The 126780-nt window shown below is 43.8% G+C and overlaps 5 protein-coding genes and 1 long non-coding RNA gene across 6 annotated transcripts; 2 read left to right on the top strand and 4 right to left on the bottom strand.

Annotated features, from left to right (window-relative positions):
* The first annotated feature begins 12177 nt into the window (after window positions 1-12177).
* ythdc2 (YTH domain containing 2) lies at window positions 12178-38404 on the top strand. Its single transcript, XM_029620509.2, is given in 33 exon segments — window positions 12178-12284; window positions 12871-13042; window positions 13146-13236; window positions 13448-13644; window positions 13819-14021; window positions 16853-17019; window positions 17114-17216; window positions 19984-20140; window positions 20399-20506; window positions 20608-20762; window positions 22802-22937; window positions 24184-24310; window positions 24412-24477; window positions 24573-24751; window positions 24891-24987; window positions 25351-25438; window positions 25884-25964; window positions 30745-30827; window positions 30959-31064; window positions 31212-31331; window positions 31508-31780; window positions 31958-32084; window positions 32506-32714; window positions 32873-33068; window positions 34684-34790; window positions 34956-35075; window positions 35224-35435; window positions 35981-36057; window positions 36060-36157; window positions 36277-36483; window positions 36552-36734; window positions 37147-37233; window positions 37494-38404. Coding segments are annotated over 32 exon segments (4332 nt in total). The 5' UTR covers window positions 12178-12284; window positions 12871-12876; the 3' UTR covers window positions 37500-38404.
* Window positions 38405-38899: 495 nt separating this feature from the next.
* LOC115101206 (vasotocin-neurophysin VT 1) lies at window positions 38900-40871 on the bottom strand. The gene is made up of 3 exons (XM_029620511.2): window positions 40267-40871; window positions 39533-39734; window positions 38900-39382 (listed from the first exon to the last, which is right to left on the bottom strand). The coding sequence occupies exons 1-3, from the start codon at window positions 40384-40386 to the stop codon at window positions 39243-39245; spliced, it is 462 nt and encodes a 153-aa protein (XP_029476371.1). The 5' UTR covers window positions 40387-40871; the 3' UTR covers window positions 38900-39242.
* Window positions 40377-63943, top strand: LOC135562398 (uncharacterized). Its single transcript, XR_010459914.1, has 2 exons — window positions 40377-41034; window positions 57956-63943. It is a non-coding gene; the product is annotated as an uncharacterized LOC135562398 (long non-coding RNA).
* A 452-nt stretch (window positions 63944-64395) lies between these two features.
* On the bottom strand, window positions 64396-67859 carry LOC115147024 (FAST kinase domain-containing protein 5, mitochondrial). Its single transcript, XM_029689015.2, has 2 exons — window positions 67723-67859; window positions 64396-67263 (listed from the first exon to the last, which is right to left on the bottom strand). Exon 2 carries the CDS (start codon window positions 67249-67251, stop codon window positions 64819-64821), a length of 2433 nt encoding a protein of 810 aa, XP_029544875.2. The 5' UTR covers window positions 67252-67263; window positions 67723-67859; the 3' UTR covers window positions 64396-64818.
* A 348-nt stretch (window positions 67860-68207) lies between these two features.
* Window positions 68208-85031, bottom strand: LOC115101204 (leucine zipper putative tumor suppressor 3-like). The gene is given in 8 exon segments (XM_029620506.2): window positions 68208-72449; window positions 72452-72599; window positions 72863-73093; window positions 73479-73670; window positions 73925-74053; window positions 74956-75570; window positions 76099-76876; window positions 84893-85031. Coding segments are annotated over 7 exon segments (2622 nt in total). The 5' UTR covers window positions 76714-76876; window positions 84893-85031; the 3' UTR covers window positions 68208-71757.
* A 12725-nt stretch (window positions 85032-97756) lies between these two features.
* On the bottom strand, window positions 97757-105969 carry LOC115101203 (uncharacterized). The gene is made up of 4 exons (XM_029620505.2): window positions 105754-105969; window positions 104029-104208; window positions 100116-100277; window positions 97757-99825 (listed from the first exon to the last, which is right to left on the bottom strand). Exons 2-4 carry the CDS (start codon window positions 104204-104206, stop codon window positions 99404-99406), a joined length of 762 nt encoding a protein of 253 aa, XP_029476365.1. The 5' UTR covers window positions 104207-104208; window positions 105754-105969; the 3' UTR covers window positions 97757-99403.
* Window positions 105970-126780: the final 20811 nt, after the last annotated feature.

The raw sequence follows: 126780 nt of genomic DNA, 5'->3' as shown, positions 1-126780 counted from the left end.
GGGTGCCCTTAGAGTTTCTCAACGAGCTTGACAACTTGATATACTCATTTCCTGATGATGGTTCACTGCTCTTCGTACTGGGCGACTTCAACCTCCCGACATTTCTTTCTACCTCTTTCTCTCCCCTCCTTGACTCTTTTGGCCTCAGCATTTCCCAGTCCCCTCCTACTCACAAGGCAGGCACTACGCTTGACCGCATCTTTACTAGAGGCTCTTCGCGTACTAATCTCAGTGCAACCTCCCTCCAGGTCTCTGATCACTACTTTGTTTACTTTTCTGTCTCTCTCTCCTCCAACCCTACCCACTCAGCCCCTACCCAGATGGTCATGCGCCGTATCAATCTTCGCTCTCGCTCTCCCACTCCTGTCTCCTCTTCTATCCTATCATATCTCCCTTCTGCTAAATCCTTCTCCCTCCTGTCTCCTGGTTCTGCCTCTTCAACCCTACTCGCTTCCCTTACCACATCCTATGATTCGCACTGTCCACTTTCCTCCCGGCCGGCTCGGACCTCCCCCTCCTTCTCCATGGCTGAGTGACTCATGGTGAGCTTACGGAACAGAGCTGCAAGCAGCTAAGCGAAAATGGAGGAAAGGTCCTCCAGAAGTTATCATCCTTTCACTCCCTCCTCTCTACCTTCTCGTCTGCTGCTAAAGCCACTTTTTTCTATAATTAGATTTCACTTTTTTGCTTATTTTTTGTTTTAAAAAAAACATACAAACTAACATTTACTTACAGTTCCACAAACATTATGTAAGGGATCTCGTCCTCCTCTTCTGAGGAGGAGAAGCGAGAAGGATCGGAGGACCAAAACGCAGTGTGGTAAGAGTCCATCCCGTGTGGTGACAAACACCCACAACCCAAAAGTGAAACCCAGGCTACTTAAGTATGATTCTCAATCAGGGACAACAATTGACAGCCGCCTCTGATTGAGAACCATACTAGGCCGAACTCAAAAACCAACATAGAAAATTAAACATAGCCTGCCCACCCAACTCATGTCCTGACCATACTGAAACAAAGATAAAATAACAGAACTAAGATCAGAACGTGACACATTAATGACATCACACTTGCTCAGACCCCATGTTCCCACCGTATCCACAGCCAATGTTGTTTCCAATACCTGTAAGACTCTACCCTATTTGACTTCAAATTGTGTTATGTTTCTGTCTGTATACATTTTGTTTTTATATATTCACTACCATTCGAAAGTTTGGGGTCACTTAGAAATGTCCTTATTTTTTAAAGAAAAGCTATTTTTTTGTCCATTAAAATAGAATCAAATAGATCAGAAATACAGTGTAAACATTGTTAATGTTGTAAATGACTATTGTAGCTGGAAACGGCTGATTTTTAATGGAATATCTACATAGGCATACAGAGGCCCATTATCCGTAACCATCACTCCTGTGTTCCAATGGCACGTTGTGTTAGCTAATCCAAGTTTATAATTTTAAAAGGCTAATTGATCATTAGAAAACTATTTTGCAATTATGTTAGCACAGCTGAAAACTGTTGTCCTGATTAAAGAACCAATAAAACTGGCCTTCTTTAGACTAGTTGAGTATCTGGATCATCAGTATTTGTGGGTTCGATTATAGGCTCAAAATGGCCAGAAACAAAGACTTTCTTCTGAAACTCGTCAGCCTATTCTTGTTCTGAGAAATTAAGGCTATTCCATGTGAGAAATTGCCAAGAAACTGAAGATCTCGTACGATGCTGTGTGCTACTCCCTTCACAGAATAGCGCAAACTGGTTCTAACCAGAATAGAAAGAGAAGTGGGAGGCCCCGGTGCACAACTGAGCAAGAGGAAAATTACATTAGAGTGTCTAGTTTGAGAAACAGACGCCTCACAAGTCTTCAACTGGCAGCTTCATTAAATAGTACCCGCAAAACACCAGTCTCAACGTCAACAGTGAAGAGGTGACTCCGGGATGCTGGCCTTCATATAGATGAGATGGTAGATAGTGTGGTCTACAGCTTATCATGAGGTATTTTACCTCAGGTGAGCAATACCTTGAGACTTCTTTTATATTAGACATTGCACAACAGCTCGTATTACCAGACGTAGCTGCTCTGTCCTGCCAATGCATGGAGAAGCCAGCCAGCTTTATATTATCTGTGTCGTCGTTTAGCCACGGTTCGGTGAAACATAAGATATTACAGTTTTTAATGTCCCGTTGGTAGGATAGTCTTAATAGTAGATCGTCCAGTTTGTTTTCCAATGATTGCATATTGGCCAATAATACTGAGGCTAGTGATGGTTTACCTACTGGTCGGCAAATTCTTACAAGACACCCCACCCTCCTCACCCTTTTTCTCTGTCTTTTCTTCACACAGATGACTGGGATTTGGACCTTGTCTCGACAAAGCAGTATATCTTCGCATCGGACTCATTGAAGAAAAAATATTTTTCCAGTTCGAGGTGAGTAATCTCTGTTCTGATGTCCAGAATCTCTTTTCAGTCATAAGAGACATTATGTACAAAATGAGTTACAAACAATGCAACAAAAAAAAGGAGCATGTGAAACGACAGCCATCCCCTCTGGTGCCATTATCACTCATCACATGGTCTCTGCGATCATTGCTATGCGATTGACACTCAAATAATGGCTGAACCTTGGCCGAGACCCCACTCTCTGAGGGTGTCTCGGGGAGTGGGATATGCAAAAAATGAATTTTATAACATGTATAATACATACTTGTACATGTGGGAAATATGACAAATGTAAGCACCCACCTACAGTAATTATGAAAAACTTTACTGAATGATCTGCTCGTACTTGCAGTAATTTAGTGGTTGATGGGGAGCTAGAACTAAAGCGTTCTACAAATTGTTATGTTCCAGCCCCCTACCATTCGCTCAAGGAAAAATCGTCCCATGCTGAATCTAGTTGATGATCCCTGACCTATATGGTATTAGTCGAAAAGGCGTACGATATGATGTGGAAGGAGGGGGTTGTTAATCAAGCTTAATCTTTTGGAGGTAGGAGGAAGAATGTACAATTGGATAAAAGACTTCCTGTTTGGAAGATCTATCCAGGTGAGGGTGGGGATGTCTCTGTCAGGCAGTTACTTGGTGGATAACGGTACACCGCAGGGGTGTGTGATTAGTCCTCTTTTGTTCTCAATCATGATCAATGATGTTTACTCTCAGGTATGGACGGATATTGGTAGGTCTTTATTTGCAGATGATGGGGCCTAATTGAAGAGGCAAAGAAATGTACCATACAAAGTCAGGAAGGTACATGAAACGGTTGAGGTAGAGCGGTGGGCATTGAAGTGGGGATTCAGGTTTTCTGTAGAGAACTCAGTGTTTTTTAGGTGGGAGATGAGATATGCATGAGGTTGTATGGGAGACATTTGGAGAGGGTGGGGTCCTTCAGGTTTCTTGGGGTATACTTTGATACTAAGCTGACATGGGCAGAACACACGTATAGAGTGGTGGGAAAATGTAAAAAAGTTCTAAATGTGAAGCTCTCTGACAGGGAGACTGGGCGTTCCTCACTGAGGACCACGTATGTTGCTTTGATCCAATCTGTAATAGACTATGGAAGTATAGTGTATGGTTATCAGGATATCACTGGAAAGGCTTGATGTCATATAGGCACAAGGTAGCAGAATATGTAGTGGGGCCTCTAGTGTCAGCTCTACAGGTGGAGATGGGGGAGATGCTATTACATATAAGAAGGCAAAAGCTGACAATGAACTAGTGGGTTAACTTACATGGGCATGGGGTGTTTGAATCCCACAAAAGGGTTACTACAGGCATGTTGGGAACATGAACATGGACAGAATACATTTTTTAGATGGATGGGTGAGGCAGATGAGATTGTATGGCATGGACTTTAGCCCCACAGTACCTATCCCTGTGAGTCCACCATGGCTACTCCCACCTCCAGTAGTTGATTTACAAGTGTTGCAGAGAGTACGGAAAGACAGGGAGGGGGTTGATCCATCCAAGTTATTTAAAAGACAACTGGATACAGTATATATGAATTCTACACCAATATATACAGATGGATCAAAAGATCCAAGGACAGGTCGGACTGGGTCAGCCTTTGTTGTACAGTAAAGTTGGGTCGCAGTAAGGAAATGTATTACAGACCACCTGGCTGTATACATAGCAGAGCTGATGGCTGTACTGTTGGCCTTGCAGTGGGTGGAGGAAGTTCCAAAAAATAGTAAAGTAAACATGTCCCAGACCTTCTGTTTTCAACTCTCTAGAGACAGCAGGAGCGGCTATGAAAAGCCAACTGATATTTACTCCTGAGGTGCTGACCTGTTGCACCCTCGACAACCACTGGGATTATTATTATTTGACCCTGCTGGTCATCTATGAACATTTGAACATCTTGGCCATCATCTGGCATAGCCAGAAGAGGACTGGCCAGCCCTCATAGCCTGGTTCCTCTCTAGGTTTCTTTCTAGGTTCTGGCCTTTCTAGGGAGTTTTTCCTAGCCACCGTGCTTCTACACCTGTATTGCTTGCTGTTTGGGGTTTTAGGCTGGGTTTCTGTACAGCACTTTGAGATATCAGCCGATGTAAGAAGGGCTTTATAAATTAATTTGATTTGATTTAAAGTTAGAGTATATGCTCTGACTCGTGCTATGTTGATGAGTCTGCAAGTATTTAGCTACACTATATGAGGTACTCCAAATTCATGCTCACAGAGACAGTGGAGCATGTGCTAATACAGTGTGGGCAGTATGATGGGGAAAGAGATACTGAGATCCAGTATGAGGGAGAAGGGGACACAGGAATTGAGTTTAAAGAGCATAGTGAGTAGAACATCGTTAGATACAGTCAAAAAAATGTGTTATATTTTTGAAGAGAAAAGGGGCTGACAGGTGGGATTTAGTCCTTCCCTGTCTCTGGCATACACTCCAGTACAGTAGGTGGTGGTAATGCCCCATAACATTGGATGCCAACCGCCGATAAACCCCACAGAAGAAACGTCAAGGAATCAAACATTAAGACCTAGCGGTCAAATACAGAAATGGTCCCAATCATTTTTCCACGAATCATTTTTCCATAGGATATTTTAGAACCACTTCAAATTAAGTATGTGTTTGGTGTAGGCTTACCTTGGCGTGAGATTTTGATAACCGTTTAATTCTTTCCCGGACAAGGTGAGTTTTACCAATATATTCGCTTCTATTTACTGTGAAATGCTAATTAGCAGAGAACCTCATGCAAGACTACGAATTCCTGCAGAAATCTCCTGCACGTCATCTCTAGCCGACACTGTCAGCTAACGTTCACCAGCGAGATCACAGAACCTCTGTGCCCTAATCCATGTGGAATCCATGTGCTGTATTTTAATGAATTCAATAAAAAATGAAATTGATTGAATAAAGTGTTGAACTTTTTCTGTCCCCTTTCTCTCTGTCTTTGCTAGCAAATGACTACACTTTAGCTAGCTAGTTAGTTAGCAGAGCAGTAGATACTTTTTTTTGTTTTACTGAGCCAAGAGAATTGTTTGCACAGTATGTCGACCTTGGTGTCTGTTTCAGACTTAATGGCATTTTTCAAGGATGAGCATAAGAGCATTAAACGGGGAGAAGACCACTATAAGTCCAGCCATGTTGAGAAGTACAGCTAGTGAGGGGCAACTTACTGGTTTGGTCAAGGCCAGAATGAGGGATAAAGTGTATCCTGTGTTGGTGAGTGTAGCTATTAAGTCGAGTTTGACCATTTTATCAATACAATGTGTTAAATTAAGCTGTCAACATTGTACAATGAACGAGCCACATGAAAGCAAACAAGAGGCAGTGCTGTATCGTGAATACAGCCAGGTAAATGGTGTTTAACCCATTTACATGTGACTATATGATACAGCACTGCATCGTGTGCCTTATCGCATTAATAAAACTGTTAAAATAACAATTAATTTTTAAAAATTCATTAACATTTTTATTTTGATAAGTACATTCATACAATTTCATTTTTCTGCCAGAAGATATTGTCCAGCCATGAATCTGGTTATTTTGGTCATGTTGCTACAGACGTGACCCAGTCCTTAATTATATTTGCATCATTGCTATGCAAAAGGACTGGTCATCCATTATAAAGAAAATGGTTGCTATGCAGGCTGGATAACGTTATTGTCACTTGCTTCCTAGCTAGTAAGCCAATTTCAACTAAGTCACGTCAAACACTGAACCTGGAATGACAGTACACGATCTGGATTATTATTATTTATTTATTTAGGGGGTAGATCAGCTTTAATATTACATATATATTGTAGCTTCCATCAATGCAATTGTCTGCATCACTTACAATCACCCATATTTTTTGCAAATATATACATACATGCATACATATAAATACACAAATGCATACATATACGTACATACAGTTGAAGTCGGTAGTTTACATACAGTGCCTTGCGAAAGTATTCGGCCCCCTTGAACTTTGCGACCTTTTGCCACATTTCAGGCTTCAAACATAAAGATATAAAACTGTATTTTTTTGTGAAGAATCAACAAGTGGGACACAATCATGAAGTGGAACGACATTTATTGGATATTTCAAACTTTTTTAACAAATCAAAAACTGAAAAATTGGGCGTGCAAAATGATTCAGCCCCCTTAAGTTAATACTTTGTAGCGCCACCTTTTGCTGCGATTACAGCTGTAAGTCGCTTGGGGTATGTCTCTATCAGTTTTGCACATCGAGAGACTGACATTTTTTCCCATTCCTCCTTGCAAAACAGCTCGAGCTCAGCGAGGTTGGATGGAGAGCATTTGTGAACAGCAGTTTTCAGTTCTTTCCACAGATTCTCGATTGGATTCAGGTCTGGACTTTGACTTGGCCATTCTAACACCTGGATATGTTTATTTTTGAACCATTCCATTGTAGATTTTGCTTTATGTTTTGGATCATTGTCTTGTTGGAAGACAAATCTCCGTCCCAGTCTCAGGTCTTTTGCAGACTCCATCAGGTTTTCTTCCAGAATGGTCCTGTATTTGGCTCCATCCATCTTCCCATCAATTTTAACCATCTTCCCTGTCCCTGCTGAAGAAAAGCAGGCCCAAACCATGATGCTGCCACCACCATGTTTGACAGTGGGGATGGTGTGTTCAGGGTGATGAGCTGTGTTGCTTTTACGCCAAACATAACGTTTTGCATTGTTGCCAAAAAGTTCCATTTTGGTTTCATCTGACCAGAGCACCTTCTTCCACATGTTTGGTGTGTCTCCCAGGTGGCTTGTGGCAAACTTCAAACGACACTTTTTATGGATATCTTTAAAAAATGGCTTTCTTCTTGCCACTCTTCCATAATGGCCAGATTTGTGCAATATACGACTGATTGTTGTCCTATGGACAGAGTCTCCCACCTCAGCTGTAGATCTCTGCAGTTCATCCAGAGTGATCATGGGCCTCTTGGCTGCATCTCTGATCAGTCTTCTCCTTGTATGAGCTGAAAGTTTAGAGGGACGGCCAGGTCTTGGTAGATTTGCAGTGGTCTGATACTCCTTCCATTTCAATATTATCGCTTGCACAGTGCTCCTTGGGATGTTTAAAGCTTGGGAAATCTTTTTGTATCCAAATCCGGCTTTAAACTTCTTCACAACAGTATCTCGGACCTGCCTGGTGTGTTCCTTGTTCTTCATGATGCTCTCTGCGCTTTTAACGGACCTCTGAGACTATCACAGTGCAGGTGCAATTATACGGAGACTTGATTACACACAGGTGGATTGTATTTATCATCATTAGTCATTTAGGTCAACATTGGATCATTCAGAGATCCTCACTGAACTTCTGGAGAGAGTTTGCTGCACTGAAAGTAAAGGGGCTGAATAATTTTGCACGCCCAATTTTTCAGTTTTTGATTTGTTAAAAAAGTTTGAAATATCCAATAAATGTCGTTGCACTTCATGATTGTGTCCCACTTGTTGTTGATTCTTCACAAAAAAATACAGTTTTATATCTTTATGTTTGAAGCCTGAAATGTGGTAAAAGGTCGCAAAGTTCAAGGGGGCCGAATACTTTCGCAAGGCACTGTACATAGCCAAATACATTTAAACTCGGTTTTTCCTGACATTTAATCCTAGTAAAAATTCTTAGGTCAGTTAGGATCACCACTTTATTTTAGAATGTGAAATGACAGAATACTCAGAGAATGATTTATTTCAGCTTTTATTTCTTTCATCACATTCCCAGTCGGTCAGATGTTTACATACACTCAATTAGTATTTGGTAGCATTGCCTTTAAATTGTTTAACTTGGGTCAAACGTTTCAGGTAGCCTTCCACAAGCTTCCTACAATAAGTTGGGTGAATTTTGGTCCATTCCTCCTGACAGAGCTGGAGTAACCGAGTCAGGTTTTCAGGCCTCCTTGCTTGCACACGTTTTTCAGTTCTGCCCACAAAATTTCTATAAGGATTGAGGTCAGGGCTTTGTGATGGCCACTCCAATACCTTGACTTGGTTGTTCTTAAGCCATTTTGCCACAACTTTGGAAGTATGCTTGGGGTCATTTGGAAGACCCATTTGCGACCAATCTGTAACTTCCTGATTGATGTCTTGAGATGTTGCTTCAATATATCCACATAATTGTCATTCCTCATGATGCCATCTGTTTTGTGAAGTGCACCAGTCCCTCCTGCAGCAAAGCACCCCCACAACATGATGCTGCCACCCCCGTTCTTCACAGTTGGGATTGTGTTCTTCGGCTTGCAAGCCTCCCCCTTTTTCCTCCAAACATAATGATGGTCATTATGGCCAAACAGTTCTATTTTTGTTTCATCAGACCAGAGGACATTTCTCCAAAAAGTACGATCTTTGTCCCCATGTGCAGTTGCAAACTGTAGTCTGGCTTTTTTATGGGGGTTTTCCTTGCTGAGCGGCCTTTCAGGTTATAACGATATAGGACTCGTGTGGATATAGATACTTTTGTACCTGTTTCCTCCAGCATCTTCACAAGGTATTTTGCTGTTTTGGGATTGATTTTCACTTTTCGCACCAAAGTACGTTCATCTCTAGGAGACAGAACGCGTCTCCTTCCTGAACGGTATGACAGCTGCGTGGTCCCATGGTGTTTATATTTGCGTACTATTGTTTGTACAGATGAACGTGGTACCTTAAGGCATTTGGAAATTGCTCCCAAGGATGAACCAGACTTGTGGAGGTCTACAATTTTTTTTCTGATGTCTTGTTTGATTTTTTGGGATTTTCCCATGATGTCAAGCAAAGAGGCACTGAGTTTGAAGGTAGGCCTTAAAATACATCCACAGGTACACCTCCAATTGACTCAAATGATGCCAATTAGCCTATCAGAAGCTTCTAAAGCCATGACACAATTTCCTGTAATTTTCCAAGCTGTTTAAAGGCACAGTCAACTTAGTGTATGTAAACTTCTGACCCACTGAAATTGTGATACAGTGAATTATAAGTGAAATAATCTGTCTGTAAACAATTGTTGGAAAAAGGACCTGTGTCATGCACAAAGTAGATGTCCTAACCGACTTGTCAAAACTATAGTTTGTTAACAAGAAATTTGTGGAGTGTTTGAAAAACGAGTTTTAATGACTTCCAACTTCAACTTCTAACTTCAACTATATATGTTGAAGAGGGTGGGGCTTAAGCTGCATCCCGGTCTCACCCCACGGCCCTGTGGGAAGAAATGTGTGTGTTTTTTGCCTATTTTTACTGCACACTTGTTGTTTGTGTACATGGATTTTATAATGTTGTATGTTTTTCCCCCAACACTACTTTCCATCAATTTGTATAGCAGACCCTCATGCCAAATAGAGACTAAAGCTTTTTTGAAATCAACAAAGCATGAGAAGACTTTGCCTTTGTTTTGGTTTGTTTGTTTGTCAATTAGGGTGTGCAGGGTGAAAATGTGGTCTGTCGTACGATAATTTGGTAAAAAGCCAATTTGACATTTGCTCAGTACATTGTTTTCACTGAGGAAATGTACGAGTCTGCTGTTAATGATAATGCAGAGGATTTTCCCAAGGTTGCTGTTGATGCATAGTGGTAGTTATTGGGGTCAAATTTGTCTCCACTTTTTTGGATTGGGGTGATCAGTCCTTGGTTCCAAATATTGGGGAAGATCTCAGAGCTAAGGGTGATGTTAAAGAGTTTTAGTATAGCCAATTGGAATTTATTGTCTGTATATTTTATAATTTCATTGAGGATACCATCAACACCTCAGGCCGTTTTGGGTTGGAGGGTTTATATTTCGTCCTGTCGTTCATTCAAGGTATTTGGAGAATCCAGTGGGCTCTGGTAGTCTGTAATAGTTGATTCTATGATTTTTATTTGATCATGTATATGTTTTTGCTGTTTGTTCTTTGTTATAGAGCCAAAAAAGATTAGAGAATTGGTTTCCCCATACATCTCCATTTTGGATAGATAAGTCTTCGTGTTGTTGTTTGTTTCGTGTTTTCCAATTTTCCCAGAAGTGGTTAGTCTATGAATTATTCAATTACATTGAGCTGATTTCTGATGTGCTGTTCCTTCTTTTTCCCTAGTGTATTTCTGTATTGTTTTAGTGATTCACCATAGTGAAGTCGTAGACTCAGGTTTTCAGGATCTCTATGTTTTTGGTTGGACAGGTTTCTCAATTTCTTTCTTAGGTTTTTGCATTCTTCATCAAACCATTTATCATTGTTGTTAATTTTCTTCGGTTTAGATTAGATAGGGAAGTTGAGAGGTTAAATATACTGTTAACATTTTCTACTGCCAAATTTACACCTTCACTATTACAGTGGAATGTTTTGTCCCTGAAGTTATCTAGAAGGGATTGCATTTGATGTTGCCTAACTGTTTTTTGTTAGGTTTCCACAATACATTCCTTCCATCTATAGCATTTCTTAGTATTACTTTGGCTTTGATGCCTCATGACTGAGTATTGCTCAGTTAAAGTAGACTGTGATTTTGCTGTGATCTGATAGGGGTGTCAGTGGGCTGACTGTGAACACTCTGAGAGACTCTGGTTTAAGGTCAGTGATAAAGTAGTCTACAGTACTACTGCCAAGAGATGAGCTATAGGTGTACCACCTACCGTAGGAGTCCCCTCGAAGCCTACCATTGACTATGTACATACCCAGGGTGCGACAGAGCTGCAGGAGTTGTGACCCGTTTTTATTGGTTATGTTGTCATAGTTGTGCCTAGGGGGGCATATGAGGGAGGGACTGCTGTCAGCTCCAGGCAGGTGTTTGACCCCTGTGTGCTGAGCGTGTTATGTTCTTGTCCGGTTCTGGCATTGAAGTCGCCACAGACGAGTACATGTCCCTGGGCCTGGAAATTATTGAAAAGCTGTCTTCATTAAAGTATGGGGATTCTAGTGGGGGGATATAGGTAGCACACAGGAGGTCATTTTTCTCTGTTAAGATCATTTCCTTTTGAATTTCTAGACAAATGTTAAATGTTCCTGTTTTGGTTAATTTAATGGAGTGAGTTACGTCTGCTCTATACCAAATTAGCATACACCCGTAGTCCCTTCCCTCTTACACACCTGGTAGTTTGGTGGATGGGACTACCAGCTCTCTGTAACCTAGAGGGCAACTAGTGGGTCCGTCTCCTCTATACTATGTTTCTTGTAGGATGACAATGTCTGTATTTCCAATTTTTTTGATGAAGTGCAGGTTCCTGCTCTTTAGGCCAAAGGCAGATGACCTCAGGCCTTGGATATTCCAGGATGAGATAGTGAAGGCTTTGTGTTCCATAAAGTGTCCAATGTTTTTGGTTGTGTGGTTTGGTCTCAGGACAGTAAGTGTGAGCAGAGCCGGCTGAGCATCTGGTACATGCCATTGGCTTGGGCTAGTGCAAGAGTGGGGGTTGGGCCTGTTTGCCTGCTCCCGGCCTGGGCATATGTGTGACTTTTACAAGTCAGGGTATGAGTTGAGAAACGTGCCTATTTTCATCGAAAGTACGTAATGTCACGATTCCAAATCTGTACAATATTACACATAGCAAGTTAATTATATCACATCTCGGAAAATATTTGTAGTATTGTAATTCTTGTTGATGCAATTCATGTTAATGTTGTTTTTTTGAGCTAGCACCCAATTGACTCCCATTCACTCCTTGAACAAGAGCTCTCCTTGTCCCTGATTCGCCCAGAATGCTCCGCGCGGCCCAATGACGTAGCATGTGCAACGCACACATTGGGCATAAATTCGATTCCAATGGTGTTTTCCATCTCTTCTAAAGTATCTCTGATCATGCACCTCTAGTGGTGATTTATCTGAATCTCATGAAGTCGGTCAGCGTTTACAAACTGCTGGATTAGACGAACAGAGGCGCACGAGGGTTATCTGACATCGGTATTAGCTAGTTAAAACGTTACCTAGCTATATGTGAAACATTGTATCTATGACATGCATGTATAATTAACTCAAGGATGGATAAAGTTCAATGACACGTTAGCTAGCTTAATTCCGCTAGCTAGCTAGCAACCTGGCTAACGATAGCTAGCTACCAGTAACGTTACTGGGTTAGCTAACATTAATTTTTAATAGCTAGCTAGCTATCTTTCTGAGTTACTAACGAGTTTGCTAAGGTGGCTAACAAAATCAACACATGTCATTAGTTCGATTTTTACTCAAAGATTTGCTTAAAAGTAATGTATGGCTCACACTGTCAGTCACAGAAGCTCAGCCTCTGGTGAAAGCTATGGCTAGCTAACTAAGTTATGTCCGAGTTTATGGCTAACTAACGTTAGGTAGAGGAGAGTCAGTCAGAAGTAGTTAACAGTGAACATTTGTCAGCATCTGGCCACTTGCATGGTAGCTCAACCCTTTTGTCTCTAGTTAGCTAGTCCAAGTAACTAAAATGTGACCGTCATCTAGGGAGATTGCAGGTTGGTTGCTTATTAACTAGCTACATCTTATTAACACTTGTGTTCTACAGTGCATCATGTCACGTCCTAGTAATGCCTCACCCAAACCTGCCATGGCCAAATCAAAACACTCTGGTGGTGGGGGTCCCAGGGGCAAAGGGCTGAAAGACATACGCATCGACGAAGAAGTTAAGATTGCTGTGAACATCTCCCTTGAGAGGTTTCAGTACAGTGAGCAAAAAGGTAACATAAAATGTTCATTCTACTCATGTGATGAAGTGGTGATTCATGGAGACATTTGGATTATGTGATGTAGTATACTACATTAGTTCTTTTGATTTTACAGAAATGGAGTTTCCTTCCTCCCTGTCTAGTACTGAGAGAGCCTTCATCCATCGCTTTGCACAGTCCCTTGGATATATCTCTAAAAGCAGAGGGTAAGCAATACAACTTGACATCAGGTGTCAAGAGCCTGTAGTCTTAGGTCAACCTTGGATACTCCTGTTTTTAAAAGCAGTACTTGAATAGAAACATTTGGGTATCCCTCCTCAATATTGTACTGGAAATGTAACTCCCTAAAAGCATCCATCAGATTTACTAAAGTGTTCTGTGCTTCAAGTCTAACATCCTTATTTCATTCATTTTCAGAAAAGGATCAAGCCGGACCCTCACTATCAGAAAGAAGGATGGCTCGGAGACGGCCCAGTCCATCATGACTTTCAACCTTTCCCACAATTCCAAGCACGCTGTGCGGAGCCTGCTGCAGAGGTTCCCCATCACCAACAAGGAGCGCACAGACCTACTGCCTCGCACTGAGAGGGGCTTGTCTGTGGCCATTGAGGCTGGTGAGTGGCAGTTATATTTCAGGGTTAATAATACATTGATGTCAATGGGAGTCCTTGTCAACCTTTGTTTTTAATAACAATGTACTGATGAATGAATAAATTATCTATCTGTTAAAATGTGTTGACAATTCAAAGTTTTAACATTCATGTGCCCCTCTTTTTTTTCTCCACCAGAGAGCAGCCGTGACAAGAACAGGACCAGTGGGCGGCTCAACAACGGCATTCCCCAGGTGCCCCAGAAGAGGGGCCCATCTGAACTGGACTTCTTCCGCAGCTCACTTCCTGTGTACGAGCGCCAGGAGGAGATCGTCCAGGTCATCAAAGACAACCGTGTTGTCCTAGTGGTGGGGGAGACCGGCTCGGGGAAAACTACACAGGTGAGGGGGAGAAACATTTTACATCACTGTCCACATAAAGTGCCATAAAGAATTCGCGTCACTTGACTTTTTCAACATTTTGTTGTCTGAATTTAAAATTGATTTAGATTTTGTGTCACTGGCCTCCACACAGTACCCCATAATGTTAAAGTGGAATTATGTTTAGATTTCAATTTTTTAAAACAAATTAATAACAAATGAAAAGCTGAAATGTCTTTAGTCAATAAGTATTCAACCTCTTTGTTATGGTAAACAAAAATTTGTTCAGGAGTAAAAATGTGCGTTATAAGTCACCATCAGTTGCATGAACTCAATCTGTGTGCAATAATAGTGTTTAACATGATTTTTGAATGACTACCTCATCTCTGTACCCCACACATACAATTATCTGTAAGGTCCCTCAGTCCAGCAGTGAAATTCAAACCGATTCAACCTCAAAGACCAAGGTTTTTCAGTGCCTCGCAAAGAAGGGAACCTATTGGAAGATGGGTAAAAAAATATATAACTGACATTAAATGTCCTTTTGATCATGGTGAAATTATTAATTACACTTTGGATGGTGTATCGATACACCCGGTCACTACAAAGATACAGGCGTCCTTAACACAATTGCTGGAGAGGAAGGAAACCACTCAGGGATTTCACCATGAGGCCAATAATGTCTTTAAAACATTTACTGAGTTTAAACGCTGTGATAGAAAAAACTGAGGAAATTATAGTTACTTCCCAATACTAACCTAATTGAGACAGAAGGAAGCCTAAACAGAATAAAAAATATTCAAAAACATGCATCCTGTTTGCAACAAGGCACTAAAGTAATACAGCAAAAAGATTTGACAAAGCAGTTCACTTTTTGTCCTGAATACAACGTGTTATGTTTTGGGGCAAATCCAATACAACACATTGCTGAGTACCACTCAATATATTTTCAAGCATAGTCATTCCTGTATCATGTTATGGGTATGCTTGTAATCGTTAAGGACCGGGGAGGTTTTCAGGATAAAAAATCAACAGAATGGAGTTATGCACAGTCAAAATCTTAGAGGAAAACCTGGTTCAGTCTACTTTCCACCAGACACTGCAAGATAAATTCACATTACAAAAGAACAATAACCTAAAACACAAGGCCTAATCTACACTGGTGTTGCTTATCAAGAAGTTTGTGAATGTTCCTGAGTGGCTGAGTTTTGACTTAAATCTATGGCAAGAGCTGAAAATGGTTGTCTAGCAATGATCAACAACTAATTTGACAGAGCTTGAAGAATTTTCAAAAGAATAATGGGCACACACCCCCCTGAGTCAATACATGTTAGAACCACCTTTCACAGCGATTACAGCTGTGAGTCTTAATGGGTAAGTCTGGTTTGTACAATATTTGCACATTTTATTATTTAAAAAATTCTTCATACTCTGTCAAGTTGGTTGCTGATCATTGCTAGACAGACATTTAAGTATTGTCAGAGATTTTCAAGCATTCAATGTCGTCTTGGTAAGCAACTCCAGTGTATATTTATATTATATAGTTATTTGTAATCTGTACAGGCTTCCTTCTTTTCACTCCGTCATTTAGGTTAGCATTGTGGAGTACCTACAATGTTGTTCTGTTCTCAGTTTTCTCCTATCACAGCCATTAAACTCTGTAACTGTTTTAATGTCACCATTGGCCTCATAGTGAAGTCCCTGAGCGGTTTTCTTAGGAAGGACGCCTGTATCTATGTGGTGATTGGGTGTATTGATACACCATACAAAGTGTAATATTAAAAATAAAGTTTTTTTTTTTATTTTTTTTTACCAATTTCATGGTATCCAATTGGTAGTTATGGTCTTGTCCCATCGCTGCAACTCCCACCCGGACTCGGGAGAGGCGAAGGTCGAGAACCGTGAGTCCTCCGAAACACAACCCATCCAAGCCACACTGCTTCTTGAAACAATGCCCAGTTAACCCGGAAGCCAGCTGCACCAATGTGTCGGAGGAAACACTCTACACCTAGCGACCGTGTCAGCGTGCACTGCGCCCGGCCCGCCACATGAATCACTAGTGTGCGATGGGACAAGGACATCCCTGTCAGCCAAACCCTCCCCTAACGACGCTGGGTCAATTGTGTAGCTCCCCATGGGTCTCCCGGTCAGCTGCGACGGAGCCTGGACTCAAACCCAGAATCTCTAGTGGCACAGCTAACACTGCGATTCAGTGTCTTAGACCACTGCGCCACTCGGGAGGCAATTAATATTTTCACCATGCTCAAAGGGATATTCAATGTCTGCTTTGTATTTATTTTTAACCATCTACCAATAGGTGCCATTCTTTGCGAGACATTGGATAATCTCTCTGGTCTTTGTGGTTGAATGTGTTTGAAATTCACTGTTTGACTGAGGGACCTTAGAGTTATCTGTATGTATGGGGTGCAAAGTTAAGGTAGTCTTTCAAAAATAATGTTTAACACTATTGCACATAAGTTGCATGGGCTCACTGAGTTGTTAAGCACATTTTTACTGCTTAACTTACCTTGCCATAACAAAGGGATTGGATACTTATTGACTCAAGACATTTCAGCCTTTCGTTTGTAATTGATTTGTAACATTTTCTAAAAACGTAATTCCGCTGACATTATGGGATATTGTGTGTAGATCAGTGGACACAAAATTGAAAATTTAATCAAATTTGAGTTCAGGCTGTAACACAACAGCATTTGGGAAAAGTGAAGTGTGAATACTTTCTGAAGGCACTGTATAGCCTACAAAGGCATTGCATTGGTATGATAAGGTATTACATTTGTAAATAGAGTTCCTGATCATCTAGAAACTAAATGGGAAGTGTTTTGCCATTCCAGATCCCACAGTTCCTCCTGGACGACTGCAGCCGAAATGGGATCCCCTGTCGGATCTTCTGCACACAGCCCCGGCGTCTGGCAGCCATCGCTGTGGCAGAGCGGGTTGCTGCGGAGAGAGGGGAGAGCATCGGTCAGACCATTGGCTACCAGATCCGCCTGGAGAGCAGGTAGGAGCAAAGAGATGGAGTGAGGGAGGCACTGTCTCTGTTTGCTTTGGCTGAGTTACTGTGAGGAAATTAATGACTCTGGTTGACCCTTTAGAGTTTCTCCTAAGACGCTGCTGACCTTCTGCACAAGCGGAGTCCTGCTGAGAACACTGATGGCCGGAGACACCACAATGTCCACTGTTACTCACGTCATTGTGGTCAGTACAAGTTATTGTTGCCCTTTTGTTATCGTTCACTGCCTTGACTGTATGCATGAATGCAATGTGAGGTCAAAGTACACTGGTATGAAAGACTACCCAGTTGGCACATTGTGGTTTTTGACACAACCGGATCTGAGCCTGTCAGATGACTTGGGCAAGGAGAAAAAATCTCTAGCTCTCCGCTCTGGCCCAGAAATTGAATAATGTGTCCCTGAACAAAGGGGGGTCAAAATCAAAAGTAACAGTCAGTATCTGGTGTGGCCTCCAGCTGCATTAAGTACTGCAGTGCATCTCTTCCTCATGGACTGCACCAGATTTGCCAGTTCTTACTGTGAGATGTTACTCCCCTCTTCCACCAAGGCACCTGCAGGGGCCCGGGCATTTCTATGGGGAATGGCCCTAGCCCTCACCCTCCAATCCAACAGGTCCCAGAAGTGCTCAATGGGATTGAGATCCGGGCTCTTCGCTGGCCATTTTAGAACACTGACATTCCTGTCTTGCAGGAAATCATGCACAGAACAAGCAGTATGGCTGGTGGCATTGTCATGCTGGAGGGTTATGTCAGGATGAGCCTGCAGGAAGGGTACCACATGAGGGAGGAGGATATCTTCCCTGTAACGCACAGCGTTGAGATTGCCTGCAATGACAACAAGCTCAGTCCGATGATGCTGTGACACACCGCCCCAGACCATGCCGGACCCTCCACCTCCAAATCGATCCCGTTCCAGAGTACAGGCCTCGGTGTAACGCTCATTCCTTCGACGATAAACGCGAATCCGGCCATCACCCATGGTGAGACAAAACCGCGACTCGTCAGTGAAGAGCACTTTTTGCCAGTGATGTCTGGTGAGGACCTGCCTTACAACAGGCCTGCTGTTAAAAAATCTGTTATGTTAATAAATCTCATATAGCTGTCTGTCAACAATAGGCTGTTAATGATGTGATAGTAGTCAGTTTACCAATGACGACAAGGCATGCTGAATTAATGGTAGCCGAGTAGTCCGACCCGACTAGATGGATGAGGTCAGGAATGGAGATCTGAAACAAGCTCATATAGGCCTAGTCCAGTTGTTTCATATTCCAAATATCCTACAGTAAGCAAGACTACTACATTGCATCCAGTAATTGAATTAAGCATTTTCTCCCCAAGCAAAATTAAGCCCGTTTACATTTTCTATCCACATAAAGACACCTATTAAATATAATTTAGAGCTTGTAGGAAAGGCATTTCACTGTATTTGTGCAAGTAACACTAAAACCTGAAACTATAATCATTACAGACCACCTCAATTTCCTTTAGGATCAGGCACAAGACTTCTGTGTTGGCTACAATTGCAGTTACAGGTTTTTCAAAAATACAAAATGCTTCAACTTCCTGAGGGATGAAATGACTGAAATTAAATGACCTCCCCCCTACCAACCATAGTCCTACATCAACACCACCTTATCAGAAAATTCTAAGGATAGCCCTGATTGTAAATTTAAACATATTTCTAGTTAGCTACTGAGGCCAGTTACATTTACATTTGAGTCATTTAGCAGATACTCTTATCCAGAGTGATTTACAGTTAGTGCATTAATCTTAAAATAGATAGGTGGGACAACCACCTGTCGTAGGAAGTACATTTTCCCTCAAAGTAGCTATCAGTAAATTCGGAGCTAGTAAGGGGGGGGAAAGAAAGTCAAGTGTGATTGTTTGTTCACGAAAGACAATTTATTTGGTCTGAGTGCTCTGGGATTATTTAACATACTCTTTGAAGAGGTGGGGTTTCAGAAGATGGGCAGGGACTCTGCTCTCCTAGCTTCAGGTGGAAGCTGGTTCCACCATTGGGGTGCCAGGGTAGAGAAGAGCTTGGACTGGGCTGAACGGGAGCTGCGTTCCCAAAGGGGTAGGAGGGCCAAGAAACCAGAGGTGGCAGGACAGAGTACTCAGGTTGGGCTGTAGGTTTTGAGCATAACCTGAAGGTAGGGAGGGGCAGTACCTCTTGCTGCACCGTAGGCAAGTAACATGGTCTTGTAGTACCAAGTACCCATAACAGTCTATAGCTTACCATTCCTACTAAGGCAGTCTTCTGCCAACATCATTATTAGGCACACAAAAAAATGACTACGATTTTAGCAGTGTGAGTGTAACACGCACACCGCTGTGCTGAAGTGGTACTCATAAAAATTATTCAAAGTTGTCAGGTCTGCCACAGATAAAACATTGAGCCAGATGTTTCACCGGATGTATAAATCTGAAGCATCTGGTTGGCATTTCCTCTCACCACCAAATATGGTGATGAGGAAGTCCAAGGTGAGAAGATGGAGCGAGATGGATTTTGGCCGACATCAAGAAAATTTTGTCATCAATTTAACATTTTGATCTCCAATATAGTTTTTTGTTCCCAAAACTAAAATCTGTTATGAACAGAATGGACTAAGTTTTGTAGACTTTACTCTTTGCCAAAGTTTCAAAAAATTATATTGTTTAGGAGTCCCAAGGGTGAATTTAGCTATTGCACACACGCACTTTACAGAGTAGGTATTCACTAACAGAAATATTAAAACGCATGCTAGAACACGTTAATAAGATCTCGCTAGTTTGTGCTTGGCTCTGCCCACTTCCTTACTTGTTCTACCCACTATGATTAATTTTCTCCCATTGGAAACGACAGGTGGTGGTCAATCTTGGGTTAGTTATAAAAATCTCTGGGTCTGGTGCGTGAAATCATGTCAATGACTGAATCCTGTTGCCTGTACTTCCAACCTCTTATCCAATCAGGATGAGGTTCACGAGCGGGATGGTCTGAGTGACTTCCTGCTGACCAAGATGAGGGACATGCTCCAGACGATGCCTAATCTGAAGCTCATCCTGTCCAGTGCTGCCCTGGACGTGGAGCTGTTCCTTCGCTACTTTGGCTCCTGTCCTGTCATCCACAGTAAGTCATCTCAATGTGTTTGGATAGACCACCTACAGAGACTAGAGTGCAGAAATCACTACAGAATCACTTGATCTATTCATTTGAAATTGGGACGGGGATTCACCATTGAAACCATTATCTGCAAAAGCCAGGTAATTGCAGGGGAAGACCTCTGTATGGAAGGGGCTAGTGCTTGTCTTGACTGGTCCTGCCAGCACTGATTTGTTAAGTGAAATGAATCAAAATGAGAAATTATGAATGTATGCTTTTATCTAGTCAAAGGAAGACCATTTGAGGTGAAGCAACTTTTCCTGGAAGACATCTTGAGGACAACAGGCTATTCAAACAAAGACATGAGGAAATACAAAAAGGAGATCCAGAGGGGTAACTACCAACCATTGGTCATTCATTGTTTCTTTGATTTCCACTTTGATGTCCAGTGTCTCCCAGAATGAATGAGTGTATGTGTGTGTCGTCCCTGGCAGAGGAAAAGCAACAGATGTTTTTGACAGAGTGGTGTAAGGTGCGTGAGGGTGGCTCCCGCCAGGAGCCCCAGAGGGAGAAGACCACCTCGGCCTCTTGTGTCCTTCAGGAGAACGACCTGCTGGACGATGGAGGGGACAGTGTTTTCACCCAGTTGGTGAGAACAAGTGGATATGGGCCATTCTCATTTCTCAATATCCATGTTTTCTAGGGATGTGTGTCTTTCCCTTTAAGACAATTCGATGCGTATCTAGATACGTGGGCTCTGATACGATACAGGAACAATACATTTAAGTTTCAAACTATTCGGTTTGATTAGAGGAACGAATCCGTGTGTTTTCTGCTGCTGAATGGACCTCATGCGCTGCACCTCTCTGAGCTTGGGCCTCTGAGCTTGGGCCTCTGAGCTTGGGCCTCTGAGCTTTCTGATTAAGTGTTAGAGCTACTAATGTATCAATATTTATCTTTAAAAAGCTATGAGATAGCCAATGAATATAAATATATAGTGTGAAGGAAAAGTTAAGCTTAATGACAATTGTGCTTTAAAGATATTGTCAAAGTTGAAGCTTTGAGGTCCAGAGTTGAGTTTGAGGGGTTTTGACAACTCAGGAGTAAGCTCGTTTTGGCTAGATGTGATACATCTTATGTCAAATTGGACTTTTCTTTGCGGGTTAGGAGAACATCCGCAGCAGGTTAGGATAATTATGTTAAGGTTAGCAAAAGGGTTAGGGTTAGCTAAAAAAAAAAAAAGTATACTTTTAATATTTCATTTGACTAAAGTTGTATCCCTTCTAGCCATGAGTTTCTTCTTGTTATGAAATGATCAACTTTACCTTGTATATCTAAAAATGACTGTGTATTGAAGATTTCAAATAAAACTACCTACCTACTATTGCTGATGGTTAACCTGAACAATCAAAATAAATGTGAACGTAAGCCCTGATCATGTATAGCCAGATAAAATGTATAGCACATCTGCTAAAAATAACCTAGAAAATGACATTCTTTGTCATTCAACTAATAAAGCATAATATTGCGCAAGCCATTTTACCAAGGTGACTCGCAGATATGCCAGATAAGGAGTAACATGCTGCTCGTGTTGCGTGCGCAAGTGTTGCAAAATAAATGTACTTATGTTATTCAATCATTGCACCCACACATCATTGCTCACTCGCGTCAACGAGCGTCTGTGTAGCCAGGTGCTGCAAGACCCGCCTCTCCTATCTCCTTTTAGGAGCATATACCCACGTGGGTGATTTGAAAGATGAACTGAGGTCCACACTCCAGTTCAGTTGGTAGTGTTAATGCTCTTTAAAGTTGGTTGCCAACCGCCATGTAAAGTTCAAAGAAGAATAAGAAGTCTCAAGGAGGACAGATTACTAGAAACAAACTTTCACCCTTTTATCTGTGGCTTGTCAGGGTAGAGAACCTTGTGCATTTCAGGTCAAATAACAACCTGATGTTTATATCCCAGGACAAATTAGCTAGCTAAATTGGCATACATGTTTAATGCTTTTCGACCTGTCCCCAAATTAATATAGTTGGTTCTGAGTTCGTTTTGATATTTCAACCTCCGTGTCCTGATCACGTCTGGTAAGGGTGGACAGAATCAACATGCTCGCAATGGCACAGGCACGCAAGCGGTCTGGTCAGCAAAGCCTACCTCTCCTTGGTCAACGCGCAAAGCTGCACACAACTGATATTGCCTCTGGTTGTTAAGCATTCAAAATGATTAAATTACTTGTGACTGTCAACACAATTACATGCTTGCTTTGACACTAAAATAGATAACCCAGTTGTCACAAAAGATGAGTTATTTTTGGAAGGTAGAAAGTAATTTTGAGAAAATAAATTTAGTGAACCAGCGATTCGTAACGTTTAAATCGATTTCCTGACCGATGCATGCTACATTTTGGATCTGTTAGGGGTCCCGCAGACCGACGCACTCATATCTTCGGCATTGGTCCCCGGTTCAAATGTTTATTGGTGAATCATTACATCCTTAATGATTTTATTTTCTCCCAGTTGCTTCAGTTATTTTCAGTATTTACTCTGTATGCATCAAAGTGATACCACTACTTATTTTCTGATTATTCACTCTTTACTTCACCAACGTCACAGAGGGTATATTTGCTGGTTCTTACTAAAAGTAGCACTGGGTTTGCTATTAGTTTGATACAGGGTGTCTTGTTCCAGAATGAGAAAGATGTGGCATCATTGGACCCGTGGCTGCTGAAGGAGATGGATGCCTGCATCTCAGACATCTTCCTCAACCAGGACGCTGACGCCTTCATCCAGCTCTTCAATCTCATCCTGAGTGAGAACGTCAGCGGTAAGCTGGGTTTTGTGTGAATCTTTAATTATGTGCCACAGTTTATTCTTCTATCTACACTACATGACCAAAAGTATGTGGACACCGGCTTGTTGAACATCTCATTCCAAAATCGTTGGCATTTTGCTGCTATAACAGCCTCTACTCTTCTGGGAAGGCTTTCCACTAGAGGTTGGAACATTGCTGTGGAACTTAATTCCATTCAGCAATGAGCATTAGTGAGGTCAGGCACAGTCGGCGTTCCAATTCATCCCAAGGAGTTCGATGGGAATGTGGTCAGGGCTCTGCGCAGGCCAGTCAAGTTCTTCCTCACCGATCTCGACAAACCATTTCTGTATGGATCTCGCTTTGTGCACAAAGGCATTGTCATGCTGAAACAGGAAAGGTTGTTTCCCAAACTGTTGCCACAAAGTTTAATCATCAAGAATGTCATTGTATGCTGGTAGCATAAAGATTTCCCTTCATTAGAACTTAGAAACCTAGCCCGAACCATGAAAAACAGCCCCAGACCATTATTCCTCCTCTACCAAACTTTACATTTGGCACTATGCATTAGGGCAGGTAGTGTTTTCCTGGCATCTGCCAAACCCAGATTGGTGAAGCGTGATTCATCACTCTAGAGAACACGTTTCCACTGCTCCAGAGTCAAATGGCGGGCGAGCTTTACACCAGCCAACTCTTGGCATTGGGCTTGGTGATCTTAGGCTTGTGGCTGCTTGGCCATGGAAACCCATTTCATGAATGTCCCGACGAACAGTTATTATGCTGACTTTGCTTCCAGAGGCAGTTTAGAACTCAGTAGTAAGTGTTGCAAACGAGGACAAACCATTTTTAAGTGTTCCCATTCTGTGAGTTTTTGTGGCCTACCACCTCACAGCTGAGCCGTTGTTGCTCCTAGATGTTTCCACTTCGCAATAACAGTACTTACTGTTGACTGGGGAAATTTGACGAATTGACTTGTTGGAAAAGTGGCATCCTATGACAATGCCACGTTGAAAGTCACTGAGCTCCTTAGTAATGCCATTCTACTGACAATGTTTGTATATGGAGATTTCATTGCTTTGTGCTTGATTTTATACACCTGTCAGCAAATGATTTGAAGGGTTGTCCATATGCTTTTGTTTATATAGTGTCTTATTTGTGTAAAAAATAATGACACCAATTGTTATCAAAAATGTATATTTTTGAGAGTAATATTTTCAATAGTTATCAGCCAGATATGTCCTCCTCCCCTTCTGCTCCTCAGTGGACTTCATGCACAGTGAAACGAGCGCCACTCCACTCATGGTGGCAGCAGGTCGAGGCTTCCTCAGTCAGATTGAGCAGCTTTTGAGTATGGGAGCCAGCGTCAGAATCAAGGCCTCCAATGGCTGGTACGGGTTTATTAAATAACTGTATAAATGCATCTTATTTTTAGTTACTCTATAAACCATTACTAAGTCTGAAATCTTGATCAGTATTTGGTTTGTTTCAGGACTGCGCTGGACTGGGCCAAGCACTTCCAGCAGGCAGAAGTGGTGGACCTACTAGAATCCTACCTGTAAGATCACCATTTGTCATTATTATGAATGACCACATGGAAACCTTGGCATTGTTTGTGGAGGAGGATAACAGAAAGCCTCATTCCCTTGGTAGCTCATCCCTGGAGGCGGGGAAGCTGGACGAGTGGTCCCTGGTGCAGGCTGCCACCACAGAAATGAGTCCGGAGGACCAGGAGCTGCTCAAGGAATACCACCACAGCTTTGACGATGAGAGGGTGGACCTGGACCTCATCATGCACCTGCTACACAACATTTGCACCAGCTCAGAAGACGGTGAGAGATTCTCTTGTCTAGTGACTACTGGATGTCTTGTATTTTTTTTACTTTTCAAAATGTTTGATACAAAGTGTCAGTGCCAATTTTCCTTGCTTGTATAGAATGACAAGTTTATTTGAAATATTTTCCATGTCAGGTGCCGTTTTAATCTTCCTCCCCGGATACGATGAGATAGTGGGTCTGAGGGACCGTATCCTGTACGACGATAAAAGATTCACAGACCACTCTCAAAGGTACCGTCAGTTAAATGACTGGCAAGAGCAATGTGTCACTCTCAACAGTTCATAATTGGGCCATCTGTATTTCAACATAGCTCTTGTCTATTTATGTCAATTATTCTGTACATCAATCTGTTTTTCGTTTTTTTTTACATGCTGTTACTCCATGTTCCTGCTTATGCAACCCAAATGTTGATTTACACCGAACACATTTGCAAGTCAGATTAGTAAACCTCACTAAATTTACAAAAATGGCCAAATAGACCTATTTATACAAGAAATATGGATTATTTGGAGGAGACTAAGATATATATTTTGTTTATTTGTCCTGTTTGAACCACATCTAGAACCTCAGATCTGTGTGTTGTTTCTCCATAGGTACCAGGTCTTTACACTCCACTCCAACATGCAGACCTCTGATCAGAAGAAAGTGCTGAGGAACACTCCAGCTGGTATCCGGAAAATAGTGAGTATTTTTACGTCTACACACCAAAGATCAGTTTGACCACTTGGGTCCAAAGTGTTCCTTAAAGCGACAGTCAGCAGTAGAAACAATAACAAAGCGTACTCCCCGCCTCTGTTTCTGTAAAAAGCTGAGGGATGGGGCTAGAGAAATGTAACCACTCTCAAATTCATAGAGTTATGATATCAAAATTATAGTTTTAATCATGTTTTGAAGCTATATAGTGTTTGTTTAGAAAACACAGTAAAACAAGCTTATATTTTGGGTTCTGATGGGGTACGAGACATGAACTAAGCATTTATAAGTTATATTCTTAGTCAATGGTAATATCAATTTATATGTAAAAAAAAAAATGTTTTGTTGCAACTGCTGATTGCCCCTGTAAGCCAAAATACCATTCAACCCCAGCTTCTTGTTCAGAAATCAAGTATTTTCCTCTCTTCCTCAGATTCTCTCCACTAACATCGCAGAGACGAGTATCACTGTCAACGATGTCGTATTTGTCATTGACGCAGGAAAAGTAAAAGAGGTTTGAAAACAAGTCTACTACACACATTTTACATTGACATTTGTCATTTAGCAGACACTCATATCCAGAGTGACTTAGTTAGTGCTTTCATCTTAAGATAGCTAGATGGGCCAACCACATATCACAGTCCTAATAAGTACATTTTTGCGAGGGGGGGTGGCATTATTTAAGATGCTCTTTTGAAGAGGTATGGTTTCAGATATTTTCCGAAGATGGGCAGAGACTCTGCTGTACTAGTTTCAGGGGGAAGGAAGCTGGTTCCACCATTGGAGTGCCAGGAAAGTGAAGAGCTTGGAGAGAGACCATGTGAGGACAGGACGGAACCGGTTGACTTGGTGTATGAAGAGGAGAGGGCCTAGAACCGAGCCCTGGGGGACACCAGTAGTGAGAGTATGTGTTGCAGACACATCCTCTTCACGTCACCTGTTAGCAGCGGCCTGCTAGGTAGGATGCAATCCAAAAGTGTGCAGAGCCTTTAGACGTCCAGCCCTGGGATGGATGGCGAAGAGGATTGGATGGTTCACGGTGTCGAAGGCAGCGGATAGATCTAGGAGAATGAGAAGAAAGGAGAGACAGTCAGCTTTGGCAGTGCAGAGAGCCTCCATGACACAGAGAAGAGTAGTCTCGGATGAGTCACCCGTCTTGAAGTTGACTGGTTGGGTTCAAGAAAATTGTTCTGATAGCGAGTGTGTTTTGGAAAGAAAAAAAAGTGAGTCTGTAGTTTGATGTTAGAGGCCTCGAGGGTTGCTTTCTTGAAGAGGGGAGTGATTGGCCATTTTGAAGTCCGAGAGGATGCAGCCAGACGTCAGGGATGAGTTGATGAGGAATGGGAGAAGGTCTCCAGAGATGGTCTGGAGGAGGGGATGGGGTCAAACGGGCAGGTTGTCCGGTGGCCTGACCTCACTAGTTGCCGGATTTAATCTGGAGAGAGAGTGGAGAAAGAGGTTAAGGCGTAGGGTAGTTCTGTGGGACCATCGGTCTCAATAGGCTGAGCGAATGTCGTCAACCTTTTCACAGTGGTTGACAAAATCGTCCGCTGAGAGGGGGTGGAGGAATAACGAGGGAGGAGAACTTGGAAAAGAGTTTCCTGGGGTTAGAGACAGAAACTTAACATTTTGAGTGGTAGAAAGTGGCTTTAGCAGCGGATACAGAGGAACAGAAGGTAGAGAGGAGGGAGTGAGGATGATAGGCACGACAAAACCTATTCAGCAGACTGAAAAGATTTGGCATGGATCCTCAGATCCTCAAAAGATTCTACTGTTGCACCATCTAGAGCATCCTGACGGGTTGCATCACTGCCTGGTATGGCAACTTCTCGGCCTCCGACCGCAAGGCACTACAGAGACCGAAAGTGCGAACCACTGCTTTTAATCAGGGCAAGGTGTCTGGCAACATGACCGAATACAAACAGTGCAGCTATTCCCTCCGCAAGGCTATTAAACAAGCTAAGCGTCAGTACAGAGACAAAGTAGAATCTCAATTCAACGGCTCAGACACAAGAGGCATGTGGCAGGGTCTACAGTCAATCACGGACTACAAGAAGAAACCCAGCCCAGTCACGGACCAGGATGTCTTGCTCCCAGGCAGACTAAATAACTTTTTTGCTCGCTTTGAGGACAATACAGTGCCACTGACACGGCCTGCAACGAAAACATGCGGTCTCTCCCTCACTGCAGCCGAGGTGAGTAAGACATTTAAACGTGTTAACCCTCGCAAGGCTGCAGGCCCAGACGGCATCCCCAGCCGCGCCCTCAGAGCATGCGCAGACCAGCTGGCCGGTGTGTTTACGGACATATTCAATCAATCCCTATACCAGTCTGCTGTTCCCACATGCTTCAAGAGGGCCACCATTGTTCCTGTTCCCAAGAAAGCTAAGGTAACTGAGCTAAACGACTACCGCCCCGTAGCACTCACTTCCGTCATCATGAAGTGCTTTGAGAGACTAGTCAAGGACCATATCACCTCCACCCTACCTGACACCCTAGACCCACTCCAATTTGCTTACCGCCCAAATAGGTCCACAGACGATGCAATCTCAACCACACTGCCCTAACCCACCTGGACAAGAGGAATACCTATGTGAGAATGCTGTTCATCGACTACAGCTCGGCATTCAACACCATAGTACCCTCTAAGCTCGTCATCAAGCTCGAGACCCTGGGTCTCGACCCCGCCCTGTGCAACTGGGTACTGGACTTCCTGACGGGCCGCCCCCAGGTGGTGAGGGTAGGCAACAACATCTCCTCCCCGCTGATCCTCAACACGGGGGCCCCACAAGGGTGCGTTCTGAGCCCTCTCCTGTACTCCCTGTTCACCCACGACTGCGTGGCCACGCACGCCTCCAACTCAATCATCAAGTTTGCGGACGACACAACAGTGGTAGGCTTGATTACCAACAACAACGAGACTGCCTACAGGGAGGAGGTGAGGGCCCTCGGAGTGTGGTGTCAGGAAAATAACCTCACACTCAACGTCAACAAAACTAAGGAGATGATTGTGGACTTCAGGAAACAGCAGAGGGAACACCCCCCTATCCACATCGATGGAACAGTAGTGGAGAGGGTAGCAAGTTTTAAGTTCCTCGGCATACACATCACAGACAAACTGAATTGGTTCACTCACACTGACAGCGTCGTGAAGAAGGCGCAGCAGCGCCTCTTCAACCTCAGGAGGCTGAAGAAATTCTGCTTGTCACCAAAAGCACTCACAAACTTCTACAGATGCACAATCGAGAGCATCCTGGCGGGCTGTATCACCGCCTGGTACGGCAACTGCTCCGCCCTCAACCGTAAGGATCTCCAGAGGGTAGTGAGGTCTGCACAACGCATCACCGGGGGCAAACTACCTGCCCTCCAGGACACCTACACCACCCGATGTTACAGGAAGGCCATAAAGATCATCAAGGACATCAACCACTCGAACCACTGCCTGTTCACCCCGCTATCATCCAGAAGGCGAGGTCAGTACAGGTGCATCAAAGCTGGGACCGAGAGACTGAAAAACAGCTTCTATCTCAAGGCCATCAGACTGTTAAACAGCCATCACTAACATTGAGTGGCTGCTGCCAACACACTGTCATTGACACTGACCCAACTCCAGCCACTTTAATAATGGGAATTGATGGGAAATGTAAATATATCACTAGCCACTTTAAACAATGCTACCTTATATAATGTTACTTACCCTACATTATTCATCTCATATGCATACGTATATACTGTACTCTACATCATCGACTGCATCCTTATGTAATACATGTATCACTAGCCACTTTAACTATGCCACTTTGTTTACTTTGTCTACATACTCATCTCATATGTATATACTGTACTCGATACCATCTACTGTATGCTGCTCTGTACCATCACTCATTCATATATCCTTATGTACATATTCTTTATCCCCTTACACTGTGTATAAGACAGTAGTTTTGGAATTGTTAGTTAGATTACTTGTTGGTTATCACTGCATTGTCGGAACTAGAAGCACAAGCATTTCGCTACACTCGCATTAACATCTGCTAACCATGTGTATGTGACAAATACAATTTGATTTGATTTGGTAGTGTGTATCAACTAGCAAACCAAATGCCCAACTGCAGTGCATTTATCACATTTTAGACAGTTTAACTTAATAGTTATAAGAAATCTAGCTGGCAAATATTTTAGTTGAATTCCATACTGTAATTAGATTACCTGGGGCATGCTGCACAACAATAAGTGACTCCAGGCTAGTCTCTCATTGTTGTGTGCTGGTGGTGTATATACAATGGCACACCTGTATTTGGGGAGTTTCTCCCATTCTATTTGATCGGGTTTAAGTCCGGGCTCTGGCTGAGCCACTCAAGGACATTCAGATCCCAAAACCACTCATGCGTTGTCTTGGCTGTGTGCTGTTGGAAGGACCAGTCTGAGGTCCTGAGCACTCAGGAGCAGGTTTTCATCAACGATCTCTCTCTGTACTTTGCTCCATTCATCTTTCTCTCCATCCTGACTAGTCTCCCAGTCCCTGCCACTGAAAAATATCCCCATGGCATGTTGCCAGAGATGAGGCTTGGCATTCAGGCCAAAAAGTTCAATCTTGGATTCATCAGTCTGACAGTCCTTTAGGTGCCTTTTGGCAAACTCCAAGCGGGCTGTCACGCCTCCCTGGCGGAGTACGGCACGCCTCCCTGGCGGAGTACGGCACGCTCCCTGATCACGGAGTACGGCACGCTCCCTGATCACGGAGTACGGCACGCTCCCTGATCACGGAGTACGGCGCTCCTGCACGGAGTACTCCTCCCTGATCACGGAGTACGGCACGCTCCTGATCACGGAGTACGGCACGCTCCCTGATCACGGGCACGCTCCTGATCACGGCGGCACGCTCCCTGATCACGGAGTACGGCACGCTCCCTGATCACGGAGTACGGCACGCTCCCTGATCACGGAGTACGGCACGCTCCCTGATCACGGAGTACGGCACGCTCCCTGATCACGGAGTACGGCACGCTCCCTGATCACGGAGTACGGCACGCTCCCTGATCACGGAGTACGGCACGCTCCCTGATCACGGAGTACGGCACGCTCCCTGATCACGGAGTACGGCACGCTCCCTGATCACGGAGTACGGCACGCTCCCTGATCACGGAGTACGGCACGCTCCCTGATCACGGAGTACGGCACGCTCCCTGATCACGGCACGCTCCCTGATCACGGCACGCTCCCTGATCACGGAGCACGGCACGCCTCCGTGACAGAATAGTAAATCTGATACGTGATTTGTTTCACTATCACAGAAGTCCTTTGATGCCCTGAACCATGTGACCATGCTGAAGATGGTGTGGATCTCCAAGGCCAGCTCTCTTCAGAGGAAGGGCAGGTGAGGCACAGTGTACATCTGAGCCCTACCACAGAGGCACTCTATAGACATATCATAAGGGAGTATCATCTCTTATGAAACCTCATAATGTCTTATGCCCCCTCTTGAATGAGTCTTGTGTTGTTTGACAGAGCTGGACGTTGCCGACCAGGGATCTGCTTCCACCTCTTCAGTCGTCTCCGCTTTAACAACATGCTGGAGTACCAGGTGCCCCAGCTACTGAGGATGCCCCTGCAGGTACACACACTTCAAGCAGAATGTATGAAGCATACTTTATACAGATAAAGTTATTATAAACCCTTGCATGCAAGCATACCCCTCACACACTCATAAGGCAGTGTTGATTGTGGTAGTTAACTCCTCCCATTTCTCTCTCTCTTTCAGGAGCTCTGTCTCCACACCAAGCTGTTGGCCCCAATCACCTGTTCCATCGCTGAATTCCTGTCCAAAGCACCCGAACCACCCCCCATCCTCATTGTAAAAAACGCGGTGCAGATGCTCAAGGTAAAATATATTTTTTGTTTTGAACCAATGACCTGAATAATATTATATCTTCTGTCCTTTATCATTGACTATTTTTGTTATGGAGGTGGAGGGCATCAGTTTTTGGCACTGTGACTCTACATAATGACCATAGATAGAACACAACACTAACCATTAAATTGATCCCCCATCCATAGACCATAGACGCCATGGACCCGTGGGAGGACCTGACGGAGCTGGGCTACCACCTGGCTGACCTGCCTGTGGAGCCCCACCTGGGAAAGATGGTGTTATGTGCCGTGGTGCTCAAGTGCCTAGACCCCATCTTGACCATCGCCTGCACGCTGGCCCATCGCGACCCCTTTGTGCTGCCCTCCCAGGCCTCCCAGAAGAGGGCATCCATGCTGTGCCGGAAGCGCTTTACTGCAGGGACATTCAGCGACCATATGGCCCTGCTCCGAGCCTTTCAGGTAACGGGGGGAATTTGGGGTTGAAATGAAAGACTCTGTCAAATTGCTGTTGAGATGTTTAGAGCTAAATGTTTTTCATTTGTTATTAGCTTGATTTGACTGCACAAATCGGAATGAAAAAAACACTGTCCAAGCGACATGTTCCTAACTACATCTCACCTGCTGTGTTGTATGTAGGCTTGGCAGAAGGCCCGCACAGATGGCTGGGAAAGGTCCTTCTGTGAGAAGAACTTCCTGTCCCAGGCTACCATGGAGATCATCATAGGGATGAGGACCCAGCTGCTAGGACAGCTCCGAGCCATAGGTCAGCCTTATCTATCTTGTTGTATGCTCTCCTTCTCAGTAATACAGTGGTTCTGAGGGCTCAGGTGGAGCATGGTGGACCAAGGTTGTTTGTATACCGAATGTATTAATTTGACTGTAAGTGGTGTTGGAGAAAGACGAATGCTTTACTGAAGCTCACACAACCTCCAACTGACCTTCTGTGAAATGAATAGCCTTGTGAGTCATCCATATGTCTTGGTGCCCACCATGTCCTGTGCCCCACCCCCACACACAGCACCACTGCGACTCATATCCTGTGGAATTTTCCTTTGTCCCTCCCACCTCCCCCCTCCCCTACACTCTCTCACACACAGCACCACCACGGCTCCCTCGAAGGACAGCTCCCTCACAGAACATTTTTCAGAAAGAAACATCTTTTCCATTGTGTATTCCACCATCAGGCTTTGTGCGGGCACGGGGCGGCGGGGACATCCGTGACGTGAACCTGAACTCTGAGAACTGGTCAGTGGTGAAGGCAGCCCTGGTGGCCGGAATGTACCCCAACCTGATCCATGTGGACCGTGAGAGTTGTTCTCTGTCTGGGGCCAAGGAGAAGAGGGTCCGCTTCCACCCCACCTCAATCCTCAGCCAGCCACAGCCCCACAAGAAGGTAGCTAGCACACATCCTATCTTCACATACTTGACTGACTTCTTATTTAACTCTTAGTGGAGCAAAGGGCTTACATATACTCAAACCCTATAAACCCAAACCAACCCTGACTCAAAGCAACAAACTAAAAACATGTTTGTACTTCCTTCATCTCGTAGATCCCCCCAGCCAATGGTCAGGTGGCAGCCGTCCAGTCCCTGCCCACCGATTGGTTGATCTATGACGAGATGACGCGAGCCCATAGGATAGCCAGCATCCGCTGCTGCTCAGTGGTCTCCCCCATAACCATAGCCATCTTCGGGGGCTGTGCCAAACTGCCCAGCACAGCCCTACAAGAACCTGCTGTTCAGAAAGGTAGGGTTATCTAACTGAAGAAAACATCCTTTGCTACACGTTGTGTATAATATTTTAATTGAAATAAATGTAAGAATTTAGTTACTCAAGTTTTGCCTGTATTTGTAATACACTTAAAGGGATAGTTCATCCAAATTTCAAAATTATATATTGCTTTCCTTACCCTGTAAGCGGTCTATGGACAAGGTATGACAGAAATCCATGCTTTGGTTTTGTTTCCCTGGCACTGTTTTCACATGCTAACGTTTTAGCATTTGTGGCACAAATCTCAAAAACCTCTTAAGGATCTGACCCCTTTTTTTTTAAATTGCAAAAAATGACATGCCCAAATCTAACTGCCTGTAGCTCAGAACCTGAAGCAAGGATATGCATATTCTTGATACCATTTGAATGGAAACACTTTGAAGTTTGTGGAAATGTGAAATTAGTGTAGGATAATATAACACATTAGATCTGGTAAAAGATAATACAAAGAAAAAAACATGCGTTTGGTACCATCTTTGAAATACGAGAAAGGCCATAACGTATTATTCCAGCCCAGGTGCAATTTAGATTTTGGCCACTAGATGGCAGCAGTGTGTGCAAAGTTTTACACTAATCCAATGAACCATTGCATATATGTTCAAAATGTTGTATCAAGACTGCCCAAATGTGCCTATTTGGTTTATTAATACATTTTCAAGTTCATAATTGTGCACTCTCCTTAAACAATAGCATGACATTCTTTCACTTTAATAGCTACTGTAAATTGGACAGTGTAGTTAGCTTAAATTCTTGTTAATCTTTCTGTCCATATCAGATATGTCTATGTCCTGGGGGAAAATGTGTTACTTACAACCTTATGCTATTCACAATGGCCTACTTAACTCAGACCTGCAGGGGGGACACCGATCCCGTAGAGGTTTTAAGTAAGGGGACCAATTTTAGCATTTTTCACACATCATGTTGTAAACATCTATAAGTGACTTTGTTGAGCTTCACAATCAATTTTAGATACTTTCGGATGATTTGGACATGTGTGAGAAATGCTAATAACGGTCCCATGACTTGAATGGGATTTGTGCCACAAATGTAAAAACATTAGCATGTGGAAACAGTGCCAGAGAAACTAAACCAAATCATGGATTGCTGTCATACCCTGTCCATAGACTGCTTGCAAGGTAAGGAAACCAATGTGTCATGACTGCTCCAAAGAGACTTGTAAGATAGGGCTGGGTAGTATATCGTGAATACCAGTGGATTTTTACAATATTGTCTATAATGATAGGTTCATCCAGTGCTAAATAAATGAAAGTTCTCCAAATTGGACTACTTTTCTGTCAGTTTTGTCCTCGTTTGGTTGTGTATAAAATAATCATTGGAGAAAGCCTTTAAAACCACTAAGAATCCATTTGTTGCCATCCTAGGGTCAAGCACTACTCTTTAATATATTTAGAACTTTTATTCAGAAGCATAAAATACTGTGGAATACTGTCAAACATGGGAAAAATTTAGTGATATTATATTTTGGCTATATCGCCCAGTCCTACTTGTAGATATCACTCTCTGCCTGTATGGTCACTAGATGATGTGTATTCTGTAAACAACAACCTAACCTCCTATGTGCCTGCTGTAGATGATGTGGTGAATGAGAGCAGTGACAGTGAGATTGAGGATCGCTCCACAGCCAACCTGGCTCAGATGAAGATCGATGAGTGGCTCAACTTCAAACTGGACAAAGAGGTGAGGATCAAGGTTGGTTATTTTGCAGTGCTAATATACTCAACGTGCCCTTCAAGCAATACAACTTGGCATTTCATTTAAACAGCAGTTTGCATTTAGTGTTCATTATATTCTTAGCTGTATAACCCACTCTCTCCTCCCTCCCTCCATCCTTCTGTCTGTCAGATGGTGGGTCTGGTGTTCCAGCTGAGGCAGAAGTGGCACGGTTTATTCCTGAGGAGGATCCGCTCTCCCTCCAAGCCCTGGTCCCAGCTGGATGAGGCCACCATACGGGCCCTGGTGTCGGTCAGTTCTACACTCTGCCTTAAATTATGACAGAAATGCTGGAAATACCACAGTAAATGGGCCTGTAAGCCTGTTAGCTGTCAAGCCTGTTGTTAGCAGTCCTGCCTGTTAGCTGTCACTGACCCATCCATCCTCATCCTGTCTCCAGGTGCTGGGGGCTGAGGATCAGACTGCAGGGCTGCAGCAGCCCACAGGGATTGGCCAGAGGCCCCGGCCCATGTCCTCTGAGGAGCTCCCCCAGACCTCCTCCTGGAGGAACGCCAACAGCAGGAGAACCTCCGGCCCCACAGCCAGCTCTGACATCCCGGAGCTCCCTGACGAACCCCTCATTCCCGCCCCCTCACACACAGCCACAGACAGGTGAGGAGAGGGGTTTAGATGTGTCAGTATGGGAAATGGACCAACTATGATCAAATGTTTTATCTCAGTATTTACAGTACAATGCCTTATAGCAGGGGTCGGCAACAGGCAGCCCACAGACCAAAACTGGCCTGCAAGATATATAGATAGATAGATAGATAGATAGCGCTTTTGGGGGGGTGGCATAAAAATAAATCACAAGGAGTTCCGCAAAGAAGTTGTTTAATTTAGGAAATCGGTTCCCAAGAATAAATTAAAGACACGATTGTGTCTCAACGTAATCTAGGTATGAAATGATTGTACAACAACAATCAATAAATTATTGTACAATCAATAAAAATAATAATCTCTTTGGGCTTAGTTGTAGTCAATTTGCAGTGTACAAATTATTATAATTATGTTCCGGCTTCCCGACCATCCTACCCCTGCCTTATAGGTTAGCGAAGGCTATATCAACCTGTTAATTACATTTTTGTAAACCTGATCTATGTCCAGTTCCAGGCCAGTCCTCTAACCCCTCAGACCATCCACCCCTCTTCCTCCAGGTCCTCAAGACTCTCCCCTGCCTCGGCCCTCCTGCACCCCAAAGCCCCCCATGGCAGCAGGGACAGGGGCTCCAGGCGCCCACAGACGACCACTCCTCCACCCCCAAGTCTCCTGAATCGGCTTCACTCGGCTTCCCCAGCCCCTGTCCCAGCCCCTCACCCACCTCATCAGGAAAGGTACACAAATAACCAATATCATTATTACTATAGGTTTGTCTCCAGCAATGGTTAAAGTCCTTTATCCCAGTGTGTAAATCTAAATATATCATAGTTTCTCAACTCAATGTCTCCCTCAGTGCTCCAAGTCTCCGTCCCCGAGGCCAGGCGTTGCACCGGTGCGTTACTTCATCATGAAGAGCAGCAACCTGAGGAACATTGACATCTCCCAGCAGAAAGGCATCTGGTCCACCACGCCCAGCAACGAGCTCAAACTCAACAGAGCCTTCCTGGAGAGCAGCCTTGTCTTCTTGGTCTTCTCTGTGCAGGGCTCCGGACACTTCCAGGTGTGTGTGTGTGTAAGTGAGAGTAAATGGAGAATGGCAGGCTGTAACATGTAATTTTCGTGCCTCAGGGCTATGCACGGATGACGTCGGTCATTGGACAGGAGCGCTGTCAGGACTGGGGCTCCACAGGGCTGGGGGGGGTCTTCAGTGTGGAGTGGACCAGGAAGGAGAGCCTGCCCTTCCAGTGTACCCAACAGCTGCTCAACCCCTGGAACGACAACAAGAAGGTGCAGATCAGCAGAGACGGACAGGTGGGTTACCTGACTAACATCAATACAGCCACAACATTTCCAAAGACTAGGACCAATATAATCCAATGAACAAACATATGTTACACAGCTAATATGGTCGGAATGACCTCAGACTACTGTCTGAGGGTTCAAGATGATACCACTATCAGAGAACAATATTGTCAACAAAGAATATTCAAAAGTTGAAGACTCATTAAACCATCTTGCCAAAACACACCCACTAAAATGCCCTGCAAGACATCAAGTGAGATGACTGGTTTATTTGTCGGGGAGGATGCACAACCAATATATTGCTAAATAGCTAATTTCCATCTATGGTGTATATATTTCTGACTGAAATGTAACTAATTTTGTTTTCATCTCATCTCACTCTCCTTCCTCACTTCTCCTCCCTCTCTGCTTCCTGGTGTAGGAGTTGGAGCCCCAGGCTGGAGGCCAGCTGCTGCAGCTATGGGAGAGACTCTCAGGGAAAACACAGCAACCACAACAGCAACATGAGGTACAACAGGACCCATTTTTATCATCAGATAACCACAGGTTACACACAACGTGACTCCAGAAATAGAATTTGCACAGTGTTTAAGAAAATCTGACAAAATAACTGCTCACTCTTGGATTTCTCATTTTACAATGCACCAAACTATGGTTTTATTTTACTGAGCCTTGACCTGTTCTTTTGCTATGTCCATTTGATTATTTGTATTAAATACCATTACTAGTTGGCAATGTGGTCATTACATGTATTTCCTCCCTCTTTAGCCATGAGAGATTGCACTGACCTTCAGGACCTCACCACTTGACTTGGTTATGTGTCATTATAACAGATCGAAGACAGCATTATAACAGATCGAGGGCTAGTTTTATTTCCTAAATGTGTTTTGAACCACCTCCACACACACGTTTGTCAGTGGTCCACAACCAGTTACCCAATGTGTTTGTATTTGGCAAAAAAAATAGCTTTGTTACTGAGATTCATGTTCTGAAGTTGTTAACCTTTTCAGATGCTATAATGTTATGTTCAAGAATATCTAAGTGCAGAAAGCTGTGTTAACATGAAGTGACCTCACGAGAAAAGTTATTTGTTTTTAATATTCATTTCCTGGTGTTTTTTTAAGCAAATTATAACTTTGACGAGACTGACATCTACGCTAATTCCCAGTGACTACAGTGAAATGTAATGATGATTGGGACATTCAGTGAGGAATTGTGTTTTTTGTTTTTTTTCAATGCTTCTCACAGCACATGAGTTGCGTGTACCATAGCGCTCCATGGCACACAATGGTTGAATGTTATTTGTTAACATGTTTGAATGTGTGTCACTGCACAAGGTCGCTCAGACTGGAGCAACCATAATGTAACCTTGTACTGTAGCTAAGCTGTGCCTGGTGAGACCTTACTAGAGGTCATGTCTTTCTCTGTCAATGACCAAAATGTTTGTTTTTATTCATTTCAACGGATTTATGATCTTTTGTAAATGTATTTAAAGAAAAAAATAATTACTTTTATCCAGTTTTTGGATATATATCTTTTTTATCTCTGTTCATTTTAGCCCTGGTTCAGCAAGGGGTTAAATATTACGATTGACTGACAAGTCTCTTTTCGTTTTTGAGTTTTTTTTATGGTTGTATTGTTGAAGTAAGAAATAGATATAAAGAATTTTTATCAATAAACTGTCAGCTTTTTAATACACCCACATTGTTGTATCACCTGAAAGGGAAAGTTAATCCTAAAATCAAAGATTATATGGTGCCAAATCTTAATAATAATTTGGTTGGTGCTTATTTGTCCTGTTTCACACATGTACAAGTGTGAATTGTACATTTATTTTTTGCTTAGCCCACTCTCCCTGAGACACCCTCAGTGGGGTCACGGCCAGGGTCAACGGGGACCCTCAAGCAATTATTGTTAAGTGCCTTGCTCAAGGGCATATTAACAGATTTTTCACCTTGTTGGCTTGGGGATTCGAACTAGCCATCTTTCAGTTACTGGCCCACCGCTCTAACTGGTAGGCTACCTGCTTGGTATTCCAGACTTGAATAAAAAAATGTGCTCCATAGGAATGCAAAACCATTAATAAATTCACTTGAATTTAGACAGAGTTATTGTCACCAACCCTGACAAGAACCCCTTTGTTTTTGTGGTGAACAATCCCTATAAAGCTGCTGTTTGCCTGTTACTGTACCTCTCAGTAAGCCATAGAAAATACACATTTTAATAGTGCAAGAAAATATTTATTAACTACATATTTACATCCCTGCCACCCCAGTAGATTGTACAATGCATATTTGAGTTGAAGCATTAGAAATGACAACTTACTGAAGGCTACTGAGCACACAGTAAACATTCATGTAGAGCTGATAAATTTCACCCTTATGTAGCAAGCCTGCTCTCTACTTCTGCTGTGTGTCTGTGAATCTGTGTGAGGTTTGTTTTTGTAGTAGTGCATGTGAAATGGTGAATTTAAGCTCTATTCTGGGTGTGTTCAGGTGAGGGATGGGCAGTGGTTGGTTACTGAGGTCTCCCTCTGCTGGTGGCATGTAGGATCCGCAGCAGGTCTCCTGCCAAACCACCCATTAAGGCAGCGTTCTGTTCGCTGGGTGACTGACGTTTACTGTCCTCTAGGCAGTCTGGGTCTAGCACACAACTCTCTGTAAAAAAAAGTTCAATAGTATTATGACAAGTGGATGATGCAAAAATATATTTGGATTCAAGTAAGTGCACAAGTCACCTCCCATTAGTAAAACATTTTAGCAACTGTTTCAAAGCTCACCTTTCCATTTACTGACTAACTGTCTTACCTGAGTCACAGCAGACTCCGGATGCAGCACAGCTTCCCTCAGAGCCACACACTCTTCCTCCAGCCTGGCAGGGGGAGGGCAGGTAGTTCTCCTCCACACAACCAGCTGCCTCTGGGGAGCCCATGTAACAGCCCATTCCCTCCCCACAGCAGATATTGGGGCCAAAGCAGCGGCCCCTGTCCCCGGGGCCGCACGACATGCACTGGAAATGAAAGCATCCATTGTTAATCCCTGTGCTAATGGTAGTGGCCAGCAGACAGTGCCTTTTGGCCATTATGCACGACCATAGCGCATTGGAAACACGGCTACACAACACCTGCATGTATAATTCCCGCTGATTACTGCATTTGAGGTTGAAATGAATACCGTTAGTATCTAGCCTACTTTGAGCCATGATTTAATTTTGCAAGCATGAGCAAGGAGTCACATGAAGGACCATTATGACGCCAAAATCATCCCTATTTTGCGCAATGAATGTGGCAGCATATAGGCTATCCACGCGAAGCTGCTTTGATACTAATCTGACTGATTTCATTTTCATAAATAGGCCCAACTGATTCGAATAAATAGGCTTCTTAATTCAAGCAATAGGTTATTTGCACCAATAAAGTTTCATAAACACCAAAGCACTCGTTACTGTAACTATAAACGAACTTCGAAATTTAAAAAAATAAACTTACTTGGGAACACATCAGTAACTTTACTTCCCATTTTAAATCGACGAATAAACTCACCTGTCGTGGAAGATCGGGAAAAGAGCGCTTCCCGCCTCGCGGACAGTTCTGGATGTAGCACGCGGAGGAGAGCGCGAGGAGCCCCAGGACCCACAGCAGTGGAAACGTAGAATATGGCATCTTGTTCAGTCTGAAGTGCTTCGTCCAATTGATACTGTCGGCTACAACAGAACTCTTTCAAAGGGCTCGGTTTTTCTTTTCGAATGTCTGCTAGGAACTTTCCGTTATTTATAGGGATGTACCAATTGATAAAGCTTACGCTTTTTCGCCTACGTCATCACAACACTTTGCACCCCAATGGGTCCACCCCCAATGTCCGATCTGATATTTGATGACTCAGCTTTCAAAATTAATCTCTCCCATTTGGATTATAAAAAGTATATTAGAATAGAGGAATGACACTTAGAATAAGATGGATGAGCCTGACAGTTTGACACCGTCTGTCTGTATACTTCAAGGAGTTGACGGGAGACTACCCTTTACACCTGCCCACTGTCAGACCAAATGGATATTGCCTTGAAATGATGTGAAGCTATAGACATTCCAATAAGATGCATTACAAAGAAATGGAACCATTCAACTCCATATATTGCCAATGAGGTTAATAATTGTCTCTAAAAAAATATCCTAAACCTGTATTTTTACAACATACAGATCATTTGTTCTTAAATCTCATTTTAGGTCATGCAAGTTGTCTCCCCTTAATTAACCCTTTGCATTCCAATCATAGGACAAGAGACTGAGAAGAGGGATGGCCAAGAAAGAACTGTGAGTGATGGAGAAACAAACGGTGTGACATTGATCCAGAGTGGTGTGCTTGTGACAAGCTATTAGACAGACAGACAGAGCAAGCAGAGAAGACCCAGGGTGATGAGCTGCATCAGAAATCTTCCATTTTGTTTAAGGCACATCAAGCAGGACCTCTGATTATGAGAAGATGCTGTCAGTCCCTTTACAGGGATGACAAGGCTAATTGCTCTGAATATTTATGATTGTTACACTAAACCAGCCATTCATATGCAAGGCAGCAAACAAAATGGAGCAATAGTGAGAAGTCATGGGGAGCCATCAAACGGATGGAGCAAAAAGAACAATTTCTACCCCCACCCCTATGGCTTCATGGTAATGCTGTGATGTAAAAAAAAATACAGCCAGTACAACTAGTACAGTTTAGTACAGCACATGGTGTGGTAGAAGATACAGACGTCCTAATGATTTTGGGTAGATTAGCCAATGGTGCAGCTTGGCACACACATTTCTTAGACTGCCCAATGATTCCATACATAGTCTACTGTAGAGTTATGGCAGTGGTGAGAGAACTGGGAAATAAACCATTCTGAATGTAACAATCGTCTATATGAGAGTAGCTCTCCAATACCTTGGAATAAACCATATCAGTAGGACATGACATGGGACAGATAAAAAAAAAAGCTATAGCTAGTGTAAGGTTTTAAATAACCATATTTATGCAGTGCCATTTGACACCATTATTTAGGAATATATCAAGCTATTGGAAATTCAAATGTGCCTTTCTAAATTAGTGTTAATTCTTAATGTCATAACAGGTGGCTTGTTGTGTATCATACTGGCATTGGAATAGTAAAATCTCAATAAGTGTCTCGTTACAACAATTACTCAGAGAAGAAGTGACAAACATGGCATCAAAGACCATCTCTGAAGAGGGTCAGAGGTCAGACTCCAACGCAGAGATGCGTCAGGGGACAGTGTGTGCCTGTGTGTGTGGAGAGACCGACATTGTACAGCACTTACAGTGCATTCGGAAAGTATTCAGACCCCTTCGCTTTTCCAGATTTAGTTAAGTTAGTCTTATTCTGAAATAGATTTGTTTTAATCCCTCATCAGTCTACACACAATACCCCATACTGACAAAGCAAAAACAGGTTTTTAGAAATGTTAGCAAATTTATTCAAAATAAAAAATATTACATTTACATAAGTATTCAGACCCTTTACTCAGTACCTTGTTGAAGCACCTTTGACAGATATTACAGCCTTGAGTCTTCTTGGGTATGACGCTACGAGCCTGGCATACCTGTATTTGGGGAGTTTCTCCCATTGTTCTCTGCAGATCCTCTCAACTCTGTCAGGTTGGATGGGGAGCGTCGCTGCACAGCTATTTTCAAGTCTCTCCAGAGATGTTCGATAGGGTTCAAGACCGGGCTCTGGCTGGCCCACTCAAGGACATTCAGAGACTTGTCCCGAAGCCACTCCTGCGTTGTCTTGGCTGTGTGCTTCGGGTCATTAACCCGGAAGCCAGCCACACCAATGTGTCGGAGGAAACACCGTACAGCTGGCGACCGAAGTCGGCGTGCATGCGCCCGGGTGCCACAAGGAGTTGCTAGAGTGCGATGGGACAAGGATATCCCAGCTTGGCCAAACTCTCCCCTAACCCGGGCGGTGCTGGGCCAATTGTGCACTGCCTCATGAGTCTTCCGGTCACATCCCAGCTGCGACACAGCCCGGGATCAAGGCCGTATCTCCCAACCATCCAGGAACAGTTTGGTGACGAACAATGCCTATTCCAGCATGATGGAGCACCTTGCCATAAGGCAAAAGTGATAACTAATTGGCTTGGGGAACAAAACATCGATATTTTGGGTCCATGGCCAGGAAACTCCCCAGACCTTAATCCCATTGAGAACTTGTGGTCAATCCTCAAGAGGCGGGTGGACAAACAAAAACCCACAAATTCTGACAAACTCCAAGCGTTGATTATGCAAGAATGGGCTGCCATCCGTCAGGATGTGGCCCAGAAGTTAATTGACAGCATGCCAGGGCGGATTGCAGAGGTCTTGAAAAAGGGTCAACACTGCAAATATTGACTCTTTGCATCAACTTCATGTAATTGTCAATAAAAGCCTTTGACACTTATGAAATGATCGTAATTATACTTCAGTATGTCATAGTAACTGACAAAAACATCTAAAGACACTGAGGCAGCAGGCTTTCTGAAAATTTACATTTGTGTCATTCTCAAAACTTTTGGCCACGACTGTAGAAACATCTCAAGGATGATCAATAGAAGCAGGATGCACCTGAGCTTAAGAACAGTATGGTGCCAACATACTGCTCGCCATACTGGCGACCATCTCTGGAGCCAACAGATGGTCGCCTCGCTTCGAGTTCTTAAGAAACTATGCAGTATTTTTTGTTTTACGTATTCTTACATTGTTACCCCAGGAAATCTTAAGTCTTATTACATACAGCCTGGAATAACTATTGGATAGAAGAGCAATGTCAACTTACCAACATTACGACCAGGAATAAGATTTTCCTGAATCGGATCCTCTGTTTGGACCACCATCCAGAACAATGAATATAATTCCAGTAGACGATCCAAAACAATGACGTCGCAGAAGGGGCAGTTGAACCGGCCACCTGACCAGGCTCCCGAGTATACTACTAGCCAATGTCCAGTCTCTTGACAACAAGGTATATGTGATTTGAGCAAGGGTTGCCTTCCGGAGAGAGATATCAGAGATTGTAACAGTCTCTGTTTCACGGAAACAGGGCTCTCTCGGGATATGCTGTAGGAATTGGTTCAGCCACCGGGCTTCTCCATGCATCGCGCCAACAGAGAATTATTGTCAGTTATAGTCACAGCTGTGTACATTCCCCCTCACGCAGACACCAAGACGGCCATTAAGGAACTTCACTGGACTATATGCAAACTGGAAACCATACATCCTGAGGCTCCACTTATTGTAGCTGGGGATTTTAACAATGCAAATTTGAGAACAAGTCTACCTAAATTCTTCCAGCATATTGATTGCGCTAAGCGCATGCGCAAAACCCTCGACCACCGATACTCTAACTTCTGTGATGCATACAAAGCTCTCCCTTTGGCAAATCCAACCACGACGATGCTTGTTCCTTCCGTCTTATAGGCAAAAACTCAAACAGGATGTACAGTGGGGCAAAAAAGTATTTAGTCAGTCACCAATTGAGCAAGTTCTCCCACAAAGATGAGAGAGGCCTGTAATTTTCATCATAGGTACACTTCAACTATGACAGGCAAAATGAGAAAAAAAAATCCAGAAAATCACATTGTAGGATTTTTAATGAATTTATTTGCAAATTATGGTGGAAAATAAGTACCGCAAGGCAATCAAACAAGCGAAATGCTAGTACAGGGACAAGGTGGAGTCGCAATTCAACGGCTCAGACACAAAACATATCGAACTACAAAAAGAAATCCAGCCACGTCACGGACACCGACGTCACGCTTCCAGACAAACTAAACACCTTCTTTGCCCGCTCTGAGGATAATACAGTGCCACCGTTGCGACCAGCTAACAAGGACTGCACATGCTTCAAGATGGCTACCATTGCTCCTGTACCCAAGAAGGCACAGATAACTGAACTTAACTGAAATCTCAAACAAAATAAACAGTTTAGGACCACTGCACTGGCAAATTATTAGTGTCTCATTTTGAGCAGAAGGTATAGATGAGAGTGCGAGTCGATTCTTCATCATGAAGTGCTTTGAGAGACTAGTCAAGGATCATATCACCTCCAACTTTCTGGCCACCCTAGACCCACTTCAGTTTGCATACTTCCCCAACAGGTCCACAGACGACGCAATTGCCATCACACTGCACACTGCCCTATCCCATCTCTACAAAATAAATACCTATGTAAAAATGCTGTTCATTGACTACAGCTCAGCATTCAACACCATAGTACCCTCCAAGTTCATCATCAAGCTGGAGGCCCTGGGTCTCGACCTGTCCAATTGGGTCCTGGACTTTCTGACGGGCCGCCTCGAGGTGTTGAAGGTAGGAAACAACACTTCCACTTCGCTGATCCTCAACACTGGGGCCCCACAAGTGTGCGTGCTCAGCCCCCTACTGTACTCCCTGTTCACCCACGTCTGCGTGGCCATGCACGCCTCCAACTCAATCATCAAGTTTGCAAACGACACAACAGTAGTGGGCTTGATTATCAACAACGAGATAACCTATAGGGAGGAGGTGAGGGCACTCGGAGTGTGGTGTCAGGAAAACAACCTCTCAGTCAATGTCAACAAAACAAAGGAGATAATCGTGGACTTCAGGAAACAGCAGAGTGAGCATCCCCCTATCCACATCGAAGGGACAGCAGTGGAGAAGATGGAAAGTTTTAAGTTCCTTGGTGTACACATCAGACACACTGAAATGGCCCACTCACACATACAGTGTGGTGAAGGAGCAACAGCACCTCTTCAACCTCAAGAGGCTGAAGAAATATGTCTTGTCACCCAAAACCTTGACAAACTTTTACAGATGCACAATCGAGAGCATCCTGTCGGACTGTATCACAGCCTGGTATGGCAACTGCTCCGCCCACAACCTCAAGTCTCTCCAGAGGGTGGTGCGGTCTGCACAACACATCACCGGGGGCAAACTACCTGCCCTCCATGACACCTACAGCACCCAATGCCACAGGAAGGCCAAAAAGATCATCAAGGACATCAACCACCTGAGCCACTGCCTGTTCACACCTCTACCATCCAGAAGGTGAGGTCAGTCCAGGTGCATCAAAGCTGGGACCGAGAGACTGAAAAACTGCTTCTATCTCAAGGCCATCAGACTGCTAAACGGCAATCACCAACTCAGAGAGGATGCTGCTTACATTGAGACCCAATCACTGGCCACTTTAATAAATAGATCACAAGTCACTTTATACAATGCACTCTAAATAATGCCACTTTAATAATGTTTACATATCTTACATTTTATACCATCTATTTTACCTTGCCTATGCCCCTCGACCATTGCTCATTCATATACTTACATGTACATATTTTCATTCACCCCTTTAGATTTGTGTGTATTAGGTAGTTGTTGGGGAATTGTTAGATTACTTGTTAGATATTATTGCACTGTCAGAACTAAAAACACAAGCATTTCGCTACAATCACATTAACATTTGCTAACCATGTGTGTGTGACAAATACAATTTGATTTTGAGTCTCATAGCAAAGGGTCTGACTACTTATGTAAATAAGGTATTTCTGTTTTTTATTTATAATACATTAGCAAAATAATTCTAAAAACCTGTTTTCACTTTATCATTGTTGTATTGTATGTAGATTGATGAACATTTTTTATTTAATTGATTTAATACATTTTCGAATAAGGCTGTAACTTAACAAAATGTGGAAAAGAATGTGTGCAGCTGACAGAAACCTTGGTGATATCAAAAGCTTTGACGCTGGTTCCTGCTACAGCCTATCTGTTAACACCCCTACAATTTCTTCCTGTTTGAACTGAAATACAAATTTTAAATGTCCTCATTTAAAAAAGTTATTCAATAAATAATGTATGCGTTAAATGTATTGATATACTTTATATATACCTTAAACTAACAATTAATGAAAAAACAATTATCCAAACATTAAGGCCTAGATTCAATCAGATCAAGAGTTAATGGCGACAAGCAGACACCCGCATAGCAGCATTGCAGATGTTTTTGTTGGGAAGTGGAACTGCGTTGGAGCTGTCCAATCGGGTTAGCAGCTGCTCTTGCGATCATTGTCATGAAGCCACACCTGCCCCACTCACGTTAGAAGTTCAGAACAAGAAAGTGGAGGCTATATATAAATAATTAAGCTCAAATTGAAAAATTATTCAACAAAATGAGGATTTATATAATCTTAGTCATGGTGTAAATTACATCTCACATTCCAGTGTTCAAACTTGTAAACAAGGCTGCATGGGATTTCTGTTAATGCAACTCCGTGCAGCCAATGGCAATGTTGGCTTTAGGTATAAGCTAATGTCAGGAGCCACTTGCGGATTTGATAGCTCTAACGCAGTTCCGCCTCTGACACAGCCTAAACATCCGCTATGCAGATGTAGCCGATGTGAAATGGCTTGCTAGTTAGCGTAGTGGCGTTTCAATCGGTGACGTCACTTGCTCTGAGACCTTGAAGTAGTGGTTCCCCTTGCAGCTCTGCAAGGGCCGCGGCTTTTGTGGAGCGATGGCTAACGATGCTTCGATGGTGACTGTTGACTGTTGACGTGTGCAGAGTGTCCCTGGTTCGCGCCCAGGTCGGGGGGACGGACGTAAAGTCTATACTGTTACATAGGCTAAAGTGGATCTGATTGAATAGAGCCCAAAGTCAACCTATTTTTCCTGCCCTTTATCATGGTTTTCATGTGAACAATCTGTTGTCTATCATGAAACCCTGTCATTGAAATTATTCACTGTATATGAAAATGAAATTTCCATTACACAATAGTCTATTTGTTTCTGAGCCTTGAGCACAGAGCTGGAAACTTTGCAAACAACCTCTTCTATAACTCCCTCCACATCCTTCAGTGACTCTATGTCATGACACACTTCCATTTCAATTTGACAATCCACTTAAAAGGACCAGCGGCCTCTGGCACACGTCCTCTGCTTTGAGAAGGACATCGGAAACAAAGTAGTTATGAAATCGGGACGTAATTGAATAAATGCGTCATACCCACCTTTAACCATGTTGCTTGTGGCCTAGACAATGTCATTGCCAAGAAACTAAACCCTGCATCACGCATATTAGAGAGTTTTAGAAGTACTAGACAAGATCAGAAAAGCACGCCTTCTTGTATAGATGCGGTAAAGAGGTCAATCGAACTCGACCAAAACAATGGAAACACGTGGGGGAAAGACCCCGAGTCTGTCTCCTTATTGCCCCCCAGTAAAATTTGCCTACATTTAGAATATGTATTAATAATGTGTATTTCACACTATGTTGAGGTGAAGATCGGAGTATAATGCTTGTATTGATGTCAACCCTAAACACATGTTCAGGTCATCCCTACCAATCAACTGCATTACAGTTCAAACTTGTTAAAGGAATTTCATTCCTATATGTTCACCAACCAATTCAATTAAAACACTCTGCCCATTTCTAAGAATTTGTAGATACTTATTTGCATAAAATGGACAGAAACCAGTCTCAAAATCAATCAATAGCATTTATTCTCGAGAGTACTACATATAAAATCATGTACATTAGTTTATATACCTACTATTTTGTCATAAATGTCTCTCCTCTCAGATACAATGGCAATATAGTTCACAAGCCTTCCCACATTGTCTACCACCTGTTAAACAATCTACTACTAGCCCAAGGTCTCCCCCCTCCCTGGGTAGAGACAGGATGTCCTGTAAGGAACACAGCATTCCAGCCAGTCTGACGATAGCTCCATTATTTTCTAACAAGGAACAGAAAGTCCTAATTCTTGACGAAAACTATACACATTACATTCAGTATTATGATTATAATAAGATTCATACATCCATACAGTAACATAGTAGTATTCTGTTTAGTTTTCGTTCTGATTTAAATGTATAAATAATTTAGTCATTATTCATAAAAATCCCTTAACAAACTGAATTTGACTACCACCACTGATTTCTGTATGGTAGCTATGCTAACCAGTTTATAAAAACGGGAGTTAGCATTTAGCAGTCACTTATACTAAACCTGAAAAGAGAACTTCTACATGTTATGCAGCGAAAACAGACAAATCGGACTTAAGTAACCACATTATGGGACTGTTACAATACATCAATCATGACGGATTTGACAAATATCCACTTTGTTAGATCAGAGTTGTTGAAGGTGCTCCAATCTGGTCAACGGAACATCTGCATTCTATTGACTCCTTTAGCACATTTATTCAGTTGTCTCTGAGTGCAGTGAAATTGTATTTTTTAAATTTAACTAGTTAAACTTAACTAGTTAAAGAACAAATTCTTATTTACAATGATCGCCAAGGAACAGTGGGTTAACTGCCTTGTTCAGAATGACAGATTAGTACATTGTCAGCTTGGGGATTCGATCTAGCAACCTTTCGGTTACTGGCCCAACACTCTAACCACAAGGCTACCTGCTGCGCCAAATGCAGTGAAAGAAGGAATAATATTCTGGTTACCTTCCAGTTACAGTGGCAAGAAAAAGTATGTGAACCCTTTGGAAATACCTGCATTTCTCATCTTCATCTTAGTCACAACAGACAAACACAGTGTGCTTAAACTAAAAACACACAAATTATTGTATTTTTCTTATGTATATTGAATACATCATTTAAACATTCACAGTGTAGGTTGGAAAAAGTATGTGAACCCCTAGGGATAATGACTTTTCCAAAAGCTTATTGGAGTCAGCTAACCTGGAGTCCAATCAATAAGACGAGATTGGAGAAGTTGGTTAGAACTGCCCTGCCCTATAAAAAATACTCACAAAATTTGAGTTTGCTACTCACAAGAAGCATTGCCTGATGTGAACCATGCCTTGAACAAAATAGATCTCAGAAGACCTAAGATTAAGAATGATTGACTTGCATAAAGCTGGAAAGGGTTACAAAAGTATCTCTAAAGCCTTGATGTTCATCAGTCCACAGTAAGAAAAATGGTTTATAAATGGAGAAAGTTGAGCACTATTGCTACTCTCCCTAGGAGTGGCCTTCCTACAAAGAGCACAGTGCAGAATGCTCAATGAGGTTAAGAAGAATCCTAGCGTGTCAGCTAAAGACTTACAGAAATCTCTGAAACATGCTAACATCTCTGTTGACAGGTCTACGATACGTAAAACACTAAACAAGAATGGTGGTCATGGGAGGACACCACAGAAGAAGCCACTTTTGTCCAAAAAAATCATTTCTGCACGTCTGAAGTTAGCAAAAGAGCACCTGGATGTTCCACAGCGTAATGGCAAAATATTCTGTGGACAGATTAAACTAAAGTTAAGTTGTTTGGAAGGAACACACAACAATACGTGTGGAGAGAAAAAGGCACAGCACACCAACATCAAAACCTCATCTCAACTGTAAAGTATGGTAGAGGGAGCATCATGGTATGGGGCTGCTTTGCTGCCTTAGGGCCTGGAGAGCTGGCTATCATTGACAGAAACCACATATCCTGAGGCTGCATTTATTGTAGCTGGGGATTTTAACAAGGCTAATCTGAAAACAAGGCTCCCTAAATTTTATCAGCATATCGATTGCGCAACCCGGGCTGGCAAAACACTGGATCATTGTTATTCTAACTTCCGCGACGCATATAAGGCCCTCCCCCGCCCTCCTTTCGGAAAAGCTGACCACGACTCCATTTTGTTGCTCCCAGCCTATAGACAGAAACTAAAACAGTAAGCACCCGTGCTCAGGTCTGTTCAACTCTGTTCCGACCAATCGGATTCCACGCTTCAAGATTGCTTCGATCACGTGGACTGGGATATGTTCCGCATAGCGTCGAACAACAACATTGATGAATACGCTGATTCGGTGAGCGAGTTTATTAACAAGTGCATCGGTGATGTTGTACCGATGCACAGCGTCTATCAAACCATTCCCCAACCAGGAACTGTGGATTGATGGCAGCATTCGCGCAAAACTGAAAGTGCGAACCACTGCTTTTAATCAGAGCAAGGTGACCGGAAACATGACCGAATACAAACAGTGTAGCTATTCCCTCCGCAAGGCAAACAAACAAGCTAAGCGTCAGTATAGAGACAAAGTAGAATCGCAATTCAACGCCTCAGACATGAGAGGTATGTGGCAGGGTCTACAGTCAATCACGGATTTCAAAAGAAAAACCAGCCCAGTCACCGACCAGGATGTCTGGCTCCCAGACAAACTAAACAACGTCTTTGCTCGCTTTTAGGACAATACAGTGCCACTGACACGGCCCGCTATCAAAACCTGTGGGCTCTCCTTCAGTGCAGCCAACGTGAGTAAAACATTTTTTTTTTTTTTTTTTTTTGCCAGACGGCATCCCAGGCCGCGTCCTCAGAGCATGCGCAGACCAGCTGGCTGGTGTGTTTACAGACATATTCAATCAATCCTTATCCCAGTCTGCTGTTCCTACATGCTTCAAGAGGGTCACCATTGTTCCTGTTCCCAAGAAAGCTAAGGGAACTGAGCTACATGACTACCGCCCCGTAGCACTCACTTCCGTCATCATGAAGTGCTTTGAGAGACTAGTCAAGGACCATATCACCTCCACCCTACCTGACACCCTAGACCCACTCCAATTTGCTTACCGCCCCAATAGGTCCACAGACGATGCAATCGCAATCACACTGCACGCTGCCCTAACCAATGTGGACAAGAGGGTCTGGGTCTCGACCTCGCCCTGTGCAACTGGGTCCTGGACTTCCTGACGGGCCGCCCCCAGGTGGTGAGGGTAGGTAACAACATCAACGCAGGGTGCGTTCTCAGCCCTCTCCTGTACACCCTGTTCACCCACGACTGTGTGGCCATGCACACCTCCAACTCAATCATCAAGTTTGCAGACGACACTACAGTGGTAGGCTTGATTACCAACAACGACAAGATGGCCTACAGGGAGGAGGTGAGAGCCCTCGGAGTGTGGTGTCAGGAAAATAGCCTCACACTCAATGTCAACAAAACAAAGGAGATGATCGTGGACTTCAGGAAACAGCAGAGGGAGCAGCCCCCTATCCAAATCGACGGAACAGTAGTGGAGAGGGTGGAAAGTTAAGTTCCTCTGCATACACATCACGGACGAACTGAAATGGTCCACCCACACAGACAGCGTGGTGAAGAAGGTGCAGCAGCGCCTCTTCAACCTCAGGAGGCTGAAGAATTTCGGCTTGTCACCAAAAACACTGACAAACCTTTACAGATGCACAATTGAGAGCATCGCCGCCTGGTATGGCAACTGCTCCGCCCACAACCGTAAGGCTCTCCAGAGGGTATTGAGGTCTGCACAACGCATCACCGGGGGCAAACCAGCTGCCCTCCAGGACACCTACACCACCCGATGTTACAGGAAGGCCAAAAAGATCATCCAGGAAAACAATCCCCCGAGCCACTGCCTGTTCACCCCGCTATCATCCAGAAGGCATGGTCAGTACAGGTGCATCAAAGCGGTGACCGAGAGACTGAAAAACAGCTTCTATCTCAAGGCCATCAGACTGTTAAACAGCCATCACTAACATTGAGTGGCTGCTGCCAACATACTGACTCAACTCCAGCCACTTTAATAATGGAACATTGATGTAATAAATGTATCACTAGCCACTTTATATAATGTTTACATACCCTACATTACTCATCTCATATGTATATACTGTACTCTATACCATCTACTGCATCTTGATGTAATAAATGCATCACTAGCCACTTTAAACAATGCCACTTTATATCATGTTTACATACCCTACATTACTCATCTCATATGTATATACTGTACTCTATACCATCTACTGCATCTTGATGTAATAAATGCATCACTAGCCACTTTAAACAATGCCACTTTATATCATGTTTACATACCCTACATTACTCATCTCATATGTATATACTGTACTCTATACCATCTACTGCATCTTGATGTAATAAATGCATCACTAGCCACTTTAAACAATGCCACTTTATATCATGTTTACATACCCTACATTACTCATCTCATATGTATATACTGTACTCTATACCATCTACTGCATCTTGATGTAATAAATGCATCACTAGCCACTTTAAACAATGCCACTTTATATCATGTTTACATACCCTACATTACTCATCTCATATGTATATACTGTACTCTACCATCTACTGCATCTTGATGTAATAAATGCATCACTAGCCACTTTATATCATGTTTACATACCCTACATTACTCATCTCATATGTATATACTGTACTCTACCATCTACTGCATCTTGCCTATGCAGTTCAGCCATCATCATTCATATATTTATATGTACATATTCTTATTAATTAATTTACACTTGTGTGTATAAGGTTGTTGTGAAATTGTTAGGTTAGATTACTTGTTAGATATTACTGCATGGTCGGAACTAGAAGCACAAGCATTTCGCTACACTCGCATTAACATCTGCTAACCATGTGAATGTGACAAATAAAATTTGATTTGAAAAATGAATTCCCAAGTTTATCAAGACATTTTGCAGGAGAATGTAAATCTGTCCGCCAATTGAAGTTCAACAGGACAACGACCCAAAACACAGAAGTAAATCAACAACAAAATGGTGTCAACAGAAGAAAATACGCCTTCTGGAGTGGCCCAGTCAGAGTCCTGACCTCAACCGGATTTTAAAATGCTGTGGCATGACCTCAAGAGCGGTTCACACCAGACATCCTACGAATATTGCTGAACTGAAACAGTTTTGTAAAGATGAATGGTCCAAAATTCTGTTGGTTGAGTTTATTACTGCCAAAGGGTCAACCAGTTATTAAATCCAAGGGTTCACATACTTTCCCCACCCTGCACTGTAAATGTTTACACGGTGTGCAATCAAGACATGAAAACATATCATTGTTTGTGTGTTATTAGTTTAAGCAGACTGTGTTTGTTTATTGTTGTGATCTAGATGATCAGATCAAATATGACCAATTTATGTAGAATTCCAGGTAATTCCAAAGGGATCACATACTTCTTCTTGCAACTGTATGTAGCTAGCTGAAATAGAACCAGAGAGAGATATAAAATGTTTAAATCTGGTATAAAACGTTTACCTTCACAACTCCCCAAAAACATTTATTTTGCATCAGTACTTTGTTGACATTGTGCAGAGCTAACTCTAGATAGTGGATGGATAATGACAGCAAATATCCAATAGGCTTTAAAGGCCACAACACATAAAGCATGGTCTTTTCTCAGGAATTTACTAATTTCCTTCAAGGCGACTGAAGGAACTAACCTTAGTTGGATGGGCCCTTGAACCACATTGGTAATCTCACAGAGAATGATTTTAAAGATAAATTAATACATTTTGTTCCCCGCACTCTATTGTGCCTGTTTAACCTTTGAACCCCAACCAAGGTGACCAAAGGCCTTGATCGAAGGAACATGATGTATGGGGTTGATGACATCATTTAATACAGAGTAAGATTGGTTAGCAAGGGACAGTTCAACATTTACTGGGGTGGGGTCTGGTCTGGTCCAAAAGAGGGGAGGGTTGTATAACTTCTTTTGTTGCTTTGGGAGCGTTGTTTTTTTATTGAGCACAGAGGAGGGTAGTGCTTTTTTCCCGTGATTTACATTTGCAGATTTTACAATATAATGTCCTCATCTGCTTGCATGTGCCTCCCCTATAAATGTGTTTTGGTACTTCCCATATGCACTACTCTTTTCCATGTGCTTACTATACCACAGGTCAATATAGTCAACTGTCTATCCTGCCCTCTATCTAAAGTGCATTTGTAAAGTATTCAGACCTCTTGACTTTTTCCACATTTTGTTACGTTACAGCCTTATTCTGAAATGGATTAAATTAAAAAAATCCTCATTGATCTACACATAATACCTCATAATGACAAAGCGGTAACAGGTTTTTCGAAATGTTTGCAAATGTATTACAAATAAAAACATACGTTATTTACATAAGTACTCAGACACTTTGCTGTGAATAAGAGGGCTTTCACGGCATTATTAAAATGATATTTTAATGCAATTATAGTTCCCGAGTGGCACAGCGGTCTAAGGCACTGCATGCATCTCATCTCAGGTAAATTCAATTGATTGGACATGATTTGGAAAGGCACACCTGTTTATATAAGGTCCCGAAGTTGACAGTGCATGTCAGAGCAAAAACCAAGCCATGAGGTCGAAGGAATTGTCTGTAGAGCACTGATATAGGATTGTGTCAAGGCACAGATCTGGGGAAGGGTACCAAAAAAATGTCTGCAGCATTGAATGTTCCCAAGAACACAGTGGCCTCCATCATTCTTAAATGGAAGACATTTGAAACCCCCAAGACTCTTCCTAGAGCTGGCCACTCGGGCCAAACTGAGCAATTGGGGGAGAAGGGGCTTTGTCAGGGAGGAGACCAAGAACCTGATGGTCAATCCCAAAGCGATCCAGAGTTACTCTGTCAAAATGGGAGAACCTTCCAGAAGAACAACCATCTCTGCAGAACTCCACCAATCAGGCCTTTATGGTAGAGTGGACAGAAGGAAGCCACTCCTCAGTAAAAGGCACATGACAGCCCGCTTGAAGTTTGCCAAAAGGCACCTAAAGACTCTCAGACCATGAGAAAAAAGTTTATTTGGTCTGATGAAATGAATATTGAACTCTGGCCTGATTGCCAAGTGTCAAGTCTGGAGGAAAATGGGCACCATCCCTACGGTGAAGCATGGTGGTGGCAGCATCATGCTGCGGGGATGTTGTTCAGCGGCAGGGACTGGGAGACTAGTTAGGATCAAGGGAAAGATGGACAGAGCAAAGTACAGAGACATCCTTGATGAAAACCTGCTCCAGAGCGCTCAGGACCTCAGACTGGGGCAAAGGTTCACTTTCCAACAGGACAACGACCCTAAGCACACAGCCAAGACAACGCAGGAGTGGCTTCGGGACAAGTCTCTGAATGTCCTTGAATGGCCCAGCCAGAGCCCGGACTTGAACTCGATCGAACATCTCTGGAGAGACCTGAAATTATCTGTGCAGCGACGCACCCCATCCAACCTGACAGAGCTTGAGAGGATCTGCAGAGAAGAATGGGAGAAACTCCCCAAATGCAGGGGTGCCAAGCTTGTAGCGTCATACCTAAGAAGATTCAAGGCTGTAATCACTACCAAAGGTTCTTCAACAAAGTACTGAATAAAGGGTCTGAATACTTCTGTAAATGTGATATTTCAATTTTTTTCTATTTTTATACATTTGCAAAAATGTATAAAAACCTGTTTTTGCTTTGTCATTATGGAGTATTGTGTGTAGATTGCTGAGGAAAAAAACTATTTCATTAATTTTAGAATAAGGCTGTAACAACAAAAAGTGGAAAAGGTCAAGGTGTCTAAATACTTTACAAAAGCACCATATAGTAAACTATAGTGGTAATTTTAGTCAATATCTGCAATACCTTAACTAGCATACCACACAAAATCTTTCAAATCTTCACAAATCTAATTGGCAGCCGAGAGGCCAGGTGCGTCATTGCGCATGAAATAACAGTCAAGACACAGTTCAAAAAGCTCCCCTATTGATCCTATTTTGGGACAATAAACTTATCGTACCTAGACTAACCAACAACACTCCAATTCTGCATTTAAAAAAATATTTAACTAGGCAAGTAAGATAAGAACAAATTCTTATTTACAAAGACGGCCTACCCTGGCGACGCCCTATGGAACTCCCAATCACGGCCGGATGCGATACAGCCTGTATTCATACCAGAAACTGTAGTGACACCTCTTGCACTGAGATGCATGCAGTGCCTTAGACCGCTGTGCCACTCAGGAACTATAATTGCATTAAAATATAATTTAATAATGCCGTGAAATCCCTCTTATTTTTATGTTTCATTCCATTTGGATCAGTTGTGGGTCGACAGATTATAGAATGGCACAGTAGCAGGCCAGTCTGGCTGTATTTTTAACTTCTGATGCGTTGTATGCTGCCGATCATCATTCTCCTATATAATGTGGCCACATAGGCTTATGTTCCCAGCAGGCCCATTAATTCAGGAAAGCTTAACATGTGTTCTAGAGATCCTGGTTCGAGTCCAGGCTCTGTCGCAGCTGGCCGTGACTGGGAGACCCATGGGGCGGCGCACAATTGGCCCAGCGTCGTCCGGGTTAGGGGAGGGTTTGGCCAGCGCGGTCTAGCGACTCCTGTTGTGGGCTGGGCGCATGCATGCTGACACTATCGCCAGGTGTACAGTGTTTACTCCAACACATTGGTGTGACTGGCTTCCGGGTTAAGTGGGCATTGTGTCAAGAAGCAGTGCTGCTTGGTTGGGTCGTGTTTCGGAGGATGCATCGCTCTTGACCTTTGCCTCTCCCGAGTCAGTACGGGAGTTGCAGAGATGAGACAATATGCTAAAAATTGGGGAGAAAAAATAATAATAATTCCAGCATCCAAACTATGCAATGGCCATTCGATTAATCGAGACATTACAAAACACCAAAAAGTTTCATTACAATCAGAGATTCTTAAACCAATGCTGAGTAGGGAGTGATGTATTGTCTGTTTGTCGAGATTGACATACTCTACTTGATTGTGGTGTTGCATTGGTTATGTATGGTGCATTGGCACAGAAACCGTTTGGTGAATCTGCTGCTTATATTTTATATCATTACAAATACAGCATCAAAAATGTGGAAATTTGGATTTTCCCGCTGATCATTGTTCGCAGCCGGCACTGATTGTAGTGTAATGAGACAGGCAGGGAGAGTGAGCTAGTCCATGGTGTAGTTGCAAAAACCATCAAGCGCTATGATGGAACTGGTGGCACAGGAAAGGAAGACCCAGAGTTACCTCTGAGCAGAGGATAAGTTCATTAGAGTTAACTGCACTTCAGATAGCAGCCCAAATAAATGCTTCAGAGTTCAAGTAATAGACATATTTCAGCATCAACTGTTCAGAGGAGACTGTGTGAATCAGGCCTTTATGGTCGAATTGTTGCAAAGAAATCACTACTACTTCTTGCTTGGACCAAGAAACACGAGCAAAGGACATTAGACCAGTGGAAATGTGTCCATTGGTCTGATGAGTCAAAGTTTGAGATTTTTGGTGAACGGATGATCTCTGCATGTGTGGTTCCCACCGTGAAGCATGGAGGAGGTGGTGTTATGGTGTGGGGGTGCTTTGCACTGTCTGTTTATTTAGAATTCAAGGCACACTTAACCAGCATGTCTACCACAGCATTCTGCAGCAATACGCCATCCCATCTGGTTTGCGATTTAGTGGGATTATCATTTGTTTTTTGACAGGACAATGACCCAAAACACACCTCCAGGCTATATAAGGGCTATGTGTCCAAGGAAAGTGATGAGTGCTGCATCAGATGACCTGGCCTCCACAATCACCCGACCTCAATCCAATTGAGATGGTTTGGGATGAGTTGGACTGCAGAGTGAAGGAAAAGCAGCCAACAAGTGCTCAGCAGATGTGGGACTGTTGGAAAAGCATTCCAGGTGACTACCTCATGAAGCTGGTTGAGAGAATGCCAGGGTGTACAAAGCTGTCATCAGGGCAAAGGGAGGCTACTTTGAAGAATCTCAAATATATTTTGATTTAACACTTTTTTTGGTTACTACATGATTCCATATGTATTATTTTGTGTTGTCTTCACTATTATTCTACAATGTAGAAAATAGTCATAATAAAGAAAAACCCTTGTATGAGTAGGTGTCCAAACTATTGACTGGTTCTGTATTTGAAATATTGAATTTGGTCTTCCTGCTATTAGCCCATAGAAACCTATTGAATAACAGAATCATAGTCAAAAAATAAATGAAAAGGAAGTACGCTATATATACAAAAGTATGTTGTCACTCCTTCAGATTAGTGTATTTGGCTATTTCAGCCACACCCGTTGCTGACAGGTGTATAAAATCGAGCACACAGCCATGCAATCTCCATAGACAAACATTGGCAGTAGAATGGCCTTACTGAATAGCTCAGTGACTTTCAACGTGGCACCGTCATAGGATGCCACCTTTCCAACAAGTTAACTCGTCATATTTCTGCCCTGCGAGAGCTGCCCCAGTCAACTTCTTTTATTGTTTAGTGGAAATGTCTAAGAGCAACAACGGCTCAGTCGCAAAGTGGTAGGCCACACAAGCTCACAGAACGGGACCACAGAGTGCTGAAGCATGTAAAAATAGTCTGTCCTCAACACTCACTAACAAGTTCCAAACTGCCCCAGGAAGCAACGTCAGCACAAGAACTGTTCGTCGGGAGCTTCATGAAATGGGTTTCCATGGCCGTGCAGTGGAAACGCATTCACTGGAGTGATGAATCAAGCTTCACCGTCTGGCAGTCTGACGGACAAATCTGGGTTTGGCGGATGCCAGAAGAACGCTATCTACCCGAATGCATAGTGCCAACTGTAAAGTTTGGTGGAGGAGAAATAATGGTCTGGGGTTGTTTTTCATTGTTCGTGCTAGGCCCTTAGTTCCAGTGAAGGGAAACCTTAACACTATAGCATACAATGACATTCTAGACTAATTTTGTGCTTCCAACTTTGTGGCAACAGTTTGGGGAAGGCCCTTTCCTGTTTCAGTATGACAGTGCCCCCGTGCACAAAGCAAGGCCCATACAGAAATTATTTGTTGAGATCGATGTGGAAGAACTTGACTGGCCTGCACAGATTCCTGACTTCAACCACACTGCACCTAAATTGGAACGCCAACTGCAAGCCAGGCCTAATCGCCCAACATCAGTGCCCGACCTCACTAATGCCCTTGTGGCTGAATGGAAGCAAGTCCCCTAGCAATATTCCAACATCTAGTGGAAAGCCTTCCCAGAAAAGTGGAGACTGTTATAGCAGCAAAGGGGGGGGACCAACTCCATATGAATGCCCATGATTTTGGAATGAGATGTTCAACAAGCAAGTGTCCACATACTTTTGGTCATGTGTATGTTTTGAAATGTCTGTCCTATATCTGAGATAAGAAAGATCAGGAATATGTTTTTACTGTGGAATAAACCGTATACCTTTGACGTGGAAATGCCCTATTCACTTTCACAGATTTTTCGGCACAGTACCAAGTTACCTTCAGACGAGTCCCATGACAGTGGTGGGGGTCGTAGAGCAAAACGGAGAACACCATCGTGTTCGTGAGTGTCATCTTTAAAAGGGTCATATTAGTGTGTAGCCCAAACTGTTTAGACTCTATAGACGTTTTCGTGAGAAGACCGATTTTCAGGATGGTCTGACATAAACTGCTGTAGCTCTGCGACCTTCCACTGCAGATGCAAAAGGCCAACATCGGCAGATGCGGTGGAAGACGCAGCCTATTCAAATAACCCAGATATCTCTAGCTTAAACAGACAAATGTGTACATGGTAGTCTAAACACTTGGTAAATCTGTTTTATAGATTACCACAAAATTCACATTGAATAAATCTAAATCCAGATAGCTGATGTTCTGAAAGAGCTGCAAAATCTGGACCCCTACAAATCAGTCGGGCTAGACAATCTGGACCCTCTCTTTAAAAAATGATCCACCTCTTCAAAGGGGGAGACACTCCAGACCCAAACTGCTACAGACCTATATCTATCCTACCCTACTTTTCTAAGGTCATTGAAAGCCAAGTTAACAAACAGATTACCGACCATTGCGAATCCCACCGTACCTTTTCCGCTATGCAATCTGGTTTCCAATCTGGGCATGGGTGCACCTCAGCCACGCTCAAGGTCCTAAACGATATCATAATCGCCATCGATAAGAGACAATACTGTGCAGCTGTATTCATCGACCTGGCCAAGGCTATCGACTCTGACAATCATCACATTCTTATCGGCAGACTCAACAGCCTTGGTTTCTCAAATGACTGCCTCGCCTGGTTCACCAACTACTTCTCAGACAGAGTTCAGTGTGTCAAATGGGAGGGCCTGTTGTACGGACCTCTGGCAGTCTCTATGGGTGTGCCACAGGGTTCAATTCTTGGGCCGACTCTTTCTCTGTATACATCAATGATGTCGGTCTTGCGGCTGGTGACCTCTACGCAGACTACACCATTCTGTATACTTCTGGCCCTTCTTTGGACACTGTGTTAACAAACCTCCAGATGAGCTTCAATGCCATACAACTCTCCTTCCAGACTCACATTAAGCATCTCCAATCCAAAATTAAATCTAGAATCAGCTTGCTGTTTCTCAACAAAGCATCCTTCACTCATACTGCCAAACATACCCTGGTAAAACTGACAATCCTACCGATCCTTGACTTCGGCGGTCATTTACAAAATAGCCTCCAACACTCTACTCAGCAAATTGGATGCAGTCTATCACAGTGCCATCCGTTTTGTCACCAAAGCCCCATATACTACCCACCACTGCAAACTGTATGCTCTCGTTGGCTGGCTCCTCGCTTCATATTCGTTGCCAAACCCACTGGCTCCAGGTCATAAGTCTTTGCTAGGTAAAGTCCCGCCTCATCTCAGATCACTGGTCACCAAAGCAGCAAGCGCTCCAGCAGGTATATTTTACTGGTCACCCCAAAGCCCATTCCTCCTTCGGAAGCCTTTCCTTCCAGTTCTCTGCTGTCAATGACAGAAACAAACTGCAAAAATCACTGATGCTGGAGACTCGTATCTCCCTCACTAGCTTTACGCACCAGCTGTCAGAGCAGCTCACAGATCACTGCACCTGTACATAGCCCATCTGTAAATAGCCCATCCAACTACCTCATCCCAATACTGTTATTTTATTTATTTGGCTCCTTTGCACCCCAGTATCTCTACTTGCACACTCATATTCTGCACATTTATCACTCATGTTTAAGTGCTATATTGTAATTATTTAGCCACTATGGTCTATTCATTGCACACACTGTATATAGACTTTTTCTATTGTATTATTGACGTATGTTTGTTATTCCATGTGTAACTCTGTGTTGTTTGTGTCACACTGCTTTGCTTTATCTTGGCCAGGTCGCAGTTGTAAATGAGAACTTGTTCTCAACTAGCCTACCTAGTTAAATAAAGGTGAAAAAAATAAAAATAGCACTGCAGTCACTTTTTTTTCTGAACATTCTCATGATTTTGTTCAGAAACATCCCCACTTAATGTTAATACCTCAAAAATAAGCTACATACTATGTCAAATATTCACATGACGGACATACGACAGGGTGGGAGGTAGCCTAGCAGAAACAGCATTGGGCCAGTAACCCGAAAGGTCGCTGGTTTGAATACCCGAGCCAACAAGGTGAAAAATCTGTCAATGTGCCCTTGAGCAAGAGTGTGCCGTATTACTATGGCTGATCCTGTATAATGCTTATACAAAGGTAGGACAGATATTTATTCAGTTCCAGTATGTAGGTTGAAGCAACAATATTGGCAAAGATGTATTTTCAGTACTTGAATCCATGAGGAACAAACACAAGACGTAGTGGATATGGCTATAGGGAGAAAAGAACATCACAACTTCCTCTCCAAGGACAGTTCTGACTCATGCTTCGTCTCCTCCTGAAAAGGAAGGGTATATTGACGTGGAGGATAGACACGGAGTGAGGCACGCAGACACGGGCAGGATAAAGGATAAGACACACTTAAGAATCTCTTAAATCACAGAAAGTGCAAGACAAAAGCATGTTAAACAATTCACTAGTGACCACATTCCAAAGTGACAAATAACAGCTTTCGCAATGGCAAAATTTCACAATTTCTGTCACGTTGAGGCTATGCAATGCCAATTGAGAAACCCAGCATGACAGGCCAAATTGGTGTGTAGAAATGTTCACCTTCCTCCATTCCTTCCAGTTATTGGGCATAGGGCCAGAGTTTTTCCCTGACCAGGTCAGACCAATTAAGGTCTGGTTATGTAACAGGTGGTTCAGTGAACTACGGTCGCATGATGAGTATCCTTTCCTTGAGACCTGACAACTTGCTCTAGCCTCCAAAGCTAATGCCTAGGCTTTAGCTCGGCATGCTAACATAGTCTTGCATTGTACAGATGACCCCGGTTTAACCACAGTTGGTCAGTCAGATCAGTGGGTCCGCTGGCTTACACAAACGTGGACTAAGGGCACGGACACTTTTATTGTGTTGGTGCATGCTGTTAAGTTCAAAGGGACATTGAAAAGCTTTGACCTTCATAGAACGAGTAAACATGATGGAGAACAGTTGGTCACCAAGTATCAAAAGACTCAGAGAATGATTGACCCTGCTCTCTATAAGAAACAGCTGACATTGTAAGGTGAAGTCTTTGGTCTATTGAGAAAACATTGAAACACTGTCACACTCGAACGACGTCATTCAGAGAGACATAAGTCAAATGTACAGTGATGCGTTGAGAGTTTTGTAAGATTTGGCACAACCTATTTCTTGACTGAATAGCCTCTTTTAAAAAAGGGCCGTTAGTGTTTTGTAAATTAACACATGAAATGAAGAATATGGCTATGACAAATGTGAAAACCTTCACGTTGACTGACGGTAATTGTTCATGCCATGCCTTGTGTATTTTTTTTCTGATTTAAAATACTTTGTCAAAGTAAAGGATGTATAGTTGTTGACATGTAGCGAATAGAAAATCTCCTATAAATAACACATGCTGTCCCTTTTTATACTTCCTGCCTCAAGAACACAACTGGATAAATAAAGGCGTATCAATTCTGGTCATGAATTTGCACCACACCTCTGATTATCGTTTAGTGTTCTTCATTTTGTACGCTTGGCCTTCGATTACTCTCACCCACACGCAAACAAACTCACACACTAATAACTCAAATCTGGAGAACCAGGTGTATGAACAGTCAATCAAGAATATTTTAATTTCCTGCACGTACAAAAGGGCACATGGGCTTTAGATTTAAGATCCTACTTTGAATTCCTGATTAACATTAACGAATGGTAATTTAAAACCCTTCACATATGTGCCTCCACTCAATAACATGAAAACCTCATAACTTTTCTTAATTAAATGAAATACATGAATGCATGTGCATAGTGAAGCAGAAGTACATAGCTGGGAGAAAAAAAAATGCTGGATTTAGGGGTTGGCGAATTATAATAGAACATTTTAGGCCAAATCACATGTGGTAGACATGAATCAGATATCTATACTGTATAGACAGCTGGACTGGGGGTAAATGGCACAAAACGTAAGGTTATAAGCTGTTAAATATCGCAATATTAAAAACCCATCAAATCGAGGAGGGAAAGTCTGATAGGCTACAGTGCCTTCGGAAAGTTATAAGACCCCTTGACCCTCCACAGTTATGTTTCAGCCTTATTCTAAAATGGATTTTTCCCACAAATCCTCAGAGCAATCTTGTCAGTAGAGCTCCGAGACACACAAGATCTAAACTTCAGACTGGGGTCCACAAGAACAAAGGTTCATCTTCCAAATGGAAGAAGTTTGGAACAGGACGACCCGGTCCAAACTGCACACAGCCAAGACAATGCAGGGGTAGCTTAGGGACAAGTCTTTGAATGTCCTTGAGTGGCCCAGCCAGAAACCAGACTTGAACCCAATCAAACAAAGTACTGAGTATAGGGTCTTAATACTTCTGTAAATGTAATATATTTTGTTTTTTACTTTTAATAAAAAACTGTTTTTAAAAATGGGCTATTGTTTGTAGATTAATGAGGGGGAAAAAACAATTTAATCAATTTTAGAATAAAGCTGGGGTCTGAATACTTCCCGAAGGTACTGCATGTCACCTACCACCCCGTTATGACACAGAAGATACTAAAATGAGTTCTCTGAAGCGGTTTTTAATGGACCATCAAACATTTAATGGAATACTGCAAACATGTCAACAGTGGGGAAGTGATATGTACTGTACATTCAAAGTATTCATACATTACGTTCGCTTAATAGATCCTCTTTTACCATTTAGCTTAGGCCTAGCAACAAAAAATGTCCCATCCCACACATGAAGAACATGCAGAAGTCATGTTTGGCTGCTCTTCAAAATCTTGCAGTCATAACATTTATTTTTGACACCTCTCACACTGATCAGGGGTGGCAGGCAGCCTCGTGGTTAGAGTGTTGGGCCAGTAACCGAAAGGTTGCTGGATCAAATCCCCGAGCTGACAAGGTAAAAATCTGACATTATATTCAACAGCCTCTCAACAAGGATTGCCCATAAGCTTACTAAAAAAAAACACATATGAACACGTCAGTCAAGGGTGCCGTAAACCTTGCAGTGCATATAGGCCAGTTTCTCAGCGTGGGTTCGCCTCAGCAGAGGGAACCACTCACGGTGAGGCAGCTCCACCACTCGGTATCCAGTCAGCTTCAGCTGCCTCCTTTTCATGGCGTGCAGCCCCAGCAGCTGTGGAGAGCGGTAGCAGTAGTGGTTCCTGTTCGTCACCTGGATGGCCAGTCTGATGGGGGCTATGGAGGCTTTGTGGGAGTCCCTGGGGAGTGGGCCTGGGTTGTTACGTTTGGTCAGAGTCCCCACAAGCCCGTCCGTCAGATCGACTCCCACACTGAACAGCCCCCCTCCCTCATCCGGCTCTGTCCTTCGGAGGAGGGGCAGCTGAAAAGCTTGGGTTGGGGGAAGGGGGGTCTTTCTGCCATTGGTAAGTTGAGTCAAAAGGTCCTCGGTGAGAGTGACTCCTGTGTTGATCTTCTCCCAGCCCTGAGTAGAAGAGCCAGAAGAAGTTGTCCAATCCTTGGAGGAAAGGGGGTATGTCTGCACTGAGGTCACAGGTAGCGGCTGTCCGACAGGGTTCAAATGCACCTCCAGGTCGATGGAGCGGGTGTGAGGCAGGATCATTCGTTTGCTCACAAACTCCTCTCCACCCAAAAGGTCCCGTAACACGGCCTCTGCCTCCAGGACCTCAACCTTCTGACACACGTCCTTCTGGGCAAAGTGCCACAGAATCTCCGTTGTCTCCTCCCGCAGCTCTCTACTCAGCCGCGGGCCAGTCCAGTGAGGCAGCTCCAACGCCACCGTCCCATCCAGAGTGAACAAGTCTTTCTTCAGATCCAGCTGTTTGGACCTGGTGGCTAGGCTAACAAACTCGGGGCTCAAAGCTAACGCCACAAGGTCCTCAGGGAGCTGACAGATAAATGCCAGGCCGAGGAGGCCGGTTAGGAGGTGCTCAGGATAGCGCTGGAACTCATCCTCTCTCTGCCGGAGGGCCTCAATGAGGCTGGGGTAGAAGTTAGGGCACTGGATGGGCAAGACACCTAGGGTCCCAAAGGCCCATATCAGCTTGCCCGAGTCTTTGCTCCGACAGTGTGGCGCTAACGACGGCAGGCGCTCAGCAACAGCCAGGAGGATGCGTTCGTTGCGGTAATGCAGGGACGAGCAGGCCAGTGCCACATGCATCAGACCCTGGACGCCCATGCTGGGGGCACGGCGAGGCACCTCATGCGCCATGACCTCAAGCCAAGCCCGATGGTCCAGGTAGCTAAAACGCAGCAGCTTCATCACATTCACCATGGCAAAGTCACTCATCTCATACACAACCGAGTGGGCCCTGTCCACCAGCCGGTTCACCGATCCTTCCGAGAGTGCTGTCTGGGACTTGAACAGGCCCAGGCACACAGCACCTACCTCCTCTGGCTCCAGCTGGTCCAGGTGACGCATCAGTATCTGCTCTAAGGGGTGAACTAGCTCTTTGGGGCAGTGCCTGCCCTCCCCCATCACATACAGAAGCTGGACTATCTCAGGGACACCTACCTGGCCTAAGTGCAGGCTGGCGCAGTCATACAGGCACTGCAGGTACTGAGGCACAGACCTCCCCAGGCAGCGCCACAGGTCTGCAGCCAACAGCAGCTGGTGGAGGCCCATCTCCCCGGCCCTGCGGCCCAGCTCAGCCTCATACAGCCCCAGCATGCTGTGAGTGGGGGGCAGGCCCAGCCAAACGAACGACCTCAGCACCTTCAGTAGCTGGGAGTGGCTGAAGTGACTCAGGTTTTCCACTGAGTAGCGGAGCAGCATGATGAAACGCGTGTCACCCCTCACTAAAGGTGTCTGGTCAGGGTGCAGGTGGCTAAGCTTGGTGAGGAAACCGGTTACATCCACAGGCTCCATGCTGCCCTTCAGGATGGTTACTTTGTGCAGCAGGAAAAAGGCCTGCTTGGAATGGACTGGGGCAGGCCGCTGGGACAGGTCAAGGGTCATGGCTGAGTACTCTGGGCGGCATGTCTGGAAGGCACGGGGGTCGCCTTTGACGTCTGGGGTTAGGGGTTCTGTGCGGTAGGGGGGTGCCCTTTCTGCCTTAGCCCCAGTGCCTCTGTTGAAGGCCAGGTCCAGCAGAGTGTTCTTGGTGCTGGATAGGCGGCGTGAGGAGCTGACACTGTAGCGGTTACTCTGCTGCCTGAAGGCAGAGGTGACGGTGGACTGACACTGCTCCTCCATCTCCAACCTGCTCAGGGAGGCTCCAGGGTCATGCTGAGGCCGATAGTAAGAGGAGGGGTTGTACTGTAACCTGTAGCCCCCGGGATGTACCCCTTCCCTCCCATCCTCCTCATCGAGTCCCTCCGTTTCAGGTTCTCCATAAGCGTTGTGCAGATGCCGAGCTCTGAGGAACTGCCTATGGAGGGCTAGGGAGAGATGGCGTAGCCTAGCCACATGGCATAATGATCCCACAGACATCCACCTCAGAAGCTGAAAGGCAGAGAATGTGCAGGAATTATTAGGTTGTTGGTTTAACTATAGATATATTGTTCCTAAAATGTAAGGTGCATGCTGCTTCAATTCTAGAGATGACATTTCTACTTCATCCATATTAACAGAACAGCCTATACGAGGGCCATGTGGAATCCTGTTCAGGATATAGCTAGCTAGCTGGGTTTCCTATAGCTAACTAACGTTAGGATATTAATATACATAATTGATAACGCCGGGTAAGCTATACCATTGGTGGCAAAGAAGAACACAGTACAGTAGACTGGCGAGCTCTCCCCTGAAGTTTTCAGTAGCTAATCTTAACTAATCAGGTAGCCACTTTGGAATGAGTTGCTAGCTAACGTTAGCTAAGTATGATAAATTGTATTAGCTAGCTAATTTATTCCACAATACTAGCCAGTTGCAGTTTGCCATATATACAAAACAAAGTAAACTCACCGATAATAGCAATATCTTGCACAAGGAAAAATATATATAATTTTTTTATGACATTTCAGAAACATCCTTGTCTGTAAGGTCGCTGATGAGCTCTGACCTACGGCGCTGTGCGGGTACAAAAATAGTAGCGTCAGCGAAAGCGAACTCTTTGTCGAAGTAGCTGTGCACTGGACCGCTCTCCTAGTATATATTACATGAATTCTGCAGATGTGGAAGGCAGGGTTTTCCTACTTATGCAGTTGCTCAAATGAATGTGAAATCATGCAATCAATCAATAATCAATATATTACATGATACTATCCTAATACGGAAATTGGAAGTAATTGGCCAACTGTATCCAATTATCCTAACTTGACAAGGCTTGGCCAACTGTATTTCTAATAAGAGATTAGAACTACTTCAACATGTTTAAAATTGAAAGTCAGATATTGAGTATTGAGCTTTATTCATAGTGAGCATGTGTGAACACCCTGTGGGCAACAAAATGAGTTATTCAAGATTTAATCACATCTTTAATCATTAAATTCATATTTGCTAAGATATGTTTTCTTCAAGCCATTTTTCTGTAACACAAAATAAATACAAAAAGAAACTTGATACCATTTAGTCTTTTAAGACATTACAAGAGTTGAAACACACAAAATCTAACATATTCGTTTTTGAACAATCGCTTCAGTTGTACTGTACCATGTAGTAGATCAAAATTAAAAAGATTTCATATATATGTATATATTTATATATTTATATTGATATAGTTTAAAAAATAAAAGCGGAAATGTCTGTCTCATTAATTCATAATAATCCTCTTAAATTATTCACACGTAATAAGCTTGATATATTTGAATAAATATGTACACATAATAAATAACAATAATATTTACATCCAAGTACACTGCCTTTCTGTTTCTACTAAGAACACAGCAGGACACAACAAAAGTACATAGCAGCAAATGTTGCCCCAAAACTGAGGGTGTGGGCCCTCCATCCCTTGCTCTACCTCTTTCTTTTCCTCTTCTTATCCTCTCTTTAACATTAATTCTTTTTTAAGTCCTCACTTCTTTCACCCCTGACTTCAAAGTTATTCTCTAAATTTCCCAGACCCATGAAAAAATATATGTCAACATATACTGTACACACTAATGTTTAGAATAGTTTAATATATTGTAAAATGTCCCATATAGCCAAATATATTCTAGAGATCTATAAAGGTAGTATATATTGACATATACATAGTTTTTTTCAAATGAGGGTGGGTCCTGTTCAAACAAGTACACCACACAAGTACACTCCATTATCTCAAAGAATCATTCCAAAAATGCATTACTCTTCCTATAAAGTCTGAATCTTACAATTAGCATCTAACACCATCATGTCTGCTGGCTCAGCTACCACCTGCTGCTAGTGATCTTAAATATACACTTTGTGCAGATAAGCAGCTTCATTGACCAACCTTTATGTTTAAGTAATCATTAATTAATCACTAACACACCCCTTTTTGTCACTTTAAGAAATATCAATGGAGACCAAAAGCATCTAGAACGTCAACAAATTACAAGCTGCTTTCAGCTGTCGCCTACATAGTTTCGAAACAAAGTAAAATGCTAAGAGGTTTGCAGCTGATTCGTCATCCTGGGATTGATTGAGCCATTTTGTGTCAGTTGTTGTCGCCACAAGGTGGCTGTCCTCAGTCACTGCAGCTACTGATAGCACAGAGGAATCTACATGTGCGGCATCACTGGAGATGGAGGAAACAAAACCTTCTACGCCCAACAAATACAATGTGCCGTCAATCATTCACAGCTGCAGACCCATCAAAGCTTTGGAGATCCCTGATTGGTTAATACAACTGATCCTGTCATGCAATCCCAGCCCTTAGGGTTCTGAAGCCTCATTTTCCCATCTCAACCAAGCACATTATTAAACGCCCCCCTTAATAACACAATGCAACACACTCCTGAAAAACACATCTCACACCCCTTAAAACAGCTTCTGTATCTAAACCTTTTGGTTTGTTTCCTTCGTGATTTGGTGTGGTGGTGTGTTCTTATAGCACCAATAAAGTCACAGGGGGAGGCTGTATGGATGGATCTCCCCCTGTTTACCTGAATCATATCTTGTTCCTAATGTTAACCATGTGAATTAAACAGAGGAACTGGCCCTGGCCAACTTGTTAAGGGCATACAGTAACCACACATGCCCAACAGTCATGCCGCAAATCTGACACCAGTAGTATTCAATGTTGTTCTTCAAGACCCTTTATGTACAGAGGTTGATAAAGCTGTGTTTTACGCCATACAACACTCTTCCGTGGCCTCCAACTGCTCTTAAATGCTAGTAAAACTAAATGCATGCTCTTCAACTGATCGCTGCCCGCCGCCCGACTAGCATCACTACTACAAATGGTGTAGTAGGTGTCTGGCTAGACTGTAAACTCTCCTTCCAGACTCACATTAAGCATCTCCAATCCAAAGTTAAATCTGGAATCGGCATCCTATTTCGCAACAAAGCCTCCTTCACTCATGCTGCCAAACATACCCTCGTAAAACTGACTATCCTACCGATTCTTGACTTTGGCGATGTCATTTACAAAATAGCCTCCAACACTCAACTCAGCAAATTTCGATGCAGTCTATCACAGTGCCATCCGTTTTGTCACCAAAGCCCCGTATACTACCCACCACTGCGACCTGTATACTCTCGTTGGCTGGTCCTCGCTACATAATCGTTGCCAAACCCACTGGCTCCAGGTCATCTATAAGTCTTTGCTAGGTAAAGCTCTGCCTTATCTCAGCTCACTGGTCACCATAGCAACACCCACCCGTAGCATGCGCTCCAGCAGATATATTTCACCGGTCATCCCCAAAGCCAACACCCCCTTTGGCTGCCTTTCCTTCCAGTTCTCTGCTGCCAATGCCTGGAACAAATTGCAAAAATCACTGAAGTTGGAGACATATCTCCCTCACTAACTTTAAGCGTCAGCTGTCAGAGTAGCTTACCGATCGCTGCAGCTGTATACAGCCCATCTGTAAATAGCCCATCCAACCAACTATCTACCTCATCCCCATATTTGTTTTTCTGCATACCAGTATTTCTACTTGCACATCCTCATCTACACATATCACTCCAGTGTAAATTGCTAAATTGTAATTACTACGCCACTATTGGCCTATTTATTGCCTTACCTCCTTACTGCATTTTGCACATACTGTATACAGATTTTTCTATTGTGTTATTGACTGTACGTTTGTTAATTCCATGTGTAACTCGGTGTTGTTTTTGTCGCACTGCTTTGCTTTATCTTGGCCAGGTCGCAGTTGTAAATGAGAACTTGTTCTCAACTGGCCTACCTGGTTAAATAAAGGTGAAATTAATCATTTAAAAAAAATCCAAATCAAACTCTAAATCAAAAATCATACATTCTCGGTCTTTACACTGTCAGTTATTGTGACAATTTACAAATAGGCCCAGACAGAATCTGCAGGGTAGTTTCCTTATCCATACTTTTACAGTATGACAACTGTAGTAGTACATGTTTAGTAGTAGTATTTGGCTTGATTTAAATTGAGATTTTTTTTATTTCACAATTTCTAGAGGCTGCCTTGAGAAGAATCTTTCTCCCACAGACTGTCTTCGCTTTATAATATATTCATTTCATTTCATGCTAATGTCAATGCAACAATAGCTTTTCCAATAGTGTGCTACTCTTGATCCCAAAATTCACCCCAACCTAAATGTTCAGTGGATTGCCGATCAATAGAACTAAAAACCTGCATACAGGGTGGCTTGAAGAGCGTCTTTGAAAACCAGAGTAAACTGTTCTTTTCCTTCCCCAACGGTCCTCCATGCCTCTCTCTGCCATCCGTAGTGCAGTGCGTCCTAGGACCGCCCCGGGGTAGCAGTGAGTACAACTATTTAGGACTACAAAATGAATGCTATTGATATGTGATACTGTTGAATTATTATAAAAGTGTGTATAAGCTGAATTGAACGGCTCTGTAGTGTTCTGGAGCATTATGGATCTAGAGCACATAGAATCTAGATCTCTGTGGATTCTATCCTCTCCAGACGGGTGAGTACCGGCCAGGGAGGGGCCAGCTGGTGGAGGGCGGGAGGGAGCTTCTTGTCCTCAGCAAGAGGAGGTGGGGAGAGAGAGAGGGAGGGTAGGGGAGTGACGGGGGCAGGCAGGGGGATGGGGGACAGTGGGGGTGGTGAGGTGGGCGAGGGGGTGGTGTTGGTGGAGGTGAGCTTGGAGCCCAGCTGGCCCACGCGGAGCTCCAGGGCCTGGTTCTTCTGCAGGGTCTCCACATAGCTGAGCTGCAGCTGGGCCTGGTACTTGAGCACATGCTCTTTCTCGTCCATCCACACATGGCGCTCCTTCTTGAAGGTGAGTGCCTGTCGCTCACGCTGCTGTCGTTCCAGACGCAGCTCGCCTTGGAGGTGCTCCAGCTGCCGGCGCAGGTCCCCTGCCTCCTCCCACTGCTGGTGGGCCTCCTGGCGCTGCTGGTGGATTTCCTGCCGCAGTTGGGCCTCTTGGCGCTGATGAGCTTCCTGACGCAAGTGAGCCTCCTGACGCTGGTGGGCTTCCTGACGCATGTGAGCCTCCTGGCGATGGTGGGCATCCTGGCACTGAACCTCATCGCTCTGCAAACTCAGTATGGCATCTGGGGGGGGGACGGGGGGTGGAGGCAGGGCCGGGTAGGAGAAGCCTTCAGGTGGGCTGTGTGGCGAGGAAGCCCCACTCTGGTCCTGGATGCTTCCCTGCTCCCTCCACCACTAGCCTCGACAGCCCTATCCCTCACATTGAGCTCACCCAGGGCCCGCTTCAGCCCTACCACCTCAGCCTCAAACATTCCCAGCTTGTCCCTCAGCTGAGAGACCTGGAGAGACACAGGGAGGAGAGGCCGGAGAGTCAATCAGGAGTTAAAGAGAGAGTAAGTGGTAGCTAATTCACTTAATGCGTGTCGTGTGAGAGAGAGAGTATTGTTTGTGTCTTTCAAAGTGTATTTGAATGCCTGTATCTGTACTGTATGCATGCGAGTAACTCAAGGGCTCAAAACGTGTGGTGCACAGACCAGAACAACCCTTCAAGTGGTAGTTAGTGTTTCAGGTCCGTCTCTGACTCTCCAGACCTCAACCCTACCTCGGTCAGCGTCTTCTGCAGCTCCCCCTCGCAGCGCTCCAGCTCCAGGCTCTTGGTGCTGTAGGAGTCCTTGAGGCCCAACATGGCCTCTTCCCAGTCCCTCAACTGGGCGTTGGCCTCCTTCAGCTGGCCCCGCAGGGCCACCATCTCCCCCGCCCGCTGGGTCACCTCCGCCTGGCTCTCCCTCAGCTGCTGCTTCAGCAGGGAGATCTCCCCTGCCTTCTGACACACCTGACAGGGAGTGGGATGAAAGATATGGACATGGTTGAAATAGAGATCAACAAGCACCTATGTAAAGGGCATGAGTCTGTGTAATGGATGTGCACTTACAGTATAGGACAGCTACTGCTGCATTGTGTGCTAATGATCAAAAAGCATTTGCACAGAACAAATAGGACACATCTGACCATTGGTTTAGACAGTATTGCCCTTTGTCATTTTTAGCATGGACATCTACTATTTATTCTCAGCACTCCTTTTCACATTCTCCCTCTCACTTGTCATGCCCCCTAAAGTTTACCTTCCTCCCAGTGAACTTGTAAACCTCACCAATCTCTCTAGTATCCCACACCCAGCCATGCACACTACCCACTTAACCCCGGGTCCCCTCTCTCACCTCCCATTTAGTCTCCTCCAGGCGTGGCAGGATGTCAGCCTGCTCCTTCCTGTAGTCCAGGCACTTCCTCTCCAGCTCCTCTCTCTGGGCCAGCAGCGCAGCCATCTCCTCATGCAGCCGTCGCTTGTCCTGCGACAGACGGGTGATCTGGGCCTGCAAGGCACTCTGGGAGCGCTGGGCGCGACGCGTCACCTGGGTAGAAATTTGGTAGAATGGAGATTCCCGATTCAAATCAACATTCGACAATGGGTATACTGGAGGCGGCCATATTGAGTGTACTATTTGAAATAAGGTAAGTGGAAAAATTTTGCACAGAATTTGACTAAACTACTCCTCAACGCTCATTCTTTGCCTTTCTCAGTGTTTGCCATGCAGCCATGGCAAATGCTATTGTGCTATTGGGTATAGCCTACGACCCCACAATCTGTGAACTAAGGAGCCATTACCTGCTGCAGGCGTGAGGCATAATTCTGCCGCAGCTCGTCCATCTGGCGCTCCCACACGCGCTGCTTCTCCTCAAACACCTGGACGATGGCCGCCTCACTCTGGTCCAGATTACGGCGCATGTGGAGCACCTGGGAGAGGAGGAAAGGAAGTAACTCATCTGTAATTCACATGTAGCTGCAGGAGGTGATGGGTAATTCACAAAATGGCTGCCATCCATCATCGAGGTTACTGCCCCACTAGTCTTTCATATTTCTTTGTACTTCTCATTTGCAATGTCAACGGATGCTGAATATTAATTGATTGCTTTTTAGGTGTTCCACTGTGTCTCCTTGCATTGCATTGTATTGTATGTGGGTAACACACCTCATTCACCATCTACCACCAAGGTGTACCACCCCACTTTCAAATATCGCTACCTCCAAGCCCTCAGTACTTGAATAACTTGTACTACTATTTCAGACCAAAGACCTAATGGGTCTTACCTGGTTGACCGCCAGCTAATAAAAATACAGTTGTCTGCTCGGCGAGTTTAGGGCACACCCACCTGACCAGTTTATCAACTCACCCAACCAGTTTCCCAGCGGTTTTAGTTTCAAGTTTTATTTGTCACATGCACAAGTACTGTGAAATGCTTAACTTTCAAGCCCTTCCCAACAGTGCAGTACTCAATATCAAAATAGTATAAATAAATAAATAAATACAATAACAGGAACGTGTAAGCTATGTATGGGTTATTCTTAAGCCATAGACAGTATTAGGTAAACAGTAAGATCACTAGTACAGTTACCTATGCCCTCTATGGGTTATGCAAACTCCTCAAATTTCAAATAACAATTTATTGTGATTATATAAAATAACTGCATTCACTGTCCTATAGTTGTGATAATTTGCACTACTGGCACTATTTGTTTGTTGCTTTCTTCTACAATATAATATATTAAATCTCCTCCTGCACCCCCCAGTAGTATCCATTCTTTCTTCTCCCTTTTCCTCTCTCCCTCTCTCGTCATCTACTTCTGTCTCAACTCACCTCTTGCTCTCTCTCCCATAGCCGATCCTCCAGGTCCTGGATGACGTCATCGGAGGAGGGCGAGGGGCGGAGGGGCGGGGGGGCGTCACTCAGGTGGCTGAGCCTCTGATAGGATGAGGAGCTCTTCCCAGAGGAGGAGCGACCACTATCCGAGGTGCTCAGTCCGTTCTGGTATCCACTATTACCGCTAACGCCACCAGGCTTGTCCATCTTCTCCAGGGCCCCTGTGGTCCCCAGGCGGTTGATGTGGCTGGTGGAGGCACTCAGAGGCCCTAGGACAGGCGGGGGCCCGTAGCCCGAGCTGGAGCCAGCGTAGGTGGGCAGGCTGGTTAGAGAGTTCCTCCCTGAGTCGGAGAGGCTCCCCTGACCTCCGCCCCTACTGCCACCACCTCCCCCGCCTCTGGTACCTCCACCCCGGCTGCCAGAGCTGTCTGTCTCTCTGAGGGGTCCAGGTAGACTGGGACCCCCACCACCTCCAGCCCCACCTCCGGCCCCTCCTCCGGGGCTGCGGCCCCCTCTTCCGGTCTGGGGGGGGCACACCAGATTCTGCATGGAATGGAAGCTCTTGGGCACTACAGGCTTGAAGGCAGAGGGGCGGACCAATCCATCGTTGCTCTGGATGGGGGATGATGGAAAATGGCATTGGTGGTGAAATGTAACGCAAGGATTGTATAACATGCATTATCTGACAATTAGGTTGACAGAGATTATGAATATGCTGCTATACGTGTAATTAATTAAGCAGCAAGCATACTGACGCTACATGTGAATTTCAAATGGGGATTAAGAGCATTTACTGTGGTTTGTTAATGTACCGGTACACAAATTATATGCAGATATACAAAAAACAAATGTCCAGTATGAGAGACCTTTTCAGAAATCTATCATAAAGAACAGTAACAGCTAAGTAAAGGCTAATGCTATTAGAATGCATGGAGGAGTTGAGGGGAGAGGAGAAATAACTCAGGCAGCTAGGTAACAAAGTACAGTATATCAATTTATGACAGCTTTTTATATACATTCCTGTACAAATACATACACACATGCACAACACACTTTCAACATGCACCCTCATACTCAACTTACAGCCTGTATTTGGACACACACAGAGAGAGAGAGAGAGGAGAGAGGAGAGAGACTCACCTGAACCTTCTCCAGCTTCCCAGAGATGGGGAGGATGTTGGGGGGGTTGTTATGGTTATCCAGTTTGGCTGCGCTGGCGCCCGCCTCTTTGTACTGAGCTAGTTGTTGGCTACTGTTTCGATCATTGTTCAGCGAGACCTCGTTGTTCCCGCAAACGTCCAAACTCACTGCCCCTCTCGGCACTTCTCGCCCCCCATCCCTCTGGTCCCGCCCATCACACCGCCCGCCTCCATTCAAAAACACTGCATTGGACACCTGCCTCTCACTGTTACCCACCGCTGCTCGGTTCCCATTGGAAACGCCCCTATTTCCATTGGAGACTTGTCTGCTTCCATTGTTATGGGCGGGGGGCCTCTCTCTCTCTGCTCTCTCGCAGAGCGGCAGAGGACGCTCGCTGCCGTAGTAAGAAGAAGAGTGCTCCACTGTGGCAAAGCTTCGTTCGTCAGCCGTAGTCCCCTTAGCATGGGTCAGGGGAGGAGGTTGCTGAGAGGACCTCTCGATGCTGTAACTCCTATCTTCCAAGCCCCTGCCCCTGTGGGTGGAAGTGGAGGGGGGTGGTGGGGGGGCACGAGGCAGGCTGTTCTGCTGGGTGGTGCGGGTGCCCACGCTCCGCATGGCGATCTCCTGCTGCTATTGCTGCTGGCCAGAGGTGTTGGTTGAGGAGAATACCCCGCTGGCCACAATTCCCAAGCCCTGGGGGCGCCCCCCCCTCAATCATCCCCCCACACTCCACACGTGCCATGATGGAGGGCAGGGAGGCAGCACCAGCCGACATGCACTGCAGGACACACAGAGACATCGAGAGGAGAGGGAGAAGGTAAAGAGACACAAACTGTAAGTACACACAAGGACATGCCCACACACAAACACACACTATACGTAACAGAAGGAGGAGGATGAAGAAGTCCTCCAACTGCGATATCTGAGACCATCCGTGCTTGACTTGGGCAGGAGCTGAGTATCGGCGCCTCAAATGTTCTACTGCTCCTGTTCCTCTTATAGAATATTAGCTCAAAAGTATTGTGGAGCTCTTGCACCTAAAATGTAAACAGTAAATGTAAACAGTACGGCACCAAATGAGTACCGGCACCTACAGTGCCATCAGAAAGTATTCATACTCCTTGACTTATTCCACATTTTGTTGTGTTACAGCCTGAATTCAAAATTGATTAAATTTTTTAAAAATCTCACCCATCTACACACAACACCCCACAATGACAAAGTGAAAAAAATGTGCTTAGATTTTTTTTTATATACATTTATTGAAAATGACATACATAAATATCTAATTTCAGAAGTAGTCACACCCCTTTCTTGGACATTACATGTTAGAATCACCTTTGGCAGAAATGAGTTTTTCCTGTAAGTCTTTAAGAGCTTTGCACACCTTGATTGTACAGTATTTGCCCATTATTATTTTCAGAAATCTTCAAGCTCTGTCAAATTGGTTGTTGATCATTGCTGGACAATCATTTTCAAGTCTTACAATAGATATTCAAGCAGATTTAAGTCAAAACTGTAACTAGGCCACTCAGGAACATTCACTGTATTCTTGATAAGCAACTCCAGTGTGTATTTGGCCTTCTGTTTTAGGTTATTGTGCTGCTGAAAGGTGAATACATCTCCCAGTGTCTGGTGGAAAGCAGACTGAACCAGGATTTTTTATAGGAAAATCCCAGTCCTTAACAATTACAAGCATACCCATAACATAATACAGCCACCACTATGCTTGAAAATATGGAGAGTGGTACTCAGCAATTGGATTTGCTCAAAACATAACACTTTGTATTCAGGACATTGCAGTACTACTTTAGTGCCCTGTTGCAAACATGATGCATGTGTTTGGAATTCCTCCTTTTCACACTTTCAATTAGATTAGTATTTTGGAGTTCTCCTATCACAGCTATTAAACTCTAGAACGGGTTTAACGTCCTCATTGGCCTCATGGTGAAATCCCTGAGCAGTTCCCTTCCTTTCTGTAAAACAAGTTCGAAAAGACGCATGTATCTTTGTAGTGACTGGGTGTATTGATAAACCATCCAAAGTGTAATTAATAACTTCACCATGCTCAAAGGGATATTCAGTGTCTGTTTTAAATGTTTACTCATCTACCAATAGGTGCCCTTCTTTGCAAAGCATTGAAAAACCTTCCTGGTCTTTGTTGTTAAACGTGTTGGAAATCCACTGCTTGACTGAGGAACCTTACAGATAATTGTATGTGTGGGGTACAAAGATGAGGTAGACATTCGAAAATCATGTTAAACACTATTATTGCTCACAGACTGAGTCCATGCAACTGATGGTGACTTATTAAGCACATTTTTACTCCTGAATTTATTTAGGCATACAAAAGGGGTTGAATACCTATTGACAAGACATTTCAGCTTTTCATTTTTTTAAATGTGTAATTTTTTTGTGACAAAATGAGGTACACAATGGTTTCAAACGGCACTCGATCTTCTCTCTTCCAAAGAGAAAGTGACATTTTTTTAGTTTGGTGTGGCGACAGAGTGGTGTTTGAATCAGGGCTAAGGTTACTATTGAGACGACAAACTGACACCAAAGAAATAGTGGTTAATTATATACTACACACAAATACAAGGAAGAGAGTAAAGGGGTTGATATACTGTACAGAAGAAACACACTTCACTAAATAAAATGTTAAAACCTTTTACTCTACACATTTTCCCAAAAGTATGTTACATTTTGAATGCTTAGGACAGGGAAATGATCCAATTCACTTATCAAGATAACATCCCTGGTCATCCTTACTGACTCGAATATGCAACCTTCCGGTTACTAGTCCAACGCTCTAACCACTAGGCTACCCTGCCGCCCCGGTGTATACTTTTAATGTTGATATTTAAGTATTTTAGCAATTACATTTACTTTTGATACTTACAGTACATTCAGAAAGTATTCAGACCCATTGACTTTTTCCACATTTGGTTACATTACATCCTGTTTCCATTGATCATCCTTCTACAGCTTGATTGGAGTCCAATTGTGCTAAATTCAATTGATTGGACATGATTTGGAAAGGCCCACACCTGTCTATATAAGGTCCCACAGTTGACAGTGCATGTCAGAGCAAAAACCAAGCAATGAGGTTTAAGGAATTTTCCGTAGAGGTCCGAGATAGGATTGTGTCGAGGCATAGATCTGGGGAAGGGTACCAAAACATGTATGCAGCATTGAAGGTCCCCAAGAGCACAGTGGCCTTCATCATTCTTAAATGGAAGTAGTTTGGGAGCACCAAGACTCTTCCTAGAACTGGACGCCCGGCCAAACTGAGCAATCGGGGGAGAAGGACCTTGGTCAGGGAGGTACTCAAGAACCCGATGGTCACTCTGACAGAGTTCCTCTGTGGAGATGGGAGAACCTTCCAGAAGGACAACCATCTCTGCAGCACTCCACCAAATCAGGCCTTTATGCTAGAGTGGACAGACGGAAGCCACTCCTCAGTAAAAGGCACGTGACCGCCACTTGGAGTTTGCCAAAAGGCTCCTAAAGACTCTCAGACCATGAGAAACAAGATTCTCTAGTCTGATGAAACCAAGATTGAACTCTTTGGCCTGAATGCCAAGCATCACATCTGGAGGAAACCTGACACCATCTCCATGGTGAAGCATGGTGGTGGCAGCATCATGCTGTGGGGATGATTTTTATCAGCAGGGACTGGGAAACTAGTCAGGATCGATGGAAAGATGAACAGACTAAAGTACATAGAGATCCTTGATAAAAACCTGCTCCAGAGTGCTCAGGACCTCAGACTGGGGTGAAGGTTCACCTTCCAACAGGACAACAAACCGAAGCACACAGCCAAGACAACGTAGGAGTGGCTTCGGGACAAGTCTCTGAATGTCCTTGTGTGGCCCATCCAGAGCCCGGACTTGAACTCAATCTAACATCTCTGGAGAGACCTGAAAATAGCTGTGCAGCGACGCTCCCTATCCAACCTGACAAAGCTTGCGAGGATCTGCAGGGAAGAATGGGAGAAACTCCCTAAATACAGGTGTGCAAAGCTTGTAGCGTCATACCAAAGAAAACGAGGCTGTAATCGCTTCCAAAGGTGCTTTAACAAAGTGGTCTGAATACTTATGTAAATGTGGTGTTGTTGTTTTTTATACATTTGCAAAAATGTCTAAAAACCTGTTTTTGCTTTGTCATCATGGAGTATTGTGTGTAGATTGATGAGAATTTTTTTTTAAATACATTTTAGAATAAGGCTGTATCGTAACAAAATCTGGAAAAAGTCAAGGGGTCTAAATAGTTTCCGAAAGCACTGTACATGTATATGAAGTACATTGAATATTATCCCAAAAATTATGTAAAGGCTAATAATAATTTGCGGTATCAATTTCAGCAGAAATTCCTCCTTATACAGTTGGTACTTATTCCAAATCATATGAAAATTCATATTCAAATGTGTTTTTTCAGTTGAGAAAATTGTTTATGCAATAAAAATGAAAGCACATCTCGTATAACTGTAAAAACAGTTGACATTAAAGTGGAACTGACATAATTTTAGCAACATGAAATATTTTTTAAAATCTGTTCATACACATCTCTAGGAAGAATATGACACCTTTTCTTGCATTTGCTGACAAGCGAGCACTTAGATATGGTCATTTTCACTCTTTCATAATTTCATAGAATGTTTGGGAATTCAGTGTAGTTGCGTTTGGACAATTAATAGACACTGCAGCAAATAAAACCTAATAAAAACAACTGTCTTGTCCAGGACCAGCGTCTACGCAGAACGGTGCGCCATAGCCAATCAGAGTTACAGTAGGCCTATATGCAAATAAGCCATTTGCCACACAGGCTTGCCATCATTCACTTTGAACTGGAGTGTGTGTTAATAGGCAGCAGCATCAGCGTGACATTAGATCATTAGAACGCATTCACCAAAAGCCACAAAACACACCTGAATGGATTTCTGTAAATATGTCAAAACCATGGGAGCCCTCTTACATTTGGGAATTTTACAGCCCTATTGATCAAACAACCATGAAAAGGCAGGCTCTCTCTCCCTCAGTTGCCTATGCACACATCATCAACAATAGCAAGATCAACAACTAATGGTAGTCAGAGCGAGATTAGCTCAAATCTAACAACGGAACATTAGATAAACCCTCTCAGACTCGTTAAACTAGTAGGCTACAAAATTGTACTGAGAAACAGAAAAGTAAACTGCTCGTCCTTCTGCAGTTTGCCTGCCAGTGCATGCTTGTCCCAACCTACGTTTTAAACAACTGAATCGGAACCTGCCTGCCTTCCCGCCCATTTGATCGATGCCAAATGCATTTGATTGACGACTAAGATATATGCTAACTGGATAACAGTTGCTCAATTTCAGCATAGCTAGCTAAGCGATATACATTGTTTTGCTAGCTAACCATATGACACCTGGATCTCTAGCTGTAGCCACTGAAAAACGATATGAGGGGGAAAGTCAGTCACTCACCCACTCCTCCAATGACATGCCATCCTCCTAGCAGCTAGCTAGCTAAAGTTAGGCTCCATGTTCATAGCTCACTAAATAAATAGATACGCTAGTTCAGTGGTGTCAAACTATGGGCACGGGCCCATATAGAAAAAAACAACACATTTTCAGGCCAGACATAGCCTATTTGTTTTTATAAAGAAACATGCAACAGCGACCCAAACTGGCTATTGTTTTATTTTGAAAAAAACATGGTCCAATGTTCACGTATGTACATAGTTAGCTGTATAGTATTTTAACATTAAAACCAAATAGATAAATATTTGTCCAGCCTTTGCTGCTAAGCTTGCAGATGGGCATAATAGGCTGCCACTGTAACAGTATAACTTTAAACCGTCCCCTCGCCCATACCCGGGCGCGAACCAGGGACCCTCTGCACACATCAACAACAGTCACCCACGAAGCATCGTTACCCATCGCTCCACAAAAGCCGCGGCCCATGCAAGGGAAACTACTACTTCAAGGTCTCAGAGCAAGTGACGTCACCGATTGAAACGCTATTTAGCGCGTACCACCGCTAACTAAGCTAGCCGTTTCACATCCGTTACACCACCCTAACCAAAAAGTATTCATGGAATTTTGAGTGAACTGAAACTTTTTTTTTAAACCTCTTATAAAGTTGGTTTTGAAGCATAAACTGGGAATTTTATATTTATGACTGATATTACGATTGTCTGTTTGTTTAATATCTGCAAAGTAGTTAATGCTGTCAGTTTAACAAGTAGCCTAGCTCATCAATATGATTTATTTGAGTTAATACACGATAACTACTTGATTAGTGTTTCAATCAAAATATTAACTACATTCCACATCTACATTAACAGACCTATTCAAGATTTGCAATTGAGGTACAATCATAGAAGGAAAGCTTACTGTGCTCACTGCTCACACAATCTTCGTTTCACACCCTTTCTCTCACTATTTGTTGATGGTTAGCAGAGCAGGTTTTTTGCACACCTGATACATTTGCATGTTAACATATGCCTTCTGTCTTATATACACACGAAAACCGATAAAACATACACAAATGCTAACAAATATTCTGTCCCTGAACCACACCCACAGGGAACACCATCTGATTACTCAACTATCACTGATTGAACATTGACCTAAAGGTAATATCTGGATTTATAGTGCATTGTACCAAGTGTTGCCTACTACTCCTTTCTGAGCAAAGATGCAGCCAAACCATTGTGCGAATTCTCTCTCACCATTGTCTCTTCATGCCTGAAGACACACACATGCAAACAAATGAAAATACACACAGACACAAGTTCTTCCCCCTGCGCCAATGATAATGACAAAAAAATGTATTTTTCAACTGTCTGACTAATAGAAGGAAAAACACGGGAGTCAATCATCAATACTTCATTGAGAATAAGGTCATGCAAAGTATGTGTGCATATAAAGAGAGTACATGATGTCTGTGTATGCATCACTGAGTGCAATAAGGAATACACAGTATATTATCATTATTTCACTGTCCCCTGAACAACAGACAGAGAACACTATCTGATTACTCAACTATCACTGATTGAACATTGACCTAAAGGTAATATCTGGATTTATAGTGCATTGTACCAAGTGTAGACTATACTAGTACTATCAGGGCAAAGATGCAGCCAAACCGTTGAGTGAATTCTCTCTCTCCATTGTCTCTTCATGCCTGAATCCAAGACCGTGCACATTAATCTACTATGCTACTTTGCTATAGTAATGTAAGAATTAACATTCCATCTCAGGTAGGACATGAGAACAGAACCGAATGTGAAAGTGCGAGTACTGAATCCTTGGGATAAGGTGCTGTTCAAAACTAGATAGGGTGCGTTACTGCCCCAGGGCCAGTAGAGGGACCTGTTCCAGTGTTGGCTGAGCTGTGGCACGTGCCTACACTCCTCACTGTCACAGTTACACACTCCTAGGCATTACATCATCGGCTCCATGCTTCATACAGAGAGAGCACGGCACACACACACACACAAGCACTCTTTCTTGTGTGCCCTCATTCACACACTTACACATTCCTCAAATCTCTCAAAAAGGTCATTCTTATCAATCTCTTGTCCTGTGCTGAAATGCACTGAGGTATTTAATAGGTGTACACACACCTGCAATACATGTTCTCCCCATATTGTCACTGCATTGTCCATACATAGACCCCTATATACACAACTCAAATGCAAACAAACTGTCCCCCAAACAAAGTGACCACTTCCCACTACACACACACACTTCACTTAATTCAAGACCTCATATAAGCTAGGTCTAGAAGACCTCCAGAGCAGTAACACTGGGCACAGAGGTAAACACTACACAGTAGAATATATTCAATAGGCCTATTTTATCAGAGCTCCCTTGCCATTATCATCAAATTACTGTCCATATACCTACAACTGACATGTTAGCCCCCACTTTTAGTTCACACACATATACACATATATATATATATACTTATAATATGCTTCATGACATGTCAATAACACAGTGTTTGCTACATCTGTTTGGTAGTGATGTAGGCCTAATAAATCAGCCTATTGCCTATGCAAGCTCTATTCCTGTTAAGTGCCAAGGTAGGTCTAAATTCTACTGTAGGACATTTGCTCTTAGTCTGTAAATGTATGCTCTTAATATATAAAAATTATCTTCGTTATTTTTGTAGCAGCTAAAACAACCGCCGTCAACCCTTTCACCGCACAGATGTGCACAGGCAGGGTGACTGTCAGCTGACGCGGCGATGCTAGAGCACAATGGAGAAACATCACTCGTTTCTCCATACCAGCGAAAAAGCCCTAACCCAACAACGAAGGACGAGAAGAACGAGATAATTAACACGATCTACCCATTTCCCCCTGCATTTCTTTCCGTTCACGAATTAGGCCTGCATAATGTGCGTGTGGGTCAGGGAAATAGCTCTCCCCCCGTGGGGGAAGCGGAGGGTCGTGCTCGAGTGAGCGTCGTAAACTACAACCCGCGCGCACAACCGCTCGCTTTTGCCATATTCCCATCTCGCCGTCTTTACTTTCACTCCAATAAGCAATATGAACAAGAACGGTATCCCTCTCCCTCATCGCTCTGCCACAACAACATTTGAATCACCCAAATCCTTCTCCCCGTCAGCGTGCACCATGTAAAGCGGCAGGATAATGGATTGGCAATGCAGTGAATGGCGATAAAAATAGAAAAACGCAGGTGTCGATGTGCGCCGCGCTGCGTCGCCTACTAGGTGCGCGTATTTCTCTGTGGGAATGATGGAGCGCTCCGCTCAAACAGCAGCTCCACACTTACTATTAGCGGCAGGCACAGCACTGCTCCCCGGCGAGCTGTCCGATTCGAGGTTCGCAGATAGCGACGGTGGAGCGGGAGTATAGCCTAGGCCTACTCGTGTGGCTCTGGTCGGGGAAAGCTGCAGCCGCTAGTACCCGTAGCAAAGATCGGGTGATTGAGGCATCGAGAGGATGCGTGCATCAGCTGTGTCACACACCCACCTCCGCCCCGCCCCTTCTGATGACCACGACACCGCCCCCTTCCCAGAACGGCACCGCGCCTGCGCCCACACTTCCAGCAACAAAGGTGTGAATTCTTCCTCCACATCAGAATAGTACACAATGTATTGATTTTGTTGCACACAGAATACGTGGATAACAAATACAGTGGCTATTGCTGGAAAATAGGAACTCTTGCCAATCTTGCAATTTGTCTTTCTGTGTCTTACTATGTATATATTCCTTTGAGTACTGTACAACGGAATTACATATGACCAGGCAGGATAAGTGTGTGTGTGTGTACTAGTATACGTGCATAATAAGTGCGTGTGTAGCTCAGAGGGCAAGCGAGACCTTGGGCAAACATGATTGCCAGTTCCCAGGGGCAGAGACAGAGCAGAGCTGGCTGTGTTTGTGTAGGTGAGGAACTGGAGCCTGAAAATCAGCCTCACTCAGGACTAGTCAAGAGAGAGAGGAGGGATAGGCAGGGAGAAATTGCAGAAAGAGACAAAAGAGAGAGATATCAAAAGATGAGCAGGGAGAGGGCAGAGCGAGAGAAACTAGCCTATATTGAAGCTGTAGCAGAACAGAACTGTTAACTTGTCTGTAGATGGATAAGAAGGACCATGTCCTCTCTTCTAAACCTCTGACTGGGTTTACCAAATGCACACGCAGGCATTGAGTTCAAAATCAGAGCTCACACACAAAAAATGCCTTTATAGGGATTTAAAAACATTAGATCATTACATTCCAAGCAAAACTAAATGAAAGGGTTGATGAGTATGAGAGTTTCTGGTTTCATTTGGAGTAAATCACATTATTTTCAGTAGCCTTTTCCAATGTCAAGAAATGTGTGACTTATTTCCCTGTCATAACGCCTTCTTCATACACACTCCACTGTTTGCACACAAGCAGAACTATTACAAGCAGTCTTCCACACATAACCCTGTCAACATGATCAGAAAACAGCCATGGTCCTTCACATCAGAGGAGGCTGGTGGGAGGAAATATAGGATAACATTTTTATTGTAATGGCTGGAATGGAATGGTACCAGACACATGTGTAAGTACAAGTACAACATTGTTGCTAGTGGTTGTACTAAATTATCCTCTAATTACACAAATTGCTTTTGTTTAAATTATGAACCTAGACAGTCAATGTAGCTAGCTAGTAGTAGTAGCTTCTTGACTTCATAAATCTTAGTAAAACAACCAATGGTGTTTTGTCGAGGCCGTATGCAACCAAAATCAACTTTATTTGGAATTATTTCAATTCACAAGATAGAATGAAAGAGAGCGCCAGTCATCAATTATTTAACTTCTGCAATTGTTGAGCTTGGACGCTGCCATTGGACGCGATGCAACGCGAGCTCAACACGGGCAGTGAAGCAGCTTTCATTCATTTCAGAGGAAGCATTTTCTCAACGGCTGACGGAAATGCCGGACACCCGATGGCTACAGTGTTGCAGGGCCATACCACAGACCAGCACACAAGCCACTCTCAAACTCAAATAACCTATTCAGCACACATAGGGACAAACAGGACTGTCAAGACAAGACAAACACACAATCTCTGAGCCAGGTTAGCAGAAAAAATGGTTAATGCTTGTATAGCACACACACACACACACAAAAGCAAATATATGACTGTTGTCGCCACGCATATGGTGATCCACATCCAATCTGGACATTAAAACACACAACATGCATTCACATTTCATGCTGTACTGATCTACTACTACAGCTCACACACCTGCCAGTTCTCTTGGGGCTCCCGAGCGGTGGAGTGGTCTAAGGCACTGAAAGAAAGATGTGTTGGCATCGAGTAATTGTCTCTGGCCCCCTCCCAGTTAGGAGGAGTGATGAGCTCTACAGCAAAGTCTCACAACTCAATCGCTAGTTGAAAACTCTTTTCTGACCCTCCCAAAAGATAGAATTTGTAGATAATTGGCCCTCTTTCTGGGACTCACCCACAAACAGGACCAAGCCTGGACTGTTGAGGAGTGACGGACTCCATCCTAGCTGGAGGGGTGCTCTCATCTTATCTACAAACATAGACAGGGCTCTAACTCCCCTAGCTCCACAATGAAATAGGGTGCAGGCCAGGCACCAGGCTGTTAGTCAGCCTGCCAGCTTAGTGGAGTCTGCCATTAGCTCAGTCAGTGTAGTCAGCTCAGCTATCCCCATTGAGACCGTGTCTGTGCCTCGACTTAGGTTGAGCAAAACTAAACATGGCGGTGTTTGCCTTAACAATCTCACTGGAATAAAGAACTCCTCCATTCCTTCCATTATTGAAAGAGATTGTGATACCTCACATCTCAAAATAGGGCTACTTAATGTTAGATCCCTCACATCCAAGGCAGTTATAGTCAATGAACTAATGACTGATCATAATCTTGAAGTGATTGGCCTGACTGAAACATGGCTTAAGCCTGATGAATTTACTGTGTTAAATGAGGCCTCACCTCCTGGTTACACTTGTGACCATATCCCCCCGCGCATCCTGCAAAGGCAGAGGTGGTGCTAACATTTATGATAGCAAATATCAATTTACAACAAAAAAAATATGTTTTTGTCTTTTGAGCTTCTAGTCATGAAATCTATGCAGCCTACTCAATCACTTTTTATAGCTACTGTTTACAGGCCTCCTGGGCCATATAAAGCGTTCCTCATTGAGGTCCCTGAATTCCTATCGGACCTTGTAGTCATAGCAGATCAAATTCAAATTTTTGGTGACTTTAATATTCACATGGAAAAGTCCACAGACCCACTCCAAAAGGCTTTCGGAGCCATCATCAACTCAGTGGGTTTTGTCCAACATGTCTCTGGACCTACTCACTGCCACAGTCATACTCTGGACCTAGTTTTGTCCCGTGGAATAAATGTTGTGGATCTTAATGTTTTTACTCCTAATCCTGGACTATCGGACCACCATTTTATTATGTTTGCAAATCGCAACAAATAATCTGCTCAGACCCCAACCAAGGATCCTCAAAAGTCGTGCTATAAATTCTAGGACAACCCAAAGATTCCTAGATGCCCTTCCAGACTCCCTCCGCCTACCCAAGGACGTCAGAGTACAAAAATCAGTTAACCACCTAACCCGAGGAACTCAATTTAACCTTGCGCAATACCCTAGATGCAGTCGCACCCCAAAAAACATAAAATATTTGTCATAAGAAACTAGCTTCCTGGTATACAGAAAATACCCGAGCTCTGAAGCAAGCTTCCAGGAAATTGGAACAGAAATGGCGCCACACCAAACAGGAAGTCTTCCAACTAGCTTGGAAAGACAGTACCGTGCAGTATCGAAGAGCCCTCACTGCTGCTCGATCATCCTATTTTTCCAACTTAATTGAGGACAATAAGAACAATCCCAAATTCATTTTTGATACTGTCGCAAAGCTAACTAAAAAACAACATTCCCCAAGAGAGGATGGCTTTCACTTCAGCAGTGATACATTCATGAACTTCTTTGAGGAAAATAACTTGATCATTAGAAAGCAATTTACGGACTCCTCTTTAAATCTGCATATTCATCCAAAGCTCAGTTATCCTGAGTCTGCACAACTCTGCCAGGATCTAGGATCAAGGGAGACACTCAAGTGTTTCAGTACTATATCTCTTGACACAATGATGAAAATAGTCATGGCCTCTAAACCGTCAAGCTGCATACTGGACCCTATTCCAACTAAACTATTGAAAGAGCTGCTTCCTGTGCTTGGCCCTCCTATGTTGAACATAATAAACAGTTCTCTATCCACCAGATGTGTACCAAACTCACTAAAAGTGGCAGTAATAAAGCCTCTCTTGAAAAAGCCAAACCTTGACCCAGAAAATATTTTAAAGACTAATCGGTCTATATCGAATCTCCCATTCCTCTCAAAACATTTAGAAAAAGCTGTTGCACAGCAACTCACTGCCTTCCTGAAGACAAACAATATATACGAAACGCTTCAGTCTGGTTTTAAACCCCATCATAGCACTGAGACTGCACTTGTGAAGGTGGTAAATGACCTTTTAATGGCATCAGACCGAGGCTCTGCATCTGTCCTCGTGCTCTTAGACCTTAGTGCTACTTTTGATACCATCGATCACCACATTCTTTTGGAGAGATTGTAAACCCAAATTGGTCTACACGGACAAGTTCTGGCCTGGTTTAGATGTTATCTGTCGGAAAGATATCAGTTTGTCTCTGTGGATGGTTTGTCCTCTGACAAACCAACTGTGAATTTTGGTGGTCCTCGACATTCCGTTTTAGGACCACTATTGTTTTCCCTATATATTTTACCTCTTGGTGAAGTCATTCGGAAACATAATGTTAACTTTCCCTGCTATGCGGATGACACGTACATTTCGATGAAACATGGTGAAGTCCCAAAATTGCCCTCGCTGGAAGCCTGTGTTTCAGACATAAGGAAGTGGATGGCTGCAAATGTTCTACTTTTAAACTCAGACAAAACAGAGACGCTTGTTCTAGGTCCCAAGAAACAAAGAGATCTTCTGTTGAATCTGACAATTAATCTTGATGGTTGTACAGTCGTCTCAAATAAAACTGTGAAGGACCTCGGCGTTACTCTGGACCCTGATCTCTCTTTTGACGAACATATCAAGTCTGTTTCAAGGACAGCTTTTTTCTGTCTACGTAACATTGGAAAAATCTGAAACTTTGTCCAAAAATGATGCAGAAAAATTAATCCATGCTTTTGTCACTTCTAGGTTAGACTACTGCAATGCTCTACTTTCCGGCTACCCGGATAAAGCACTAAATAAACTTCAGTTAGTGCTAAACACGGCTGCTAGAATCTTGACTAGAACCAAAAAATTTGATCATATTACTCCAGTGCTAGCCTCTCTACACTGGCTTCCTGTTAAGGCAAGAGCTGATTTCAAGGTTTTACTGCTAACCTACAAAGCATTACATGGGCTTGCTCCTACCTATCCTTCCGATTTGGTGCTGCCGTACATACCCACACGTACGCTACAGTCACAAGATGCAGGCCTCCTAACTGTCCCTAGCATTACTAAGCAAACAGCTGGAGGCAGGGCTTTCTCCTATAGAGATCCATTTTTATGGAATGGTCTGCCTACCAATGTGAGAGACGCAGACTTGGTCTCAACCTTTAAAAGTCTTTATTGAAGACTCATCTATTCAGTAGGTCCTATGATTGAGTGTAGTCTGGCCCAGGAGTGTGAAGGTGAACGGAAAGGCACTGGAGCAACGAACCGCCCTTGCTGTCTCTGCCTGGCCGGTTCCCCTCTCTCCACTGGGATTCTCTGCCTCTAACCCTATTACAGAGGTGGAGTCACTGGTTTACGGGTGCTCTTCCATGCCGTCCCTAAGAGGGGTTGAGTCACTGACGTGATCTGTCTGGGTTGGCACCCCCCTTGGGTTGTGCCGTGGCGGAGATCTTTGTGGGCTATACTCGGCCTTGTCTCAGGGTGGTAAGTTGGTGGTTGAAGATATCCCTCTAGTGGTGTGGGGGCTGTGCTTTGGCAAAGTGGGTGGGGTTATATCCTGCCTGTTTGGCCCTGTCCGGGGGTATCGTCGTATGGGGCCACAGTGTCTCCTGACATCTCCTGTCTCAGCCTTCAGTATTTATGCTGCAGTAGTTTGTGTCAGGGGGCTAGGGTCAGTCTGTTATATCTGGAGTATTTCGCCTGTCTTATCCTGTGTCCTGTGTGAATTTAAGTATGCTATTCCTTTCTTTCTCGGAGGACCTGAGCCCTAGGACCATGCCTCAGGACTACCTGGCCTGATGACTCCTTGCTGTCCCCAGTCCACCTGGCTGTGTTGCTGCTCCAGTTTCAACTGTTCTGCCTGCGGCTATGGAACCCTGACTTGTTTGCCGGGCGTGCTCCTTGTCCCAGAGCGGTAGAGATACTCTGAATGATCTGCTATGAAAAGCCAACTGACATTTACTCCTGAGGTGCTGACCTGTTGCACCCTCGACAACCACTGTGATTATTATTATTTGACCCTGTTGGTCATCTATGAATATTTGAACATCTTGGCCCCGTTCTGTTATAATCTCCACCCGGCACAGCCAGAAGAGGACTGGCCACCCCTCATAGCCTGGTCCCTCTCTAGGTTTCTTCCTAGGTTCTGGCCTTTCTAGGGAGTTTTTCCTAGCCACCGTGCTCCTTCACCTGCATTGCTTGCTGTTTGGGGTTTTAGGCTGGGTTTCTGTACAGCACTTTGAGATATCAGCTGATGTAAGAAGGGCTTTATAAAATAAGTTTGAAATCTCAGTGCTAGAGGTGTCACTACAGACCCTGGGAGTCCCATGGGGCGGCGCAATATTGGCCCAGCATCGTCTGGGTTTGGCTGGGGTAGTCCGTCATCGTAAATAAGAATTTGTTAGTAACTGACTTGCCTAGTTCGTTTTTTTAAATGTTCTTTAAAGGCCAGCATCCCGGAGTTGCCTCTTCACTGTTGACGTTGAGACTGGTGTTTTGCGGGTACTATTTAATGAAGCTGCCAGTTGAGGACTTGTGAGGAGTCTGTTTCTCAAACTTGACACTCTAATGTACTTGTCCTCTTGCTCAGCACCGGGGCCTCCCACTCTTTCTATTATGGTTAGAGCCAGTTTGCGCTGTTCTGTGAAGGGAGTAGTATACAGCGTTGTACGAGATCTTCAGTTTCTTGTCAATTTCTCTCATGGAATAGCCTTAATTTCTCAGAACAAGATTAGACTGACGAGTTTCAGAAGAAAGGGCTTTGTTTCTGGCCATTTTGAGCCTATAATCAAACCCACAAATGCTGATGCTCCGGATACTCAACTAGTCTAAAGAAGGCCAGTTTTATTGCTAATTTAAAATCAGCACAACAGTGTTCAGCTGTGCTAACATAATTGCAAATGTTTTCTAACGATGAAGTAGCTTTTTAAAATGCTAAACTTGGATTAGCTAACACAACGTACCATTGGAACACAGGAGTGATGGTTGCTGATAATGGGCCTTTGTACGCCTATGTAGATATTCCATTAAAAAATCTGCCATTTCCAGCTACAATAGTAATTTCAAATCAAATCAAATGCTATTAGTCACATGCGACGAATACAACAGGTATTTCACCTTACAATGAAATGCTTACTTACGAGCCCCTAACCTACAGTGCAGTTTAAAAAAATACAGATAAGAATAAGAGATACAAGTAACAATAAATTAAAGAGCAGCAGTAAAAAATAACAACATATACAAGGGGGTGCCGGTACAGAGTCAAGTGACTATGCATAGATGACAACAGAGAGTGGCAAGGGTGTGGAGAGGGGGGGAGCAATGCAAATAGTCTGGGTAGCCATTTGACTAGATGTTCAGGAGTCTTATGGCTTGGGGGTAGAAGCTATTTAGGAGGCTCTTAGACCAAGACTTTGTGCTCCGGTACCGCTTGCCGTGTGGTAGCAGAGAGAACACTATGACTAGGTTGGCTGGAGTCGATAGGAATTTGGTAAAACTGATTTAAGTTCCTCTGCATTAAAGTCCCCGGCTACTAGTAGCGCCACCTCTGGGTGAGCGTTTTCTTGTTTGCTTATGGCGGAATACAACTCATTCAATGCTATTTTAGTGCCAACCTCTGAGGTGGTATGTAAACAGCTATGAAGAATACAGATGAGAACTCTCTCGGTAGGTAGTGTGGTCTTCAGCGTGTCATGATATATTCAACCTCAGGCGAGCAATAGCTCGAGACTTCCTTAGATAGTGCACCAGCTGTTATTTACAAAAATACATAGTCCACCACCTCTTGTCTTACCAGACGCCACGGTTCTATCCTGCCGGTAAATCGTATAACCAGCCAGCTGTATGTTGTTACTGTCGTCGTTCAGCCACGACTCCGTGAAGCATAAGATGTTACTGTTTTTAATGTCCCGTTGGTAGTTTAATCTTTTCCATAACTCAGCAATTTTATTGTCCAAAGATTGCATGTTTGCTAGAAGAATTGAGGGAAGTGGGGGTTTATTCAATCGCCTTCAAATTCTCAGAAGGCAGCCCGCTCTCCAGCCTCTCTTTCTCTACCTCCTCTTCACGCAGATCATGGGAGTCTGGGCCTGTTCCCGAGGGAGCCATATATCCTCAGTCTCGGGCTCATCAGAGTCGTGAAAGAAGAAAAAGATTCTGCTAGTCTGTGGTGAATAATTGCAGTCCTGATGTCTAGAAGTTAACAATGTTAACAATGTGTACACTGTATTTCTGATCAATGTTATTTCTGATGTTATTTTAAATGGACAAAAAAATAGTGTGTTTTTCTTTTAAAAACAAGGACATTTCTAAGTAACCCCAAACTTTTGAACGGTAGTGTGTGTGTGTGTGTGTATATATATACACTGCTCAAAAAAATGAAGGGAACACTAAAATAACACATCCTAGATCTGAATGAATGAAATATTCTTATTAAATACTTTTTTCTTTACATAGTTGAATGTGCTGACAACAAAATCACACAAAAATGATCAATGGAAATCAAATTTATCAACCCATGGAGGTCTGGATTTGGAGTCACACTCAAAATTAAAGTGGAACACCACACTACAGGCTGATCCAACTTTGATGTAATGTCCTTAAAACAAGTCAAAATGAGGCTCAGTAGTGTGTGTGGCCTCCACGTGCCTGTATGACCTCCCTAAAATGCCTGGGCATGCTCCTGATGAGGTGGTCTCCTGAGGGATCTCCTCCCAGACCTGGACTAAAGCATCCGCCAACTCCTGGACAGTCTGTGGTGCAACGTGGCATTGGTGGATGGAGCGAGACATGATGTCCCAGATGTGCTCAATTGGATTCAGGTCTGGGGAACGGGTGGGCCAGTCCATAGCATCAATGCCTTCCTCTTGCAGAAACTGCTGACACACTCCAGCCACATGAGGTCTAGCATTGTCTTGCATTAGGAGGAACCCAGGGCCAACCGCACCAGCATATGGTCTCACAAGGGGTCTGAGGATCATATCTCGGTACCTAATGGTAGTCAGGCTACCTCTGGCGAGCACATGGAGGGCTGTGCGGCCCCCCAAAGAAATGCCACCCCACACCATGACTGACCCACTGCCAAACCGGTCATGCTGGAGGATGTTGCAGGCAGCAGAACGTTCTCCACGGCGTCTCCAGACTCTGTCACGTCTGTCACATGTGCTCAGTGTGAACCTGCTTTCATCTGTGAAGAGCACAGGGTGCCAGTGGCGAATTTGCCAATATTGGTGTTCTCTGGCAAATGCCAAACGTCCTGCACGGTGTTGGGCTATAAGCACAACCCCCACCTGTAGACGTCGGGCCCTCATACCACCCTCATGGAGTCTGTTTCTGACCGTTTGAGCAGACACATGCACATTTGTGGCCTGCTGGAGGTTTGCAGGGCTCTGGCAGTGCTCCTCCTGCTCCTCCTTGCACAAAGGCGGAGGTAGCGGTCCTGCTGCGTTGTTGCCCTCCTACGGCCTCCTCCACGTCTCCTGATGTACTGACCTGTCTCCTGGTAGCGCCTCCATGCTCTGGACACTACGTTGACAAACACAGCAAACCTTCTTGCCACAGCTCGCATTGATGTTCCATCCTGGATGAGCTGCACTACCTGAGCCACTTGTGTGGGTTGTAGACTCTGTCTCATGCTACCACTAGAGTGAAAGCTCCGCCAGCATTCAAAAGTGACAAAAACATCAGCCAGGAAGCATAGGAAGTGAGAAGTGGTCACCACCTGCAGAACCACTCCTTTATTGGAGGTGTCTTGCTAATTGCCTATAATTTCCACTTGTTGTCTATTCCATTTGCACAACAGCATGTGAAATTTATTGTCAATCAGTGTTGCTTCCTAAGTGGACAGTTTGATTTCACAGAAGTGTGATTGACTTGGAGTTACATTGTGTTATTTAAGTGTTCCCTTTATTTTTTTGAGCAGTGTATAAATAAAACACACACACATAGGCTACTAAGAGAAGGAACCGCATGCAAGTACGCTAGTAAAACAGGATCTGACATCCATCTTGAATAACACCACTGTTCTTTCTCTCTCCTCTTTTTAAAGTTCTGAGCAGCCATGGCTGAATGTCACTAAAGAGGAGAAGAGGAGAGAAAGGAAAACTGAGGAAGAAGGGATACAAAGAGGAATCTCACAGCTCCACTAGTAGGTTCGTCCCTGTCGCTTCTCTAATCTCTCTCTCCACTCCTCCATGTAGATGAACTCCACATGCACGCATAACTCAGGAAGCTCTTTTGAAAGAATCATCCACTTGCCTCACAGAATACTGAATATTAGGGTTGTAAAATAAATACATAATTGTAAAAGAGCACCATCAACTGGGGGTGGACTCAGATAGAGGTGCCATTTTAGATATAGGTAGAATTGTCCTAGCACCCCAGTGAAGACGTAAGTGACCAGTAACAGACAGGGATACAATACACACTTTATTACCACACACCAAACAGACGCACACACAGCACACAGGAAGAGGGGACTAAGAGAAGTGTAAGTGATAGTGGTTGTGTGGTCAAAGATGCACTAAACACCGGTCAGGAAGTCCAGAGGCTGGATTGTCTATATGAACATTTCCAGATGTCAAATCAAATTTCATTGGTCACATACACATGGTTAGCAGATGTTAATGCGAGTGTAGCGAAATGCTTGTGCTTCTAGTTCCGACCATACAGTAATATCTAACAAGTAATCTAACAATTTCACAACAAAAAATGAATGAATAAGAATACGTACATATTATGGATGAGCGATGGCCAAACGGCATAGGCAAGATGCAGTAGATGGTATAGAGTACCTGTTTCCGACAGAATCTTCACAAGGTCCCTTGCTGTTGTTCTGGGATTGATTTGCACTTTTCACACCAAAGTACGGTCATCTCTAGGAGACAGAACGTGTCTCCTTCCTGAGTGGTATGACGACTGCGTTTTCCCTTGGTGTTTATAGTTGCGTACTACTGTTTGTACAGATGAATGTGGTACCTTCAGGCATTCGGAAATTGCTCCCAAGGATGAATCAGACTTGTGGAGGTCTCCAATTTTTTTTCTGAGGTCTTGGCTGATTTCTTTGGATTTTCCATGATGTCAAGCAAAGAGGCACTGAGTTTGAAGGTTGGCCTTGAAATACATCTACAGTAACACCTCCAATTGACTCAAATTATGTCAATAAGCCTATCAGAAGCTTCTAAAGCCATGACATAATTTTCTGGAATTTTCCAAGCTGTTTAAAAGCACAGTCAACTTAGTGTATATAAACTTCTGACCCACTGAAATTGTGATACAGTGAATTATAAGTGAAATAATCTGTCTGTAAACAATTGTTGGGAAAATTACTTGTGTCATGCACAAAGCAGATGTCCTAACCAACTTGCTAAAACTTGCTAACTAGTTAGTTAACAAGAAATTTGTGGAGTGGTTTAAAAACAAGCTTTAATGACTCCAACCTAAGTGTATGTAAACTTCCGACTTCAACTGTACCTACAGGCTTAGACTCACACACACACACACTCACTTACCCAGCAGCGCAACACCACCACTAAAATAGGCTCTTTGACTCTCCCCCACTTCTCTCCTTTCTTATCTCTCATTCACAAATTCACTGGCGACATCAACAATTTATCAAGGTTACTATGGTAATAGTTTCCGTCCAATGAGAGAAGGGAGTGGAGTCATGTGACAGTAGAGGGAGCGTTGGGGAGAGGAAAAGAGAGGGGGGGGGGGTAAGCTTTGATTGGAACAGTGCAACCCAGGTGTAAACCAACCTTGTGCCAATCTACTAATAGGATAGATATAGGCTATATTCAACCATATCTTTAGATGATTTATATTTACCCAGAGGTGGTTTGTCTGCTGAAGTCATTGCTTACTGACTGAGGGGACATCATGTTCACAGCGAGTCCTGCCTGGCTAACCCTAAAACCTGCCTATGCAGTCAGAAAGACTTCAGGAAAGATGTGGGACAGTTCTGAAATGGAGAGGTATATTTAGATCCATCTGATTGCCAATGAAGAGAAGGTTAGCAGTCCCTATAATGAGTCTTACATATACCCCAGGATACTGTTAGACACTCCCATGATAAATAAGAACATCCCCACACAAACGCAAGCCGGTAACTATGGAAAATATTGACATTGGTCCAGACAACTTTTCTTTGATAGGATGGAACCCTGCATAGAGTAGTCAGATATACACTATGAAGATACTGTATACACATTCCATTACAACAAACATCATCGGGGGACGATCTCATTGTTTTTGGTTAAAAGAAAATCCCTAGACATCTACTACAGTAGATGCCTCATTTGATAATAAGATGTTGCCACAGGCTGAATTTTGGTAGCAATTCATTTTTGATACTGTTTAGACTGGCATTTACTAGAGAAATAGTATGGCGTTAGGTACTTATAACAATTAAAACACATTTTCATAACCTAGTACCAAATGGTGCCTGTTGTGGGGGCTTGTTTAAATGAATCCCAAAGAAAAAAGTAATTCATACTGTAGGTTATTACTGGATAATTACCATGTACATTCTAAGTTAATACCTGGTCATGTGCGGTCTTGGATGAAGACCATTTCCTGATGATGTTGGTTGGAAATGAACCTATAGAGGCAGAGATGACAGACACCAACACATGCAGCAGATGAGTAGGAATGAGAGTAACTGGACTGGACACTTCTGTTCTGGAACAGAAAGAAAATGCATGTACACATGTTTTACAAATACGCAAAAGTAGTTTAATGAATAAATAGCATCATAAACAACAACAATGAAAAGTCGGATTCATAGAGATGGGACTGTGACCCTGGAATAAGAGAAGGAACGTCTTCCTATGTACCTGAGGAAAAGATTGAGGGACGGTTTCCCAGACACATATTAAGCCTAGTCTTGAACTAAAAACAATCTCCATCGAAAATGTTTCCTAGTCCAGGACTAAGATTAATCTGTGTCCAGGAAACAGGCCTTGAGGGTATACATGGGTAAGGAAAACCTGATTCTAGGCAGCCATCTTAATTTATCAAGTCAATATCCATGGTCCCACCGTCACATGCAACCAAGCACCATCAAGGAGCTTGTCTTATTGGTTACCTTCAAGTAGGATAAGCATACATACAGTGGTTTGTGCTGTAATGTAGACGCCTAAAGATGCCAAACCGGGATATATTTTCACAGTGATCTGAGGTATCTAGTGACCAATAGCAGGGTCATTTTATGAAACAATAAATATTTAAGCACATCAAATATTTAATACATCATATTCAAATATGATTAGATAGCAAGTCATTTAAAGGCAAGAGCCATGTATTTACACCACCTACTGTGGAAAGGAAAGACTTCATATCCCCACTCAATCTTTCCTATAGTAGTAAACAACCATGCTAATAAATAGTTCCTCAATTTGTGATTAAAGCTATAGTGGCCATAATAGAAGCCAAATGGGCTTTTTAAATGGAATTTCTCAGAGGAAACTCCAGTTTCAGTATACTTCATGTAAATCTTCCATAGAAATCTGTGATTTGTTTCCACCATTTGGGAAACTGAAAGTGTCACTATGGAAGACTGTGCAAAGGGTTTAAGAAGTTAAAATAATGCATACGTTAAAAAACAACCTGTTAAAAAGAAAATAATCAGAAAAACCTTCCTCTAGGGATTTTTATGTTAACTAGAAGAGGAGAATAGGTGATTGTACTGTGTTAGGATCGCAATGTTAAGCAGTCTGAACTTCTGCTCATTTAACATATTTTCTGGTTCTGAACTGTTACAAACCATTCGCTGATCCGGAACATTCCCCAGTGGTTATTTTGCAGTAATGTGAACAGGGTCAAAGCTTGTTCCCATTGATGAGCAGGAAGGGCATATCATTTGCATCACACATCGATTATAACACACAGACTCTCACTTTCCCTGGTCACACACAGACAGAAATAGCTTAACCGTGTTACATTCTTGTCACACTTTTCCAAATATCACAGCTAGCCAAAGAACGATTTATCTTGGTCGGGTCAAGTGTGAGACGCTGGGCATAAACTCCCACAAGGAAAAATGGGTAAATGGGTTATTGACTTGATGTTGTGCAGCTGTACATACCCCGAGAAGACATGTTTTAGGCAGACAAACATTAAAACAACATTAGGAAACGTATCTGGTCTCTTTTTTGGCTCCTGACTGGATTCCACCAGCTTGGTCCAGTGAAGCAATAGGGATTCAAAACATGAACAGGGAAGGCGCCAGCACTGCTGTCTAATTAAGTCTGTTACAGGCCATGTGTGGTGTGGTCCTGGTTTTCATTCTAGCCCGAAACGAAGCCATTTTGGGCCACACATTCAAACCTCTACCTCTGTAGTGGTCCGAGAAACCCCTTTAGGAGTCTCCACTTCCACCCACCTCCCCCTGAGTAATTTCAGGCAACACGTCTCCTACCCCCTCCTCTTCGTCAGACTGTCCCACTCCCTGCTCCCTGGGGGTAAGGGGCTCTGTGTCACTGTCATCCCACTCCACCACAGCTGTGTAGTCCCTCTGGGTGGAGGTGGGGTCCCCCAGGGTGCTCAGGCTGATCACACCGGCCAGGCAGGAGAAGAGCAGGCCCAGCATGGTGATGTAGAAGCTCTCCCCTGGGTAAGGCTTCATCCCCGCCACCCCTCCCTGGCTCCTGGAGCCAGACCCAGGCCAGGTCCAGCCCCCCACCCATTCCCACAGTGGCCCAAGCTTGCCCTCCTGAAGGTTGCAGTGGATGATGTACAGGCAGGCCCCACACACTCCCAGAACAGACAGGAGGAGAACCACTGGGGAGAGAAGAAGGAATGAAATAGAGAGAGTGGGTAAGAGAGAGAGAGAATGACATACTAATTAATCCCAGAGAGAACTGCAGAGAGTGATGTAAGCTAACATGGCTCAGCAAACATGGCTCGTCATTCTATGAGAGTTCATATTTTGAGATACCTGTGAGAGTGCATTCTTCTTCAAGTGATGACAGTATTGTGATAAGCCCTTAGTGAATGAGAAAACAGAAAAAGACAGCAAAAGAGAGCAAGAGAGAAATAAATAAAAATTAGAGACAGAGAAGTTAGGTTACCTGTGGAGATGTGGAGTAACACCACCAGTCGAGGGTGGGACATCCCAGTCCCCAGGAAGTCCAATAGGAAGGAGGAGCTGGAGAGCAGGACAGCACTGTAGCACAGAGCCGCCAGGGCATAGAGCAGCCACACCCCCCAGCCATTTACACCACCCAGGGGACCTGCAGGGAGGGAACGCACACATGCCACTTTACTTTTTCCACATTTTGTACGATACAGCCTTATTCTAAAATGTATTAAATTGATCAGGGGGGAATCTACACACAATACCCCATAATGACAAAGCAAAATCAGGTTTGTAGAAATTATAGCAAATTTATTAGAAACACAACTGAAATATGACATACAGTAACAGTCAAAAGTTTGGACACAACTACTCATTCAAGGGTTTTTCTTTATTTGTACTATTTTCTCCATTGTAGAATAAGAGAGAAGACATCAAAACTACAAAATAACACATGGAATCATGTAGTAACAAAAAAGTGTTAAACAAATCTAAATATATTTTATATTCTTCAAAGTAGCCACACTTTGCCTTGATGACAGCGTTGCACACTCTTGGCATTTTCACAACCAGCTTCACCTGGAATGCTTTTCCAACAGTCTTGAAGGAGTTCCCACATATGCTGAGCACCTGTTGGCTGCTTTTCTTTCACTCTGCGGTCCAACTCATCCCAAACCATCTCAATTGGGTTGAGGTCAGGTGATTGTGGAGGCCAGGTCATCTGATGCAACATTCCAGCCCTCTCCTTCTTGGTCAAATAGCCCTTATACAGCCTGGAGGTGTGTTGGGTCATTGTCCTGTTGAAAAACAAATGATAGTTCCACTAAGCGCAAACCAGATGGGATGGCGTATCACTGCAGAATGCTGTGGTAGCCATGCTGGTTAAGTGTGCCTTGAATTCTAAATAAATCACAGTGTCACCAGCAAAGCACCCTTACACCATCACACCTCCTGCTGCATGCTTCACGGTGGGAACCACAGATGAAAAGATCATCTGTTCACCTACTCTGCATCTCACAAAGACAAGGCGGTTGGAATGGAACCAAAAATCTCAAATTTGGTTCATCAGACCAAAGGACAGATTTCCACCGGTCTAAATGTTTATTTCTTGTGTTACTTGGCCCACGCAAGTATCTTCTTTTTATTGGTGTCCTTTAGTAGTGGGTTCTTTGCAGCAATTCGACCATGAAGGCCTGATTCACGCAGTCTCCTCTGAACAGTTGATGTTGAGATGTGTCTGTTACTTGAACTCCGTGAAGCATTTATTTGGGCTGTAATTTCTGAGGCTGGTAACTCTAATGAACTTATCGACTGCAGCAGAGGTAACTCTAGATCTTCCTTTCCTGTGGCAGTCCTCATGAGAGCCAGTTTAAAATCATAGTGCTTGATGGTTTTTGCAACTACACTTGAAGAAACGTTCAAATTTATTGACATTTTCTGGGATTGACTGACCTTCATGCCTTAAAATAATGATGAACTGTCATGTCTCTTTGCTTATTTGAGCTGTTCTTGCCATAATATGGACTTGGTCTTTTTCCAAATAGGGCTCTCTTCTGTATACCACCCCTACCTTCTCACAACACAACTGATTGGCTCAAACAAACACATTAAGAAGGAAAGAAATTCCACAACTTTTAACAAGGCACACCTGTTAATTGAAATTCATTCCAGGTGACTGACTCCCTCATGAATCTGGTTGAGATAATGCCAAGGGTGTGCAAAGCTGTCATCAAAACAAGGGGTGGCTACTTTCAAGAATCTCAAATATAAAATATATTTTGATTTATTTAACACCTTGTTTACTGCATGATTCCATATGTGTAATTTCATAGTTGATGTTTTCACTATTATTCTACAATGTAGAAAATAGTAAAAAATAAAGAAAAACCCTGGAATGAGTAGGTGTGTCCAAACTTTTGACTGGTACTGTAATTATTCAGACCGTTTACTCAGTACTTTGTTGAAGCACCTTTGGGAGCGATTACAGCTTTAAGTCTTCTTGGGTATGACACTACAAGCTTGGCACGCCTGTATTTGGGGAGTTTCTCCCATTCTACTCTGCAGATCCTCTCAAGCTCTGTCAGGTTGGATGGGGAGCATTGCTGCACAGCAATTTTCAGGTCTGTCCCGAGATGTTCGATCAGGTTCAAGTTCGGGCTCTGGCTGGGCCACTCAAGGACATTCAGAAAATTGTCCCGAAGCCACTCTTGCGTTGTCTTGGCTGTGTGCTTAGGGTCGTTGTCCTGTTGGAAGGTGAACCGTCGCCCCAGTCGGAGTTCCTGAGTGCTCTGGAGCAGGTGGTTTTCATCAAGGATCTCTCTGGGGCGGTAGGGTAGCCTAGTGGTTAGAGCGTTGGGCTAGTAACCGAAAGGTTGCAAGTTCATATCCGCGAGCTGACAAGGTACAAATCTGTCGTTCTGCCCCTAGGCCGTCATTGAAAATAAGAATTTGTTCTTAACTGACTTGCCTAGTTAAATAAAGGTAAAATAAAATAAAAATATTGCTCCATTCATCTTTGCCTCGATCCTGACTAGTCTCCCAGTCCCTGCCGCTGAAAATTAAACCCACAGTATGATGCTGCCACCACCATGCTTCACCGTAGGGATGGTGCCAGGTTTCCTCCAGACATGACGCTTGGCATTCAGACCAAGTTACATCTTGGTTTCATCAGACCAAAGAATCTTGTTTCTCATGGTCTGAGAGTCTTTAGGTGCCTTTTGGCAAACTGTGTATTTTACTGAGGAGTGGCTTCCGTCTGGTCACTCTACCATAAAGGTCTGATTGTTGGAGTGCTGCAGAGATGGTTGTCCTTCTGGATGGTTCTCCCACCTCCACAGAGGAACTCAATCTCTGTCAGAGTGACCATCGGGTTCTTGGTCACCTCCCTGATCAAGGCCCTTCTCCCCCGATTGCTCAGTTTGGCCGGGCAGACAGCTCTTGGAAGAGTCTTGGTGTTTCCAAACTTCTTCCATTTAAAGAATGGAGGCCACTGTGTTCTTGGGGACCTTCAATGCTGCAGAAATGTTTTGGTACCTTTCCCCAGATCTGTGCCTCGACACAATCCTGTCTCTGAGCTCTACAAACAATTCCTTCAACCTCATGGCTTAGTTTTTGCTCTGACATGCACGGTCAACTTCGAGACCTGATATAAACAGGTGTGTGCCTTTCCAAATCATGTCCAATCAATTGAATTTACCACAAGTGGACTCCAATCAAGTTTTAAAAACATCAAGGATGATCAATGGAAACAGGATGCACATGCACTCAATTTCGAGTCTCATAGCAAAGGGTCTGAATAGTTATATAAGGTATTTCTATTTTATACATTTGCAAAAAAAACAAAAAAAACTGTTTTCGCTTTGTCATTATGGGGTATTGTGTGTACACTTATTATTTTATCAATTTTAGAATAAGGTTGTAAGTCAAGGGTTCTGAATACTTTCCCGAAGGCACTGTATAAACATTTACAGTACACCCACAGCTGTTCACAGACTAATGTGCTCAAGCAGGGAATACACACAATTACATATGGACAATGCAAACATAGAAGAATAGAATACAGACACATATTATCAGACATAGCGTGAGCACATTTTAACAGTGTCAACATGACACTTGCCCCCCAATCCATCCTTTCCCCAAAACACATGTAAATATTGGACTATATATATTGTCTTCCTGTATTATACTTATGCCAAAATGTTTACTATATGCTACTGATTTACTTTGTTTATATTATTTAATTTCTTATTGATGTTGCATTGTCGAGAAGGAACCTGCAAACAAGCAAGCATGTCATTGGACGGTGTATACCATGTGTATTCCGTACATACGACCAATAAAACTTGATAAGAGTGAAAAGACAATCCTCAGTACAACACTTCTTCCACCTCCAGTCTTGCCCCTACCTGTGTCAGTGAGGTTCTGGGGAGCATGCAGTATGAAAGCCACACCATAGATGAGCTGTTTGCCTCCAGGGTCAGTGTTGTTCATGACTTGGATCCAGTTTGGGTCAGCGATGGATGTGCACAGTGACACCAGCGTAAAGCACTGGCACACCGCAGCCGGAGACATGCTCAGAGTCATGGCTGGAGGGGAGACACAATGGATTTACCAATAACAATTGTTTACAAATGATGCTGCTTTACAACAGAGAAAGGTTTTTCAACCTCAGAGACTTTGCAACAGTTGCCAAATGCATAAATGTGATGTCAGCATTTAGGCTGGGTGTTGTACTAGTCTGGACTGGATATTTTTTTTTACTGTTTCAGACAAGCAATGTGTATGGCTATGTTAGATGTATAGTGAACAAAAATATTAAACACAACATGTAAAGTGTTCGTCCCATATTTCATGAGCTGAATTTGTTTTTCACAGAAATGTTCCATACACACAAAAAGCTTATTTCTCTCCAATTTTGTGCACAAGTTTGTTTACATCCCTGTTAGTGAGCATTTCTCCTTTGACAAAATAATCCATCTACCTGACAGGTGTGGCATGTTAACCTTGAGCTGGGGAGAATAAAAACCACTAAAATGTGCAATTTTGTCACAAGTTTTGAAATAGCGTGCAACTGGCCTGCTGACTGCAGGTATGTCCACCAGAGCTGTTGCTAGAGAATTTAACATTAATTTCTCTACCATAAGCCACCTCCATCATCGTTTTAGAGAATTTGGCAGTACGGCCAACTGGCCTCACAACCGCAGACCACGTGTAACCACGCCAGCCCAGGTTCTCCACCTCCAACTTCTACAACTGCGGAACTGTCTGAGACCAGCCACCGGGGCTGCTGATGAAATTGAGGAGTATTTGTGTTTGTAATAAAGCCCTTTTGTGGGGAAAAACTGATTCTGATTGGCTGGACCTGGCTCCCCAGTGAGTGGGCCCGGCTCCCAATTGGGTGGGCTCATGTCCTCCCAGGCCCACCCATGGCTGCGCACATGCCCAATCCATAGATTAGGGCCTAGTTCATTTATTTAAATTGACTGATTTCCTTATATGAACTGTAACTCAGTAAAATCTTTGAAATTGTTGCATTTATATTTTTGTTCAGTATAATAATATAATTCCAATGTAAATACAGTTTACACCTACAAAGTAAAGAGAGATTATGCACACAACAAAAAATTGCCTAACTAAGAAGCAGTGTTCTGGTGCAGGTTGTAGGAACATTACTACTGTAAACCGAATGTAGGGATACCTAAAATGAGAGAGCTGTTCTAAGAACAGCAATATTTTCTCAGAATCAAATTAGCTAACATTGTTAGGTAATGCATATAGCACTTAATCCTTCCCTAACCAGCACCAAGCCTAATACACTACAAAGTATGCTTGAGACTAAAATGTAGACTCGCTAACGTTACGTGCTATTCAGGGATAACAAATAATACAAATATAAACGTCATGCGAAACAACTGAATCGTCTATTGTTCAGTTTATTGTCTGAAAAGCTAGCTATACATGATGGGTGTGTAAAATTAGGCATTTCGAAATGTCACATTTCCACCCCCTCTCGTGCCCTGAATGAACTCAGATAATAAATTATCAATCAAGTAACTAGATGGCTATTTAAAATGCACGGGCACAATAACAACAACTATACCCAAGCTACTTCTATGGCTAACGTTACTTACCGAGCTAAAAAAAAAACAATGAAATCCACGAATATATAATTATTCATATATATCTCAATGACTGATAGGTGTGGCAAAAAATATATCGTTTTTTAGTTGACGTAATCTCAATCCATTTTAACACGGATTATCTCGTTTGTATTTAGCCAAAAATAATGGATATACTGACAAGATACTACATGTCTCTCCGCCCTAAAAATGGGAGTTGCTGTCCACAAAGGGGCTGTCTAGTTCCCGCCTATCCTTTCTACGCTATGCAACTGCCCCATCACATGAATAAATATGCATGTCCATCTAGAGGCAACTCCAATAAAAGTGTTTTTTCCCCTCAAAATTGCCGGGATGTCACGTGTCCTACTTATATCTGTACACTCATAACAATTTAAGCATTACGAAACTTCTATTCGATCAAATAAACCTCACGTAACATATAAGGCATTCATATTGTAGTTGACCAAATTCGACATTGTCATTGACCTACATACAAAACGACTTGCTTGGTGGGCGAAACGAAAAAAAACGCAACCTGCTGGGGGAGCAGATTTGCCGCCGAGTTGATCCTCTCGCTTCCTCTTCCTTTCATTTTTCTTCGATGAGGTTTAATGGCGGTTGGCATCCAATAAATGTTGCATTACCGCCTCCACCCTTATACTTTGCTTGAAAAAAACAATAAATAAACAAATACCCTACCTTCTAATTTTAACACTACACTCACAATTTCTTAAAAATAACACAACCCTACTCCACTATTTACATCTATTTAGTCCTACCTCAAACGACAAGCATCACAAACACTGTGAATCTTCCCCTTAAATTGGTCAACTTTTACATTTACTGCTACCCCAGTAATCACTCCTTTGGCACCCTTTTCTTGGGAGAAAAACAATTTACCTTTCTTGTCCTCATTTGTTTAACACGGAGCGCCTTCTCCCTCTGACCAGCAGAAACACACACAATTACCACAAGACCACTTCTGATTACCCTCACCGATTCCACAGCACCCAACACTGTTTTCACCCACAAATGCATCAGCCAAAAGGCAAGGGTCCATTTTTCCAAAAACTTCACTCCTGCTGTCACAGACTCATCTTCATGCTGACCCTCGGTAAAAGCCTCGGCCTCCGAGAACTTCACCACACCTACCACCTCCGATACATCGACCTCCTTCACTTCCATTTCTCCTCCTGTCTTCAGCTCACTCTGCTTACACTTTCGACCATTCTTCTTTAACAAACCATTTCCCTTTCCCCGCTATTTTTAACAGACTCAATCTCACCCTCTTCCTCCCTCTCTCTCTTAGACCTCCTCTGCCTCTCTTTTCCCCTCCATTCCTCCTCCATATTCCAGATATATGTATCCTTATGATAATACTGCACTTCTCCTGACATACATCTTGTTCTTGCCTTCTCAAGGGACGGCATTTAACCGGCTGTCACAATCTCCGCACAATCAGCATGAACCTCTCGGGGTGTAGTGCTCAACAGTGCATACCACTTATAAAGCAGCTGCTTCGTCTTGATGTTCTTATTTTTCATAAGATACCACTTTTCCATTTCAAACATCTCGCTTCCTTCTCTCTCTTCCTCTTCCTCTGGATTACCAGAAATTATAAAGGCCATTGCTATCCGGGGTGCTTGGGACGTCAATCTGAAGTCTGCATTGGCCGTGCAGCTTATTTGGTGATACGGCCTTTCCAGAAGTCAGGGCATTCATACTTATTGCCTTCCCGGAGCAACTTTAAAAAACAATTTATGCCTGATCCAAAAATGTGGTTGGAGGCTCCATATGGAGTGTGTGACACAAATGTGGAGACCAGGAGTAATGCAGAGTCCAAATCGAACTCCATACCACATCTTAGTCCCCAGTGGCGATTTTAGCATGTAAATCTTGTTGGGGCAAACTCAACCCCCCAAAATTGGGATGCATGCCAGCAAAGCCTCTACACAACACAACACTAAATAATACATTCATTGCACTATAATGGTGACAAACGGTGCCCACAAACTGTTAGGGCCTACATAAAGCTGTACCAATAGCAGAGCTTTCTTTTCAGCTACACCTGGCTCTCAGCGGAGCCTTGTCTGTCAGCGAAACAGTTCATTCATCTTCATTTAGCAAAGCCTCTACACAACACAACACTAAACAATACATTCATTGCACTATAACGGTGACAAACGGTGCCCACAAAATGTTAGGGCCTACATAAAGCTGTACCAACAGCAGAGCTTTCTTTTCAGCTATACCTGGCTCTCAGCGGTACCTTGTCTGGCAGCGAAAAAGTTCATTCATCCTCATTTACTGTCTTTTAAAAAGACATGGCTGACTTGCTTAAACAAATGTGGTTTCTACTGACAATTGAGATGTACAAACTATTGCATAAGGGGACAACGAGCGGATAAGAGGAAATCCTTAATCTTTTGTGGAAGGACCACCAGGGGGCAGGCTGGTCCCACGGATAGTAGCCCAGCCTGTGAGTCAAGGTGATCAGAGGCAATTAGCTGATGCTACTAATGACCTATTCTTTTCCCCCTACAAGAGAGAGGAGGGAACCGGTAGTTGGGGAGAATGGAGAAAAAAAAGAATGATTGCTTCTCCAAAGGAGAGGACTTACCGGCCGGAAGAGAGAAGAAGAGGACAAACTACCTCTTGGGAATGGCAACCACGGATCCGTACCACCACCCGAAGGGGGCTCTCCACGAACGGATAGTTAAGGCGGCGACACACCCATAATTTATGTTATAGTTCAAAGTTACTCACGTTGTGTTCCTTGTTCCTTTAAAGAAGATTTGTGTTTTCCTTGTGAGATCATCCCTGATCGTGTGGGATTGTTTGAGAAGAAAGAAATACCTAAGTAGAGAACTTTGATCCGTTCAAATTGTTGTACGGCAGACCATGAACGAGGGATCCTCGACTAAGATGCAGGACCTCCTGTCAGCAGTCTGGCCCATAGTAAAGGAGCATATGGAGAAGGCGCGACAGACTCAAGGACGGGCCTATGATAAGTCAGCGACACACAGTAAGTTCACCGTGGGAGAGAAAGTGATGGTACTCGTGCACGGCCGAACACCGATTACTGGCACAGTGGAGGGGGCCCTACTAGGTAACGGAAAGGGCCTCACCAGTCAATTACCGCATCAAGCAACCTGACAGTAGGAAGAAGGTCCAACTCTATCATATCAACCTGGTGAAGAAGTACCATGGAAGAGAGGAGGGTGTGGCTTTGATGGCAGTGGAGGACAAAAGAAAAAGAAGAGGCCCCGCTACAGGTGCGCTGTGGCCGAACTCTCCTGCTGTAGCAGTTGAGACAGCTGGACAAGCTGATTATGCAATTTGGCAGGGTATTCTCTCCCTTCCCAGGACAAACAGATGTCCTGTTTCACCATATCCATACCGAACCCGGCAAGAAGGTGCATATCCGGTCTTACAATATTCCTGAGGCACGCCGAGTCATCACTAAGAACGAGGTAAGGGAGATGCTGAGGATGATCGAGCCATCTACGAACCGAGTGGTCCAGTCCCATAGTCCTAGTCGCCAAACGTCATCTCTACATTCGATGCGTATCCCATGCCCCACGTGGATGAGCTCTTGGAGCGTTTGGGAAAGACCAAGTTCATCACCACCCTGGATCTGACCAAGGGATATGGGCAAGTGCCGGTGGCTCCGGAGGATCGCCCAAAGATCGCCTCGCCACACCGGAGGGGCTTTTTCAGTATGTGAGGATGCCCTTCGGACTGCATGGTGCTGCGCAACATTCCAACGCCTCATGGATGCCATTCTACGTCCCCATCAAGAGTACGCAGTGGCGTACATAGAGAAATGTGGTCATTCAAAGCGACTGTGGGCAGTGCACGTGAGCCTGGAGGCTACAGGGCTGACAGACAATCCCAAAAAATGCTGCCTGGATCTGTCCGAAGCAGAATACCTGGGAACGGAAAAATACACCCACAGGCAGACAAGACCAGGACAATTCGGGACTGCTACTAATAACCTATTCTCTTCCCCCTACAAGAGAGAGGAGGGAACTGGTAGTGGGGGAGAATGGAGAAGAAAAAAAAGAGTGATTGCTTCTTGAAAGGAGAGGACTTACTGGACGGAAGAGAGAAGAAGAAGACAAACTACCTCTTGGGAATGGCAACCACGGATCCGCACCACCACCCGAAGAGGAATCTCCACAAACAGATAGTTAAGGTGTTGACACACCCGTAATTTATGTTATAGTTAAGAGTTACTCACCTTGTGTTCCTTGTTCCTGTAAAGAAGATGATTTGTGTTTTCCTTGTGAGATCATTCTTGATGGTGTGGGATTGTTTGAGAAGAAAGAAATACCTCAATAGAGAACTTTGTTCAATGTAAGAAAATCTGCTGCCGACTCATTTATTTCACCTTTCCCCTTTAGAGCAACCTCAAAGTACTTGGTCAGCTCACATTCGATAACGACATTGATGAGCGAGCTAGGACGGACTTTGTCAAAATGACAATTTGTTCAGCACTATTGAAATGTACAGCGACAGAATTCAGAACATGGGTCGGTCTTACATTATTCTCCATGTACACTAAGTCAGAACCGTAGGATAAATAAAGGGGGCATATAAGCTGACAATCAAAGCTCTTACAATATTCAATGATTACATTTCTCTAAAATAGGCTATAGGCTACATGTGCACCACCAAGTCAGAACAGTAGACTGTTATGAAGGGAAAAGGGACCAAATTATTAGTGTGAGGCACATGGTCTACTAACAGCTTACTACAGAACATACAATTATTACCTTCTTAGCTACAGTATACATATCTCCTTGGCATATTACATAATTTATGCAGCAGCATACAATACATTTTTGGATTCACTTTGTTGTGCTGGGCTCACTTGAACAGGAAGGTGGCGCGGGGGTCCTTCTTGTGGGCAAATTTTGTCATCAAAGTCTGGCATTCTCTGGATTTATGGTGCTTTCAAGACAACTGGGAACTCGGGGAAAAAAAACAAGGTTGAATTGTGACGTCAATGATCTTCAGGTCGGAACTCTAGAAAGAGGCCCGAGTTCCCAAACATGTTTTCCCAGTCGGAGCTTGTTTTTCCCCGAATTCCCAGTTGTCTTGAACTCACTGAAATCGGGGATTTCCCAGTTCGGAGTATCCAGTTGTTTTGAACGTTTATCCTTTTAAGCTTTTAAAAGAGACCCTTCAACCCAGACTTGGACCCACACCCACTCCATTGAATAGCAGGCTAGTGATTGCTTTGCAATGCTTGCAGTTAGTCATTTTCAACTTCTTGTGTAATATTCATGTCAAATGGCCGATGAGCACCGATACATCATATCTGTAATTTCACTTCATATGACAAGAATTGAAAAGGGGCCTCCCGGGTGGCGCAGTGGTTAAGGGCGCTGTACTGCAGCGCCAGCTGTGCCATCAGAGACTCTGGGTTCGCGCCCAGGCTCTGTCGTAACCAGCCGCGCCCGGGAGGTCCATGGGGCAACGCACAACTGGGTTAGGGAGGGCTTGGTCGGTAGGGATGTCCTTGTTTCATCGCACACTAGCGACTCCTGTGGCGGGCCGGGCGCAGTGCGCACTAGCCAAGGTTGCCAGGTGCACGGTGTTTCCTCCGACACATTGGTGCAGCTGGCTTCCGGGTTGGATGCGGGCTGTGTTAAGAAGCAGTGCGGCTAGGTTGGGTTGTGTATCGGAGGATGCATGACTTTCAACCTTCGTCTCTCCCGAGCCTGTACGGGAGTTGTAGCGATGAGACAAGATAGTAGCTACTACAACAATTGGACACCACAAAATTGTGGAGAAAAAGGGGTAAAAATAAATAAATAAATATATATATATATATATATATAATAATAATAATAAGTATATTTAAAAATAATTATATATACAGTACCAGTCAAAAGTTGGATTTTGATCATTAGCGAGTATCAGCCTAATTCTGCTCTGCATGCATTATTAGTTTTTTTACGTTGTACACAGAGAATATTTTTGCAGAATTCTGCACGCAGTCTCAATTTGGTGTTTGTCTCATTTTGTGAATTCTTGGTTGACCCCAGACCTAACAAACATAAAGGGCGATGGGTTCTATAATGGATTTAAAGGAAGGTGCACAGGTAGGCCTCATGAAAAACAATGTTTCATATGCTCTTTTTAATCACATTTACATTTAAGTCATTTAGCAGACGCTCTTATCCAGAGCGACTTACAAATTGGTGGATTCACCTTATGACATCCAGTGGAACAGCCACTTTACAATAGTGCATCTAAATCTTTTAAGGGGGGTGAGAAGGATTACTTTATCCTATCCTAGGTATTCCTTGAAGAGGTGGGGTTTCAGGTGTCTCCGGAAGGTGGTGATTGACTCCGCTGTCCTGGCGTCGTGAGGGAGTTTGTTCCACCATTGGGGGGCCAGAGCAGCGAACAGTTTTGACTGGGCTGAGCGGGAACTGTACTTCCTCAGTGGTAGGGAGGCGAGCAGGCCAGAGGTGGATGAACGCAGTGCCCTTGTTTGGGTGTAGGGCCTGATCAGAGCCTGGAGGTACTGAGGTGCCGTTCCCCTCACAGCTCCGTAGGCAAGCACCATGGTCTTGTAGCGGATGCGAGCTTCAACTGGAAGCCAGTGGAGAGAGCGGAGGAGCGGGGTGACGTGAGAGAACTTGGGAAGGTTGAACACCAGACGGGCTGCGGCGTTCTGGATGAGTTGTAGGGGTTTAATGGCACAGGCAGGGAGCCCAGCCAACAGCGAGTTGCAGTAATCCAGACGGGAATCACAGTAATAGGCAGTGATTTGTTAGTTACAGTGAGCTTGATAACGTGAAAGAATCATTTTCATAGCATCACTTTCATATACTGTACATTAAGACAAATCCTTCTACGTTGAGTATTAGAACACAGTTTACATAACCTGATAATGACTTGATATTTGAGTGCATTCACAACAAGCCACCTGCAATCTTTTGTGAGTAAAATCCTTTTTCCAAAATTAATTTAGGTACATTTTTGTGAAGAGGTTTGTGAAATGGGTCTTTTAATAGTAACATACAGTGCCTTGTGAAAGTATTCGGCCCCCTTGAACTTTGCGACCTTTTACCACATTTCAGGCTTCAAACATAAAGATATAAAACTGTATTTTTTTGTGAAGAATCAACAACAAGTGGGACACAATCATGAAGTGGAACGACATTTATTGGATATTTCAAACTTTTTTAACAAATCAAAAACTGAAAAATTGGGCGTGCAAAATTATTCAGCCCCTTTACTTTCAGTGCAGCAAACTCTCTCCAGAAGTTCAGTGAGGATCTCTGAATGATCCAATGTTGACCTAAATGACTAATGATGATAAATACAATCAACCTGTGTGTAATCAAGTCTCCGTATAAATGCACCTGCACTGTGATAGTCTCAGAGGTCCGTTAAAAGCGCAGAGAGCATCATGAAGAACAAGGAACACACCAGGCAGGTCCGAGATACTGTTGTGAAGAAGTTAAAAGCCGGATTTGGATACAAAAAGATTTCCCAAGCTTTAAACATCCCAAGGAGCACTGTGCAAGTGATAATATTGAAATGGAAGGAGTATCAGACCACTGCAAATCTACCAAGACCTGGCCGTCCCTCTAAACTTTCAGCTCATACAAGGAGAAGACTGATCAGAGATGCAGCCAAGAGGCCCATGATCACTCTGGATAAACTGCAGAGATCTACAGCTGAGGTGGGAGACTCTGTCCATAGGACAACAATCAGTCGTATATTGCACAAATCTGGCCATTATGGAAGAGTGGCAAGAAGAAAGCCATTTTTTAAAGATATCCATAAAAAGTGTTGTTTAAAGTTTGCCTCAAGCCACCTGGGAGACACACCAAACATGTGGAAGAAGGTGCTCTGGTCAGATGAAACCAAAATGGAACTTTTTGGCAACAATGCAAAACGTTATGTTTGGCGTAAAAGCAACACAGCTCATCACCCTGAACACACCATCCCCACTGTCAAACATGGTGGTGGCAGCATCATGGTTTGGGCCTGCTTTTCTTCAGCAGGGACAGGGAAGATGGTTAAAATTGATGGGAAGATGGATGGAGCCAAATACAGGACCATTCTGGAAGAAAACCTGATGGAGTCTGCAAAAGACCTGAGACTGGGACGGAGATTTGTCTTCCAACAAGACAATGATCCAAAACATAAAGCAAAATCTACAATGGAATGGTTCAAAAATAAACATATCCAGGTGTTAGAATGGCCAAGTCAAAGTCCAGACCTGAATCCAATCGAGAATCTGTGGAAAGAACTGAAAACTGCTGTTCACAAATGCTCTCCATCCAACCTCACTGAGCTCGAGCTGTTTTGCAAGGAGGAATGGGGAAAAATGTCAGTCTCTCGATGTGCAAAACTGATAGAGACATACCCCAAGCGACTTACAGCTGTAATCGCAGCAAAAGGTGGCGCTACAAAGTATTAATTTAAGGGGGCTGAATAATTTTGCACGCCCAATATTTCAGTTTTTGATTTGTTAAAAAAGTTTGAAATATCCAATAAATGTCGTTCCACTTCATGATTGTGTCCCACTTGTTGTTGATTCTTCACAAAAAAATACAGTTTTATATCTTTATGTTTGAAGCCTGAAATGTGGCAAAAGGTCGCAAAGTTCAAGGGGGCCGAATTGTTTTTTTTTAAAGGATAAGAGGACACGAAATGACCAAGAGTCCAGCAATACAGACAACTCTTCGTGTCGATCCTGTATTCAAATCAAATCAAACTTTATCTGCCACATGCGCCAAATACAACAAGTGTAGACTTTACCGTGACATGTTTACTTACAAGCTCTTAACCAACAACGCGATTCAAGAATAAAAAAACATTTACCAAGTAAGCTAAAATAAAAAGTAATTGCTTGGGGGTAGAAGCTGTTGAGGAGCCTTTTGGTCCTAGACCGCTTATTATATAGGTCCTGGGTGGCAGGAAGCTTGGCCCCAGTGATGTACTGGGCCGTTCGCACTACCCTCTGTAGTGCCTTACGGTCAGATGCCGAGCAGATGCCATAACAGGCGGTGATGCAACCTGTCAGGATGCTCTCGATGGTGCAACTGTAGAATCTTTTGAGGATCAGGGGGCCCATGCCAAATCTTTTCAGTCTCCTGATGGGGAAAATGTTTTGTTGTGCCCTCTTCACGACTGTCTTGGTATGTTTGGACCATGATAGTTCGCTGGTGATGTGGACACCAAGGAACTTGAAGCTCTCAACCTGCTCCACAACAGCCCCATCGATGTTTTGTCCAGGTGAGAAAGGGCGGTGTGGAGTGCGATTGAGATTACGTCATCTGTGGATCTGTTGGGGCGTTATGCGAATTGGAGTGGGTCTAGGGTGTCCGGGGGGATGCTGTTGATGTGAGCCATGACCAGCCTTTCAAAGCACTTCATGGCTACCGACGTGAGTGCCTATGGGCGGAAATCATTTAGGCAGGTTACCTTCACTTCCTTGGGCATAGGGACTATGGTGGTCTCCTTGAATATGCAGGTATTACAGACTCGGTCAGGGAGAGGTTGAAAATGTCAGTGAAGACACTTGACAGTTGGTCCACGCATGCTTTGCGTACACGTCCTGGTAATCCGTCTGGCCCAGCGGCTTTGTGAATGTTGACCTGTTTAAAAGTATTTTCTCACATCTGTTACTGAGAGCGTTATCACGGAGTCATCCAGAACAGCTGGTGCTCTCGTCTATGCTTCTGTATTGCTTGCCTCGAAGCGAGCATAAAGGCATTTAACTCATTTGCTAGGCTCGCGTCACTGGGTAGCTCGCTTCTGGGTTTCCCTTTGTAGTCCGTAATAGTTTTCAAGCCCTGCCACATCCGACGAGCATCAGTCACACAGTAATCCAGAACAGCTGGTACTCTCGTGTATGCTTCAGTGTTGCTTGCCTCGAAGCGAGCATAAAGGCATTTAACTCATTTGCTAGTCTCGCGTCACTGGGTAGCTCGCTTCTGGGTTTCCCTTTGTAGTCCGTAATAGTTTTCAAGCCCTGCCACATCCGACGAGCATCAGAGTCGGTGTAGTAGGATTCAATCTTAATCCTGTATTGACGCTTCACTTGTTTGATGGTTCATCTGAGGGCATAGCGGGATTTCTTATAAGTGTCCAGATTAGTCTCCCGCTCCTTGAAAGCTTCCAGCTCTAGCCTTTAGCTCGATGTGGATGTTGCCTGTAATCCATGGCTTCTGGTTGGGATATGTACCTACAGTCACTGTGGGGATGACGTCATCGATGCATTTATTGATGAAGCTGATGATTGAGGTGATGTATTCCTCAATGCCATTGGATGAATCCCGGAACATATTCCAGTCTGTACTAATAAAACAGTCCTGTAGTGTAGCATCCACTTCCATATTGAGCGAGTCACTGGTGCTTCCTGCTTTAGGTTTTGCTTGTAAGCAGGAATCAGGAGGATAGACTTATTGTCAGATTTTCCAAATGGAGCGCAGGGGAGAGCTTTGCATGCATCTCTGTGTGTGGAGTAAAGGTGGTCTAGGATTTTCTTTTACTCTGGTTGCATATGTGACATCCTGGTAAAAATGAGGTAAAACTGATTTAAGTTTGCCCGCATTAAAGTCCCCGGCTACTAGGAGCGCCGCTTCTGGGTGAGTCTTTTCTTCTTTGCTTATGGCCTTATAGAGTTGGTTGAGAGTGGTCTTAGTGCCAGCTTCGCTTTGTGGTGGTAAATAGACAACTACAGATAATACAGATGAGAACTCTCTTGGTAGACTCTCTTGGTAGATTGGTGTGGTCGACAGCTTATCAGGCGAGGAATACCTCGAGACTTCTTTAATATTAGACATCGCGCACCAGCTGTTATTGACAAAAAGACACACACCCCCACCCCTCGTCTTACCAGAAGTAGCGTCTGTTCTGCCGGTGCATGGAAAATCCCGCCAGATCTATATTGTCCGTTTCTTCGTTCAGCCATGTCTCGGTGAAACATAAGATGTTACAGTTTTTACTGTCCCGTTGGTAGGATAATCTTAAAAGTAGGTCATCAACTTTATTTTCAAACGATTGCATGTTAGCAAGGAGAATGGAAGGCATCGGGAGTTTACTCGCTCGCCTCCGGCTTCTCAGAACGATCCCCGATCCGCGCCCCCTTTTCCGGCGTCTTTTCTTCACGCAAAAGGCATGGATCTGGGTCTGTTCAAGTGAAAGCAGCATATCCTTCCCATCGGACTCGTTAAAGGAAAACGTTTCTTCCAGTCCGCGGTGAGTAATCGCTTTTCTGTGGTCCAGAAGTTATTTTCGGTCATAAGAAACTGTAGCAGCAACATTATGTACACAATAAGTTTAAAAATAAGTTACACGAAACCCTTTGTTTTTAAATTGCACAATTGGTTGGGAGAATGTAAAAAGTCAGCCATGTTCTTCGGCGCCATCTTATTTCATTGCCGTTCCGCTGGCGACAGCCTAGCTCTGCTTAGTGCTATAGGCTTAGTAAGCGATGACTCAGACATCTTTGGCAGCCCTCGGGGCAAGTCGAGAAGCCTCGGGTTCTCTCAGCAACGAGACTGTCGGGAGCTTCCGGGATAACTTGGAGGCAAGGGGGATCCCTGGGCGTGCGAGCGAAATCCAATTTCCTCTCCCTCCGTTGTTCCCGTAATCGCCCATCGATACGGATGATCAAAGCGATGAGGGATTCGAGCTCCATAGGTAACTCCTGGGCTGCAAGCTTGTCCTTGACCTCCTCCGTGACGCCATGCAGGAACATATCGAACAGTGCCTCTTGATTCCAAGCAGATTTGAAACAGATCAGGGTGTGACATGTTGATGATGTAAATAATATTTGATAGTCTGTGGTGTGTAATGAGGAGCAACCAGAAGCTGCACGAGACACATTTATGAAATTGCTTATTCCAGTTACTAATAAGCACGCACCCATTAAGAAAATGACTGTAAAAACTGTTACATTTATGAGAAATAAAAAAAATGTGCGGTTGAGAGGGATGAGACAAAAGGTATGGCAAATAAGTCCGGCAGCCCAACTGATTGGCAAATGTACTGCAAATTAAGAAATCATGTGACTAAACTAAACAAACATTTCAATAAACTATACTATGAAACAAAGATCAATTATATAAAGAATGATAGTACAAATATTTGGGCCACCTTAAATGATATTTTGGGAAAAAAAGCCAACTCTTTGGGAAAAAAAGCTCCATCATTCATTGAATCAGATGGCTCATTCATCACAAAGCCCACTGATATTGCCAACTACTTTACTGACTTTTTCATTGGCAAGTTAAGCAAACTTAGGGATGACATGCCAGCAACAAACGCTGACACTTCACATTCATGTATATCGGACCAAATTATGAAAGACAAGAATTGTACTTTTGAATTCTGTGAAGTCAGTGTAGAAGAGGTGAAAGAATTATTGCTGTCTATCAACAATGACAAGCCACTGGGGTCTGACAATCTGAATGGGAAATTACTGAGGATAGCAGACGATATTGCCACTCCTATTTGCCACATCTTCAATTTAAACCTACTAGAAAGTGTGGGCCTGGAGGGAAGCTAAAGTCATTTTGCTACCCAAGAATAGTAAAGTCCCCTTTACTGGCTCAAATAGCCGACCAATTAGCCTGTTACCAACCCAAAAATGGTGTTTGACCAGATACAATGCTATTTCACAATAAACAAATATACTAACCTCAGGATGCTGAAGAAATTTGGCTTGTCACCAAAAACACTCACAAACCTTTACAGATGCACAATCAAGAGCATCGCTGCCTGGTACGGCAACTGCTCCGCCTATAACCGTAAGGCTCTCCAGAGGGTAATGAGGTCTGTACAACGCATCACCGGGAGCAAACTACCTGCCCTCCAGGACACCTACACCACCCGATGTCACAGGAAAGCTAAAAAGATCATCAAGGACAACAACCCCCGAGCGACTGCCTGTTCACCGCGCAGGGAAAAGGCGAGGGTAGTACAGGTGCATCAAAGCTGGGACCGAGAGACTGAAAAACAGCTTCTATCTCAAGGCCATCAGACTGTTAAACAGCCATCACTAACATTGAATGGCTGCTGCCAACATACTAACTCAAATCTCTAACCACTTTAATAATTGAAAATTGGATGTAATAAATGTATCACTAGTCACTTTTAACAATGCCACTTTATATAAATCAAATCAAATTAAATCAAATTAAATCAAAATTTATTTGTCACATACACATGGTTAGCAGATGTTAATGCGAGTGTAGCGAAATGCTTGTGCTTCTAGTTCCGACAATGCAGTGATAACCAACAAGTAATCTAACTAACAATTCTAAAACTACTGTCTTATACACAGTGTAAGGGGATAAAGAATATGTACATAAGGATATATGAGTGAGTGATGGTACAGAGCAGCAAACAGTAGATGGTATCGAGTACAGTATATACATATGAGATGAGTATGTAGACAAAGTAAACAAAGTGGCATAGTTAAAGTGGCTAGTGATACATGTATTACATAAGGATGCAGTCGATGATGTAGAGTACAGTATATACGTATGCATATGAGATGAATAATGTAGGGTAAGTAACATTATATAAGGTAGCATTGTTTAAAGTGGCTAGTGATATATTTACATCATTTCCCATCAATTCCCATTATTAAAGTGGCTGGAGTTGGGTCAGTGTCAATGACAGTGTGTTGGCAGCAGCCACTCAATGGTGGCTGTTTAACAGTCTGATAGCCTTGAGATAGAAGCTGTTTTCAGTCTCTCAGTCCCAGCTTTGATGCACCTGTACTGACCTCGCCTTCTGGATGATAGCGGGGTGAACAGGCAGTGGTTTGGGTGGTTGATGTCCTTGATGATCTTTATGGCCTTCCTGTAACATCGGGTGGTGTAGGTGTCCTGGAGGGCAGGTAGTTTGCCCCCGGTGATGCGTTGTGCAGACCTCACTACCCTCTGGAGAGCCTTACGGTTGAGGGCGGAGCAGTTGCCGTACCAGGCGGTGATACAGCCCGCCAGGATGCTCTCGATTGTGCATCTGTAGAAGTTTGTGAGTGCTTTTGGTGACAAGCCGAATTTCTTCAGCCTCCTGAGGTTGAAGAGGCGCTGCTGCGCCTTCTTCACGACGCTGTCAGTGTGAGTGGACCAATTCAGTTTGTCTGTGATGTGTATGCCGAGGAACTTAAAACTTGCTACCCTCTCCACTACTGTTCCATCGATGTGGATAGGGGGTGTTCCCTCTGCTGTTTCCTGAAGTCCACAATCATCTCCTTAGTTTTGTTGACGTTGAGTGTGAGGTTATTTTCCTGACACCACACTCCGAGGGCCCTCACCTCCTCCCTGTAGGCCGTCTCGTCGTTGTTGGTAATCAAGCCTACCACTGTTGTGTCGTCCGCAAACTTGATGATTGAGTTGGAGCGTGCGTGGCCACGCAGTCGTGGGTGAACAGGGAGTACAGGAGAGGGCTCAGAACGCACCCTTGTGGGGCCCCGTGTTGAGGATCAGCGGGAGGAGATGTTGTTGCCTACCCTCACCACCTGGGGGCGGCCCGTCAGGAAGTCCAGTACCCAGTTGCACAGGGCGGGGTCGAGACCCAGGGTCTCGAGCTTGATGACGAGCTTGGAGGGTACTATGGTGTTGAATGCCGAGCTGTAGTCGATGAACAGCATTCTCACATAGGTATTCCTCTTGTCCAGGTGGGTTAGGGCAGTGTGCAGTGTGGTTGAGATTGCATCGTCTGTGGACCTATTTGGGCGGTAAGCAAATTGGAGTGGGTCTAGGGTGTCAGGTAGGGTGGAGGTGATATGGTCCTTGACTAGTCTCTCAAAGCACTTCATGATGACGGAAGTGAGTGCTACGGGGCGGTAGTCGTTTAGCTCAGTTACCTTAGCTTTCTTGGGAACAGGAACAATGGTGGCCCTCTTGAAGCATGTGGGAACAGCAGACTGGCATAGGGATTGATTGAATATGTCCGTAAACACACCGGCCAGCTGGTCTGCGCATGCTCTGAGGGCGCGGCTGGGGATACCGTCTGGGCCTGCAGCCTTGCGAGGGTTAACACGTTTAAATGTCTTACTCACCTCGGCAGCAGTGAAGGAGAGACCGCATGTTTTCGTTGCAGGCCATGTCAGTGGCACTGTATTGTCCTCAAAGCGGGCAAAAAAGTTATTTAGTCTGCCTGGGAGCAAGACATCCTGGTCCGTGACTGGGCTGGGTTTCTTCTTGTAGTCCGTGATTGACTGTAGACCCTGCCACATGCCTCTTGTGTCTGAGCCATTGAATTGAGATTCCACTTTGTCTCTGTACTGACGCTTAGCTTGTTTAATAGCCTTGCGGAGGGAATAGCTGCATTGTTTATATTCGGACATGTTACCAGACACCTTGCCCTGATTAAAAGCAGTGTTTCGCACTTTCAGTTTCACGCGAATGCTGCCATCAATCCACGGTTTCTGGTTTGGGAATGTTTTTATCGTTGCTATGGGAACGACATCTTCGACGCACGTTCTAATGAACTCGCACACCGAATCAGCGTATTCGTCAATATTTTCATCTGACGCAATCTGAAACATGTCCCAGTCCACATGATGGAAGCAGTCTTGGAGTGTGGAGTCAGCTTGGTCTGACCAGCGTTGGACAGACCTCAGCGTGGGAGCCTCTTGTTTAAGTTTCTGCCTGTAGGCAGGGATCAACAAAATGGAGTCGTGGTCAGCTTTTCCGAAGGGGGCGGGGCAGGGCCTTATATGCGTCGCGGAAGTTAGAGTAACAATGATCCAAGGTTTTACCACCCCTGGTTGCGCAATCGATATGCTGATAAAATTTAGGGAGTCTTGTTTTCAGATTAGCTTTGTTAAAATCCCCAGCTACAATGAATGCAGCCTCCGGATAAATGGTTTCCAGTTTGCAAAGAGTTAAATAAAGTTCGTTCAGAGCCATCGATGTGTCTGCTTGGGGGGATATATACGGCTGTGATTATAATCGAAGAGAATTCTCTTGGAAGATAATGCGGTCTACATTTGATTGTGAGGAATTCTAAATCAGGTGAACAGAAGGATTTGAGTTCCTGTATGTTTCCTTCATCACACCATGTCTCGTTAGTCATGAGGCATACGCCCCCGCCGCTCTTCTTACCAGAAAGATGTTTGTTTCTGTCGGCGCGATGCGTGGAGAAACCCGTTGGCTGCACCGCATCGGATAGCGTCTTCCCAGTAAGCCATGTTTCCGTGAAGCAGAGAACATTGCAGTCTCTGATGTCCCTCTGGAATGCTACCCTTGCTCGGATTTCATCAACCTTGTTGTCAAGAGACTGGACATTGGCAAGAAGAATGCTGGGGAGTGGTGCGCGATGTGCCCTTGTCCGGAGTCTGACCAGAAGACCGCTACGTTTCCCTCTTTTTCGGAGTCGTTTTCTTGGGTCGCTGCATGCGATCCATTCCGTTGTCCTGTTTACATACCCTACATGACTCATCTCATATGTACAGTGCCTTGCGAAAGTATTCGGCCCCCTTGAACTTTGCGACCTTTTGCCACATTTCAGGCTTCAAACATAAAGATATAAAACTGTATTTTTTTGTGAAGAATCAACAACAAGTGGGACACAATCATGAAGTGGCTCCCTGCCTGTGCCATTAAACCCCTACAACTCATCCAGAACGCCGCAGCCCGTCTGGTGTTCAACCTTCCCAAGTTCTCTCACGTCACCCCGCTCCTCCGCTCTCTCCACTGGCTTCCAGTTGAAGCTCGCATCCGCTACAAGACCATGGTGCTTGCCTACGGAGCTGTGAGGGGAACGGCACCTCAGTACCTCCAGGCTCTGATCAGGCCCTACACCCAAACAAGGGCACTGCGTTCATCCACCTCTGGCCTGCTCGCCTCCCTACCACTGAGGAAGTACAGTTCCCGCGCAGCCCAGTCAAAACTGTTCGCTGCTCTGGCCCCCCAATGGTGGAACAAACTCCCTCACGACGCCAGGACAGCGGAGTCAATCACCACCTTCCGGAGACACCTGAAACCCCACCTCTTTCAGGAATACCTAGGATAGGATAAAGTAATCCTTCTCACCCCCTTAAAAGATTTAGATGCACTATTGTAAAGTGGCTGTTCCACTGGATGTCTTAAGGTGAACGCACCAATTTGTAAGTCGCTCTGGATAAGAGCGTCTGCTAAATGACTTAAATGTAATGTTAAATGTAAGTGGAACGACATTTATTGGATATTTCAAACTTTTTTAACAAATCAAAAACTGAAATATTGGGCGTGCAAAATTATTCAGCCCCCTTAAATTAATACTTTGTAGCGCCACCTTTTGCTGCGATTACAGCTGTAAGTCGCTTGGGGTATGTCTCTATCAGTTTTGCACATCGAGAGACTGACATTTTTCCCCATTCCTCCTTGCAAAACAGCTTGAGCTCAGTGAGGTTGGATGGAGAGCATTTGTGAACAGCAGTTTTCAGTTCTTTCCACAGATTCTCGATTGGATTCAGGTCTGGACTTTGACTTGGCCATTCTAACACCTGGATATGTTTATTTTTGAACCATTCCATTGTAGATTTTGCTTTATGTTTTGGATCATTGTCTTGTTGGAAGACAAATCTCCGTCCCAGTCTCAGGTCTTTTGCAGACTCCATCAGGTTTTCTTCCAGAATGGTCCTGTATTTGGCTCCATCCATCTTCCCATCAATTTTAACCATCTTCCCTGTCCCTGCTGAAGAAAAGCAGGCCCAAACCATGATGCTGCCACCACCATGTTTGACAGTGGGGATGGTGTGTTCAGGGTGATGAGCTGTGTTGCTTTTACGCCAAACATAACGTTTTGCATTGTTGCCAAAAAGTTCCATTTTGGTTTCATCTGACCAGAGCACCTTCTTCCACATGTTTGGTGTGTCTCCCAGGTGGCTTGAGGCAAACTTTAAACAACACTTTTTATGGATATCTTTAAAAAATGGCTTTCTTCTTGCCACTCTTCCATAATGGCCAGATTTGTGCAATATACGACTGATTGTTGTCCTATGGACAGAGTCTCCCACCTCAGCTGTGGATCTCTGCAGTTTATCCAGAGTGATCATGGGCCTCTTGGCTGCATCTCTGATCAGTCTTCTCCTTGTATGAGCTGAAAGTTTAGAGGGACGGCCAGGTCTTGGTAGATTTGCAGTGGTCTGATACTCCTTCCATTTCAATATTATCACTTGCACAGTGCTCCTTGGGATGTTTAAAGCTTGGGAAATCTTTTTGTATCCAAATCCGGCTTTTAACTTCTTCACAACAGTATCTCGGACCTGCCTGGTGTGTTCCTTGTTCTTCATGATGCTCTCTGCGCTTTTAACGGACCTCTGAGACTATCACAGTGCAGGTGCATTTATACGGAGACTTGATTACACACAGGTTGATTGTATTTATCATCATTAGTCATTTAGGTCAACATTGGATCATTCAGAGATCCTCACTGAACTTCTGGAGAGAGTTTGCTGCACTGAAAGTAAAGGGGCTGAATAATTTTGCACGCCCAATTTTTCAGTTTTTGATTTGTTAAAAAAGTTTGAAATATCCAATAAATGTCGTTCCACTTCATGATTGTGTCCCACTTGTTGTTGATTCTTCACAAAAAATACAGTTTTATATCTTTATGTTTGAAGCCTGAAATGTGGTAAAAGGTCGCAAAGTTCAAGGGGGCCGAATACTTTCACAAGGCACTGTATATACTGTATTCTATAACATCTACTGCATCTTGCCTATGCCGTTCAGCCATCGCTCATCCATATATTTAAATGTACATATTCTTATTCATTCCTTTGCACCTGTGTATGTATAAGGTAGTTGCTGTGAAATTGTTAGGTTAGATTACTTGTTAGATATTACTGTACGGTCGGAACTAGACGCACAAGCATTTCACTACTCTCGCATTAACATCTGCTAACCATGTGTATGTGACCAATAAAATTTGATTTGATTTGATTACACACTATACACACACGCACTATACACACATACACATGGATTTAGTACTGCAGATATTTGGTAGTGTTGGAGTCAGGGCCTGATGGCACACAGTCTGTTGTGAATGTTTTGTAATGTTTTTAAAATGTAATAAACTGCCTTAATTTAGCTGGACCCCAGGAAGAGTAGCTGCTGCCTTGGCAACAGCTAATGGGGATCCATAATAAATACAAATACAAATACACTGAAACATGTATGCGAGCAGCGGCAAGTCTAGGTCCTAAAGGCTTCTTAACAGCTTCTAGCCCCAAGCCATAAGACTCCTGAACAGCTAATCAAAGGGCTACTCAGACCTCTCTTTTACGCTACTGCTACTCTCTGTTTATTATCTATGCATAGTCACTTTAACTCTGACTACATGTACATATTACCTCAATAACCTCGACTAACCGGTGCCCCTGCACATTGACTCTGTACCGGTAACCCCTGTATATAGCCTCCACATTGACTCTGTACCGGTAACCCCTGTATATAGTCTCCACATTGACTCTGTACCAGTACCCCCTATATATAGTCTCCACATTGACTCTGTACATTTGACTCTGACTAACCCCTGTAATAGCCTCCTTGACTCTGTAACCCCTAGTCTCCACATTGACTCTGTACCGGTAACCCCTGTATATAGCCTCCACATCTCTGTACAGTAACCCCTGTATTGACTCTGTACCGGTAACCCCTGTATATAGTCTCCACATTGACTCTGTCTGTAACCCCTGTATATAGTCTCCACATTGACTCTGTACCGTAACCCCTGTATATAGTCTCCACATTGACTCTGTACCGTAACCCCTGTATATAGTCTCACATTGTACCCCCCCTGTATATAGTCTCCATACTCTGTAGTCTCCACATTGACTCTGTACCGGTAACCCCTGTATATAGTCTCCACATTGACTCTGTACCGGTAACCCCTGTATATAGTCTCCACATTGACTCTGTACCGGTAACCCCTGTATATAGTCTCCACATTGACTCTGTACCGGTAACCCCTGTATATAGTCTCCACATTGACTCTGTACCGGTACCCCCTGTATATAGTCTCCACATTGACTCTGTACCGGTAACCCCTGTATATAGTCTCCACATTGACTCTGTACTGGTACCCCCTGTATATAGTCTCCACATTGACTCTGTACCGGTAACCCCTGTATATAGTCTCGCTATTGTTATTTTACTGCTGCTGTTTAATTATTTGTTACTTTTATTTTCTATTTTTTATTTACCTATGACTTTTAACCCCTTATATAGTCTCGCTTTTTTTTACTTGCTGTTTAATTATTTGTTACTTTTATTTTCTAAACCTTGTTTTTAATATTTTTCTTATACCATTGTTTTTATATATCATTTTTTGTGGTGGTCAAATGAGAGGGTGGAGTCCAGGATGATGCCAAGGTTGCGTGAATGGAGTGAGGGAGAGACAGTGGGGTCGTCAATGGTGATGCTGCCAGCTTTGGTGAGGATGGATTTGGTGCCTATGAGTTCTGTTTTTATCACTGTTGAGCTTAAGGAAGTTTTGTTGCATCCATGTTTTTTATTACAGAGAGGCAGGATTCAATGTGGGTCAGATGTGGATTGAGGAGGGATTTGGTGCTGAGGTATATCTGGATGTCATTGGCGTAGCAGTGGAAATCAAGCTTGAAGTGACGGAGGATCTAACCAAGAGGGAGGATGTAGATGAATAATAATAAGGGACCCAGCACAGAGCCCTGGGGTACACGCTGTATAACTGGAGCTGAGTCTGAGGTTTGGGAGGTATGATTATAGCCAGGAGAGTGGAGTGCCCTCAACACCCAGGCCCTCCAGCCTGGTGAGGAGGATCTGATGGCTTATTGTGTCAAAAGCGGCCCTCGGGTCAAGGAGAATCAGGATGTTGAGGGCACCAGCATTAGCAGAGGTGAGGAGATCATTAATTCCTACCAAATTGGAGAGGCTTGAACAGGTTGTTGATTAGCAGGTGGGTTTGTAATTGGGAGGTACGCTCCGGAGTCTTGTCAAGTAAGGGGAGCTTGGAAATGGGGCTGAAGTTATTAAGGATGGTGGTGTCCTGTCCTGGCTTTTTTAAGATGGGTGT

This window comes from Oncorhynchus nerka, linkage group LG19 (assembly GCF_034236695.1).
Source record: "Oncorhynchus nerka isolate Pitt River linkage group LG19, Oner_Uvic_2.0, whole genome shotgun sequence".
In the NCBI taxonomy this organism is placed as follows: domain Eukaryota; kingdom Metazoa; phylum Chordata; class Actinopteri; order Salmoniformes; family Salmonidae; genus Oncorhynchus; species Oncorhynchus nerka.
This window is presented reverse-complemented; position numbering and strand designations above follow the sequence as displayed.

Coding starts and splice junctions, on each gene's coding strand:
- LOC115101206 (XM_029620511.2), bottom strand. CDS start 40,386: ATGCCATATTCTACGTTTCCACTGCTGTGGGTCCTGGGGCTCCTCGCG. Junction 39,735..40,266: donor TTCCCGATCTTCCACGACAG/GTGAGTTTATTC, acceptor TTTCATTTCCAG/TGCATGTCGTGCGGCCCCGG. Junction 39,383..39,532: donor CGGAGTCTGCTGTGACTCAG/GTAAGACAGTTA, acceptor TTTTTTTTACAG/AGAGTTGTGTGCTAGACCCA.
- LOC115147024 (XM_029689015.2), bottom strand. CDS start 67,251: ATGTCTGTGGGATCATTATGCCATGTGGCTAGGCTACGCCATCTCTCC.
- LOC115101203 (XM_029620505.2), bottom strand. CDS start 104,206: ATGACTCTGAGCATGTCTCCGGCTGCGGTGTGCCAGTGCTTTACGCTG. Junction 100,278..104,028: donor CCAGAACCTCACTGACACAG/GTAGGGGCAAGA, acceptor CCCTCCCTGCAG/GTCCCCTGGGTGGTGTAAAT. Junction 99,826..100,115: donor GTTACTCCACATCTCCACAG/GTAACCTAACTT, acceptor TTCTCTCCCCAG/TGGTTCTCCTCCTGTCTGTT.